Source organism: Chelonia mydas, chromosome 5, assembly GCF_015237465.2.
Source record: "Chelonia mydas isolate rCheMyd1 chromosome 5, rCheMyd1.pri.v2, whole genome shotgun sequence".
NCBI lineage: Eukaryota > Metazoa > Chordata > Testudines > Cheloniidae > Chelonia > Chelonia mydas.
The window spans coordinates 111,819,078-111,963,256 of NC_051245.2; the positions used below are offsets into that span (position 1 = coordinate 111,819,078).

General features: G+C 41.7%; 1 long non-coding RNA gene across 4 annotated transcripts; it reads left to right on the forward strand.

The window, feature by feature from the left end:
* The first annotated feature begins 745 nt into the window (after positions 1-745).
* LOC122465910 lies at positions 746-94,448 on the forward strand. 4 transcript variants are annotated; one of them, XR_006291051.1, is made up of 8 exons: positions 748-825; positions 10,946-11,000; positions 11,309-11,356; positions 89,035-89,165; positions 89,866-89,980; positions 90,400-90,512; positions 91,947-92,087; positions 93,789-94,448. It is a non-coding gene; the product is annotated as an uncharacterized LOC122465910 (long non-coding RNA). The 4 variants fall into 4 exon arrangements; XR_006291053.1 differs by lacking the exon at positions 10,946-11,000 and having other exon boundaries at positions 747-825; XR_006291052.1 differs by lacking the exon at positions 90,400-90,512.
* The last annotated feature ends 49,731 nt before the right edge of the window (positions 94,449-144,179 follow it).

Below are 144,179 nucleotides of genomic sequence, written 5' to 3' on the forward strand. Positions count from 1 at the left end.
TTTTTTTCTAAAACCTTTTTCTCTCCCTCTGAAACCTGAGCACTGGGAGCATGGCTTTGAAGGTGGAGTGTGTCACACTCCAATTGTAGCATGGGAAATGTGGGTCATAGATTCAAATACAGTGGAGAGAGGTAAGGCAGAAAATGATCAGGATCTCATTGTCGTTAGTATCAGCATAAGGGACTTTTAATTTGAAAGCCCATGAAAAGTGTATCTTAATTCAGAGCGTTCCAATACTAAAAACGTATAAACTCATCACCCCCTTTTGGACAAGGAGACAGCCATTAAAAACCCTTGATCTGAGATCTAAGCATTTCTAATCCTTACCTATGCAGAATTCCTCACCCGGGGAACATTCCTGCCCTGCAACAAATTCCAGGGCTCATTGGGCCCTTAAAATGGAGTAAGTTCCGAGCATTGGAGACTAGCTTTGTCATTCCCAAGTTCCACTCTCCATTGGTTCTAGCCAGTCAGCTCCCTCCACCTTTCCTTGCAGTCCCCCGCTTTTTTTTAATACATATATATTTTCCCCACCTCATTAAATCATTCTCCCACCTTACTCCTTGTAGCCAGGAAGAAACCATCACCAATAAAGCACCCCAAACAAACCAACCCAAATAATATTTGGCAGTTTTCCACTCTTGAGTGGAGCACTGCAGTGCTGCTTTCCTTACATTCCTAACAGCATGTGGTGCCACATAAAATTATAAATAGCTGCTCTTACAAGCCCCCCTTGCTTGACCCAAAATGGAGTCCAGCACTTAGCTGTAAACATTCTGGAGCCACTCTGACTCCAGAGAAAGACACAGTAAACGTTGCCTGCAGGTAAGAATCTCCAAATGTGTACTTTCCAAAATAAGAGGAGTTGGAAGATAGAGGTTTTCCTTTGTACCTCACCCTTAGAATGTTATTAGGAACTCAGTAAAGGGGTTTAATGCAAGTTACGTACATTGTTACAGCAACCCTTGCACCAGTTGTCTTCTTGGGTTTACACATGCTCTGTTGTGACCTGCTTGGTCACAGAGGGTTTAAAAAAAAGCTCAAGTAAAATTTCTCTAGAAACTTTCTAGAATCATTTTTCTGTAAATGAGGTAGAATATGCTAAATGCCTGGCTGTGCTGTAAGTTGGCACTCATGTGATAGTCTGTGCAACTCACACAACATGGCTTTGTCCTCTTTCAGTGCCCAGTAATGTACAGAGGTCTTGAGTCTTCTGCTGTCCTTGAACTGATGGACATAGTCCTTTAACTCAAGTGGTAGAGACTCATGCTTTTAGGTACAGAGGTCCCAGTTGGTTCAGTTCCCACTGATGACCTATCCAGGAGTGTTACTGTATCTGCATAATTTATGTAATTTAAATAATGCAGCCACCCTAAATTCATTCCTAGATAACCTTGTCACCGCAACTTGTTGTCACATATTCTGTATCTCTTTCTGCTACCATTATTTGTTGTACTGGTGCTAACTTTCATTGGATGCCTTCACCTTGATCATTTCAGTTCAAGTTTGCATTTTCAGAATGTTTCTAAGAATTAGTCACAAAGCAGTTTCATTTCAGTAGCTACTTTTCAAAGTTTAGTATCCTGCATATTTATTCCACCCCCTCAATAATGGATGCACAATCTGTCTGACTCTTCCCTATTTTGATTTTAAGCTTCTTTTTTTTTAACAGAGCACTGTCTTAGAAATAACCCATTGTATGTAATAGAAAAAGCAGTGCCAGCTCTAGGCAGCAACACTGAGAATATCAGGGTCTGGTTAAATTGTTCACTGTGAATTTTCCTGAACTGGGAGGGAGTGTTTACACACTTCACTAATACATATATGTTACTATGAGGTTTTCTAGATAGTGGTGCAGGACATCCCCCAAAAGGCATTAGGGATTAATGCAAGAAATTCATGTTTTTACTTTAAGGCTAACTCTCTGAATAATGAACAATAACCAGTTCTGAATACAGTTTTGTAAAATCAATAATAAGGGTCTGATCCCACAAGGGCTGGGCAGCTCTCGTGCAGCAGCTTGCCATGGACTGCCATGATAAGGTGACAGTCAGTTCACTAGGTTTCAGCCAGATCCATACTGAAATCCAGCATCAGTTTGTGTTCTTGGTTTCATCATCATGTGAGGCTGATGTAATGTGTATCTTTGCAATTTACCAATACCTGTTGTTAACCATGCATTGAGATTACTGATTAGATATGTACATGTGCAAAATTGCGCCCATAAGGTTGCACAGCTGAGTACATATTACTCATCATGACTGATCCTTTTTACTGGTTTCCGAAATTTTAGTAGAGGCAGAAGAAGCATTCTGCTTTCATAGATTATAAAGCTGGAAGGGATCAGTGTGATCATCTAGTATGACCTTCTGCATAACACAGGTCAGCGGACTTCCCTGAATGAATTCCTGTTTGAACTTGAGAGTAATCTTTTAGAAAAACATCCAATCTTGATTTAAAAATTTCCAGTTATGGAAAATCTACCACAACCCTTGGTAAAGGTGTTCCAGTGGTTAATTCCTTCACTGTGTTTTTTTTTTTTAAATCTTGTTTCTAGTCTGAATTTGGCTAGCTTTAACTTCCAGCCATTGGATCTTCTTATACCTTTTATCTGCTAGATTGAAGAGCCCTGTATTAAATTTCTGTTTCCCACATGTAGGTACTTATAAACTGTGATCAAATCATCCCTTAAACTTCTTGTTGTTAAGATGAACAGATTGAATCTTTCACTATAAGGCTTGTTTTCCAATCCTTTAATCATTCTCGTAGCTATTCTCTGAACCCGCCAATTTATCAACTTGCTTCTTGAATTGTGGACACCAGAACTGAACACACTATTCCAGTAGCAGTTGCACCAGTGCCAAATACATAGGTAATATCACCTCCTTACTCATGCTTAAGATTCCCCTGTTTATCTATTCAAGGATTGCATTAGCCCTTTTTAAGCAGCCCACCAAGGTTTGAATGTCATAATATTTCGAGGGAAAGGTAATGTGATTTGTTTACATCTGTCAAGCGTTTTCCCCCCTTAAATGTATTTTCCATTGAATTAGGGTAGAGATGTAGATTCTTCAAGGAGCTTTCATATTCTTTTTTTTAAGGCTTTTTATGGTTCTCCCCCACCTTATTTATTATACGATTTCCGAGTTCTACAAAGTGTCTGAATATGATAACTCAGAGCCAAAATGTCTTTGGCATTAAACATTTGTATTTTTCACATTGAGCATTTATAGTTTGCAACTATGGTCTGCGGTACCTGGCTTTTGATATTCAACAATTTATTTTCAAGAAAACATATTGCACAGCAATAAAGTTCTGCTTATTATTAACCTTGCTCAAAGTGCAGTCTGCTCTTCCTTTTCTCCTCTTGCTCTCACTTTCTCTTTTTATTTTAAAAAGGCTAAATAAATGAATATGACATTTTAGAACCGTAAGATCTTGATGTAACTGCAAGGTAGGACTTTGGATACAGAGGGACGTCTTTTCGCATTTAATTAATTCTTTTCCCTGACATTTCTCCCATCATGAGGCAAATTTGTTTGTGGTGCTTAACCTTTAAGTATTATATCAGTTTTCTTAGGAGTCATGCAGTGGTCAGAAGCATCTGGATAAAACAACATGTAACCTCTCTCCTAACTTGAATCTGATGAAGTGGGGACACCCCCACGAAAGCTTATGCTCCAATACGTCTGTTAGTCTATAAGGTGCCACAGGACTCTCTGCCGCTTATCCTAACTTGGTAATCAGAATAGGGAATATTTTTCTCTCTCTTCTTTATTACTATTGCCCAAGCAAGGAGAAACTAACATGAGCATGTACAGTAGGTGCAAAGAGAACAAAAATTAGGAGCTCAGAATTTATGTCCCAGTCTGTGTTCTCTCTCTCTCTGTTTCTAGTCTTAAAGAGGGGAAGAGGGGGAAAAAAAAAAAGCTTTGTTGAAATAGTTACAGTTGTATAGTTTTCCATAATCTTTATATTTCTGCCATCTGCTCCTAACATAGAAAGGTGGATTAATATATTTTCCCACCCTGAAATCATTTAGTAAAAACATAGTACAGTAAAAGCTGTCAGAGTCATCTTGATAAGGCTACATGTTGATTGTGTCCAGCTCCATGGAGGAAATGTGTAAATTACCAGGGGTAGAAGGGGAGGTGGTAGTTTGCAGGACCAGCCTTAGGGGTGGGCGACCCGGGTGACCGCCCAGGGGCACCAGTGGTCAAAGGGGCGCAGAAGTGTAGTGTCAGGAACTGCTCCGGGCTGGCAGAGGAGTGTTGCATGGGGGGGCACACAGATTTCTCCCTGCTTCCTCCTGGGAGAGGAACTGGAGGTGGGGAGAGTGGAGTGGTGGCACACAGACACGGCTCACCCCCTCAATGTTCCTCTGTGCCCCCCTTGGGGTCTGTGTGTGTGTGTGTGTGGGTGGGGGGAGTGAGGAGCCACGCCCACAGGGCCAAGGGCACCAAAATACAAGGTCGCCCAGGGTGCCATTTTCCCTAAGGCTGGCCCTGGTAGTTTGGATAATCACTGAGCAGCTATTGATGCCACTTCACAGTGCATGTGGTTCGGTATTCACTCTGTGTAAGTGTGTGCGCTTGGGGGGTAGATGGCAATAGGGAGGGAACAGGATTTTTTGCTTTGTTATCAAATGGCATCTAACACTGTTGACCACTGAAACAATGACATCAAGGCAAGGAGCGGTGAATTGTTGGTTATATTGCAGCAGTGTCTGGAGGGCCCAAGCAAGCTCAGGCTTCCACTGTAAGAGAGAGTTCCCACCCTAACGAGGTTACACTCTAAAGAAGCAAGACAAAGAGTCGGAGAGATGAAGTATTATTCCCATTTTATGGAGAGGTATCTAAGGCACAGAGAGACTTCTTTTGCCCAACATATAAACAGTCAGAGGTGGAAATTCAACTCAGGTCCCCTCAGTCCCAGTCTAGTGTCTTAACCAAAAGATCATTGTTCCTCAATAATGTCTTTTTAGCCCAGTGTGTTCTGAAAATCTGCAAGGCTCCTGCCCTGCAAAGATGTATGCATGTGAATAACTTTACTCCTGGGGATAGTTTTACTCAGTCTCATTGGGACTATTGCATGTATTAAGAGTTTGCAGGATTCAACCCCAAGCTTCATTGGGAAAATGTTACTTCAACAGTATCTTCTAAAGGGATGGCATGAGTACTCAAGGCAGCTGTTTAATGTTCTTCACCTTCATTGTGAGTTATTTGTATACGTGCACTTTGTGGCAAATCATTCTGATTTATTTCAAATTTGAAAATAGTATTTGATGCTTTTTTTTCTCCAGAGTGCTTTGCAGGCATTATGAAAACCTGGGGATAATACTTGTAGTATCTACGCACCTTAATGTACCCTCCAACAGTTGAGAGAGAGAATTTGGTATACTTGAAGTTTCTAAGCAAGTGAAAAGAAAAGGAGGACTTGTGGCACCTTAGAGACTAACAAATTTATTTGAGCATAAGCTTTCGTGAGCTACAGCTCACTTCATCGGATGCATTCAAGTGAGATACTCCAGAAAATTTACGTCTGTTAACTTACTAGAACTATGCATTTTCCTGCAATATAAGTTCATAGAAAAAAATCCAGGAAGGACCTCTTTGGTCATCTCATCTGACATAACAGAGGTGTCACAATTCAGGGTAACTGCACCTGTATTGCCCCCTCTTGGTTCACTCCAGGAGTTCCCAGTTAGGTTGCAGGTCTCCACCTATCACCATGTCCCTTGTCCCATTCCTATCTGACTGGGGGTTTTATACTATATCCCCACCCAACAAGTGTCCCTGAAGGTCAGTGTCTGTGCTGTGCTTTCTGAAGGCTACGAACAGTTTATTGCCAGCAGTTACCACATAGCTCTTTAGAAGCAAGCATATTCATTGTTAAGGTAAAAGCAAAACTCAGGAAACATAATGAAAACAGATTTAAATGCACACTAAACATAACAGAAGTCATCCATCAGTTTTATGGGACCCTAGTAGGCCAAAGTCTTTCCAACCCTTCTGCAAGGGTTGGGGTCCCCCCTAGGACACAAGGTTCCATCTGTTTGTTGTATCAGAAAGAAGACCCCAAGTCAGTTTAAACACATCCTTTTTATGCCAAAAGCTCTTTTTTTGTCTGTTTTGTCTCTGGAAAACCCAGTTTGAACTAGTATATGTGAGCCTCCCCACGGGTGGTACCTCTCTGGAGGTGTTTTCAACATAAATGTTTCACCTTAATCACCCTTGTCCCTCCCCACCTCACACACACAGACTGCTTTGAGTTCCTAGAGGAATTGCGGTAACCCTTCCCTCTGGAGATGCATACCATCCCTAGCCCACAATGATCCATAAACTTAACACAATACGGTCCCCAAAAGATAGCGCATGGGATTGCAATATCTGTCACATCAGGCCCTAGAATTTCACTCCCTAATCCCTGCCGTGGAGCGAATTACTCTTCCCTACTATGAAAGCACATTTTAAAATTTAGATACTAGGGAATTTATGGAGGTACCAGCTATTTGGCCTGAAATACACATACTGTGGGCCTGAATTGATCACTGGTATAAATTGGTGTCAACTACATTAACTTCACTGCACCTGCTTATACTAATGGGAAGTGTGACTACAAATTTGGTACAGTTGGAGAGGATGCAAATTGGATTTTATCCTGCAAGCTATCGGACACTTCTTGAGAGGCGACAAGCATGCTCAACTCACATGAACCAGTGGGAAGTGAGGGCACTCAGCTTGTCTCAGGAAGCCCCCTTTTCCCTGGAGGATCAGGCCCATGGAAAAGTTACAGTGAAAGATACATTACTTTTCTGTAACACTTGGGGAAATTGTTCACCGTGATAGTTATTGTGGAGGGTGCCCCTTCTGCACTGTGGAAAAGGCACTTATTTATTATTTATACAGAACTGTAGTTGTCCCTAGCACATTACAGAGCAAATGAAAAGACAGGCCTCTGCTCTGAAGAGTTTACAATCTAATTCAGACATCACAGCAATAACTCAAAAATGGGGTGTGTGCGTTGGTGAGAGGTAGGTAGGTTTGTAGTTAGGCAGTGGGTGTTAGGTGTGGGACTCAGATGACTTCTCAGATCTTCCTGGGAAAGGGATTTGCAAGCAGATTACAAATATTAACATTGCTTTTTCTTTTGTGAAACTACTGAGGTATTTTGCCTGGCTTAAAGGGACATCATCAACTTGAAGTCTACTCAACAAAAGCTACACCTACTGCTGACTCTCTCTGACAGTTGTGGGTCTTCAATTTCATTTTTCTACATTTTAAAATGATTTACTCTCCTCTGTTTCTGCATGGAAGATGCACACAAACAATGGGGCAATGACTTACCAGACACAGGGGAAACAATGAAACTAACTACACACATGCTGTGCTGTCAAATGCACAAAATATACTAGAAGAACTGGAGAGAAATATTTTTTTCTCTGATCTCTTTCAATCATATTATTCGTAGGTATTACTTCTGATGTTAGAGAGCAAAAAAAATTAGATTATTTTTTTTTAAAGTTGATTGTGTCCCTTTAATATTCAGTAACAACAATAGTATTGAAAATTCTATCATAAAACCAGGCCCTTCTGATTATAGTCTTGCTTTGACCTGCAGTTAAATTCTGGCATGACTGTTAGCAGCCAAGATTCTTGTGAATTGCTAGAGTGAGAGATGCAGACAAAAGGCATCACAAGGTTTTGGATGGTGGACAGCATTTGTTTTAGCTCCAAGGAGTCTTGTGACAATGAGCCCAGTAAAATCAGGTTAAATTGAAGTTGAAGAGGGAAAAGGCAGGATGGTAATCAGAATGATGAAAATTTAATGTCCAGTATCTTTCTCACCAAGCCTTAAAGAAAGTGCATATAAATCCTTTGGATAGATGGGGCTCCCATCTTTCTCGTGATACATAACATTAGTTTGAATTGCCAGTAATTCATGTAAAATCATTCTTTAAATTGGTCACTAATCCCACAGGTCAAGCTAAAAAAATAGTAGGCCATTTACCAGACATGTTAGGGTGCTTTCAGCATCCTGAATAGTCTGTCCCTGGTGGTAGGACTGTAAATCACAGGTGACTGTGTGTTACCGGGCCCCCTCTGCACCTGACCACAGAGGATACAAGTCTGTTACAGCAACCACCTACACAGCGTTGGCTTTTTAGCGTAGGCTATGGCCCCATTTCAATCCCTGGTGCATCAGTCAAGATGGTGTCTCCCACATAAGGGGGAAAGAGCCAAGGCTGTTTAGTTGGGCTTGTAATAAACTCATGTCCTCTGTGGACTGGGCACGGAGGGGGACCTGTACCATTGATCAGTGGATTACACCACATCAGTAGCAAACAACCGAGGTAAAAGGATGCCATCTCTGTCAGAATGTTGCTGTTTTTTTAAAAGCAGATTTTTAAGTCTAACGATAATTAACAAAAATTGAATTTGAGGAATTGAAATAAACATTTGGGGCAATTAACACTAAAAACAAAGTCTCTGAGTATACCTTCTCTTATGCCATGTAAATGCTCTACTGACTTAGACACTGTTGCAACCACAGCGTATGAACGTAGAGGCACAATAAATGATATGTCTTGAGGGATTTATACATTGATGAGCCCTGAGTGCACACAGGGGCCCTAATCCTGCATGTGACTCCATGTGGACAGACCTCGGTGTCTATGTGGAGTCCTTCGTTTCCAGAAAGGGTGAACATAGTCCCATAGGAATCTGGTCTGTCCAGCAGTAGTTGTAATGTAAGCATTTCCCATTTATATGCTAACTGGAAAGAAATTAGGTGACAGAGCAGCAGGAAAGAAAGTAAACAGGGGAGGGGAAATACGTGAGAGCAGAAATGAAAAGTGGTTATGAGACAACTGCTGTCACGATATTATCCTTGAAGAATTACCCCTAATTTATCATTTTATAGAGATCTTGCAGACCAGTAATTACTGAGGGTTCTTATTTAATAAAGGTGAGAGCACATGGGAGAATTCCTACTTACCCTGTTCCCATTGCCTCCTAGTGGAAATATATGGCTATGAATTCAAATATGAATCTAGGAGAGCTAGGTAAAAAGAACAGTTGAAAACAGATGGCAATAGTTATTACTGGCATATTCCCAGTTGGGGGCTCTACCATTTAGAAACAAGCATCTGTTCTACTTCCCCAGTGCAAAGTGGTTCTAACTCAGAGCTGTTAAAAATATGTAAGTTGCTGTTTTATTCATTTTTTGGTGTTTACTGACTTTAATGACTTATATCCAATGAAAAGTACAATGTTTACCCAAGTGGCAATGGACTCAAAACACAGAAATACAGGTCTCTCTGATGCAGAACCTTGGATTGTAGAACACATAGGTATAGCTTTAAAAAAACCCTCTTAAACTGGAAAAAGGGGGATAAAAGGCAGAAGCCGTAGCAATCTGAGTCCTGTCTCTCTAACACTTGTACTTTCTTTAAGCATCCTTCTCTTTCCTGGAGCTATCAATAGATTTTTGAGTCTAAAGAGAACATGCATTTAACTGCTTCAGTGCTTGCCCAACCTAACCTGTACTGTATGTGGATTCAAACAAGTGACGGGTGCATCTCAAAAGGTCTGGGGCTAAATTTTGATTTTAAGCTACAGCCCCGATTAGACAGTGCTACTGAGATCATTTCCCCCCTCCACTGCCCAGCAGAAGCTCCCAGAGACACTGTGCTTACAGGAGGCACTTCAGCAATCTGGGAGGAAAGCAGCTACTGCTAAACCCATTTCAGAGGATGCAGCATCCACTCTTATGAGCACAGAGCACAAGGGTATATCAGCCAGTGTGGAGGGGAGATGGGGCCACTCTCCATTCCTCCCTGCCCCCTTTGGTGTTTCTGGTACCACCAGTGATTAATGGAAACCCCTCTAGTCTTCTTGGCTGGGAAGGCTCAATGTGGGCCTGAAGTTGGTTCTCATTTTATCCAAGATGGACTTTAAAATAAGCTTGAGCTTATTAAAGTGGTGGCTGGGGGAACCTACTTGTAGCAGAATATATCCTGACTATATATGTTTTTAGCTCCATCGAAGATCTGCTGCACACACTATTCAAAACCCAGATTTTAAAGAGAATTCCTCTGAATATATCTGTACACTTTCAGCCGCAACAGCTTACAGCAGGCAATAAGTCATGTAACCTTAGTTTGTTGTGTGTGTGACTGAAATCATGGTGATTGTGCTCCTAGGCCTGGGCTGCAATCTGGCACCTAGACCTGTGTGGGTGCAGGGGGACCTTGGTTGATTTGGTTGCAGTAATACCTGCATGACCAGAATTCTTTCCGATTACTTTGAAACTAATACTTTGCGGGCACCCAATTTTTGGAACGTTTGTGCCCAGGACATGGAGAATGCGATAGATTTGTTGACTAAATGGTATTGTTAATATGCTTGCAGATTCTGATAGGGGTAGATGGAGTTGTGTTTACGTGGCTACCTTTTTCTTTATGAAAGGTGGGAAGGTAGCAATGGATGACTGCTCATCTGCTTTGAGTATTCTTTCATGTAAGGTCTGACAGGGCTCTGTTGTCTGATCCCTTCTGTTCACTGTCTATAAAACGTGTTGAGGGAGCTTTTGAGATGGTTTACACTGCAGGGCTATCCGTTTCAAGATGATACTCTGTTGTTGGCCATTGGCCTATGGGTGCTTGGCTTTCCCAGTGCCTGGCTGAGTATGGCTTAGCTAGCTCATTAAAGCTGCATCCTGGTGAGGCAGAAGTAATGCTGGCTGGCTGAGGGGAACCAGACGATATGATGGAGGTCATAGATACTACTTCAGTTCAGTAGTTTGCCTACCTATTGTTAACCCACTTCAAGCCCTAAGGATCCTGTTGAATGTATAGCTGTTTATGGATTCAGGGAACAGCAGAGGTCAAAAGTGCTTCAATCTGTCTTGCACTTGTTGAGGAGTTCGGTATCCTTTCTTTCAGATGCCAGCCTCAAAAGGGTGATCCTTATCTTTGATGCCTGGAGACTGGATTACTGGTATGTGCTATTCCTCAGGCAACTCTGAGGTTTCTCAAACTACAGCTTTACCCAGATTTTATTTGGGGAGGTTATTGGAGAGATGGGATGGGGTTTGAAAGAGGAGTTATTTTGCTTACTCTAACATAGTTTTGACTGATATTAAATGGTGTTTTTGATTGTCAGTGTACCTACAGGCTGGCTGATAGGCACATTCTATATATGGAAGTACGATTAAATAAAAACAAATACTTAAATGTTTTCCATTTGAAATATTTTGTATCCATGACATGTACTCTCTTTTATCCCTGCTTTTGGAATCCCCCCAGAGGTAGCAGCATCTTGAGGATAATGCCAGGCACGACCTGCTCCATAAGGTAGGCTTGTTTGCTTCTTGAATTAACTAGCCTCTCAAAGTACACAGAAACAATGGTCTCCTAGAGACCCATTAGCATCCCCTTATTCTGGGAAGGATCACTTTACATTTAGAACAGCACGCTTTTTGGGTATGTGCTATGGCTGCTGCCTTCTTTCCTGCTATGTAAAGAAACTGTTTTCTCATGGAAACATAATTGGTATCAAAGTATTTGGTGAAAAGAATTCTGGTCATGCAGGTATTACTGCAACGAGTTAAATTTGTGGATTGATTGTGGGTCAGTAGCATTCACACCCATACTGGCCAGTGACAAAAGCTACCTATTGCGACATATAACTTTGATTTTACAGCAGCACCAATCACTATAGTTTCCTCAATGTTAATACAACAGTCATATATGGAGTGCTTGTGTTACTGTTCTTCCGAAAAGCACCTGTATACAATCATGACTAATTTGCTCACACAGTTACTGCCACTTGTAAATGCCCTCATAGAAACTCCATATGAAAATGGCCAATTGCACATATACTTGTTATTTGCACGTGCAATTGCCATGACTGTGTTCACACTGATGGCAATTAGCCATGAAAATGTATGTGTATATTTGCATACACACATTATATATGCATGCAAATTCTATATAAAACCTTGTCCATGATACGCAAAATAGCTCAGCTTTTAAATCCAAAAGCTGCCTTATTCTGCAGTGTTTTTAGTGGACTGTACATACAATCATGGTGGAGGTGGACATGGTCTGTAATACTTTGTTTACAAGAATATCTTTCTGGTAATTGATGTCCTACACCCCAATGAAGTCTGTTTTCAATTTTCTGTTTGGCAACACTGTGCACTCTGGGTTTCAATCTATATTCTTCTTTGTCAAACAGTTGAGTTGGTTCAGAAGAGTGTGAGATGCCTCTTCTGTCTGCATTACTGCAGCTGCATTGTTTTTATTTTTGAACTGGGTTCATATTAGTTCTAATAAGAGATGTAGATGCCTCAGTAATATGTTACAGTACTTGTCTTTGGGCTGTGTACATGCAATGTTGCATCAATTGAACTAAAGCTGCGATTTTTAAATTGATTTAGTTAAAGCAGCTCAAAAACTTGTGTGCACACTCTTATTTCAGCCAAAGGGAGGCTTATTTTCTTTTAGTTAAAATTGATTAGTAACAGGCTTAAGCTAAACTGAAATAAGCCATTTTTAAATTGAAATCAAAGTGTCTACAAAGGTGTTTATACCTGTTTATCTAATTTGGTTTGAAAACTAATTTAAGTTAAACCAGTGCAACTTCTGTATGTAAACAAGATTAAAGATGCATTGTTGGTCTGACACGTATAGCTGTCTCATGTCGATAACAATACCCTTGCAGTTTGTCCAGTTTATGCCAGCAGCATTAAGAATATTAGAGTTACAAAACCTAGCTGGTTTAGTTGAATTTGTTTTTCATTTGCCCGGTTCATTTGAGAGTTTTGCAGCTAATTTCAGAAGAGTTGTGTCCAAACTCTGATCTCCATACAGTGAGTAAAGAATGCACAAGAATATGCTGTGTGCGTAACAGCATTCACCACAGACTGTCAGCAGATTTTGAGACTGGGACTTTCAGCACTGGAATCTGGACTTCCACTTGAGCTACTGAAATAACTCAATTAGCAGATGGCAGTAGTAGGTTGTTATCTGCAATGTGTAATGTGTGTGTATAGCCAGAAGAGTGGACCAAAACACACTTCACAAATATATCATACATGCGTGCTTCTTTTGCGTAGATGTGGAACTTACACAAAACCTAGGATATAAGTCTTGACTCAAGTGCACAGCTCAAACATTCTCTATAATGGGCAGAATCAAATGGTGGGATTTAAATCTGGATTTTGCACCATCTAGTTTGGGAGTGTTCAGATTCAAGGTTTTGTTTGTCCATTTTAGAAACATGAAGTGTATTATGAGGCGTTTGGTGCAGGTTCACCTCTGCTGTTATAGCATGTGCAATGCTATGATGACCCTATTATTTGACAAGTTGTAATACTGTGCTAGAGACTGAAGAGTGAGCAAGACAGAAAATCAGGCTATAAAAATCACCATGGCCAGATGATCATTAGTGCCTATAAATGATGATGAGGACATTTTAAAAGCAGGAATAAATAGGTAGGCTATATATTTGAATGGCTGTCCAAAATAGTAAGATCTACCTGCATGCAAATGCATGGGCAGAGCCAAGTGAATAACTTGTAATAAATAATGTAGAGTTTTGAGTCTCTTTTTATTCATGTGTATGAACAGATTGCCACTCTCTTCAATGTATTTGTTGTTTGAAATTATTAGTCAAATTTCTTCCTTTGCATTCCTAACTCTGACTTGCACTTTGAATTTTCAGCAGCTACTTACGATAGATCAGCTGAACCCATGGTGTTGTTTCTGTCCTGGATTGGATGGGTGAAACTCTCTTAAGATCAGGTTTCTGGTGTGAATGCTTGTGGAAGGTGCATTTACTTTCATGAACATTAAAACAAATGAGCCTAATGTATTTCACTAATGCTCAGGGTGCAAACAATTGCACGAATCTTCACAGAAAGAGTACACAAGAGGGCTGTGAATATGGCGAGTGTGAATTCAGTCTAAAATTCAAATGAATGCCGCTAGGATTTTTTCCCTCCACAAATCTCCCAGCTTTCTGTGTTTGACCTCTCTGCGTTATCACTGGAATTCAGTGCACTAAGACTAGAGCTTAGCAGTGTGCAGAAGAAGCAACAGCTTTCCATTCACTACAGTTTGCAAATGAAAAAAATAGAGCAAGAGCTTGATTCACAGCCACAGGTGCAAATGGCACTGACACTCTTGTAGATCACCAATAGAAGGGATAGATGGCAGATGTTCTGCCTCATGCTCTGGGCTGTGCTAGTGGAATCCAGTGTGACTCATGGTTGAATCTACACCTAAATGTTAGGTAGGAGGCTGTTCTTTAAAAAGCTCTGAAGACCTACCCGCAGGGTTCCTTACCCCTCCTATAAGCTAACCATTTTGTCAATGGTATTGGAGATGAGCTTCAGAATTAATCCTGGTACATACCCGTGGCTCTTTCTTGATGCCCACAATGTGTCAAATTCTGTGGTCCTTAATCAAGTAAAACTCCTATTAAAGTCACTGCTGCAGCAGCCTTCGCTCCATTTTGGCATTGTGCCTTTGCTTTCCAAATTCAGGCTTGGTTATCCTGGGCCAGTGGCACTGGCATTATGTCTAATTGTGTGTCTGTCAGAGCTGGGGCTGAATAGACAAGCAGACTGATGCAATTCCAGAGTAAGCAGAAGCTACTTATGGATTGACCTCACCAAGTGACTCAGGTGGTTCCTGGAATGTTTTGTGGAGTCTGTATTGTGAGTAATACTGATCTTTCCATTTCCCACTGATCTTCAAGGCGTTGCTGTCATTAACCCTGAAGGGAAGCCCAAAAGATCTCCAGTTTGGTTGTAGTGGGGAAATTGTTTGAGATCAGCTTTGATTATCAGTTTAAATTGGCAAGTTGTGTGATACTAACGAGGTAATAGTGTAGTGTAGTGTTGTTTGTTTGTTTGTAAGAAAACACTGTAGTTTTCTAGCACCTTGTATTTATCTTTATTTCTAGGCTTTCCTACAGCACTCATCACAGTTGAACCTTAGGGCTTTGTCTACTCAAGGAAATTTACCAACATTGTTATACTGGTAGAATGCTACTGGTATAACTCCCCATGTGGACATTCTTACTCCACAGTGTTCATACGAGGAGTTATACCGGTATAACTACATTGGTATAGTTATGCTGGTAAATTTCCACATGTAGCGAGTCCCTTAGCAGCTCATAGCCATTGTGATATTTGTTGTTGCTCTTAAAAACCACTGTTCACTTGCTTTCATAAAGTGATAAGAACATAAGAATGGCCCTACTGGGTCAGACCAAAGGTCCATCTAGCTCAGTATCGAGTGGTGAGCTGGAGCCGGTTTGCACCGGTTTGCTAGAACTGGTTGTTAAATTTAGAAGCCCTTTTAGAACTGGTTGTTCCGTGAGGGACAACCAGTTCTAAAAGGGCTTCTAAATTTAACCGGCCAAAAGTGGTGCTTTAGGTGCTGACTCCATGGGTACTCCAGCCCTGGAGCACCCAACCGGAAAATCTGGTGAGTGCAGATCACCCACCAGCAGCTCCCTGCCCCACCCCCGGCCCCAGCTCACCTCCGCTCCGCCTCCGCCTCCTCCTCCTCCACTGAACGCGCCACCCCGCTCTGCTTCTCCGCCCCCCAGGCTTCCCGTGAATCAGCTGTTCGCATGGGAAGCTGGGGCGGGTTGAGAAGCAGGCGGCAGCTTCGCACTCAGGCCCAGGGAGGCGGAGGTGAGCTGGGGCTGGGGGGAGGGGGGCGCGAGGAGGGCTGCCCGCGCTGCAGCAGGTAACCCGGTGGGGGGGCGCGCAGGGGAACCGCTCCTCGCCCCAGCTCACCTCTGCCACCCTGGGCCTGAGCGCGAGCCGCTGCCTGCTTCTCAGCCCTCCCAGGCTTCCTGCCAAACAGCTGATTTGTGGGAAGCCGGGGGAGTGGGGGGTGGAGAAGCAGAGCAGGGAGGCACGTTCAGGGGCGGAGGCGGAGCGGAGGTGAGCTGGGGCCAGGCGTGGGGCGGGGAGCTGCCGGTGGGTGCTCTGCACCCACCGAATTTTCCCTGTGGGTGCTCCAGCCCCGGAGCACCCACGGAGTTGGCGCCTAAGGTGCCACTTTTGATGTGATCAGTGGGGGAGCGGCTGCTCCCCCTGGTCCCCCCCAGCTACTCTCCCCCACCCCTAGGAGCCAGAGGGACCTGCCGGATGCTTCCTGGGAGCTGCCCCAGGTAAGCATCGCCTGGACTCCCCACCTCGCCCCCCGGCAGGTGCCTCTGGCTCTTAGGAGTGGGGTGGGCACTGTGGCCCACGAGACCCTCCTTCCTGGTTCTGGGGGCAGACAGGGGAGGGGGGTGGATGGGGCAGCGGTCCTGGGGGGGACACATCAAGGAACGAGGGGGTTGGATGGGGCAGGAGTCCCGGGGGGCAGGGTTGGGCAATGACCCCCTCCTGAAGTGAGGAGGGAACCAGTTGTTAAGATTTTGGCAGCTCATCACTGCCAGTATCCTGTCTTCCGACAGTGGCCAGTGCCAGGTGCCCCAGAGGGAATGAACAGAATGGGTAATCATCAAGTGATCCATCCCCTGTTGCTCATTTCTTCTGGCAAACAGAAGCTAGGGACACCATTCCTGCCCATCCCTGACTAATAGCCATTGATGGACCTATCCTCCATGAATTTGTCTAGTTCTTTTTTGAACCCTGTTATGCTCTTGGCCTTCACAACATTCTCTGGCAAGGAGTTCCACAGGTTGACTATGTGTTGTGTGACGAAATACTTCCTGCTGCCTATTAATTTCATTTGGTGACCCCTAGTTCTTGTATTATGAGAAGTAGTAAACAACACTTCCTTATGTACTTTCTCTACACCAATCATGATTTTAGAGACCTCAATCATATCTCCCCTTAGCCGTCTCCTTTCCAAGCTGAAAAGTCCCAGTTTTATTAATCTCTCCTCATACAGAAACAGTTCCATACCCCTAATAATTTTTGTTGCCCTTTTCTGAGACTTTTCCAGTTCCAATATATCTTTTTTGAGATGGAGCGACCACATCTGCACACATTATCCATTTGGGCGTACCATGGATTTATATAGAGGCAACATGATATTTTCTGCCCTATTATCTATCCCTGTCTTAATTATTCCCAGCATTCTGTTCACTTTTTTGACTGCCGCTGCATATTGAGTGGACGTTTTCAGAGAACTATCCACAGTTGACTCCAAGATCTTTCTTGAGTGGTAACAGCTAATTTAGACCCCATCATTTTATATGTATAGTTGGGATTATGCTTTCCAATCCAATGTGCATTACTTTGCATTTATCAACGTTAAATTTCATCTGCCATTTTGTTGCCCAGTCACCCAGTTTTGAGAGATCCTTTTCTAGCTCTTCGCAGTCTGCCTGGGTCTTAACTATCCTGAATAGTTTTGTATCATCTGCAAATTTTGCCACCTCATTGTTTACCCCTTTTTCCAGATCATTTATGAATATGTTGAATAGGACTGGTCCCAGAACAGACCCCTGGGGGACACCACTATTTACCTCTCTCCATTCTGAAAACTGACCATTTATACCTACCCTTTGTTTCCTATCTTTTAACCAGTTACCAATCCATGAAAGCACCTTCCCTCTTATCCCGTGGCAGCTTATTTTGCATAAGAGCCTTTAGTGACAGACCTTGTCAAAGGCTTTCTGAACATCTAAGTACACTATATCTACTGGATCCCCTTGGTCCATATGCTTGTTGACCCCCCCAAAGAATTCTGGTAGATTGGTGAGGCATGATTTTCCTGTACTAAAACCATGTTGACTCTTCCTCAACAAATTATGTTCATCTTTATGTCTGACAATATTGTTTTTTATTATAGTTTCAACCAGTTTGCCCGGTATTGAAGTCAGGCTTACAGGCTTGTAATTGCCTGGATCACCTCTGGAGCCCTTTTTAAAAATTGGCATCACATCAGCTATCCTCCAGTCATCTGATACAGAAGCTGATTTAAATGATAAGTTACAGACTACAGTTAGTAGTTCTGCAATTTCACATTTGAGTTCCTTCAGAACCCTTGGGTAAATACCATCTGGTCCTGGTGACTTATTGCTGTTTAATTTATTAGTTTGTTCCCAAACCTCCTCTAATGATAGCTCAATCTGGGACAATTCCTCACATCTGTCACCGAAAAAGACTAGAGCAGGTTTGGGAATCTCCATCACATCCTCAGCCATGAAGACCAATGCAAAGAATTCATTTAGTTTCTCTGCAATGGCCTTATCGTCCTTGAGTGCTCCTTTAGCACCACCACCACCTCATCCAGTGGCCCCAATGGTTATTTAGCAGGCTTCCTGGTTCTGATGTACTTAAATTTTTTTTGCTATGACTTTTTGAGTTTTTGGCTAAGTGGTCCTCAAATTCTTTTTTGGCCTTCCTAATTGTATTTTTACACTTCATTTGCCAGTGTTTATGCTCCTTTCTACTTTCCTCATTAGGATTTAACTTCCATTTATTAAAGGACACCTTTTTGCCTCTCACTGCTTCTTTTACTTCGTTGTTTAGCCATGGTGGCTCTTTTTTGGTTTTTTGGATGACTAATTTCCCTTCCAAGCCCCAGAATGAACAACTGTAGGTGTTCTCTACTGATTACAAAACCATATTACCCAGCAGGTGCAAAAGGGACTTGTGGGGAGGCAAATGGTCTGAGATCTGGATCTTAAGTCAGGAGAGATGGAATATGTTGTTCCCTTCCAGCGAAAACAAAATTCAGGCTAATGAAGATGAAACATTTAGTGCTAGGGGTTGTTTGTATTTTTTACTAGGTTGGTTTGTTTCCAAGGAAATTTTGATAGAATCTCAAGCTGGAACTTTTTCTTATTTGTAGTCTGGATTCATTACAAACTGTTTTATAGAGCTACCATATTAAATATAGATGAAAGGAACTTCACACGGTAAGGTTCCTTCCTATGAATGACAGTTTGAATCCTTTGACAACTGCAAAGGTGGGTAAATGGATATGATAGTATTAGCTTGTGAATTAGATGCACTGTGATCAGCTTTAGATCTCATCGAAAATTGGCCAGGGTAATTTTAGGCAAAGGATTTTGCTCCATAGAGGCCCCCCCTAGAGGCCTTTCTTCTTTGCTCAATACACAGTGCAAAGGGCAATGTGCTTCTTCCAGAAGGGTCCTTCATGGTTCCCAGACCCAGAGGGAAGTAATTTGTACCTTCCGTTTACTGGGTGCACTTTATTTCCCCTTGTGTGCCTTGCAGCTTTGATGGTGGGTGTGCTTTGGACAGCAGTGCCTTGACTCGAACTCCTTGCCCTCCTGCCTGGGTAGGGAAGTCCCAGTCTTGCTCCCTCCTACCCTGAGCCCAAGTCAAGATGCACGGACGCAGTGCAGGGAGCAGTTTTACTCCCCTTCTAGCCCCGCTATGAGGGTCATACTATGGTCTGAAGAGGTCTGACCCTATCTAACCAACCCTCACAACAATCCTCTGAGATGGGTAAGCAGTCTTATCCTTATTTTACACAGGGAGAATGTGAAACAGGGTGGTTAATCCAAGGTCACACAGCAAATCTGTGCCAGAGCTAGGACTACAATCGAGGTCTCCTGTCCCCATACCCATCTTTTAACCACTATATCATGCCGCCTCTCAGGATCCAGAGCAATCTTTCCTTCTCACCTCAACCGCTGCCATCAAATTGTATCATGGTCACAGCAGAGAATTTTCATTTCAGGAAGACCTGTTTCTCTAAAACCGGCTGTGTTGATTTCCTTAAACCCAGAGAAATACATGGCACTGTCTTTACTACAGTCTCTTAAAGGAGAAGCAAGCTTTGTGTGTTGCAAGAAGGAGAGGGTGGTGTTTTTAAAGGAATGAGCTGTAAAAGGAGGTGATAGGTTAAGGTGCTACTGAGAAACGTTTGCATAAAATCTGTTATTGATTCCAGAGAGACATGACAAAACAAAAATGGAGGAGGAAACGCTCCCCCTCTGTCCCCTTCCCAAGAGTTCTTATTTTTCTGTCGGAATAGCCTCATTTAATGGAACACATTGTGTTCAACCTTTCCTTTGCTTTTTTCCCTTCCTGTAAGTCTCATCATACTATTTTATGTCCTTAAATGCCTAAATTTGAGTTTTGGATGTAAACAAATGATGACCTGACAGCTGGAACCCTGATATCCTCTTATTCCACCCTGCCTATCTGTAATCATAGTGATTCAACGCCTCTAGGCTATCACCAGTCTTTTTGTACAATGTATCAATTAGGGCCCATAAGGAACAGGGTTTTTCGCTTTGTCTCTTGTAACATATTGTTTAGAAATGTGTCCAGAAAGGGCTTAGGAAAAAACAACAGGGACTGAAAGCCCAGCATTGTACATTCTACAGTTCTGCTTGTCTGTTTGGTTTCCTTTTTTTATTTTATTTTCAGCCATCTGACTAACCTCGCTGTATTGTGTTCAGCAGCTGAACAAAATACACAGGGCTATAGTCAGAAGTGCCCACTCATTCTTCACTGCTTTTATGACAAAGCTGTCCCTCCACATGTCTGTCTTGGCCTCTGACCCTACACGTTTACTTCAAGTAAACATGCCAGATGGCAGAGAAAAGTGGTAGGTCAAAGAACAACCCTCTGGGGGTCAGGAGTCATGAAATCCTTCTTCACAAAGCAAACTTAAAAGCAACAATTTCAACAAATGCCTTAGAGCAAGTTCACAGTTGGAACCAAAGGAAGGGGGAGAAAAAAAAAAAAGCCCAACCCACCTCTCAATTACATATTTTGCTTTCAGTGTCTAATTGGCTATGTTAGCACTAAAAAAATTATAAGTGACAATGGGGAAAGATGGACAGATGGACTGGATGTTTAGATTGAGAGGTGGAGGCAGGTCTGTAGCTGGAGATGAGCATTCAGAGCTGGACTGTGAATATTATAACAAAACCCTGACATCTTTCTTCACTCCCCCTAACCCTCCTCCACACGGGCATTGTTAGAGGGCGAGGGATGAAGTGACTGCCATTGTTGTTAAGTGTGTTGCTCTTCCTTGCACAGTAGAAAGAATCTGAGAAAGAGGACCTCCCTAACCATCAAAAGTCACATGCCCCCAGCATCGTGAGATATTACAGTGATTGGCATGGTAGAAATGACTAAGGTAGAGAGTCAGATCTACATCCAATTTATTCCCCGTTTCCACAGTTAGGCCCCTCGGTATTGGTTACCCAGCAGTTCCTGGATACACCATTCCCTAAAGCCAGCCCTTGCCCATGTCTTCAGCCTGAACCCTGGGATTAATGGTGCATAACACACCTTCAGAACAATTTTCAAATGTGCACACTTCAGTGAGCTAGTGAAATTCCCTAGCTAAGCAAATATCCATTTGAGCTCTAGGTGCTGATTTGATTATCTACAGGTGGAATTGGATGCCCCTACATTTGAAAACGGCATTTTTTTTCAGATGCTAAAAATAATTTGACCCAAGTGGAGAATTAAATATTCTATTATGTGAAAATAAGTGTTGTAAATAGCACATACATAGCATTTTTCCTTCGTAGACCTCAAGAGGTGAGTAAACATTAATATTCCTCTTCTATGAATGGAGAAATTGAGGCAGAGAGAGAGCCTAGCATTTCATACTCCATGCCTGGTGCCCTGTCTACCACACCAGGCAATTCATCGATAAAGTTGAAATAATTTTTGTAAAGATAATGTACTAACTAGTTAAGAAGAGAACAGTGCAATCTAAAGAACTGTATTAGTCACACCTAAGCCTGTATTTTAATTTTAATGAATTTTAATTCAGTGAGGTTAGACAGAATTCCAGCCAGAGCTCTGATATTCAGGTCAGGGCAAATCATTTTTCAAAGTCCTATCTTAAGACAGGTTGTTTTGGAGGAGGCTCAGCTGGCTCTTTGGATATCATGGCATGGCTACCTCAGCTGATCGTCTTCCAAATGGCCAGTTCTCATTGTGTCTCAGCATGAGTCGTGGAAGGAGGGGCAGTCATGAGGAGGACCTGGTCCCTCCTTATGTAACTGACCACCACATTTATGGGTCCTTCCAATGTACGGATGGTTAATGTTAGACCCTTATACTGTTGGTCCCCTCCTTGGTGACCGACATTATCTCACTGTTGTTTCTCCCCCTCCGCTACTGGTACCAGACAGCTCCTTACTCCCATTGTACAGTTCATTTAGGACCCTTGGATATCTGTAGATTTTGTGTTCCCTCAGGGATTCCTCACTCTTGCAATCTCTATTTTAAAACCATCTTTTCACCTCTGCTAGCAAACTTTGCTTAAAAAAGAGGCAGCTATGAATATAATAAAGTCCTGGGACCAAAATCACTGCTGCTGTAAATCAACCTACCTCCATTGACTTCACTGGAACCAAGCCACTTAACACCAGCTGAGGATGGGACCCATGTGGACTTATGTCCTTATCTTAACCCTCCTAGGTCAACATTATAAGGAAAAGAGTATTTTTAACAAGGTTTTTAAACTTGCCAGAGTGCATTAGTCCACTTCACACTTTAGAGGCAAAACTATTAATCATTTTTTATAAAAGCAAAAGCAGTTTTTCTCAGAATAGATTTAATTGCTAAAATATCTTGAAAATTGGAATAACAAGCTTCTAATTATGATTAGGGGCTCAGTATTGAAATACTGACACACTTGTTTAATCAAAAATAAATGTTTTTTTCTTATGTGTTGTGATGAAAATAGCTTCGTTATTAACAAAATATAATGGAATAAGTAATGGTTAACTAATATGTTTTGCTTTGCAAGGTTATGATATTGCCTAACTATTGGTGTTGGTTATTTCATTATTTTGCAATTATATCTTTTACATTTTCTTCCTAAATAAAGATAACACATGAAGCAAGACACTTTTTGATTATACATATGTGTTAGAGCATCCACTAATGTAAAATACCTCACAAAGGCAGCTTCAGAGTGTCATAGCATAGTTATACATCTGGTCTGGGGGAGTGAGCAGGTGACATATGGAGTCACGTTGCTTAATGCACTACTGGAAGATGCTTGGATACTGCAGTGATGAGTCTGTATTAAAAACAATACAGAATAGAGCAAATGCCTGGAGAACTCAAAGGCATCCTATTGCCTTCTATGAGTCAAGCCCCAAAATACTGAGATTGGCCTAAAATCATGAGTTTTTTTTTTAAAATGGTTCTTTTTCTCATGGTTTCTGAGCCTTTAAAGTGAACTTGAGTCATATTTTAAAGCTTTTCTCACTACCATGAGACCCAGAAACTTGCATTTAAAAAAAAAAAAGTGCTGAGAGTCTCATGTAATCACATGGCTACATGAGCTGGAGCTTTAAGACAGACATCAGCTATCATGAGACTTGCAACACAACTGTGAGAGCTAGCTACACTCTAGGCCCCACACCTACAACCCAGACCGGCTAGCGTGGAGCCCCATTCACTTCAGTGGAGTTCTGTGTGAGGGCAAGGGTCCACATTAGTGACTCTCATTGCAAGGCCAGGACCTTATACTGTAAGCTCTTCAGGGTAGAACTGTGTCACTGTTTGTATCTGTTCAGTGCTCAGTGCAGTGGGTCCCTGCTCCTGACTGGGGGCTATAGAAGCTCCTGTAATATAAATATTAAAGAGCAATAGCCACCAGTGTGGAAGCTGACTTGAGTGAATTTAAAGAGGATGTGAGAAAAGGTCTATTTTATAAGAATATAGGATTAAGTTACTATGGCATGTAGTTTTGCCATGTGAGAGTGTGAGCCCAGGGGCTGGTATATATTTTCCAGTTTTTTCTCCCAGATAGTGTTAATATTGGTTTTATTAGCCACAAATGATCAGATTTGCTTATGACTATATCACTTGTGGTTCTATCAGATAATTAGCTTTTCATCAAATACTATAATTAGATACTTAGTTCTTCCCCTCGTTAGAACAGGATTAAGTATCATTGTACAAAACGCTCAAATATTGCATTATCTTTTAGATGTTAACCCTTTTGCTCTTGACTTTTCTTTTAAATTCAGAATTTAGTGGGGTGGGAGGGGGAAGAACTTGGAAGTCTTTCTCAAGGGGGAATGGGGTAGACAGGCACGGCTGGTTTGAGGCTGCTTTGGAGGGAAGCTGGAGTAGTGTAGACTAAACTCAAAGAGGTGAATGGGACAAGGAGATTCATCCAGGTGGACAAGAGAGGAGAGCTCAGTAGGCAGAGGATCATGAGGAGCAGATGGGTGGTTGGGATTGCAGTAAGCAGCTGCAGCTCTGCTTGTCAGTCTTGAGTGGAGCATTAGCTTCATGCAGCCCATACACAGTGGAAAGGCAGCGTGGTGTTGTCATAAATATAAAGGGAAGGGTAACCACCTTTCTGTATACAGTGCTATAAAATCCCTCCTGGCCAGAGGCAAAATCCTTTCACCTGTAAAAGGTTAAGAAGCTAAGGTAACCTTGCTGGCACCTGACCCAAAATGACCAATGAGGGGACAAGATACTTTCAAATCTGGAGAGGGGGACAAAGGGTTTTGTCTGTCTGTGTGATGCCTTTGCTGGGAACAGATCAAGGATGCAAGCCTTCCAACTCCTGTAAAGTTAGTAAGTAATCTAGCTAGAAAATGCGTTAGATTTTCTTTTGTTTTTTGGCTTGTAAAATTCTCTGTACTGGAGGGAATGTGTATTCCTGTTTTTGTGTCTTTTTGTAACTTAAGGTTTTGCCTAGAGGGATGCTCTATGTTTTTAATCTGATTACCCTGTAAAGTATTTACCATCCTGATTTTACAGAGGTGATTCTTTTACCTTTTCTTTAAATAAAATTCTTCTTTTAAGAACCTGATTGATTTTTCATTGTTCTTAAGATCCAAGGGTTTGGGTCTGTGTTCACCTGTACCAATTGGTGAGGATATTATTATCAAGCCTCCCCCAGGAAAGGGGGTGTAAGGCTTGGGGGGATATTTTGGGGGAAGACATCTCCAAGTGGTCTTTCCCTGTTCTTTGTTTAAATTGCTTGGTGGTGGCAGCATACTGTTCAAGGAAAAGGCAAAGTTTGTACCTTGGGGAAGTTTTTAACCTAAGCTGGTAAGAATAAGCTTAGGGGGTCTTTCATGCAGGTCCCCACATCTGTACCTTAGAGTTCAGCGTGGGGAAGGAACCTTGACAGTTGTCTTGTTTGGTGAGGAAAGAGGAGACTTACTCAGTTTTGGAGGACAATAGATTGGCTAGTGGAGGAGCTCCAGAGCCATTGGCTTAGTGAAAGGAAAACTTACAGCATAGGGGGAGCTTTGGGCGTTTGCATCATAATGAGAGGTGTCTTTATTCAGTCTGAGCTGGTTTGAGGGGAAAAACATCTTGCACAGGTGAAGAATGTGTGTATGAGAGTGTGGAGGTTTTCATTCTCCAATAAATCTGAAAACAGCTAAAGTGATTAGCCTGAAATGTCCCACAAAAAATAAAATTGTCAACTCTGGACTGGAACTGGCTTAGAAAATTTTATCCTTGTAAAAAAGCTTTCCCAGAAAGATAGGAACATGTGAAAATGGTGTGTGTGTGTGGCGGGGGGAGGGGGGGGGCATTTATAAAGACAATCCTGAATGACTGCAAAAGCTATCATGTTGCTGAGAGTGCTAATCAAGCCCAAAATAAGATGTTTAATAAATTTACTACCTATGTGATCACGAGTGCCAGAACTACTCCACTTTCTGGTTCTAATGCATAAAATTACTCATGAAAACACTTGTACTCTAATTCATAATTTATATACCGTAATAGCTTTGTATCTTAGGAAATTTGACTAGATTTGACGTAAGTGGCTACGATTAGAGAATGCTCATTGCTGCTAGCACCCAGCAGAGGTTGGCTAAATAGGAACATCCCTTCTGGGTGTCTCCACACTTCTAGGCATCCAAATATCACCAATAAATGACTGCGTGCTGAGTTATGTTTGGAGCAGGTCTAGCCACCGAAATTGTAGCGTCAGCTGGTTTTACATTTATGAAAATGAATAGGAGTTTTTTTTTCTCTCTCAATAGATAGCCGGTCAAATGATATTCTGCAATTATTTCCCCCTTCCTTCAGGCATTGAATGAACTCTTGCTTTTAAAATTTACAAAGAACCTACACCAAGACTTCCACAACAGTACTTGCAGCTCGCTGACTAGTCCAGCTGCCTCAGTAGAGGACTTTCAGGACTAAGGGGCCCTTTCAGACGTGCTCTTAATTGTCAATGGGAGTTGCAGTTGGTATTCAGTTACACACAGGATCAACATCTTTAGGATCTGAACCAAAGCCCATGGAGGTCAATGGCCAGATTCCCATTGACCATGATGGGTCTGGATCAGCCTCTTGATGAGTATTTGTTCAGCTGCCTCATTTAATATCTTGACCAAAATGCTGGTGTGCATTTTGAAATAAATGTTTTTAACTTGTGCTTTATATATGGCCGGATCGTAGCCAGCCCCTGCCCAGCAACAGGTGTGGGAGGGGACAAGGAGGCTTCCAACTCATCTTGCAACTCTGTGCAAGGAACAGCCACTGGTGCAGCCCTTATGCTTCCTTATGCGTGGTAGCCTCTCTGAAATATCTGGGGAGGAGGTGGGGGTCATAAGCTTCTAAAATTCTGTGCTGGCCAGTGGAGCAGCATGGCTGTGGAAGGGACCTTTGGAGTTTTCTCTGAGTTCTCTGAAGCACAGAACTTCCAGGAGTGTGTTCTGGGAGGTGTAGCTCCACACCACCCATTACTTGGGGACTGTGCCTTAATGGCCGACCTGAGGCCATGCTTAGTGTGTGAGAAAAATGAGCTACATTGTTCTGGCTGCTGTCCCTGACCCTGAAAATGTCATCCATCTTAACAAATGTAGTAAAATATGGAGAGGAGGTTGGGGAAAGAACACAGTCTGTGGGTTGTATCCCTAGGTCTCCCTTGGCTTCCTGGTCCAATTTGTACAAATCTCCTAATTTCTCTAGGCCTTAGTTTCCCTATCTCCAGTATCACCAAACTCTAAAAAATCATGGGTTTTTTTTTTTTGTTTTTAAATGTTGGGTTCTTTAATTTGCCTTCCAGTTTCTGAGCATTTAGGATGCACTCACTTCATGTTCTCCACAAACATTGGGGCCAGAAACTTTTTCAGTGAAGGCTGACCTTCTCACCTAATAACATGATTGAAGAAGCTGAGGATTTGAGAAAAAAACATAAATACCATGAGACTCACAATCAAAACACTGTACCTCCTAAAATGAATGATTTTTACCCACCTGTTCTACAGCAGCATTGTTACACTTAATTCATAAATAATTGTAAAGTGCTTTGAGATCTTTGGATGGAAGATGTTAAAGTGAAGAGCATGATGTGGCAGGGACTGTCTTTGTTTCTATGTATGTACAAAGCCTAGCACAATATGGTCCTGGTCTGTGATTAAGGCTCCTACCACAATACACATTATTACTAATAATTACTTATGAATAATAATTATAATTAATGATTAATAACATGACAATTACTAATATTTTTATGTTGTTGTCATGACCTAGTTATGGGGCCTGGCACATTTCCCCAAAGCTTCTGCAGCATAAGCTTCCACTTCGTGTCTTAGGAACAGCTTAGGATGGTATCAGGCATTAGCAATGTGTGTGCCCTTTTCCAAACTAATAGGCCAATCAGGTTCTGTTGCTGGGCCCCGCCCAGTGCTCCAACTCTCTTATTGTTTAGGGCAGGGGACGGCAACCTTTCAGAAGTGGTGTGCCGGGTCTTCATTTATTCACTCTAATTTAAGGTTTCGCGTGCCAGTAATACATTTTAATGTTTTTAGAAGGTCTCTTTCTATAAGTCTATAATATATAAGTAAACTGTTGTGGTATGTAAAGTAAATAAGGTTTTTAAAATGTTCAAGAAGCTTCATTTACAATTAAATTAAAATGCGGATCTTATCAGTTTAGTGTGATCCTTGCCTTTGCATTTCCTTGCTGAGTTTTCCAGTGTCTGGCATGTATTTGGATACTTTAAGCTGCACACAGGCTTCTGAGTGGTCTGTTGTTAACCGGCTCTGAGAGGGACAGAGGACAGATTTTATGTGTGAAAATACCTTTTCAGATAGGTATGTGGATCCAAATGCTGAACGAATTGCAAACACAATTTTCTTCAAACAGTTAAATTTCCCTGGCAGGGACATCCAGCAGGTCAGAATAGAGGCAACCATGATCTCACTTTGTAGCTTCAAGTGCACTGCGCAGATCTCCAAACTTTGATGCCCACAATTCTGAGCTTTTTAACTGAATGAGCTGCATTTTGAAATCTTCAACACCCATCCACTGAAATACAGACAAATCCAAGTTGTTTTCATTGAACTTTTCAGGTTTAATTAGAAAAGAATGCATTGGGCCAAATCGCTGGAAATCTTGAAATCTGTCAGAAAATTCTGATTCCAGTTCTTGCATGTACGTTCTAATCTCAGTCAAACGTCAAATGCAGTGCGCTGTTCCATGTGGTGTGATAGTGATGTAAGCATCAAATCAGGACTTTAAAAATACCCCAGTACAGTGGCGCTGGAACAGTTTTTAAGGTGGGGGTGCTGAGCTGTGCCCCCTCTTGCCCCTGTCTGCACCCCTCACTGCCCCAGGCTGGGGCCAGTGGGCTACAGCTGGGGGCGGCTGCAGAGCCCCTGGCCAATGGCAGGGACCCCAGGCTGGCAGCGTGCTGAGTGGGGCCGGCGGATGGAACCCCAGCTGGCAGGGAGCCGGCGGCCGGTACCCCAGGCTAGCAGCAGAGCCCCCCGGGACCGATGGCCAGGACCCAGGCAGTGTAAGCGCCACTGAAAAGCAGCTTGCGTGTCGCCTTTGGCACGCGTGCCATAGGTTGCCTACCCCTGGTTTTGGGGCCTTTTTTTTCTTTGTGTTTGCATCAACAGCAGCCATGGCCTGACAGACCCACAAATGGACAAGATGGAGTTCACATGAGAAATAACTCAGGGTGGAAGAGCCATTGCCCCAAATTGCATCTCTTGGAAAGACAAGAATAAAGCTGGTGAAAGGCAGCCCTCTTAACTCCTGCTAGGGGGTTGACAGACCAAGCAATGTCAGTATGGACACTACTGTCCTCCATTACCAGGAGGAGATCATCTACCAGTCTCTGTGTTCTCCTCAGGACTTTGAGACAGCTAGATATTCCTGAGAATTGTCTTGTCCCAAATCCTCTCAATAATCTTAACCCGGAGTGGAAAATTAACTGTCACTGACAGGTGATGATTTGAGCAATGGTCCTATAACAGTTTCCTTAACAGAAGTTGGCAAATGGTCCTTTAGGTAGATCTCCACAAACAATGGACCCAGTTGTTGGTCCAAAGCACGTGTTGTACAAAGTATTCCCATCACCTCTCTTAGTAATAGAAAGCCTAAATTCAGTCAGAGATGTAGCACTTGTCCCATCAGAATTTGCCTTTGTGCCCAGACAGTTCTGCCCAAATCTGCTCTATTTTATCTGCAAAACATCAGTAAAGTTCCTCACAATAGGCAAGACTCGTTGGGGGCTTCTTTACGTGGCGTGTCAGCAGGCAACAAGCCAGGGTGTGAATCTACAGCTCACCAGCTTGCCATGTGCTAACTCACCATGTGGTCACTGCTGCAGCGCAGTAAAAAGTCTGGGATTGCAGCTCACCGTATTACTACTTTGCATTTTGCTACTTTACCTACTGTACTCATAAGAGTAACTACATGGGGCTGAAGTGGAAATGTGACCGTTCTCTTTGTTGCCCTCAGTACAGAACTGATACATTTTCCCTCTGGGTCTCCCACATTAACTTTTCTTTCTTTGTTGCAGCTCTGTCTGTAGTTTCATGTCATTTAAGAAATAAATATCTGCTTTTGTTCACAGGATTTAAGAAAAATATTATGGGCCCAATTTTTTACCTCTAAAAGGGCCTGGTTTTTGAGGTGTTGTGCACGTCTTCTTGAAATCAATGGGAGCTATGAGTGCGCAAATATTTTGTAAACAGGCAATTTGATTTAGGTGCTGAGCTTTAGCTACATAAGTTAGAAATTTTTGGTAATAGAATTTTACAGAATACCAGCACATTCCTACTGTCAGATGAAACAGGAAATAATTTTGCAGTGGGAATGGAGGGCAGGGAGTAAAGGTGGTGGGGGCGGGGTGTATTTTGCAGAATTTGTGAATTTATCTCAGTGACAGGATTCATATTTATTGGTTATTTTATTTATTTATTGGGGTCTAGAGCAAAACTCAGCTTGGCAGTGAGTAATTTAAAGCTGGAATGATCTCTCTGAAGAGTGTATTGAAAGTTACAAACATGCATGCAAAAACCACAGCATTTCTTTTTATAGAATTTGGAAAGTCTACATTTTCCCCTCAGTTTTGATTGCCTGTCCCCTTTAATTTATTCACTTTGGGAACCAGAGCAGAATCCATGAATGGTAAAGACATACAGTATTTTCAATTCAATCTTCCTCAGAGCACACCCAAGACAATGCTCTCCATGGCATGCCTGGGAGTAATTATGCTTGGTTATCCAGAACTGCTTCCCCCCCGGCCCCCTTTAAGGATTTTCCCTTTCTCTCTGGTGAACAGTTTTTTCAATGTTGTTTTATATTGCATCAGATTTTCTCTTCTCAAGCTGAAAATAAAAAAAGATCATTTCTGGTTGCAAGGTGGGACCCCATGCATAGGAGTAAGTGCTAAACTGCACATCATGTGACTAAGGGTGTGTAAATGGGCCTTATTTTTCAGAGGCAATTATTTAGGATAATAAACCATTTCTGTAGGAGACTGTAAACTGTCACACTCTTTCCCTCTGGATTGTCATTTCCCGGCTTCTGTCGCCCAGTTGACTCCCTGCAGAGCAGCTGTGTTTGTGTCACTCACCCTAAGAGGCCAGACAACTTGCTGTCATCAAAGCCACTCTGTGGACTGGCCGGTGGGGAGCTGTGAGGAGCCATCTGCTCTTTTCTATTGCAGAGACTGAGCGTGTCTCCTCTGCAATATTCCTGGTGGAGAGGAGGATAACATGGTAATTCTTAATTTAGCTGAAAAAAGATGCACCAGTTCAAGGCAAGCAAAATAACAAAGATCCAGCCAGCGCTAGTAGTCAGTTATAAATTAATGGCAGGCAAGTAGTTTCAGTGTCCAAGTGTGAAGGGTAACAAATAATAGCAGCTATCTGCTTACCTCTCATACAGCATTAAAAATTACAAATCCTCTGTTCCCATATGGTGTGGTCCGGTTTAAATCTGTTAGGAAACAGGTTTGCCTTCAATATATGAAATGAGAGGAAACAATGCTTTAGTGCTAAACGGGGAGCTCCTGTCCTGCCTTGTGGCTGCTGGAGACAGTGCTCACTAGAAACCAAGTGCTCAACGAGTGTGAAGTGCTGTAGCTCCCCTGGCTTTGATGGAGTGATATGATTTATACCAACCAAGCATCTGGCCCACCCTATAATTTGGCCAGATAAAAACCTATCTTCAGCTGATCACTTAAAAGCATTTATCTTCAGTGAAAGGCTCAGATATTAAGGAGAGGTGGCCATAGAAGAGGTTTAGCGCTTCCTCCACTAAACTTCTATCTCATCCATTTGTAAGCTAGATCATTTTTGAAATAAAATGGCAGTGAGATTAGAAAAATAATTACTGTTTGTTTGTGTGGCAGTAGCACCTAGAGGATTCATTCTTGCTGTGGTAGGTGCTGTGCAAGCATGTAGTAAACAGCAGTCCTTGCCCGCAAGAGGTAACAATCTAAAGTATGATGTGACAAGTATGTGAACAAATGAGAGGCTGGATGTGGAAGGAGGGTGCCTGGGGGAACAACAACAACAATAATAAGAGATGAGGGTTGCCAATTCTCATGTTTTATCATAAGTCTCAGAATAGTTGATGGGTTTTGTTAAGCCCCAGCTCCTGGAGACAAGTGAATGTGAGAATCAAAGCTTTCATTAAAAAAAAAAAATCTAGCCTTCATGGTTGTGGATAAAAGCTTGAATATGCAACCCAAGTGTACCCAGATGACTGGAAAAAAAGAGAGAAGGTAGATAAAAATAACTAGGGCTGTCAAGTGATTAAAAGAATGAATCGCTCTGTTAAACAATAATACCATTTTAAAAATATTTTTGGATGTTTTTCACACTTTCAAATATATTGATTTCAATAATAACACAGAATACAAAGTTCCAGAGTTGCAGCCATGTTAGTCTGTATCCACAAAAGGAAAAGGAGGACTTGTGACACCTTAGAGACTAACCAATTTATTTGAGCATAAGCTTTCGTGAGCTACAGCTACACGAAAGCTTATGCTCAAATAAATTGGTTAGTCTCTAAGGTGTCACAAGTCCTCCTTTTCTTTTTACAGAATACAAAGTGTACAGTGCTCACTTTATATTTATTTTTTATTACATTTTTTTACAGTGCAAATATTTGTATTTTTCAATTTACTAATACAAGTACTGGAGTGCAATCTCTTTATAATGACAGTTGAACTTAAAAATGTAGAATTATGTACAAAAAAACCCTGCATTCAAAAATAAAACAATGTAAAACTTTAGAGCCTACAAGTCCAATCAGTTCTATTTCTTGTTCAGACAATTCCTCAGGCAAACAAGTTTGTTTGCAGAAGACAATGCTGCCTGCTTCTTGTTTACAATGTCACCTGAAAGTGAGAACAGGCATTTGCATGGCACTGTTGTAGCCGGTGTCCCAAGATATTTACATGCAAGATGCACTAAAGATTCATATGTCCCTTGCTGCTTCAATCAGCATTCCAGACGACATGCGTCCATGCTGATGACAGGTTCTGCTCCATAACGAGCCAAAGCAGTGCGGACCGACGCATGTTCATTTTCATCATCTGAGTCAGATGGCACCAGCAGAAGGTTGATTTTCTTTTTTGGTGGTTTGGGTTCTGTTTTTTCCACATCGGAGTTTTTGAATGCGTGGCATTGGCAATACTGGAATGGTTAGATGACGATAAATATGACTTCCACTCTCCTAATTCTCAAAAACAACTGAACCAGTTGGGTTGAAATTCCAAAAAAAAAAAGTCTCCCTTAGGCAGACAGTAGGCTTTTGAAGTGTCAGCCCAAAGGGTGAAAGTTTCAGCAAGTTCTGAGCAATTGAAAATTGACTTAAAATGTAAACACTTTGGCAACCCTGCCAATGGCATTGTCTGGCATTTCAGATGCAATTAAAAATCCTGAACATTAGTATAATCTGTGAATTGTTGCTTTGCAAGGAGCATCTTTTCGCTACAGGAAAGACGTTGCCCTTTGGGTTATAGCTGTAGTATCTCCTTCAAAACAAACAGAAAAAGAAATATTAAAATAAAATCTATGGGATCATTAAGGATCACCTTGTTCCTGCTCTCGTAGACCACAACAGGTCTAACTCTCCACTGTTCATGACATCAAATATCTACAGGATCAAACAAAAAGTCATGTTACTTTACTGAGATGCTGTGTGATCTCAAGCATCACATCATCATCAGATTCCTCTTATTAGTGGACAGTGTGACCTAGTGGATAGCACACTGGATGGGGATTCAGGAGACCTGGGTTCTATTACTGGCTTTGCCACTGGCCTGCTGGGTGATCTTGGGCAAGTCACTCCATCGCTCTGTGCCTCAGTTTCCCCATCTGTAAAATGGGGATAATGAGACTGACCTCCTTTGTATTGCCCTTTGAGATCTACTAATGAAAATTGCTATATCATGAGCAAAGTATTATCATATAATGATTTTTCAATCCTGATATAGTGTTCTTATGTAAATTACTGTTCTTTCTTTTTCCAGAGGGGAAAGATCCAGTGTCCACAGATGACAATGGGAGTCTTTCCAGTAACGAAAGTGGACACTGGATCAGACTCTAGATGAGTAAATATTTTTCAACTAATTTTATATAGGAAACCAATATGGCAAGTGGCACAATTTGGTTGATCACTTGCTGCACAACCTGTTTGCTTTTATGCTGTTCCTTCTTCCTTTGTTTTGCATTGCTTGATGTGCAGTTATTGAGTCACTTGAAATGCTGCATGGCATTTTATGATCCCTGTATACTAACTGCATGGCAAATCCACTATAAAATGGCAACTGCATAATATCTTATATTTAAGTGACATACATTATTTACTGTCTCACCATAAGATTTTCCTGTGGGTCAGAGTAGTACAAGTTGATTAACTTTATTGAAAAGAATGATTTGCAGACTTGTTGGCTCACATAATAATCTCTTGATAATACAGTTTCAGTAATGTATATCACCCCTGTAATGACACAAAGTGAGTTTTCCCTATCACGTATATGGCACCAGCATGTGCAAAGTGCTTTTATTACATTAAAGGACTGAAAAGAGGACTGGATGTCTTAAGGAACAGGTAATAGGATACACAGAGCCTTTTACTTCTACTTTATATGACTGGATCACATCCATCTCTGGTCAGTAATGAGTATAATCCTTTACCCTCTCAGGGCTGGTTAGTGGCATATATGATGTAAGTTGGATGCCTTATTGGAGTTTCTAATGGATAGGTGCCTCCGTCACAAAAATCACCCTCACTTTCCACACCAAGTTGGACAACCTTAGCTGAGATGCTGAGGAGTGAGAGGCCATACTGAAATATTCTTGCACTCCTAGAAGTGATCCCCTTAGATCAGGATTCATACACAATGGTATAGGTGAGGATTTCCTGTGAAATACATATTTTAAGAATAGAAGATTTCATCTCCAGGAATGTCAAATTAGCAGTAAAATAATGTCAAGAAAAAAAAGAAAAGGAAAAACCTACCCCAGACGGTACTGATGCTGGGTTAGAGTCTGTTCACAATTATGCCAGCGTAAATCCAGAGTTACTCCATACAATTCAGTGGAAGCATGTTAGATGTACTCTAGCATAAATGTGAGCAGAATCAGGCACATCTTCAAAATATTAGCTAACGCTTTTCATTTTATACAATGAGATTATTTTAGGCCATTTCTTTTTGCAAATCAATTAAAATTGTTTTTATGTGAACATGTGAAGAGAGCTGCTAAAAATTAGACTCTCTAGACGTGCGGTACTTCTATTGACACTTGAAAAGCTTTTGTAGGTTGGAACAGATGCTTGCAATGGAAACCAGAGGACTGGCTTCAACAAAGTCCTTTTTGCGGATGATTGCTAAATGCAAGCAGTAAAAGCAACATTATAAACTGTAATTAATTTTAAATAGGAAAAAAAGGTAGGCATATAAAATACTGAACATGTACCAGTCTTCCAGATACTGGTGTGCAAGTTACCTTAAAGAGTCATCCCTTACAGACTGCAGCTCTTATCAAAGCAAAGGCAAAGTGAGGTAAAAGAAGAAGTAGCACTCCCACCAGGGTCTTATGCAATGGCATTTTGCATTGCTGCGAAATAAGGCAATGTCCTCTTTGATAGTGGTGCAGGATAAGAAGCATAAAAATACCTCTATTTTCTTACTGGAATTCGGACTTCATGTGGCAAGCATCAAAGCTTCCACGTTTTGAATCTGAATTTGATTATGTATATCAGGCATTTTAGTACGGTATGTATGTGTGAATATATATATATTGGGGGGCAGATTATCTCATATCTGCCTACTGCAGGGGTCTGATGCCTTCCTCTAAGAGTCGAGCACTGCTGGCTGCTGTCAGTGATAGGATACTGGACTGGATGGACCTTGGGTCTGATCCCGTATGAGAATTCATATATGTGTATGTACGTGTACACACACACACACACACACACACACATATATGTAAGATACCTTGCAGTTTAGAAAGGATGATTCTCTGAGGCTGTCACAAGTATTATTTTAAATCTTTCCTCACAGCATACCAAGAGAACCTTTCTTTAATAGAGTGTATCTATGCTTCCCCCCACCCTCTTACCCCACCTCCCATCAGGCTGTCAGTGATAACAGTAAGAAATGCGCACACACACACACACTTTCTCTTTCTCTCCCACCAAAGATGAGCAATGATCTCCCTCTCCCCCTTATCATTGCGGCAAGTTCTGGTTCTTCGTTTGTCTGATGATGCTGGAGGCAAACCAACCTATGTAGTGTCAAGCCACAGGATAATGCCCTGTAGAGAAATCCTATTTGAAAATAAAAGCGGGGATGTGTCATTTTTTAAATAAACAAACCTATTTACAAAATAGAGACTCTTTTTTTGCAAAGCTTTCAGAAATATGCTTTATTGAAGATGAGCTGGCAGTGGAATTTTTGCTTCCTGCTGATAGCTGTGAAATATCTGCCTTTCATGGATAATTGCCTACTTCTACCTTCTTTCCACTCACGCATGTTCTCACGCACTGGGGGTGTGTGTGTCATGCCCTGATTTTTCAGGAGTGGCTAATGATTTCTGTGTGCCTTAGTTTTGGGCTACTCAGCCCAATACACCCTGAAACAGCCCTATTTTTCAGAGGGTGGGTGCTCAGCAGTTTCTGAAATTCTGACCCTGTCAGTGTCTCAAGTTGGGCGTCCAGAAATTGAGACACCAAAACTCCATATCCTTTTGAAAAGTTAGGCTCCGTAGATATAAAATCATTCACCTATAGAGTTAGTCCCCATAATGGGGGTCACTCTTCACTGTGACATGTCTTGCTGGCTCTCTTGGGAATTACCTCTGTGTGTTAGTGCACCCTCTTTGGGTGGTACCTTGCTACTGTTACTGCTACTGTAAGACCAACATCTCTCCAAGGACTGCAGCATCCTCTTCAGCGACACCCTCCGGGGGAGCCACACACTGTGCTCCCCCATTCCGGGGGACCTGCAGTCTGCTGTTCAGCCACTTCCCTTAGCAGCTACTGCAGCAAATTGCCTGGCCACTTCCTCATGGCCCCAGCATTCTCTTTGCCCTTGCCTCAGAGCCTCAGCCTGCAAACCCCAGCAGCCAGCCAGGAGCTCTCTCTCACGCTCCTAGTCCCTGCTAGCAGCACTGCTCTGTCCAGGGTGCTGGCGGTTCTCTCAGCCCTCCAGAGACACTGTCACAAAATATAGAATATCAGGGTTGGAAGGGACCTCAGGAGGTCATCTAGTCCAACCCCCTGCTCAAAGCAGGACCAATCTCCAATTTTTGCCCCAGATCCCTAAATGGCCCCCTCAAGGATTGAACTCACAACCCTGGGTTTGGCAGGCCAATGCTCAAACCACTGAGCTATCCCTCCCCCTGTCCTTCCTCCCTGGGCTCCCAGCAGAGAACTGCCTTCCTCTGACCTGCTGCTCCCTTTTTGTATGGGCCTACTTGGCCCTGATTGGCTGCTCCCTTCAGCCCATCTCTGATTGGCTGCCTCCTGCACAGCCTTCCTAGGGTTCTTTTAACCCCTTAGAGCCCAGTGTGGAGCAGGCTCCCCATCACAGTGCCCTATTTTATCTCCTATATAAATTTACAGAAACCACACCATTTTTTAAATCAAAGTGCTTGTATTTTGTGTTTCATTGGGTTGCCTCATCTAAGGCAATGTAACTGGAGGGCTCATAGTTCAAATCAATCTTTGTGTTGTGTTGCATCAGAAACTCAAACACAGCTTTTAAAAAGTGGTTACCTAATGCCACTTCTGGATAAAGAAAATGCCAAGATGGAACATAAAGCACTCTCTGCTGCTCAGTTCTGCATAGCTTCAGAATGGATTAGGTTTTGCTAAACCCTCATAGAATAGAAATACACTCATTATTGTAAACCCAGGTATAGTACATAAACCTTCTATTGTATTGTTTCAGGGTTACCTACATTCAAGTTGCACTAATTCCCATTATAAAGCCCTCCTCCTCTTTTATAATGAGCCATAGAAAAGCTGTAAGTCAAGTGTGTGTGGAGGGGAGGCAGAGAGGCGAGAGCATCCGTTTAACTCTCCAGCACACAGCTTTTCTGTTCAAACATTAAGCACAGTCAAATGTGTCAATAAAAGCTACTAGAGATACTCAGAATAGTTCTTTTTTTTTCCTACAGTCAAAACATGGTGTCAATACTGAGGTGAGGTGACATCGAAAATATATGTGAAAGCCTAGAGAACACCAATCTTTCCAGGCAGGGGGTCTCTTTTAAAAGCAGTCTCTGTCAAAGATTCAATTTGAACAATTCTTTTGAATTATACAGAAGACATTTCTGAAGAATCTGACCTGCTTTACATCATTCAACCACATCATCCCAGAGAAGATTTTCCTTTTCATCTGACCCTAAGGGAGATGTTGTACGCTCCAAGTGCATGTGCCCTGGCACCGATACACCAGATGGGACACAAAAGGAGTGACATCATTCACAACCAATGATTAAATACTTCCTGGGGGATTCACAAAATAGTTCTGGCAGAAATTGAAAATAAAAACTAGGTGATAATTGGAGTTTTGAGCATTCTTTTGATTATTTTTCTGAATATGTTTTTAGTGTATTTTCAGTGTGTAGAATAGAGCTCTGCCTCATTTACACAGTTTCTTCAAGTATAAATCAATTAAACCATTCAGTTGATTATAAGAATATAATTAATACTTTGAAGTTCCACAGAGCCTTTCATCCAAGGTACTTTACAGGGCTGCTTGCTTTATAAACGTTAGTTCTAACCACACCTCTGGAAAATATTATTATGCTCATTTTCCAGATGGGTAAACTGGGGCAAAGGAGAAAGTTAAGTGGCTTGTCCAAGACCACAGAGAAAGTCAATGGCAATGTTTGGAGTGGAACTTGGGAGTCTTGATGTCTTGTCACTTCCTCTAACCATTGGACTATGCTGCCCCCTATGTTTTTCTATGGCCAACAAAAGGATTATCGATTCATGACCTTTATAAAATATTGTTTGCCGGGGCTCCATGAGAGTGTGGCATGACTTCAAATGAACCCAAGAGGCATGCATCCTTGAAAAACATCTTGAGTGTAGTAGATAATACTTCAGTGTTTTGATGTTAACATAAAATCTGATGATGTTTGGGGTTTTCTTCTTACTATACTCAAAATTAGTATGCAGATTGATGTGCACAGTAAATGACTAAGAGATGCCAGGTTGTTTTATGATTAATTAAGGTATTTGTGCGTTTTAAAGTTTGTTTACTTGAGGTGTGATGGACACTTTACTTGAATATGTGAGAAAAGTTAATCCCTCTGCCCCTGACCTTTGGCATACAGACCTTGCGCTTCCAGGAGAAAGTGCAATAAATGCCAAGTCCTTTGGGTAGTGGATGTTCACATTAATATTTTCTGTGCTAGATCCAAAGTAATAGATTTTCTGTCAGCAATTCTTTGCACTTCTGATATGTAATAGGTTGAGCTGTAAGTAGAATACAGTGCCTGATGCTGTCTGCCTTGACACACTGAATATTTTAGACCACACACACAGATGCAAAAATATACTTTCTCCCTCCAGCTGCACGATATTGAGGGTTGGGGGTGATTGCTTAGTTTAACGTTATAGTAAAGGGATTAGTTATTATATCAAGAGTAAAGTGAATACTCATTGTTATGAATGCAGGGGACCAAGGAGGAAAGGGAAGTGGGAAAAATCTGAAATTAATATACCGATTTAGCATGAAGAATTAAGAAAATACCTGAATGCTGAGAGCATTGTCTTTTGCTCACTTAAATCTGGCCTGCTTTTGGGAGAGGAAGAAGGTTTGTAGAATACTCTTTGTGTTCCTTGAAAACAAGGACTGACGCTTAACAATATAGTGATTCTATTCATAAGCGCGGTCCTCTCTCCCACAGCTACTCTGCTGGGATCCTTCAGCTCTTAGTGTAATGGTAGCCAAGCCCTCCTTGACAGCTGGAGGACTCCCTCCCTGTTAATTTGGTTGGAAGCAAGGAGCTTCATTTTGTAACTGTTTGAAGGGGACACTGAGTATATCCCATTCCATTTTGCCACTTTGCTTTCAGCTCATTTATTCCTGACTGCATTGTTGAGCACGTCTCATTGTCTTTCTGATTTACTCTCCAAAAGAACAATGGGGATGACTAGTACCATAATCCCCTGGGATCCGTCTCTAGCTACAGTCATTACAGATCAGAGTACATTTTATATAATTTGATGTAGCTTGGAGAATTTTTTTAAACGTTCTATGAAAATTGTAAGTTCTAGATTTTCAGATAGCTCTGGAAAGCTTTGTGATTCAACATCAGTTTGGCAAAAGGTATTTTGTGGATGCTTTTTAATATAACATATTTTACTCCTCTGGTAGGCCTAAAGGCAGAGCAAGACTTCAACACAGAGCTTTATGGGTAGCATAACACGAGCTTTCATACACAATGAAATTCTGATTTTTTGATAGTCTGGGGACACTCAAAACTTTTGGGAAAAAGATGTTTGCATATATCCAGGTTATCTCCAGTTTATAGTGTGTCAACAGAAGTGGGAACACAGGAGCTGACAAGGAATTTCAGTCAAGTGAGCTTCTACATTCCACAAGAGGTGGGCAGTAACAACAGGGGAGGGATGTGTGAGGCTTTCCCAAGCAGGGGTGCTGGACCAATTTGTATAGTGAGGGTGCTGAGAGCCATTGAACCAAATTGTAAACCCTGTATATGATGGAAACCACTTCAAACCAGGTGATGTTCCAGCACCTATGTACCCAAGGCTGTTTGTTTTGGCAGGAAAGAGGTGGAGGGGGAGACCCATGGTAGGTTCTGCCCTATTGAGCATGTAAGTTCAAGGGCAGGGCTTTAAGCCCCAGTCTAGCAAAGTGTTTACATGCGTGCAGAATTTTAATTTTATGAATAATCCCATTCATGAATTTAGTAGCACTGACATGCTATAAGTTATACACGTGTTTACATTTTTTGCAGGATCAAGGTCTTAGTGCAATTTCAGGCCACATAAACAGCCTTTGGTTTACTGGGAGTTTCTTAATCAGAGTTGGGCATGCTGGTGTTTCTGTAATTTGGAAATCATAGTGATTTATTTCTGGAAAAAACATCTTTTAAATATGGGGGAAATAATATGTTTTGACAAACCCCAAAGACGATCGGGTTCCCCTATTTCTTTTACTACTACCCTATTAGCTCTTGTGGTTGAATATTTGGAGTGAACTTTTCTAACCCGCAGAATCTTTCCAACCCAGTCTGGTGGCTGAATTTACTGCATTTGCATTTGATGCATAACTGCAGTAGAGACTCTGTTTCATGTGCCGTGTGCTGGGTAATAACATGAAATGATTCCCTGTTTCTAAAACTAAACTCTCTCTTTATCAAGGGAATTATTTACAGAGGTTTTGCAACCTAACTGTAGTTAGCATTCCAGCCATGAGTACTCAGGCAAACTTTATGGTGCCTCCTTTAAACACTTTCCTCCTGCAACCTGTGTTCCTCCCTCCAAGTTCCATGCAGGTTGCTACAGACTCAAAGCTGAATCACTGTGACCCATATACAGCAGGTAATTCAAATGAAAGCATTCCTTAGGTGAGGTCATAACTTTGCTGAGCTTGTCTGGGCTGTAAATTGATCTATACAAATCTTAAGAGGAGGCAACAGATAAAGTTGTTTCAGGAACAATATAACAGAGCAGTTTTCTATATAGAGTACAGTCATATACAATAAATTTGAAAGGGTTATTTTCTTTTATCTCAATTATAAGAAAAACAATATGGACATACAGCTGTAAAAAGTCCCTAATTTTTGCCGCTCATAATATCAGTGTAACATTTTGCTTCAGTGTTATTGAGTTTGCAAATTTATTGTCCTATTTTTAAAGTTTAATGCCTTTTCGTGTGCTGGTAAGAAGTGATTTCTGTTCATAATGGAAATGGTCAAAACTGCAAAGTAAAGAGTGCCAACTACATTAATCACTGGGGACGGGGGGCAAGGAAGGAGGTCTTCTCCTGTACAACTGGGCGAAAGCCAAAATTCACCAGTTGTTTTTGACCTACTATAATGTTCACATGGAACTAACTACTATACGTGGAAAAGTTGAGAATGAACAGGCCAAACTTTGTGCTACTGTAACTTAGAACCAAATTGACTTATTCTAAGGATGAATTTGGCCCCAGATATTTAGTCTAATGAATGGCAATTTATCTCTCTTGACAGAAGGGTTCCTCTTCCCAAGGAAATGGCTTCTTTCAAGTTTCTTTCCTTGGGCAAATAGCAGGAGAGTGTGATTTATTTCCCAGCTAATGTCAGCATCCATGATAGGAAAGCTATTCAATACATCAAATCACTCTCCTTCCTTTGAATACTAATAAAATGGATTCTACAATTTATAATACGCACTACAGTATTTGGCCCCATGGCATGAAATCCACAGTAGTGCATGGCTATTATGGGTGCTGTAGGCAAGGGTACCTCCTCCACAGACTAGCAGAGTCCACTCACTCAGGCCCCAATCCTGGAGTGTGGTATAGTACTGGTTTAGCCCACCAGCTGGCAGAAAAGAGGAGCCAGACAACACAAAGCCCACAGTCTATTGCAGTGTCTTCTTAAATGTGGGACTCTAAATGGTTGTCTGTGTGTAAAATTGGCCCCCATGGTTATGGCTACACCATATGCTTTATCTGGCTACAAGCATGTGCTTTACTCATCCGATGCACATTTCATTTTTTCTTAAAGAGAAATAGTAGGAGGCAATGGGTTTGTATTGAGACACATTAAGTCCTCCTTCCCCAGGGGGCTGGGCATAAGACAATGAACTGAACCCAGATGTCCCACATGATGGGCTAGGGTGCTAATGTTAGACCATCAGGCAAGACAAAATATCATTGACTTTATTGCATTTTAGAATACAAACAATGTAGCACTAAAACCTGTGTGCTGTAATACAATTTCAGGAAGCTCCCTTGCCTCTCCCTTAGCCTGCTCCTTTTTCAATCTCCCTTTAGGGTCAATGATACTGCACTGCTCTAAACTGGCATTTCCAGACAGGTATTATTTCTGCAAATGCTGATGATACATGGAATTGACAAACATTGCCTGAGAAAATGGAGGAGCAAAGTTCTTTAAAATGTGTGATCATCTTGTAATATAAAGTAGGATGATTTACAAGCTCATTCAGTCTCTGTAAAACCAAGGTAGTTGAAAAAAACCTTTTCCAGTCCATCCCTTATGTCTTTCAGCTTATGCCATGCACTTCCTTTCTACTTGATGTCCAGGCTACTCTGCAAATAATGGCAAAGGCAGAATGCCATGAGTATTAATGTCATATCAGTGGGAACCCTCAGGAGACATTTAATTTTCATAAAACTAAATCGGGAATTAGCCACTGTTGGGAAGCAGACTATATTAGAAGTTGGATCCTGGTTACGATCCAGTATGACAATTCCTATGTGTTGCATATAAAGGGTCTCTTTAAAAAGTCGTATGTTACAGTGCCCCTAGCATGAGAGTGGTAGAAAACACATACAACTGAATGAATGCTAATTTTAAAAATGGTCGTGTGTGATAAATAGAATGGTGCTATGACACTTACTCATTCAGTGTAATTTTCCCACTTAGAGCCAATTTAGCTGTGCCAAAAAGTTGGTTTTGTTTATCTGTCTTTCGTTAGTTTAAACTCAGCATAAATTGCCTTTAAATTGTCTTTAAACAGAGCCAACTATATTTAAAAACATTAAAATGGACTTGCTCCTTATTTTGTATAAATGCAAATTAAATGTAAATGAACCAGAATCAAGTCAGACTGACCCATTTTTTTAAAGTAAGGAGAAGCATATAATATATTCTTTTGGCTAGCAAATGAGCTAATTTTTCCAATCAACTTTGCATTTAAAAAAACGTTGTCAGTATATTCCTATAAATGACGCGTGTTTTTACAAATGTAAAGAAATTAATTGAAAATCCATCACAGAAGAGGCATTTCAAAATATGGGACATGAAATTTATGTAACAGCACTTCCTAGTTGTTTTGAAGCTTGTCCAGTAAAAAGTGGCCTCTGTAGTGGGCCACTGAAGATAAACATATTTAAAACCAGAATTGTTGTAAGTACATACAATCTTGTGTGGATGCAACCAAAGTGTGAGGCAAGGTAAAGGCAGGGTTCAAATATGAGCAGGAGAAATTCTCTCTCACTTAAATAGATAAGAATAAGTGACTACATATTGGCCTGTGGAGTACACTTTAAAGGGTCAGTCTGCTCCTATTGCAGTCAGTGGTAAGCATCCTTCAAGTGCCTCCTCAAAACTTCCTTCCTCTAACATATCTGTAAATTTACTTTTTCACACAATGCACAATTAGGATTATTTACGATTAGGAACTCATTGCCACAAGACACCAGAGACTTAGCAGGATTCAAAAAAGGAGTGGGCATTTATATGGATAACAATATCAGAACCAGGATGATGATGATGATGAGTTTAAAAACGTGTTGTGGAAGCTTGCCTCATGCTTCAGGGTATAAACCAACCTCTAACTAATGGTTGTTAGGAACATATTTTCCCTTTGGACAGTTTATTCCATAGTTGCTTACTGCAAGGCCCTTGCCCTTTAGTCTGAATCAGCAAGCGGTGGCAGGATATCAGACTATGGACTACTGGGCTCATCCAGTATGGCTATTCCTAAATTTGTCATCCTTTCTGCAGAGAAGATGTGGTAACGAAATAGCCAATAGCAGGTTAAAAAGAAAACAATAAGAAACCCAACTGATCTGTGTTCCTCACCATCTCAAAAGCTGAGGAGAACCAACCAAGAGCTGTGCTGAACTTCAGCATTCTAACATTTTGGGGGGGTTAAATCCCTTTCCTCCATTTCTTAACTGTTGGGTACATAGATTTTAAGTTCTTTGGGGGCAGAGACTGTTTTTCATATTGATCTGTAAAGCACCTAGCATACTGAAATCAATGGCATTACACACTGCAGAATCGGGCCCAGAACTTTATATGTGAAAATGTACTCAGATTCCTTGTTCTGACTAAATTCAAGGGACAGGTTTCAAGAATTGTATTTCCTTTTAAGGGCTTTGGACAAAAATTAACACCAAAATGGTAGTGACATGGCATTTTCAGTATTGCCCACAGAGTTATGACCATCTATGTTAAATATTTTCACGTTCATCTGAAGAAGTAGGATAGTGTTATGGTTAAAGAACAGGATTAGGCATCAGGAGATCTGAGGCCTCAGACTTTGTGAGATCTTGAGCAAATCACTTTAACCACTCTGTGCCTCAGTTTCCTCACCTCTAAAACCGGGGTCATAGTATTTACCTACCTTACAAGGTTAAATTCATGAGTGGTCTGTGTATAATGCTTTGAAATCCTCAGATAAGTGCTACAACCAGCTCCACTTGTACTCCCCTCAACTAATGGATACGATATGAGACTTTCAAAAGTCTCTGATGTAAAGAGTTAAATGAATGAGTTTCTGATTAATTGAAAGCAGTTTTCAGTGAACTATGTCTTTTCAAATGTCAAGCTGTATGTCAAAGGGAGGATGTTTCATGCCCAGTTACCTGTGTGTCTGACTGGCATGTTACAAGTATCAGCATAACCAGCAGTGTCATGTCATCACCAGTCCTATATCAAACCCAGGATATTTAATAGAAAGGTAACTCGTGAAGTGTGTGCCATTGCCCGCCATCATGGGGTCAGATCCTCAGCTGATATAATCAGTATAACTGCAGCATTACCAACTCTGCTCATTCAAATATCATGAGTCAAGACCCTCCAAAAGCATGAGATTGGCTTAAAAACCATGGCCTTTTTTTTTTTTAATTTGACTTCTTGGTTTCTGAGCCCTTGGGTTACACTCAAGTCACATGTCAAGCTTTTCCCCACAGCCCTTAGGGCTAGAAGCTTCCTTTGTGTTGAAAGAAAGAGAAAAACTGAGATTCTCAGTTCCCAGAGGTGAAGCTTTAAGAAAAACAATAAATATTGTGAGACTCTGCTTGTGATAAAATCCATGAGAGGTGGAAACACAGCCTTTGCCTCTCATGCTGTGACTCTTTTTTGTGGCTATGTAGAGGACATTTGGCTTCTGTTGAACCCAGTCACCTATCACCAACTGTACAATAATATTCCCTGGGGTAAAATTTACTCTTTTACTAGCAAAATAGATTTGTGCGTGCATGTGGGGAGAAGGGAGAACAGTAAGGTGATGAGTCACTCCTGTGCTAGGCTCCAGCAAATCCACAAGCCAGGAACTGGGCTGGTGACTCTCATGGCAGTTATATAAGCCACACAGGAAGAACAGCAGCTCAGTCTATTCAATCTTGCTCCAGGGCTTGGAACTTTCTCCTACCTGACAGTGGCAACAGACTCCCCAAGCCTTAGCCTGCTCCAGCCTTGCTCTGACTCCCATCTTGCTGCTCAGAATGTGTGGCTTCCCTCAACAGCATGGGCTGGTCATTTGCAGAACTGGATGGCCCGTCGTCAGGCAGTTCCATGGCAACAGGGAATAACTTTTACCACATACAATCTGAGTCTAGGGTGTGACCCTTACTCAACCCCCAAAAGGAGTTTCATTATCTCCAAGTTCATCATAAGCAGATTCCACTTGGTGTTTGTACCGTGTGCGTGCGTGCTTGCACGTGTGTATATATCACTCTTGGGATGACCTGTGTAGTTTTCTTATAGGTTTGTCCATCGTAGTAGTAAGAGTATTTAGAACATAAGAATGGCCCTACTGGGTCAGATGAAAGGTCCATCTAGCCTAGCATCCTGCCTTCCAACAGTGGACAATGCCAGGTGCCCCAGAGGGAATGAACAGAACAGGTAATCACCAAGTGATCCATCCCCTGTCGCCCATTCCCAGCTTCTGGCAAACAGAGGCTAGGGACACCATCCCTGCCCATCCTGGCTAATAGCCATTGATGGACCTATCCTCCATGAACTTATCTAGTTCTTTTTTTGAATCCTGTTGTAGTCATGGCCTTCACAACATCCTCTGGCAAAGAGTTCCACAGACTGACCGTGCGTTGTGTGAAAAAAAAATACTTTTGTAATTGAATGTTTCTCATCAGATCCTACCTGTATTTTATCATCTTTCATCCTCTCCTCCTTACTAGAACATAGAGAATCTCCATTAATACATCCTCCCATAAGGGATGTCTCTGTCCAAACTACATGCTCCTCCGCACCTGTCTGCTTTCCCGCAGCCCTTAGTTTAAAAACTGCTCTACGCCCTTTTTAATTTTAAGTGCCAGCAATCTGGTTCCATTTTGGTTTAGGTGGAGCCCATCATTCCTGTATAGGCTCCCCCTTTCCCAAAAGTTTCCCCAGTTCCTAATAAATCTAAACCTCTCCTCCCTATACCATTGTCTCATTCACACCTTGAGACCCTGCAGTTCTGCCTGTCTGTCTGGCCCTGTGCATGGAACTGGAAGCTTTTCGGAGAATGCTACCATGGAGATCCTGGATTTCAATCTCTTACCTAGCAGCCTGAATTTGGCATCTAGGAACTCTCTCCTGTCCTTCCGTATGTCCTTGGTACCTACATGTACCATGGCCACCAGCTCCTTCAGTACTACACATAAGTCTATCTAGATGTCTCGAGAGATCCGCAACCTTTGCACCAGGCAGGAAAGTCAACATGCAGTTCTCCCAGTCATCGCAAATCTAGCTATCTATGTTTCTAATGATTGAATCACCCATTAACAATACCTGTCTCTTCCTAATAACTGGAGTTCCATCCCCTTGAGAGGTATCCTCAGTGCAAGAGGTTACCAGAATATCATCTGGAAGGAGGGTCCCAACTATGGGGTCATTTCCCTCTGCTCCAGTTGGATGTTCTCCTTCCCTGAGACTTTCATCCTCCTTAACTGGGGGTGTGGATGGGACCATACTACTATGTCCCAGAAAGTCTCATCTATATACCTCTCTGTCTCCCTTAGCTCCTCCAATTCAGCGGCTCTGGTCTCCAAAGCCCATACAAAGTCTCTGAGGGCCAGGAGCTCCTTGCACCGAATGCACACATACACCACCTGCCCATAGGGTGCAATAAACTAGATAGCCCCCACTCTGTTGTTGGACTTCTGCCTGCATTATCTTTGTACTCCTGAAGCTTGTTCCTTTGTTGTTGTTTTGTTTTTATCAGGGGGTGTTTTGGGCTTTAAGTTGAAAGAATGGTGAGAGTATCTAGCCCCTACCCCCACACTCCACCTCTAAACTCCCTCACAAAACTCCCCTGTTAGCCGCTCCTGTTTGCTAGCTCAATTATTATTAGAAGTAGTAGCATAATAGCAATAGGAGCCCTACTCATGGACCAGGACCCCATTGTGTTAGGTGCTGTACAAACAGCAATAAAACCTTTATATTTCACCATACACCATTGTGCATTCTGTGTATGTCATATAGGTTACAAAATCACCCTTTTTGGAATGCTTTAGTGAATCTTTAAAATCTGAATTTTCTATCCCTCCACCTGTAGAGCCAGATGTCTTAGTTACCACTAGATGAACTCTTCAGGGTGCAGAGAGAAACCCCTAAATGTGACCTAAAATAGCTTTTCTGCATATAAAAATGATGTTTGCAGACTGTTACCTCAGGATGTTGCAGTGTTAGAAGCTAGTGCTGTGGTTACCATTGGAAAGTGGAGAATAACTCCTGTTTCTGTCGGTGCCCCCCCCATGAATCTTGGTTGATGTGATTTTTGTTAAAGGAGGAGGAGGAAATGTTTTCCTGGCTGGTTGATTTAAAACTAAGAGGGCAGCTATTTGAAGTTGGTCAGGAGGTTTAAAATGTTACAAAAAAGTCCCAGGAGATAGATTAGTGGGCATAGGTGAGGCAGCAAAAGGTGCATGACAAAGTCATTTATCACATGGCTCTGCAATTATCAGCTGGTTGTACAATTTATCACATGGATATCATCTCTACATAGGGGCTATACGTGTTTGTGTATTAAACATTGGAGATGCTCTAGCTGTTTAGGGGAAATATGTAATTTACTAAAAGACTGTTCAGATTTCTTTCTGTTTCTAGAAGATTTAAACTAAGTTAGTATTGAACCAGCAGATGGAGAAACCCTTAACCTTGAACAATGAAACGACTTGATTTTTTTTTTTTGGCCATCTGGTATTATTTAAAAAATTAACTGTTCAAGGCATAGTTGTTTGCCATCTCCAATAGTGTCAGGTTCTTTCTTTTAAGATCTCTGCTTTATCTTTTCAAAGATGAAGCCATAAAATACAAATGGAGACATGAAACTAAGACTGACAGCTACACAAATGCTGCAAGAAAAGCCTGAACCATAATGCTTACACAGAGAAGTAACTTTCCTTACATAACCCAATCCTGTCAATAATGTAAAGGTTAATCTAAAGTGTGAAATGGGAGGTTTGGTCGAGATTGTTCTGATTCAAGAGTAGAAAACCACCTTTGTGCATAAAAATCTGTAGCTGTCTGGGAATGAGTCTATAGGTGATAGTTTATGTGCCTCGTCCGCTAATTATCTGTAATCAAATAGGATTCGACATGGCAAAGGACACTAAGGAAGAAACCTAGGGCAGCTTTCCAAAGATGTTTTAAATTAATTATGAGGGACTGGTAATTAAGAAATAAACATAGTAGAATTATAGGGACTGAACAGAGTTCATAAGGTCACAGTTCCATCCAGATGAGATTGTATAGAGACCTAGGAATTTCTAATTTAAGATGGAGCAATGGTCCATCTAGTGTGGCATCCTGCCTCTGACTGCTATGTATATGAGATGCTTCAAAGAATGGAAAAAGTCTCCATAATGCTCCTGCGCCGTCATGCAAAAGAGATATTCTTGATTCCAGGTTGTGATCATTGTAAACCCTGGATGGATGATGTATGGACATATATTTTATATTTGCTAGAGTAACTGTCAATACTGCACTTATTCATAGAAGTGTCTTATCCCTTTTAAAAAAAAGTTGGACTAAGCTCTTGACCTCAATGATTCATAGATACTAAGGTCAGAAGGGACCATTATGATCATCTAGTCCGACCTCCTGCACAACGCAGGCCACAGAATCTCACCCACCCACTCCTGCGAAAAACCTCACCTATGTCTGAGCTATTGAAGTCCTCAAATCATGGTTTAAAGACTTCAAGGAGCAATAATATCTTGTGGCAGCAAGTTGCATAGGTCAATCTTAGTACTTCTATATGTTAACGCCTCTAAAAGTACTCCCCAGATCAACTAGAAGGAATCTGTATTCCTCCTTTTTTGATTTCTCCTTGATAATCCAGTGCCTAAAGTCTATTAGGGAACATCCATCAAATATTTAATGTCTATTTTGATAGGAGTGCCAGTTGCAAGAAAAGTCCTTACGTGGCAAAAAGAGGCATTCTGAAGTGCAAGATCACGATGTAAAGTCTGGAGGGAATAGAGAGAGGATGGAATTAATCATTCTGAGTTGACATAGTGTGCATGTGGCAGGGGGTTCGGGGTGATGGTCCCAAAAGTCAGTACTTTAAATTAAATGTGCAGTTATTAGCTAGAAAGAACGCTCTAACATATGCATTGGGGTCCAAGTTGTAAAATAATATATTTTGAATCCATACTTAAGTGCAGTTGTCTATGGAAGAAAGAAATCATTAGAGCAATACAAGTGACTCGTGTGACTGGAAATAAGGAATTTACTCAGTTGCTGATGTAATTGAAAAGGCAATTGTGCAATCGGTCTCTAAAAACCAGAAAAATTGCCTCTGCAGAGTATCCTCAGAGGCCTGCCCAGGAATGTATGCAATATTTATTTAAGTATGCAATAGATTCTTTAGCATTAAGTGTCACTACTGAAAGTGTTAAAGTAGCTGCAAACCTGACTAGATGTGCAGTTGCCTTCACTTCTTCTTCTTAGTGTAAGCACAACATGCCTCACGTGGCACGTGACCCTGATTCATCACTGAATTTGGTCTGCTGGTTGGATCATTAGCTTCCCTGGCTAGGGCCAGGTACTGATGGGGAGCACGACGTGAACAGTGATCCATACCCCCTTTTGACTTCACTGGAGTATAGTACAGGAGTCAATGTTCAGTTTGGAAAATCTAGCCCTGGATATCACATAACAATATAGAAATGTCCAGAACGTAGGTTTACTGTCCCTTGTAAATATTTGATGGCTGGACATGATCCAAAAATATAATGTAACTAGCATAAAGTCAAAATTGAAAATTCACTGTTAAAAATTATTACATGCTGTCTGACGTGAGTGGAATAGATTAATTGTATCATGTATTTCATTTAATATGATGGGATGAATAGCAAATTAGTGCAAGTTCCATTGAAGTGACGTTAGTAAATATATTCCTATAGGTCAGAAATTGGCTTCGATATATGAAATTGGGATGCAGAAGTATTTTACTGGACACAGCCAGAACTCAGATCCTTGATGGAAGGAGTTAGTGGATGAATTTGAGATGATTTTTTAGAAAAATAAAACTGTCATTTGAGTCCATATAATTTTAGGAGATACTGTTGCCTTTAAACTTGAACATTTCCTTTTCCATGTCATACATTTTTCAGAAATAATGTGGCTAGTTCTATAACCTTGCTCCCATGGCCTTAGCTGCATCCTTTCCCTATACAAAAGCGGGACTTTCTAGCCCAGCTCAGCTTTCAGTCCCTGAATTTAATCAAAAATAGCATCTCTCCCTATTGAGAGAGACCCAGTAAAGAAGGACCAAGGTCCTTGCAAACTTGGATCAGCCCTTGACAGGTATTGTTAGAACACGAGCTCCGCAATGACCCCTGAATGTGGAAGTTCAGCTCTTAAGGCCCAGAGAGTGCCGTGGCACTTCAGCCGCTGCAGGCTGCTTTTGTTTTGTGAAGACTGAAATAGAAAAGATAGTGGCCGACAAAAAAATGCCTCACTATCCCAAGACATTACAGTAGGGCTACAGGGCATTCACCACACCTCTTCAGCCTCCGTTTTAGTTTTAAAGGAAAGGCCATGTTACTTTATGCCCCATAAAGAGAATGGACAAAAGTGGGGAATGTCACAGTCCTCCGGTTCAGAATTATGTACATTTTTTGCTCGTTTAATTAAAGGGCTAGTTACTAATTCCCTTCCCCTTTAAAAACCATTTAAGCAGAGCATATCCCATGCTTATGTTTCTTTGCTAACCATGGCAAAGTGGAACATCTAACTTTAAATCGATCAAAGTTGAGTAATACCAGTAATAATTGTGTATGCAATGTATGGCTGATAATTACTATAGACGCAAAGGTTTTTCTGCTCAGTACACGAGATGGAGCATATATAAAACTTTTTAGCTTCATTAGTTGAGTCTCTATGTTGCAATTTACAGTTTGTGAAGGCGATTCTTCCTCTTGAAAACGCTGATTGTGTTTCAGCTCATTAACAAGAATACCTTTGTTAATGGAAGTTTCTCTAAAGTTTAACCGAAGCACTCAGTGACCTACTTCTAATGCTTCTGGAGTTCTCAGATTTTTCGCTCTTATTTAAGTGTCTACCTTGCATTTGATTGGCGACCGTGTAAGATAGGCTCGCAGTCTAATTTTAGATGGGAAGATATGGGTTTCCTTCGCTAAGAAACAAATTCAGAGATAACTTCTTAGATCACAAGGTACTGACAAGTTATGGAAATGGTTCACGTTCTCATTCTAGTTATTAAGAAAGGAGAGGTGGCAGTCACAGGAATTGCGAGCATTCATGGCTCTATTCTGATTCTTTGTATTTATATGAATATATATTTTTCTCCATCTTTGATCAAGGAGGAGTCCCTTCTGCAATTGCCTTGTATTGCAAAGGCTCTTCTTTTGTATTGCTCACATTGCCAAAAGAAGCATTCCCTTATGGAGAAGTTTTCTAGAACTGAATAGGGATTAAATTGGTTTTACAGAAATTTTAGAGGTTTATAAAGTAATTTCTACAGAATCCTACAGTATTGAATAGAGAATGAGACCTCTTCTATAGGGTTTCTTCCTCCTATCCTATAGAATTGTATTAACGGGATTTCATTCTCTATTAAAATCTACAGAGCAGTTGCAAAAACCCATAGGCAGGTTAACAATATTTGTTCAATTATATAGGACTTTTCCATAAGTGAGAAAAGCAGATTTTTAGATGAAAGGGGATTTGTTTATTTATATGAGGATTACCGGAGTACTATTAAGGGACTGCCTAGGTTCTGCACCACCACTGGGCTTTGGACTTTTGGGGATTTCTAGATACATATTACCTTTGTTGTCATGACTGGATATGGCACTTCTTTAGTGATTAGCAAATGGTCTTGATAGGGGCTGATTAGGTGAAGTAAAAGTCCAGTCTAAAAATTGTTTGTGCACCAGGGAGACTGCAGATATATTCTAAATAAGAAAGCAGTTATATTGCTTGTCACACTGTCTGGAGGGGCTCATGACCATGAGTGTCAACTTCAGGGCAGAATATCGAGGAACAGGGCATGAACCCCAAATTGGTTGTGTGTTCTATACTTAGATTTCACCAACCAAGTAACAAGTGTGAACTCCTCAGGTACTATAACATCCTTAATAGGGAGCCACAGACAGTCCTCGTGGGTATTCCAGTCTGTCTTGCCACCCAGGCAAGCCTGCCTCTGTGATAGATGGTTAAGGCTGTGAGTCTGTCACAGAAGTCATGGATTCCTTTCTGTGACCTCTGTGACTTCTGCAGCAGCCAGCGTGCTGGCCTGGGGGCCACCTGAGCAGCTCAGGCAGCCCCTTGGCCAGCCGCACCGGCCGCTGCTGGGGCATTCCCAGGCCATCGCATTCCCTGCCCACCCCCAGCAGCAGGAGTTTGGGTGTGGGAGGGGGCTCAGGGATGGGGGTTGGATTGTGGGAGGGGGTATGGGATTTGGGTGGCTCTTACTTTGGCGCAGCTCCCCAGAAATGGCAACACGTCCCTTGGCTCCAAGGTGGATGCATGGCTAGGTGCCTCTGCATGCTGCCTCTGCCCTGAGCTGCCTCCACCCTGAGCACCCAAGATTTAGTCAGAGGTATATAGTACAAGTCATGGACAGGTCACGGGTTGTGAATTTTTGTTTACTGCCCATGACCTGTCCATGACTTTTACTAAAAATACCCATGACTAAAATGTAGCCTTATAGATGGTCCCTTACACCAAAAATCACAACAATATTCAGGTTACTCCCAGTCTCAAGGGACTAGTCACTTAATCCAGGTCAATTGTACTTGGAGGTCAAACCAAAGACAATGCTAATAGCTAATTGTGTAACAAACTCACTAAAAGTTTATTAACTAGGAAAATTTTTAAAACAATGTTATTTACAAGATTAAAACAGGTAAACATACACAGACAAATGATGTAAATGTTTAAGTTCAAAGGTAGTAGAAGCTTCTATAATAAACATGCTTTTATGACCTTTTGGGCTAACACAAGCCAAGCAATGTGGGCATCTCTTGCTTATGTTATCATTCTCACCTTAACAGACATTTTTATTTCCTTCCCCGAGCATTCAAGCTGTGATGGGATGAGGGTTTGTGCATGTACCCTCTTAGCGGTGTGGGAGAAGCAATCAACCAAGCCTTTTGTCCAAAATGGCTTTTCTGATGTCTGTACCTATGCAACTTGGACTTACACTATTGTGGTTAAATTGAGACTAGCCCTAATGCAGGTTTGCCAGACAATAAGACCCCAATCATATCCCATGTGATTGCACTACCTGGATCTTGGGTTTGGACCCTAGGGTGCAGCTCAAGGTCTGTGTTCCAGAGACTCCCACCAGGGAATATGTGGATGTAGAGGGGCAAGATGTGGGTGGCACCTTTGCTCCAACCCATGAGTATCAGCCAGTAGAACTAAAGGGGCTTACAGTTACTTCTTTTCCTTCCCACCTCCCACTCATAATGCCTCCCAGAACTGATCATGGAGTGGCATGGCTGCACGCTACTCCTTATGTGGGGCTAAGTGCAGAAAGCGCAATCTAGTCCTTAGTTAGAAAATGGGGCTAATGATAACATTCACTTTCCCACTTCAAACTGGAAGACACTCCAATACTATTATGGTGAGGGTGGGATAGGACCCTGTATTGAATAGGATGAGTGCTCTGAGAATTAATCAGTTACTTGTTTATAAAGCATTTGAAGAAGTAAAGGATAATGGAAATAAGTATTATTAATGGTGGAGTATTAGTAACTTGTATGTTAGAGGTACAGGTTATGAATCCCTCAGAATCTAGCTGTTTCGTAGGATTATGTTACCTGGAGACTGGCTTTTTCCAAGGTTTATTTCAACCACAGTAATGGGGCAGGTGGGAGATTCTGGCTACTTTATCATCTTCACATGCCTTAAATGCTAAGCATTTGTTTATTATTTTACAATTTACTTCAGTGGAAGTTTTGCCATAGTAAGGACTGAAGGAACACACTTGCAATACATAAGAGTCCCATGCTAATGCAATTACTTCCTTCTGTCTTGCAAATAAACCATTTAGGCATTATAATTTTTTTAAGCACTTATTGCAAATCCAGGAGAGAAATCTATAATAGTCTTCTTTAAAGGCCTCCATTCAGCTAGGTGCTTGGCATGTGCCTAAATCTAAGCATGTGAACAGATCCATCTTATCCAGTGAGACAGTTATGTGCTTAAAGATTGACCTCCTTAAGTAACTTGCTAAATCAGTGCCTACGCTATCAATGGTTCAATTAACTTATATACACTCTTGACCAGTTAGGGGATCCAGAGAACAGGCTTTATGCTGCAATAGAGGCTTACCTAGGGCTGCATGAATGTTAAGAAATAAAATGTAACCTTTTTAGAGTATGACTGTAAAAGAGTGCTGCTTAGTAAACAGAGAAAGTCGCTGTGCATTCAGTCATATCTGATAGCCTTGATAGAAGCTGATTATGTAGTGTTCCCATCAAACAGTAGCCCAGCCTAAAAAATGTTTGTAGTTGCAGTTTGGCTTCCTCCTGTCCCATTTTCTTCTATGGGTTGGGTTTCCCAGCTGAACTATATGTTCCGTGATGTACCCTAATCAGGGACTCCCAGGATGCCACTGCTTTCTCTACCCATGAGGGAAAACCCCTGAGAGATGTAATCCAAGAACCAGGGAGCCCAGCCTAATGAGGACAATAGGGAAATGAGACACTTGAATTACAACTCCCATAAGGCACTATGGCAGCATTTCCAAATCAAAATACTTTGGTTTTTGAATTTTGGCTGAAAAGTCAAATTTTCTGTAGATATTTTTGGCAAAAATGTTTTTGTTTTTTTTTAAATTTTCATCAAAAGTCTCATGGAAAATATTCACCCATTTAATTTTTAATACCCTTTCTAGCATTGCAGAGCCAGTAGCAGTAAAGGAAGGAGAACAAGTTTCAAATCTGATGAATGAATCAATGTTGATTATGGTCTCCATTGTACAGTGATCTCTGTGCCTGGTGTGGAGCCTCGTTGAAGTCATTAAGGGTTTGCATAGCCACATGGGGCTACCTTCATGCGCTGATTATAGGTACAGTGGTTGAATTGTGGGGGGCAGGGAAAGGTGATGGTATGCTTCTAAACTCCACCCACAAAATAAGCTCCACCCATATGAGTTGCCAAAATGCAATGTCCCTGCAGTAAATTGTGTGCATCTGTGATTCCCTCACAGGAATGAAATAGTTAACAATGTTGACATTTAAACTAGTAGAGGGTTACACACATGGCTGCTCATGCAGGCTGAGCTGTAGGTGCCATCCAGCTTTTTAAGTGCAAATGGATTTCAGGTGTGAGGACCATCTAAGAAGGAATTTGTGGGGCCAGAATCTTAATTTGGTTGCCCTCAGAAACTGAGAACGTAGCTGTGGAATCTGAGGCTCGAAGAATTATGCCAATATGAATTCCCCACAGGAACACAATGGATGAAGTATGTCCCAGCTAAGAGATTGCACAGAAACAATAGACACTCAGCAGCAACTCCCTGAAAGTAGTCCTTCCCTGGTTGGCTGAAAAGAAATCGGGCAGGGAGAGAAAAGCTCAAAGGAGATGTGGAAGGGGTTAAAATTGGTGGTGGTGATGTGAAAATGCTCTGAGAGAAACACTCACATGCCTTATAGCTTCTTTTAGGCCAGGCTCACTGCGCACCCCAGGGGCTCCTTGCATTCCTGTTTCCCTCCCGCCCCCCTCTATTTCATCGGCTTCCTGCAAGCCCCACAACTCCTCACTCATGCCACAGGCTGTGTGTGAACCCTGTTCCCCCCCTGCCACATGCCAAAGGCCCTGTGTGTCCTCTTTCCACCATGTCTTTTCCCCAGCCCAGGCTAAAAGCCTGTGCCTATGTAGTCAGTGCCTATGTATCCAAACAGAGAGATGTATTCAGCTGAATGCAGGCTTTGCTGGGCCACAATTATCAGTTAGCATCACACTGAGAGGAATGAGGCAGTTCACACCTCTCAAAGCTATTGTTCCAGGCTTCCTGAAGACATCTCTAAATCAGTGACATTACTTCACATTTCTTTGCAGCCATAATAGTGAGAAACTTGTTTTTAACATGAAAATTGAGATTCTGGAGAATAAGATAGAAGAAGTGTCATTACAGCTTAACACTACAGACAGGCCCAGTTTGAGCCTAGGACAGGCCAGATTCTACCCTCTGTTCTACCTGTACAGCTTTCCTGAGGGCAGAATTTGGCTCATATTGAAACTCCATGGAAGACAGTGATGGGGTTGCACAGGTGTAAATAAGAATGGAATTTAGCCCACAGAATCTTTATTCTGGCTGAAGATGCACAAGCAGAAAAGAGCACAGCTTTGACTTTCAGATTCCAGGCTGAGTTTCCAGGCTTGTAGCTAGATGGGGATGATGATGATAAAAAAAAAGACTTCTACATTGCAAACTGAGCAAGTTTTGATCTGGAAATCAATACACAGAGAACACTGTGATGCTATTTTTTGCATTCACTTTGTAGAGCAGAAACACATTTTAAGGTATCTCAGCCATTACCATTTATGTTTAATTACTCTTTGGATAATGTGTCTCTTCCTGGTGCATTAAGTGACTATATTATACAACACAAAAATATTATTCACCTAACCGTGTTGGTACTAAAAAGAGAGTGTCGGCATTTTAGTCTTCACTCCACTCAGTGTAATTTAAAAATGTGTTGACAGCAAAGTCATAGAATCATAGAATATCAGCGTTGGAAGGGACCTCAGGAGGTCATCTAGTCCAACCCCCTGCTCAAAGCAGGACCAATCCCCAACTAAATCATCCCAGCCAAGGCTTTATCAAGCCTGACCTTAAAAACCTCAAGGGAAGGAGATTCTACCACCTCCCTAGGTAACACATTCCAGTACTTCATCACCATCCTAGTGAAAAAGTTTTTCCTAATATCCAATCTAAACCTCCCCCACTGCAAATTGAGACCATTACTCCTCGTTCTGTCATGTGCTACCACTGAGAACAGTCTAGATCCATCCTCTTTGGAACCTTCTTTCAGGTAGTTGAAAGCAGCTATCAAATCCCCCCTCATTCTTCTCTTCTGCAGACTAAACAATCCCAGTTCCCTCAGCCTCTCCTCATAAGTCATGTGTTCCAGTCCCCTAATCATTTTTGTTGCCCTTCGCTGGATGCTTTCCAATTTTTCCACATCCTTCTTGTAGTGTGGGGCCGAAAACTGGACACAGTGCTCCAGATGAGGCCTCACCAATGTCAAATAGAGGGGAACGATCACGTCCCTCGATCTGCTGGCAATGCCCCTACTTATACAGTCCAAAATGCTGTTAGCCTTCTTGACTCATATCCAGCAACTCGTCCACTGTAACCCCTAGGTCCTTTTCTGCAGAACTGCTGCCTAGCCATTCGGTCCCTAGTCTGTAGCAGTGCATGGGATTCTTCAGTCCTAAGTGCAGGACTCTGCACTTGTCCTTGTTCAACCTCATCAGATTTCTTTTGGCCCAATCCTCTAATTTGTCTAGGTCCCTCTGTATCCTAACCCTACCCTCCAGCGTATCTACCTCTCCTCCCAGTTTAGTGTCATCTGCAAACTTGCTGAGGGTGTAGTCCACGCCATCCTTCAGATCTTTAATGAAGATATTGAACAAAACCAGCCCTAGGACCGACCCTTGGGGCACTCTGCTTGATACCAGCTGCCAACTAGACATGGAGCCATTGATCACTACCCATTGAGCCCGATGATATAGCTAGCTTTCTATCCACCTTATAGTCCATTCATCCAGCCCATACTTCTTTAACTTGCTTGCAAGAATACTGTGGGAGAACGTATCAAAAGCTTTGCTAAAGTCAAGGAATAACACATCCACTGCTTTCCCCTCATCCACAGAGCCAGTTATCTCATCGTAGAAGGCAATTAGATTAGTCAGGCATGACTTGCCCTTGGTGAATCCATGCTGACTGTTCCTGATCACTGTTCCTGATCTCCTCTAAGTGCTTCAGAACTGATTCCTTGAGGACCCGCTCCATGATTTTTCCAGGGACTGAGGTGAGGCTGACTGGCCTGTAGTTCCCTGGGTCGTCGTCCTTCCCTTTTTTAAAGATGGGCACTACATTAGCCTTTTTCCAGTCGTCCAGGACCTCCCCCGATCGTCATGAGTTTTCAAAGATAATGGCCAATGGCTCTGCAATCACATCCGCCAACTCCTTTAGCACTCTCGGATGCAGCACATCCAGCCCCATGGACTTGTGCTTGTCCAGCTTTTCTGAATAGTCCAAAACCACTTCCTTCTCCACAGAGGGCCGGTCACCTTCTTCCCATGCTGTGCTGCCCAGTGCAGCTGACCTTATTCGTGAAGACAGAGGCAAAAAAAGCATTGAGTACATTAGCTTTTTCCACATCCTCTGTCACTAGGTTGCCTCCCTCATTCAGTAAGGGGCCCACACTTTCCTTGACTTTCTTCTTGTTGCTAACATACCTGAAGAAACCCTTCTTGTTACTCTTAACATCTCTTGCTAGCTGCAACTCCAGGTGTGATTTGGCCTTCCTGATTTCACTCCTGCATGCCTGAGCAATATTTTTATACTTTTCCCTGGTCATTTGTCCAATCTTGCACTTCCTGTAAGCTTCTTTTTTGTGTTTTAAGATCAGCAGGGATTTCACTGTTAAGCCAAGCTGGTCGCCTGCCATATTTACTATTCTTTCTACACTTCGGGATGGTTTGTCCCTGTAACCTCAATAAGGATTCTTTAAAATACAGCCAGCTCTCTTGGACTCCTTTCCCCGTCATGTTATTCTCCCAGGGGATCCTGCCCATCAGTTCCCTGAGGGAGTCCGTCTGCTTTTCTGAAGTCCAGGGTCCATATTCTGCTGCTCTCCTTTCTTCCTTGTGTCAGGATCCTGAACTCGACCATCTCATGGTCGCTGCCTCCCAGGTTCCCATCCACTTTTGCTTCCCCTACTAATTCTTCGCAGTTTGTGAGCAGCAGGTCAAGAAGAGCTCTGCCCCTAGTTGGTTCCTCCAGCACTTGCACCAGGAAATTGTCCCCTACACTTTCCAAAAACTTCCTGGATTGTCTGTGCACCGCTGTATTGCTCTCCCAGCAGATATCAGGGTGATAGAAGTCTCGCATGAGAATCAGGGCCTGCGATCTAGTAACTTCTGTTAGTTGCTGGAAGAAAGCCTCATCCCCCGGGTCCAGTGGTCTATAGCAGACTCCCACCACGACATCACCCTTTTTGCTCACACTTCTAAACTTAATCCAAAGACTCTCAGGTTTTTCTGCAGTTTCATACCGGAGCTCTGAGCAGTCATACTGCACATACAATGCAACTCCCCGACCTTTTCTGCCCTGCCTGTCCTTCCTGAACAGTTTATATCCATCCATGACAGTACTCCAGTCATGTGAGTTATCTCACCAAGTCTGTGTTATTCCAATCACATCATAATTCCTTGACTGTGCCAGTACTTCCAGGTCTTCCCGCTTATTTCCCAGGCTTCTTGCATTTGCGTTTAGGCACTTAAGATAACTCGCTGATTGTCCCGCTTTCTCAGTATGAGGCAGGAGCCCTGCCCTCTCGCACGCTCCTGCTCGTGCTTCCTCCTGGTATTCCACTTCTCCACTTACCTCAGGGCTTTGGTCTCCTTCCCCTGGTGAACCTAGTTTAAAGCCCTCCTCACTAGGTTAGCCAGCCTGCTTGCGAAGATGCCCTTCCCTCTCTTCATTAGGTGGAGCCCGTCTCCGCCTAGCACTCCTCCTTCTTGGAACACCATCCCATGGTCAAAGAATCCAAAGCCTTCTCTCCGACACCACCTGCATAGCCATTCGTTGTCTTCCACGATTCGACGGTCTCTACCAGGGCCTTTTCCTTCCACAAGGAGGATGGACGAGAACACCACTTGCACCTCAAACTCCTTTATCCTTCTTCCCAGAGCCACATAGTCTTCAGTGATCCTCTGAAGGTCATTCTTGGCAGTAACATTGGTCCCCACATGCAGAAGCAAGAAGGGGTAGCGATCTGAGGGCTTGATGAGTCTCGGCAGTCTCTCCGTCACATCGTGAATCCTAGCTCCTGGCAAGCAGCAGACTTCTCGGTTTTCCCGGTTGGGGTGGCAGATAGATCATTCAGTCCCCCTGAGGAGTCCTCTGAAAAGGGCTTGCAAACTGCCTTTTTTAAAGGCTGCACTTTGGCTAACATTACTTTTAGGTAACTATGATGTGTTTTGTGTAAATGAAGCTTTTATCCTGACATAGGACTTTCAGCTTTTTGCGTGGTCAAGAGTTGCATGGCCCAAATGGTCTAAGAGCTGGTCAACACTACTACTACTACTACTAATAATTAATAATAAAAAATTGGTATAACGATGTAGGTTAGGAGTGTGATTTTTTTTTTTTTAAAAATTAGTGTAGTGAGATTGATGTAAGTCCTAGTGTGGGCACAGTTATACTGTTATAATTGTGCCTTATACGTTATAGCGTATGCCAGTTCCCAATATGGCACAAGCTAAATCAATATAAGCACTTTTATACCTATCTAACTTTTTACTGATATCACTTTTACCACTTTAATTATATTGGTATTGTTAAAGCAGCCACATTTTTAAAGCCTTACGATTTTTTAAAAAAAATATTTTACTAAGTGGAGCAGCCCCCATCCATACTTGCCTGATTTCTAGAGTTATTATAACATTGATTTGAACTCTAGTTTCCTGTAGGAAAGTGGAGCTAATTAAAGACACCCTTATTATAGCATCACAGTAGTGACATAGTTTTCAGGTTGAAAGTCTGCTTAGTATCTCCCTTATTCCTCGATTTTGTCTGTCCAGACATAGGCAGAGAGAATTACAGCTACAAATTTGATTTCGGGAATTAAGATTAATGACTAGAAAGATAAGATTTCCTCATACGCTGATGACCTAATGTTATTTGTAGCTAGCTCTGAGGCCGGCCTGCTCCTCCTTCTCTTGCCCTGCCCCATTGGCCCTTTCTTATTAACGAATATGATTCAGTGTTTCATGTGAAGACAGAAGGTAAGATTAATTATTTCAAGGCAGATATCTTCCCTGTATGTTTAAGACTGTAACTGCGAAAGGGGGGAGTCTGAGAACTTTAACTGATTTTTAAAAATTGCGTCATCATTATCTGGAAAAATTTGTAACTCGTCCAGCTTGCTGGCCTACTCTACACTCTGTCCTGCTCTCTTTTCACTAACATATCAATATAAAGGGAGTGGAGACTGGCTGTAGCTTCTCTGCTCAGACTACCCTAGGCATAGTGGCATAACATGGAGTGGGGTGAAATGGCCAAAACACAGTGCACTCCAGTTTACCCCTAGCATGCAGAGGATCAACTGTGCACCAGTGGCAGCTGGTGCCAGTTAGAGAAGACCAAGGCCACCTTAACTTGCAACTGGCGGCAGGCTGAAAAGTATGGTGTTGTAACTGTCTGCTGCCCCATTAGGAACCATTGCCATGTTGCAAGTTAATGGTGCACTGGTTGCTCTAATTTGTATCTGAGGCCCAGATACTGCAGAGAATTTGTCCCAATATCTTCTATGATTACCCCTGTTCAGATGTACAGGTACTTAGGTGGATGAGAGGACTTAGCAAGTTGACATGAAGAGATATTGCTATAAATCTTCTCTCAATAATGTGAAGGGTTTAAAAATAGTGGAAGCCTGGACTTTCTTAACTTTAGAAAAATATAGATGAAAGGGCTACAGAAGCTACAATGCCATTTTATAATGATTAAATGTGATTCACCATTCTGAATGGATCAAATTCAGTGCTCAAATCCTTTGTATACAATAACTTTATCTCAATGTCTCTCTTATTCTGGAAAGTTGCCAGGAGAAACCTATAATGATTCTAGGCGTCTTTAAGGATCTCTGTAGCATTCAAGTGTGTGTATAAAGGGAGTGGTATTTACATGTGGGAAATACATTTTCTGATGCACAAAATGAACTTGGACTGAGTTTTAAATTTATAATGAGACCCCAACCCAGGAAAATTCAGCATGGTTTCAGAAATTTCTCATAGCTTTTTTCTTGCTATGGCCAAAGAAATTTTAAAACACTGAACTGTGTTTTTGTTTTTGATTCTTGATGCTTGGAGGGAACTTCCAAGCTTTTGACATCTGTATCAGAATTTCCAACGGGCAGACAATAATCTCCCTCTGCTTTTAGGTAATGTATTTTGTATTTCAAATTACTTACTGATGTAGTACACATGATCATATTATCTTATTACGGATTGTTGCTAAGATGTTTTCAGCATGCCTGATTTCTATTCCAAATGTCTAATTGACTGTTTCTTATTTTGGTCTTGTTGACCAATAATACTTCATCCATAGATCTCTCTAAGCACTTTACAAATGAGGAGGTTCGTTGCCTCTGTTGTACACATGAGAATATCAAGGCATAGAGTGATATAACTGTCTCACCCGAAGTCTCACAGAGTATTTCTACACTGGAATCTGGGTCAGCTGCTTCAGGCTCGTGGGGCTTCTTCAGGGCTAAAAATTGCTGTCTACATAAGAACATAAGAGCAGCCACATTGGGTCAGACCAAAGGGCCATCTAATCCAGTGTCCTGTCTTCTGACAGTGGCCAATGCCAGGTGTCCCATAGGGAATGAACAGAACAGGTAATCATCAAGTGATCCATCTCCTGTCACCCATTCTCAGCTTCTGGCAGCTGCTAGACATTTGGGCTTGTGCTGGAGCCCAGGATCTGACACTCTCCCCCCTCGCTGGGTCCCCGAAATCGTGCTCCATCCCAAGGGTCTCCACCACCATTAAACAGGCCCACAACCTGAGCCCTGAGAGCCTGAGGCAGTTGACCTAGGTCAGCTGCGGGTATCTGAGTGTAGATATATCCATAGTGAATCATTGGCAGAAGCAAGAACCACGTCTCTTAAGTCCCAGTCCCATGTGCAACTCACTGAACCATGGTGCCTATCAGCAAAAATAAAGTTAATATCGGAGACATTCCCTTGCGTTTGGATCATGTTTTATTTTGAATAGCATCTTTCATGCAATTTATATCCCAAAATTCTATCCAGGATTCAATAATACAATTAGAGTTAAATAATAAATAAATCATCTTTTCCTCTGTTATTCAGAGGCATAGGTAAAGAGTTTGGGGGCACGAGGTGAAAACTTCCTGATAACATTTGTAATGAGATGGAGGGTTGATGAATTTGAGAGTTCTAGTAAAGCTCATGTAAAGGGGAAGACTCTCTCTCCAACCATGGCCAGGCTCTGGGAAGAAACAGGGAGATAATGCTGGAGGGAACGGGAAGAGGAACAGAGAGAAGCAGAGCAGACGAATACTCTGTGAGGTGGGCTGGAGCAAGCTCACAGAGTGTTTTAAAAACATGCAATTTGGAAGTGAATCCTAAAGTAAATCTGAAGCCAGTGGAATTCTCCGAGGATGATGGTTACTATGTGCTTGTGCTTTCTTGAAGGCAGTGTTTCTAAAGAACCACAGGTGGTGTGCCTCTTGGAGGCTTGGATAGGTTATCAGATGGATATCTACTGTGTGTGTGTATGTGTATATATATATATAATATTCATAGCCGGGAAATGACTCTTATGGTAAATATTTGGTTCTATGTCAACTACACTGCATAAGTGGGTGGAATTAGTCACCATATTTCCATAATGGAAGAGAGAACATACTGCCTGTCTCAGGGCCAAGCTTAAAACTTTTAGCAGAACAGTGGGTTAAAGGGTGTCATGTTTGCAGGACAGGAATAGCAACCAGATAGACACGGGGTGAAATTGATATCTGCGTGGGCAGGCTGGTTGGGGAAAAGAGTCAGCTAAATTTTTGAACCAAACATTTTTTAAAGGTTGGATATGGTATAATAGATCTTTATAGACTCAATAAGTTTTACACAGGGTTCCATTCATTTGTGACTGAAATGCAGCCATCTTTGGGCTTGAGTGTGGCAGTTAGTTAAGACTGAGGAGAATCATTGAACAATAGTTTAGGGCAGGAAAGGAAGGATGAACTAATTAACTGAAAGAGTACTGGAAATGTAAGTAGACAGATTAGCACCGTCTTCTGCTCCCTGACCCCCTAGAGGACTCTTACCTTTGCTGAATATATATTCCAAGCTAGTTGTTGCCAAGAGTCACAAGGGCTAGTTCATTCTTGTGATTTAAAAGTGGCCTGCAAAGGACTTTAAAACAATCTGACTTTTTGCCCCCCCCCCCCCCCCCCCCCCGCCCCCTTTTTTTCCCCTCTGTGTTGTATGGAGTGCCTGAAAGGTGTTTGTTTTTTGAGTGCTTTTATTTTTAACTTAGAAAAAATCAAGAATGTCAAGCCTTGGTGGTCTTTGGTTTTTCTGGAGGTTCATTTGGAGTTCTCCGGGATGTTTGTGAGCTCTGACATTAGTGGGTGTGGGTGTTGACTCATTAACAAAGACTGCCTTTGTTCAGAATTTTATTGAAGTTAATAGGTGTTAACAAACAAAAAATTAAATCTCTCCCATCTCAATTACTTAACTTTTGTAGTCTCAGTGAATGTGGTGAAACCACTGCACTATTTCTCCAGTCATCATCTTGTAGCCTAGAAACAACCTAAGAAGGAAATTTTGAAAGGTACAGAAGGGAGTTAGGGACCCAACTCCTATTGACTTTCAGGATGCATCTTCACTAGGAAAAAAGGTGTGTTCTTATCTTATGTTAGTTAACATAAAGTAACTAAAGAGATAATCCTGTGAAGACAGGCAGTTTGTAGTTTTCACATGTTGGAAGGTCGAGGTAAAGAATATCAGGGAGCTTAGGGTTCACCTCAGCCTGCTAAAATGTGTAGAGAAGACAATTGTGGTATTAACGCTAGGATTTTACCTCATTTTAGCTACCACATGTTAGCTAATGCAAGGTATTACACCTTTTTTTTTCTCGTGAAGGCAAGGTGTCAATGGGTAAGTCTACATTGCAATTAGACACCCGTGGCTGGTCTATGCCAACTGACTTGGGCTTGGGCTAAGGGGCAGTTAAACTGCGGTATAAACATTCAGGCTTGTTCTGGAGCCCAGGCTTTAGGATCCTGCGAGGTAGGAGAGTTCCAGAGCTTGGGCTGCAGCATCTACACCCCAATTAAACCCCTTAGCCCAAACCCAAATCAGCTGGCACAGGCAGCTAATTGCAGTGTAGACACACCCAAAGTGAGTTGAACACCCACTTGCCCTTTGTAATTTTGAAGATCTCCCCATAATTTCTAATGTTAAATCAGCTATTTTTTTCCCCCGATAGACCACTTTTATACATCATGGAGATGCCTAATATATGTTTAAAAATATTTCACATTTTCTGTATAGTAAATGGGGAAAATATTCCTGTATCTTACAGAATGGAGAATGACTAGGATAAATATCTTAAAATCTGTGATTAACTGATCAGGGTAGGTCTATAGAGTAAATAATAGTCAGGACAGTGGCTTGTGTTGAAAAGGAATGATATGATTTGAGAAGCATAAGGGATCTATTTTCTGCACAGTGCATAGGAATTTATATACAGAACTCCCATCATAACTAATAATAGGACTTGTCCATCTAAACCCCTGTATATGCCTCTAAAAATTTATCGTGTAGTGTCAGTAAAAGGCTTGGTGACATTTGAAAGACTACAGTTCAGTGTATTTCTGGGCTGAGGCTCGCTGAATTTTCTCCCTTGTCATACAATAGCAGGTATTTGCAATAAATAAAATGTGTACTTTGCCATTTGTATCTTTTTGCAAATTACACACACACTTTTCATTTTTTTTTTTTGCAGATTTGTTTGTTAGAAATTATTTGATGAATACTCTGTACAAACATATTTCAGCCTCTGGGTTGTTTGCAAATTATTGCATTTAACTATGTCTATGGCCACGTCTACCCTAGCACTTATGTCGGCAAAACTTCTGTCACTCAGGTGTGTGAAATCCACCCCCTCCCCCCGCAAGCGACATAAATTTTGCTGGCATAAGTGGCTAGTGTGCACAGCACTATGTCGGTGGGAGAGTTTCTTCCATCAACATAGCTACCACCGCTTGGGGGTGGTTTATGTCGATGGGAGAGCTCTCTCCTGTCGGCATAGAGCAGCTACACGGGAGATCTGACAGCGGCGCAGTTGCATTGTACAGCTGTGCCACTGCAAGGTCTTTAGTGTAGACATAGCCTTAGATGTCTCAACTGATCCTGGCATGACCCACAGGCGGTTTGCCAGGGAATGTCACTGTGCCGCATACCACTGGTTGGTGGGAGAGAGGGAAGTGAAAAGTCTGGCAGGAACTAGGTCTCAGCTGTGACCGTGAAGGAAGGAATAGTTTCCTACCTCCCCTCTACTGCCTCTGCTCTCTTCCCACTCTTCACCAGGCTCAATGCGATTCTTCCCCTTCCTAACACCCCTCCTTCACACATAAAATGCTCATCTCTGGGGGTGTAGAAGCAGCATCGAAAGAGGCTGGCATCCAGCTCCATCCACAAACTCTCCATCCACCACCAGCCTCTACACCAGTACCCCCCACAGTCAGCACCACTTCCCTCCAGCCCCTGCAGCTAGCTTTTCCTTCTTTAGTTCCCACCAGCCTCAAACCCAGAACCCCAACTCAGCACCACTAGCTGACACCAGCTCAGCCACCCTTCCTGGCACGCCCTCCAGCAACAGCCCCAGCAGCGATGACAAGCCCCAGCAGCGATGTCAAGCATATAAAGTGTCACAACTGAATCTTATTCCTTGCTCAGCTCCTTGCTAACCCGTCTAGTTCTGTTTACATGGCATTAAACAAAGCTCTGTTTTAAGGCAGAGGTTTAATCTCTTAACAACACAGGGTTGGGAGAGGACTATTAACTACTGTTGTCAAGCCATTTCCAAACTGTCAGGAGTAAATGGGACTCCAGAGAATTCTTTGAAACAGGAAATATTTGAAGAGAAAACCTTCTCACTTACAGCTGTTTGCAAAGATGCAATTTCTGAAATTCCACACCTAAGAGCCCTCCAATTTCTCCTTATCCATGTTTAAAGCTTCCATCTGTTAGTCCTCCTACTGAAGGCCATTTGACAAGGAAGGAAGAGAAGCAGCATTTGCAATAGCTGTTAAAATGTAACCAAAGGCAAATCTCATGAGTTGTAATCTATGTTGAGATTCAGAATGAATAAGTGAATCCTGTGAGAATCTGCAGTGTGAACAAGACCCAGCGGCATCCCCATGATTGGGTTAAATCACAGGACAGTTCAAGGCTTTAGCTCAGTTTTAAAGATTGACACATCATCTTTTAACCATGTGTAACCCATCAGGGGACAACTGTGATGTAGTTACGGTTGCATTGTAGTCAGGCCTGTAGTGTAAATGTGACTCACTAGATAGTTGTCATTTACCTTGCTTCCAGATGGTACAGTGTGGCATAGCTGACCTGATCCATCGTAGTCTTTCCCTGTCTGTGAAGCATCAAGAATATGCTAGTATTGAGAACAAGGTACTGGGTGTGATCGAACACAACTAATCTGTTTTCATATGGTATTTGCAAATCCATAAGTGTTGATTATCTCCTTGGGGAGACAAGATGGGTGAGGTCATATCTTTTGCTGGACCAACTTCTGTTGGTGACATAGTTAGTGAGTTTTATGGGCGCGTGGTGCCTGGGATCCACCAATATTCAGAGCATGGGGGCCTGGATCCATCAATGTTCAGGGCTTGGCCTCATTCCCGTGCGCCTCCCCCTGGAGCATCCCTGTACACTGGGCAGTGGCTGGCTGCTGCTCCCTGCCCGCCTTCCCTCAGCCAGGGCCACAAGCCCCCCCACCCGGAAAAGCCCCAAGCACCCCCCCACACCTGCCTGGAGGAGCCCCAGGGCAGCCGCAGCCACACTGACCCAACCTGCTCCAGGGAAAAGCTGCAGCATCTCTTGATTCAAAGACATTTTTGATATGCGCCATGCAGGGCGGCTGAGGCAGTGGCATTTGCTACTCCACTTGCTGCTGCTGGCAGGGAGAAGGCTGGGAGGAGTCCTCCTCTGGCCCCAGCACCGGGGCAGCCTGCCTGTACCCCAAACTCCTCATCCCTGGCCCCACCCCCACATCCCAACCACCTGCCCCAGCCCAGAGCCGCTACCCACAACCCAAACCCCTCAGCCCCAGCTAGAGTCCTCATCCCCACACCCCAACCCTCTGCCCTAGCCCTGAACCCGCCCCCAGACCCCAAGCTCCTCATTTCTAACCGCACTCCAGAGCCCTGACCCCCAGCCAGAGACCTCATCCCCCACATTGTGTTATATAGGGAAACTGTTAAACGCTTACTGTTCCCAGTCCATTTTTACATTATTTTAAAAATATATATCGACTTACAAGGCAGGTGTGTGTGTGCGGGGGTGGAACTTAGACCTGTTCTGGGCAGCACCAAAAATTATACAAAGCTGGTGCCCATGGTTGGTGAGAGAGACACGCTTTCAAGGTTACACAGAGCTCTTCTTCAGTTCTCTGTGTAAGCTTGAAAGCTCGTCTCTCTCACCAACACAAGTTGGTGCAATAAAAGATAATACCTCACCCACCTTGTCTCCCTAATATCCTGGGACCAACGTGGTTACAAGACTGCAGAAAACAAGGGAAGATTATCTCCTTGTAAGTCATGCCTTGCTTTGCACACAAAGTTCGGAACATGATTTGGGCCTGATCTTGATCCCCTTTGAGTCCATGGCAATTTCCCATTACTTCAGTGGGAAACAGGGTCAGGCTCGTCTGGTATCTGAACAGATTTCGGTGCTATTGTGATTGACAGTTAGATGTAAATTGACATTAAATTGCGAGAGATCATTAAGCTCTTTGGGACTGAGACTTTCAATGTTTGGTAAAAGTGCTAGATATGGTGCTAAACAAACTCTTAATGGCCCATGTTCTGAGGTCCTGACTCAGGTCCTCAGTCACTGAATTCAGTGGAATTTCAACTGAGTGAAAACTCAACAAGGACTTCAGGATTTAACCCAACAGTAATTATAAAAGCGGTGCTGGCATTCACCCACAGCAGTCCTCTATAACAAAGTACATGTTGGCCGCTATTCCAGATGCCAGGACCCTCATAGGACTCTCAAACCAGTATTAGCTAGATTGTATAGAGGGACCTGTAGGAAGCCATAGCTGAGTAAGAAAGAGAATAGAGGCAAAGCCCATAAGCTGGGCTGTTTTAGCTCCAGGGGAGGAGGACATTCAAAAAAAAAAAGAACAAAAAAAAACCAAGGAGAGTAATCATAAACTGAATCCTTGAAGGGAACGAGGCACTCCATGCAGACATTTGAGGACTGGGGTGAAGTGGCTGTGCTGCTTTGTGCATGTGAGAAGGCGTTTTGTACCTGAAGACATTCTTCCTACAGAAGGAGATCATAGTAGCCCGAAGATGAAGGGAAAGATGAGGATTTTAGCAAAGAGTGAGTCGAGGCAGGGGTCTGTCATGCATGGGCAATGTTGCTATAGTGCAGGCAGTAACAGTTCATGCTTCCCCACATTGCCACACACCTTCTCATTCAACCCTCTAGAAAAACGAACTTTGTCAGTTCAATTCTCTGCCGACACCTCCGGCAATGGTGCTGATTGTGATATAAAGGCCACCAGACAGTAATCTTTATTGGAAACTATTAACTTGGAGTGGATTTCACCTGATTACCTGCAGGGGAAAAGGTCCATAATCCATTACCATTCCCCTGAGGCATTTAGTTACTAAAATTGGCACCTATACATAACTTCATTTTATTCAGTTAATAATAGGTTAATACTCAACAATTGACTCAAAGGAAAGAAACATTTTAATGGGTTCTTTGCACATAAACAGCAGTATTGAAACAGTGATGAAGGTTTTGTATTCCATTAAGGGGCTTAGATCAATCAAATGCAAGTGAATGGACCTGCCTGGTGGTTGTTTGCACACATTTGAATGTCTCAGAAATCAGAATGATGAAAAAGAAAAGAGAGGACACAGACATGTGAGACTTCTACACCGATCACATTTTTTTATCCAACAAGTGATGAGGAAAATTATGTTAGTTCATGCATTCACCCCATGTAGATTGGATTACATCAGCCTTGCTCTGCATTGGGCTGACAACTTCCCGCACCGACTACAACTCGCTCAAAATTCTGCCTCGGGGGCATAAACACACATGCAAAATTGACTCAGCTCATTTCTCCCCTGCTGAGATCTCTGTACTGGTTTCTGTTAAACTACTGAACACATTCTGACGTTCTCTTCCTTACGTGCCACATTGGTACTAGCTTGGCACCTGTGCACCATTCTGAGCTTTTCACTCATCACATTCACAATCCTACTCCATAGCCAGCCATAGAGGAGCTTCTGGTCACTTCCAAGCTCAGCTAATCTTCTTTGTGGACTTAGAGCCTTCTCTTTTTCTGCTCTCATTCTCTGAATTCCCCTGATTGTGAAGCTTGGCACATAGGGATTACTGTGCTGGACAGGACAGAGATCCTTTTAATCCAGTGGCCAGTGCCAGATGTTTCAGGTGAAGGTGCAAGACACTCCATAATGGACAATTATGGAATAACATGCTCACAGGGGAAGCTTTTCTCTAACTCTCATAATTTAGTGATTGTCTTATACGTAGCAGATTAAAGGCATATATCCTTTCTTTAAAATATCCTATTCAATGTAACTTGGAGTAAAGAAATATTTACTTGTTCCCACAAAGAATGGCCATCTGCATAGTGGATACCCATGTGTAATAGCCATCTACAAATGGATACCCAGTTGTAAACAACATAATGGACTTGTGCCAGCATGGGCATAGGTCTGATGTAATAATGGTCTTGAGAACATGGCCTTTTAATTAGCAGTCTCAATCATATCTTAATGGAGGAGTAATCAGTTTGGGTGGGTTGTATTCCATGGGCTTCCCCCCTCCATAAATTCCTCCCCCACCTGCTTGTGTTAGCACTAATGAAATTTTTGTGGCATGCCAGCTCAACCTTACTGGAGAGAGCACAGGTGCAGCTCAGGCAGTTGAAATGGAAACAGCACTGCCAACAGTTCTGATCTGGAAGGACCCTTTCTTTGGGTGATTGTTAGGTAGATTGCTCCTCCCATCCATTCAGTCACTATTCTTCCTCTTAAGGCCTTAGTGGGTATAGTTGGAGTTGTCCTTCACTGGTTTCAATCTTTTCTTTTGGTGAGATCACAATAGGGAGTTATGAGCAATTGCTCTGCTTCTCCAAGGGCTCTCAAGTGTCTGAGACATGTCTTGTGGAGCCTCTTATTGCAGCTGAGTATGAGGCCATTAGGAGGAGTGCAGAGGAGGTACAGAGTGCAGTATCTTCAGTCTTGTGGTTGATGACCAGCGTTATGTCTGTCTCCACTGACCCAAACTATGCAATCAAGCACCTTGGTCAATGTTTGGCTGAGACTGAGACATGGATCAGAGCAAAGTGGCTAACGTGCCATCCAGACAAGACTGTGGTGATGACACTGGGCTGGGGGAAGTAACTGAAGGACATGACTGTTATAATATCGACCTGTGTAATTCAGGGTGGTTGCCAGGGTGGAATTTGGAACATAGGGGTGGTTTTAGATCCCTATTCACTTTTAGATGATCATATTACATCAGTGGCTAGGGTCAGCTGTTTACCATCTGCGCTTGGCTAGGAGGTTGTGACCTTTTCTTCCTCAAGATTAGATTACTATAATGTGCTGTATTCGGTAGGAGGGGAAGCTGTATCTTAAGTCCATTCAGAAACGGAAGCTTGTGCAAAACGCAGCAGCCCACTTAGTAAATGGTGTGTCTTGTCAGGGCTGCATAATGCTAGTGTTCCATTTTCTCAACTGTCTCCTGCTTTCTGGGTGGAGTTTGAGATGTTGATTTTGAATTATAAAGCTTTAAATAGAAGGACCGTCTTTCAGATTCCAGGCTATCACTCCATGCCACACTGCCATAGCTCCAATTTCCTTTAGTAATAAAAAGAGAGAGCTCCCAGCAGGGTGTTCTCCATGACAGCCCCTTTGTTCTGAAACTTGTTCAAACCGTTGGTCCCAAATAGCCCAAATTTGTTGACATTTAGACCATCTGGTTGCAAAGGCTTTTGGGCAGGGATGAGAGTAGTACCGATGTGTATATTTTGTAGTTTTGCATCACTGGCTGTTTTAAAGATGATCGGATATTGTGTATCAGTGTTGTCGCATTTCTGGATGGTTATTCCTGTGTGGACTGTTCTTCTAAACAATTGTCAGGGTGCCTTAATCTGTGGATAGTTGTCTGGTATTGAGTAGATTGAAATAACTAAAAGATAATAACTTGTTTTAATTATGATGGTACTTCTTTTGAGATTTGGACACTGTCTACTAGGAATTGGACTCAATACTCCGTTACTGTAACTGATATTCATGCAATTATTTTGGTAGGAAAGAGATCTAAATTCTACAACTTCATATTTATACCACATTTGATCTTTTACATGCTATCAAAATAAACTAATGTATTGTGGCATGATTTATGTATGAAATGATTTACCATGCAGTAAACACCATAAAGTTTGTTGTAAAATTGTTACTGTAAGTATTCAAGACCGTTATATATGTATTTTTTCATATGTTAATTTTGGCATAGGGATATTTAATATACATCGGTTGCAGTTTGATCACATTGGGCCACATTCATCCCTGTAGTACAGTGGTTCTCAACTGTGGTCCACCGCTTGTTCAGGGAAAGCCCCTGGCGGGCCGGGCCGGTTTGTTTACCTGCTGCGTCCGCAGGTTTGGCCGATCGCGGCTCCCACTGGCCGCAGTTTGCCCAATGGGGGCTGCAGGAAGCGGCACAGGCCGAGCGATGTGCTGGCTGCCCTTCCCGCAGCCCCCATTGGCCTGGAGCGGCGAACCGCGGCCAGTGGGAGCCGTGATCGGCCGAACCTGTGGACCCGGCAGGTAAACAAACCGACCCGACCCGACCCACCAGGGGCTTTCCCTGAACAAGCAGTGGACCACAGTTGAAAACTACTGCTGTAGTATAATTTGTATAACTTGGCTCCTTTATAAGGATAAAACAGCATTCTTGAAATACATCGACAGTTATATTTTGTATAGGCATAATATTTTTACAAACTGGCAATACTTATGAAGAACGCTAAAATCGTCAGATTAGTATATTCAACAGGTTACACTGAATATCTAAGTATAATTATAAGTATATAACTTTTTATTACAAAAAGTGACTCGATAAGATAATGTAACCAATAAAAATAGTAGAGAGGCTGATTCTCAGAGGTGCTGACTCCTCTCACAGCTCCTATTGACCTGAATTGGAGCTATGCACACACAGCTCCTATGAAGAATCAGACCCATTGTCCTTGCATGCATTTACCCACACTTCTGAGCATACGCTGCAGTACTTGTTCTAGAAAAGCACACGGAGTTCATTGGTCAAGTACGTAGTTCGGTAGATGGGACCAAAACAAGAGCCTGGCTTTCGTTCCCCAGTACTCATAGAAGAGTTGAGATCTGAATTTGAACTTCATGGCTGACTCTTGTCTCTCTAATGAAGCAAACCAAACTCCCAGATGTGAAACAGCCCCAGGCTTTGGCAAAGTCTCTCTTTGCAGTTCTGGCCCATTTCTACAATTTTTCTGAAAGGAAAACAAAGCTAATACTACCTTTTTAATTTACTTAATGAGGAAACAGAGAGAAACAGTTTCTGCATCCTTATGGCCAGCTAATCTCCTCATCCTGTACTCTAGAGCAGCACAAGGGCGTGCTTTAGTTTATTGACGAAGTACAGCTATAGCCGGCCTTTTATTCTTCATAACTTTTGACTTGCCAGAAGTGTTCTCATTGACCTGCCCAGACAATCTGCATTATACTTCTTGGATGACTTTTCACTTAGGTTTCTTCCTGAAATGTGCTTTTTCTTTTTGAACTCCTTGTGCCGCTTATGTTCGAACATCACAATATTTCTAAAGCTTATTTGGTGAGTGCTAATACAGCAGAAAACTTACATCTCTGTAACCTCACTGAAACAAACAAAAAAAAAAACCCTGATAGAAGTAACTAAACTGCCTATAAAGAGAAGCCAAACCTTCATGTCCATTTATTAATCGGCATTAGAGATGGCTCAGAAAGTTAAATGAGGAGGGGATTGCTGAGGGGGGAGGGTAAGATCAGTGCAGTCCATGCATGAAATTGGGTTTGGTAATTGGCTTTGGCAGTAGTAAGGTACTAAACCACTGTAGCTTTGCTAAATGTGAGGCTCTGAAGAGCAGGATGTGCAGTAATTAGCCAGTCACTTTGACTTCTCCAGCATGGCTTAACATTTATTACGGTTTCGCTTATTGTACTGACTTAATTCTATGACCTTTAAACTGGAATATATTTTGTGTTGCCAAAAAAAAATAAAATAAAAAACCTCTCTTAAAACATGCCACATATGTACCTATCTATGGACAAGATCCTATTTTTAACCTCACTGGAACACTGAAGAGCAGTGTAATGGGGTCTGCAAACCCCTTACTGAGCACAGAGCAGGGAGGAGAGTCTCCCCTGTTTACAAGCATGCAACTTGATCACACCCCCACGCAGTTGCCAGAGCTGCCGATCCTGGAGGCAGGCTCCCACAGCTGAAGCCAATAAAGGAAACAAGGGCTGCTATAAAGGGGAGAGCATAGGGAAGGAGGGAGAGGCAGAAAGGTCTGGGACAGCCAAGGGGCAATACCCCTACACGCAGCTGCCTCCAGGAACACAGTCAAGAGACTGAAGCAGACTAACTGCTAGGCTTAATTAAAGGTGCGGGTCCATGAACTGCCTTGACTGAGAGCAAACTAAGGAGGGCCAATCTGGAGAAGCAGAGACCCCTTAAAAGACCACACCAGGAGACAGTGATAAGTAATTAGTTATAGGGCCAAATTCATCTGTGGTGTTCATCTGTGGATTTGAAGTGTGAGACCAACAATGAATTCAGTCCATTATGACAATGTACACTACAGTCAGTCAAAAGTAGATGATACATAATAGAACCCCTACCTCATTAGTGTGTTGACAGGGTAAATATATTAAAGATTTTGAGATACTCAGATACTATGGAAGTGGAGGCCATATAAGTATCTAAGATAGGTGGATAGGGGGAAACTATCATGACATTTTTTCTATGCCAATGTGCAGTCATATGCTTTCAGTCTGAATGACTTTTGGTTTAGATTAAGGCAAACAGGCCGCAAGGATTCTGACAATGGGTGCACTCAGGAAGAGTTCTTAGGCTATCTCTAAGAGCTAGGGTATTGATTCCCAGAGCGAGTACATATTCTCATGCTAGCTCAATGAGAGAGAGTGCTGAGTATATGTATGCAAGCTGAGAATCACGCCCCTAGCTTGTAGTCTAGATGTAGACTTAGAATTGTGAAGATGCAGTGCACAAGGAACAAATGTTCGTTTCATAACTACTTCCACCACAGATTCCCTTCTCAGACTCATTTCTTTCCATTAGGCTTCTACTGGATAGCATTAATTATCCTCCTGTGCTCTCTTTGCTGTGTCAAAAAACCAAATTCTGAACCCTCAGCACTGCACCTTTTCATGATTTTGTTCCATCTGCTCCTCCTCACTTTTGTACATTGCAAGCTCCCTGGGGTAGGGACCTTGTCTTTTTCTTTTTTCTTTTCTATTCTTCTCCAGTCTAGTCTTTTTTTTTTCTTTTCTGCCTTTAAAGCAGCAGGCACATCTGCATGCTATTGAAAGAGTAATAATAACTTCTTATAAAGCCTGAGAAAAAGATGGGATATACAGTACCATCTTTTTCTAGATTTTTTTTTTTGCTTAAAGAAAAAAAAAACCTCACAGTGAAATACGTAACCTTGACTACTACCCTCCTTTTTCCCTTACAAACAACCACCTTCCAAACTTCTACCTTGATGTAGACCTTTGAATGTGAAGAACAAATTGCTATCCATGGAGGATTACACACAGGTTTATCATGAACGGTGACAACATATATGTGCTTTTCCGTAACTGTTATTGATTTGTAAGATTATTATAGCTGTTAGAATCTCCAAAGGATTCTCCTGAAATACTCCATTTTTCATCAGGGAAGAAAGATGTACAAGGGTTGTTCAATGCAAAAATCTGTTTTCATTAATGTAAATATTTGCATAGATTTTTCTTGGCTTTTTTGTTTGTTTTTGGTTTGGTTTGTTTTTTAAATAGAGAAATTTTCCTTTTAGAGGGGGGAGGGACAAAAAAAATAAAAATTGAAAAATGCAAAAAGACACAGCAACTCTCAAATAAGCATATTTAAAGGGGGAAAAAAGTAGATCTGATGGGCCAAAGGTACATAATATTACGTATAAAAACTACATTAAAAGGACATTACATTTGCAAAGCCAAGCACTCAAATGTTAAGAAATACCAAAATTAACATTGCCAGTGCATGTACATTATCAGTTTTTAATTACATGGTCACATGAGTGTATTTATTATGATACAGTTTTTAATTGTGATCACATGTGCATATGCATTATGATACAGTCTTACATTACATGATCACATGCTATTTTTTGCACATGACCTTCAACTCTTCTTCTTCAAGGAGAGGTTTGAAACGGACACACCAGCTCAGTCTTAATCATAGTAGCTCTACTGGGTACTCAGCTGCTTCCTTTGCTAAAGAAACATACATTTCAGTTCTTTTAATGTGAAGTCCTTTAAATCTTGAACCATTTTAGGTAAAAATTAAGTTGAAAAAAAAATGAACAGACTATGTGACGCAAAGAAGTCTAATTTTAATATAATCATAGATTCAGCTGATAAAGAATGGATTTGTTTTAAGAGCACTGAATTGGAATACTTTATACCATGTAATCTCCTGAAAAGAGTCCATCCTGTTGGAATATGTTTCATCTGCACCTAGCTCATTCATTAAACTGAGGGTTTTTTTCCATAGTACCGGTACTTATCTGAGTCAGTCCCTTTAGGAGTCCATCATTTTAAAACAATGTGTCGTGCGAGCAGTACAAAAGCTTTGTCTACCCCCTACCATCTCTGAACTTACTGAATACACCTTTACAACTTTACAAGTAAGTAATTGCTGAAATGCTGTGCAATCAAAGTGTAGCTTGTAAGAGATCACATTCACTCATGGAAGGAAGCTAATTGTTAAGCTTCTCTCTGATGGAAGAGATGCATTGTGTCAGGATAAATGGGATATGCAGGGGTTATTTAATTTTTTTTTTACCTTCTAAAATACATATATCTAAAACACTAGACATAAAACCCATTTACAACCTATGTTCAAGTCCATTGGAACTAGTGTCCATATTAGACCTTCCTGAGATACCAAAAATAATAATTTTCCTCCCTCTCTGCTTTCTTCTCTTCAGCCCACACCTCAGGGAAAGCCTGGAAGAATAGATAATCCACAAAACATGCCTTGAAGACTGAAGAAAAGGGGCATTCACCAAAAACTCCAATATTAGCCACCTTGCTGTTTAATGAGGGAAGAGGCCGTTAGCTTGAGCACCTCAGCAGTTCTCCTGTGGTATCCCATAAGGAGAGAGAGAAGTCTGTAATGTAGCTAGGCTCCGCATTTAGAATTGTGTAAGTGAAAGTCAACATCCTGGAAAGTCAACCTGCTCCTAGAAACTAATTAGCAGTCAGAGCAGACTCTGGAGCACACACATAATATGCACAGTTAGGCATTTGTAACCTCTCCAGATTGAAATACGTGAATGAGCTCTATGTCAGACAATACCTGAAGGCAACTCATCCTTCAGCTGGCGCAGACTTCTGCAACCCATGTGCCCAGGGATGTTTCTTGGTGACTTGAGACTCTTGGCCTGTGCTGCATCACCCTCACCCCTAGTGGTTTTCTATGTACAGGAAGAGTGACAGAATAGACATACATGGTACTCTACCTGAGTACTACTCACTGTAACCTCTCAGAAAATAAGAGCCACTCAGGAGGAATCCCGTTTATTTCTACCAGTTCCTCATGTTCGATGACAATGAAGGTAGCTCTCAGTGAATTCAGCATAGATATCTGATCTTCATCTATCATATATTGGCCAGTATGGATCTAAAAGCAGACTGATGGGGTGGAAGAAATGTGAGGCCTCATGCTGTCACCAAATTTGCTTTAAGGTTCTCAACAATTTTATTCAAGAATGGGAGTCGAGAGACAATGTGATAATTGGTGAAATTCTCAGTGCCAAGAGAGGATTTAAGGTGGCTTGAGAGATGATTTCTTGAGTAAACCTTTACCAATCACTTTAGAGAGAATCTGGCAACAGTTGGTGACCCAGTGCTTTCCTGTTGGACTTTACCTCAAAAAACAAACACAAATCCAACCTTTAGGTGATACCCCAAAGCTCCCTGGTATTTCAAAGACCTCAGTGAATGACAATAGCTAAAACTCAAGGAAAACAAAGAAAAATCCCTCTGCCCTACTGTAATTATTGCAGCCTAGATGACATCCCACACTGGGGGAGTGAGGTTCAGAGCAATCTGGCAGACCTTCAAGTCCCAAGCATCTGTCTGCAACTGACCAGCCATATTCTATCCTCAGAAGATCAACAAAAGTAATCTTTTCTCCACATTTACTATCCTACCTCTTTTTCAAAGCAGGGGAAAGCGACTATCATTCACAATTCAGAATTCAATAAGTATTCAATACTTTCTTTCTGACCACAAAGGGTTGCTTGACAAAATAAGAGACTAATGATATCTTTAGTCTGAAAAAGGGACTTTGATAAATTGTCATCGTTTGCTTTGCATAGCCATTCAATTGCAAAATGCTTTGTTTTATTTTGATTCTTTTTCTCTTCTTGTATACTAACTAGTAAATTAATTTTCTTCTGTGTTTGTCCTGGAATTATGCAGGCCAAGGCCTCTGTACTGAAAACACCAAACCATCTTTGACTGTTCAGTGTTGTACAGTGACAGGATCATGTAAACACGTTTGACACTCCAGGCCCATTTATTCCGTTAAAATTAACACAATAGCCTCCATCAAATTGTCTTTGGCCCCATGGAGGCTGATAATCCAGTCTGAATCGGAGCAGTTTTATCTGTAAATTAGACTGTAACTTCCTCACCATGTGAAATATCTGACTCCACAACTGAGTAGAGATGGCAAGGTTTCACCAGAGCACAGCTTCTGTGACTGGGGCTCTATCTGTCTACCTTCTGCTTCCTCAGGTGACCTGTGAGGATGAAGTAGAAGGAAAAGGAAGTTAGGAACCAGTGTAGTTCAAAAAAAAAAATCTGCCTTTGAATATCAGAAGTATTGTCCTAGTAAAATGCCTGTAAATTAAGGATGCATGAGTGTGCATGTATGTGAGATACACACAGTGCTTTTTAATCCACAGCTCTCAGTGTTTTACAGAAGGGCCTTAGCAGAAGAAGCTCTCAGTGCCTGATGGTTTGTGACTAATGACCCAGTTAGGTCATTTGGGTAGAGGAGTTTATTGTTGGCCCATCTTTTGTGTCAAAACACAAAACAGCCTTTCAAAGTGTATTAAGATAAAATGGTTCTCTCTCTGATGGCAAGACAACACCAGCTGGACTGCCATTAAGATGGGAAACAAACCAATTTGCTCCATGATCAGGTGGCCGAAGTGGGGACCAGTTTTTGTACCATTACAGAATAGGAGGCAGTCCCAAGCTGCACTGCCCCAAAAGGAGGATGTAGGAGACACCGTAGGGTATAGTCATGTCACTGCCCTTTTCCCACCCTTTTGGGAGATTCTAGTGCCCATTGGGGCACTAGCCCTAAGCAGCCCTTGCACACGGGGAAGCACGAGGGTTGTGACTGAAGCCATCTCCTGTCTGGAGGACTCAGGAAGGAAGACTTCTTGGTGCCCTTTTCCCCACTGACTCAGTTGTTCACGTGACACAAGAGAAAAGGGCAGTCTAGTCTAGTCCAGAATGACAGCCCAAATAAACAAGGGTGTTGTAATGTGGGTGTGTCTAGGAAACGGACAGAGGGCAGCTGCTGGGTAAAGGCACGGAGGTGCCGCTGTTTTATCTGGAGTTCTGAAAGGAGAATTGGCTCCTGAATCTTTGCTGCTGCTTTTATTATCATTGTTTGAGCAAAGTAAGGCCTAACAATCAACTCAATGGCATTTGTCTATCTCTTTCCTTTTACCCACGAGAACTTGGAGAACATTATCATCCTCAGCTGGGAGCTGGTACACACAAATTACAGTGGCAGAAATGAGGCTAGAACCAAAGTCCCTGATACTTACCCCTGGGGTAAATCAGTCTAGCTTCATTGCTTTCAGTGGAGCTACTCCAGGTTAAACCAACTGAAGATCTGGTGCATAGTACGTCTTTAATTAATCCTGGGTCCTTTGGATTCATCCTTTCTCCTCATCAGGACTGACTGGCTCTCCTGATTCTTGTCATGTGCAAATTTCAACATCCCGTTGCATGTCCCTCTCTGGGTCACTACAGATCCAGTAACTCCTGCCTTGGAGGGAACTGCTGTTCCCTGCTATGAAAGTGAACACCATCAATTTCAGTAATTTGCTTCTTTTGTGTGATCTGCTTTCTCTTTCACAAATCTTTCAACTCCTAAGCAGCCTGCATTTCCAGTTACTCCAGATGCTTTTTATTTCCCCTCACACTCTTATTCTTGTGCAGTCCTGAATTTTAGTTTGTTTTCATTTCACTCTCACGAGAACATCTCTCTCACTCTGGTATTAGTTTCCCAGCAATATCCACAGTTTCTGTTGCTTTTCCTCTCACCTTCCCTCAAGGAATCAGCAACTCGCCAACCTCTTGTTCTTTATCTGTTTGTAAAATCATTTATTATTTATCATCACACTTTGTACTTTATTTTTCATTCATTTTTAGCCCTAGCTTTCTCAATCCTTGTCTCTTGTTCTTTTACTTTACCTTTTTAGGCTTGTTTCTGAAGCACTGATCCTTGTTATTATTGCTCTTCTTTTTCATTTAATTCACCCTCTGTTTACCTGATCATTCACAATGGTCATTCATTTTCCACAGCTGGTAGATTCACTTCTCAATAGTATGCATTATGGTGTATAAAACAAGGCTTGCTCGTGGAAAGTTCATGTGCATTTTTAATTTAAACTTAATTTGCGATTATTATTTCTTGCACACAGCATCCCACTTAACTACATGTAACAAAACGATCAGTGCCTTTACCAGTGGTAAATCAGTGGTAAAGCCACGTGTAGGGATGGTGAAGACTACAACTTTTCCATGAACTCACCTAATGCAAATGAGGGCAGGTGGACGGATTGCATGAGTTGCACCATCTTTTAAGATAATGTGGCTTGTTTCTCTCACCATTCGTCCAGCCCACTATTCAGGCTAATGTCAGTGTCTGGACTCATCCCCTTATGGGCTGTGTGAGCACCCGAGGATGCATGGAGGGTGCATGCAAGTACAATCGTTCTTGTACTTCTGCAAGCACATGGCCTGCAATTGTCAGGCGTTTATAAGGACCATGCAGTGTTGGAGGTTTCTTGTATCCTCTCTTCCCATACATCTTCTCTCAAGGACCTGTCACAGCCTAGTCCTTCTGTAGTGTAAATTAAATTCTATTTACGTTTTAAATGATGGAAAATAGTGAAATTAGACAGTATTTACCTCAAATTTTTGGTATTTATCAAGTCTTTGGAATTACTTTTGAAGGTGTCTCTTTCTCTTCTTGTAATCCTTCCCAGGCCTTTGATTTCAGTCAGCTTTGGGTAAAGCTTTAGGGACAATCACCTTATATGAGCTGGCTTTGGGGGACAGAGCTAATCTATTCTAAGACTTTGTCCTTTGACCAAATTGAACATTCCTTAAGTTTTGGATAAATACTTCCATTCCCTTAAGACTGTCATTCCCATGCAAGCAAAGATGCATACAAAACAACAAGAATGGTTCACTGGCAACAGGAAATGGTCCTGCAAAGAGACACATGTGACATAAGAGAATAATCTGCCATGTATGTACAGCATTACTTGCAGAAAGTGAATAAATAGGCAAATCTGTACTTTCCACTACTTGCTCTTCTATAGATGAAGGAAAAAAGAACCATTCCAATGACAACGTTGACTTGGCCACATGGCATACATGTTCTCTTTTATATGAAAAAAAAAAGAGAGAGAGTTAGGAAATGCCATGTATAGAATCATAGGACTGGAAGGGACCTTGAGAGGTCATCTACTCCAGTCCCCTGCACTCATGGCAGGACTAAGTATTATCTAGACAATTCCTGGCAGGTGTTTGTCTAACCTGCTCTTAAAAATCTCCAATAATGGAGATTCCACAACCTCCCTAGGCAACTTATTCCAATGCTTAGCCACCCTGACAGTTAGGAAGTTTTTCCTAATGTCCAACCTAAACCTCCCTTGCTGCAATTTAAGCCCATTGCTTCTTGTCTGATCTTCAGAGATAAAGAAAAACCATTTTTCTCCCTCCTCCATGTAACAACCTTTTATGTACTTGAAAACTGTTATCATGCCCCCTCTCAGTCTTCTCTTTTCCAGACTAAACAAACCCAATTTTTTCAATCTTCCCCCATAGGTCATGTTTTCTAGACCTTTAATCATTTTTGTTGCTCTTCTCTGGACTCTTTTTCCAATTTGTCCACATCCTTCCTGAAATGTGGTGCCCAGAACTGGACACACAATGCCAGTTGAGGCCTAATCAGCGCAGAGTAGAGCGGAAGAATTGTGTCTCTTATCTTGCTTACAACACTCCTGCTAATACATTCCAGAATGATTTTGCTTTTTTTGTAACAGCATTACACTGTTGACTCATATTTAGCTTGTGGTCCACTAAGACCCCCAAATCCTTTTCTGAAGTACTCCCTCCTAGGCAGTCATTTCCCATTTTGTATATGTGCAACTGATTGTTCCTTCCTAAGTGGGGTACTTCGCATTTGTCCTTATTGAATTTCATCCTATTTACTTCAGACCATTTCTCCAGTTTGTCCAGATCATTTTGAATGTTAATCCAATCCTCCAAAGCACTTGCAATCTCTCCCAGCTTGGTATTGTCCACAAATTTTATAAGTGTACTCTCTATGCCATTATCTAAATCATTGATGAAGATATTGGACAGAACCAGACCCAGAATTGATCCCTGCGGGACCCCACTTGTTACATCCATCCAGCATGACTGTGAACCACTGATAACTACTCTGGGAATGGTTTTCCAACCAGTTTTGCACCCACCTCATAGTAGCTCCACCTAGGTTGTATTTCCCTAGGTTTTTTTATGAGACGGTCATGTGACACCGTATCAAAAGCTTTACTAAGTCAAGATATACCATGTCTACCGCTTCCCCACCCCTATCCACAAGGCTTTTTACCCTGTCAAAGAGAGCTATCAGATTGGTTCGACACAATTTGTTCTTGACAAATCCATGCTGACTTAATTATCATCTTATTATCTTCTAGATGTTTGCAAATTGATTGCTTAATTATTTGCTTCCTTATCTTTCTGGGTACAGAAGTTAAGATGACTGGTCTGTAATTGCCTGGGTTGTCCTTATTTCACTTTTCATAGATGGGCACTATATTTGCCCTTTTCCAGTCTTCTGGGATCTCACCCATCTTCCATGACTTTTCAAAGATAATCGCTAATGGCTCCGATATCTCCCCAGTCAGCTCCTTGAGTATTCTAGGATACATTTAATCAGGCCCTGGTGACTTGAAGACATCTAATTTGTCTAAGTAATTTTTAACTTGTTCTTTCCCTATTTTAGCCTTGTTTGATCCTACCTTATTTTCACTGGTATTCACTATGTTAGATGTCCAATCAGTGCCAACCTTCTTGGTGAAAACCAAAACAAAGAAATCATTAAATACCTCTGCCATTTCCACATTTTCTGTTGTTGTGTTTCCCCCTTCATTGAGTAATGGTCCTGCACCGTCCTTTGTCTTCCTTTTGCTTCTAATGCATTTGTAGAATGTTTTCTGTTACCCTTTGTGTCTCTAGCTAGTCTGATCTCATTTTGTTCTTTGGCCTTTCTAAGTTTGTTCCTACATACTTGTGTTATTTGTTTATATTCATCTTTGTAATTTGACCTAGTTTCCACTTTTTATAGGACTTTTATATTTTTAGATCATCGAAGATCTCCTGGTTAAGCCAAGGTGGTCTCTTGCCATACTTCCTGTCTTTCCTATGCAGTGGGATAGTTTGTTCTTGTGCCCTTAATAATGTCTCTTTGAAAAACTGCCAACTATCTTCAATTGTTTTTCCCCTTGGACTTGCTTCCCATGGGATCTTATCTATCAACACCCTGAGTTTGCTAAAGTCTGCCTTCTTGAAATCCATTATCTTTATTGTGCTGTTCTCCCTCCTACCATTCCTTAGAATCATGAGCTCTATCATTTCATGATCTCCTTCACCCACGCTGCCTCCCACTTTCAAATTCTCAACCAGTTCTTCCCTATTTGTCAACATCAAATCTAGAACATCCTCTCTCCTAGTAGCTTTCTCCACCTTCTGAAATAAAAAAAAATGTCTCCAATACTTTCTAAGAAGTGTCTCCAGAACTTCTTTATATAATCTGTGCCCTGCTGTGTTGTTTTGCCAACTGATATCTGAGTAGTTGAAGTCTCCTATCACCACCAAGTCCTATGCTTTGGATGATTTTGTTTTGTTAGCTTAAAAAAAGCCTCATCCACCTCTTCTTCCTGGTTAGGTGGTCTGTAGTAGACCCCTACCATGACATCACCCTTGTTTTTTACCCCTTTTATCCTTACCCAGAAACTTTCAACAAGTCTGTCTCCAATTTCCATCTCAACCTCAGTCCAAGTATATACTTTTTTAATATATAAGGCAACGCCTCCTCCCTTTTTTCCCTGCCTGTCCTTCCTGAGCAAGCTGTACTCTTCTATATCAATATTCCAGTCATGTGGACTATCCCACCAAGTCTGTGATGCCAGCTATGTCATAGTTGTGTTTATTTACTAGCATTTCGAGTTCTTCCTGCTTATTCCCTATACTTCTCACATTAGTATATGGACATCTACGATACTGATTTGATTCCTGCCCCTGCCACAGTTCTGTCTTGTCTCTCCTTTATCCCTGCTATAACAGCCCATGCTCCCCCCCCAGATTCCAAACCTTCTCCCAGGTCTCCATGCTCTTGACTTACCTGTGGGCTTTGATCACCTGTCCCCTTCGAACCTAGTTTAAAGCCCTCCTCACTAGGTTAGCCAGTCTGTATCCAAATATGCTCTTCCCCTTCCTTGATAGGTGGACCCCATCTCTGCAACAATGTTTGACAGGGACCTTACCTCTGCAGTTCCTGACTTTGGTTTATTTTTACTCTGCAACATAACATTGCATTAACAATTTCCCCCATATAATTACTATGTAAGTTTCAGTTATGCCGTACTCTGGCAAGAGTTGCTCTATTAGCAGAGATTAGAAAACCAAAATTTCATAAAAGCTGTTGGCTATATGCCAGAAGTTTGTTATTGAATGTGGATAAAACGTTTCCTCCACATTTTATACTAAAGATTAGTAGTCTTTCTTCCATTTGTCCAAAGAAAACAATTCTGGTATTTTTAATTTGTCTGTGGAATGTGTGTGTGTGTGTTTGTGTTTGTGTTTGTGTTTGTAAAATCACAAAATTATTCTGATCCTATATATGATATAAATATAATCTGTATATGTGGTCAAAATAATTGTATACTTTAAAAAATGTGAAATACGTTAGTATTGGAGGATAGACTATAATGAATATGGTTTTGTTTCTATTGGATAGAATGTCAGATCTGCTCGAGGGTATGTCGTTGTTGCCCTGTAGTGGCTAATTGACAACTAACACAGTTTCTCAAGTATAGCTCAGGTGATAGGAGCCTGTGATGTTTTTCTGAAGTGTAAGGACTTGAGTTCTATTCCTGCCACAGTGAGGTCTGGTGAGGCCACAGCCTATGTGACAGTTGATAACTGTAAAATCTATCTGGCCACAGATCCAGTATAGGAGGCTACCAGTAGCCTTCACGTATAAGTGTTCATCGGATGGTACTTTGCTATTCTTAACAAAGTGCAGATCTGCATGTCTTCCATACTTAAAGAAGCCTCGTCCACAGCCAGATCTTTAGAAGCTGCTCCAGGCTGAGCAGGATCTAATTAAAATCTGAGAATGGAGCATGATTTGAATTACGTTGACTTCAAAGGGTCCAATCCAGTACAGTACTCCTCACCCAGGCCACTTCTTATCTTCTTTTTTTTTTCAGTAGTGTGGAACCAGGTCTTTAAAATATAGGAAAAGTTGCCAAACCATTGAAGCGCTTGTCAAAATTGGTGATTTATTGAAAATGCAAATACCAAATCCAATAGTAATTAATACTTAGATTTACTGTATAAAACTTGCCAGTTGAACAATGTGGACTAGAATTGCTCCAGTTCCATACATAATTCCACTGAAGTGGATGAAATTTGATAAGTCTGTGTGTGTACGTGTGATTTCCTGTTTTAATCTACCCTGCCCACCACTCTTCAGCTGCACCTAAAATGTTTGCAATGTCTGTGCACCTAAAAGAATCAGCATGATACAGCATGTGTAGGTCTTAGCAATGGTGCTTGTTGAGAATTTTTCAAACAACGTTCATTAGAAAATGCCAGTTTGTTGAAATGGAAACTTTCTGAAGAAACATGTTGGTTTTGACAAAACTTTGAAATATTTATTGGGCCAGAGAGAGAAGCCGGTACAGCAGGGACTTGAACCTGGGTTTTTCTACACCCCAGCTAAAAGCCCTAACCCTTGGACTACAGAGTCAGTTTCCCTCCATTGCTCCTGTTAGACATGCTCCACTTTGTATAAAAAATTAACTATTCATTGGGCCAGAGCAAGAGAGAGACTGACTATGATCTGGTGGTTAGGGCACCCACCTGGGAAGTGGGAGACCCAAGTTAAAGTCCTTGCTGTGCCTGATTCAGGGTCAACCACATTCCAGGGGAGCGCCCTAACCACTGGGTTTTTGGCTGTTCTGGGGTCTCTCTGTCCCGCACTGTTGGGCAGGTCTGGGTTTTTCTTGTGCAAAAAAATTTGAAAGGTCTCCATTTTGTTGTGATACAGAATGAAAACAAATGCCAAAACCTCAGCAATCTGGCAAACTGGATACTTGTTTTCTAGCTAGCTCTACTTAGTAAGTTGCATTTTTAAATAGACTATTTAAAATCAGTTTCCTCTTTACTTTCCTGCCAGGACCCAAGTTCAGGGTTTTGTGATTCCCTCACAATAGCTGACACCCAAAAGCAGAATATTTCCCCCCTGCCCCCCATTTCTAGCTTCACTTAAGTGCCTTAGATGCTATTATCAGCTGCTGCAATGGAAACCTAGATTCCTGAATTTAGGGAAGTAATTCTGGAAGAGTGTGTTAAGATCTACACAGTGCTTGAGAGGGAGATGGACCTTCAGCGAAGCACCTGCAGTTCCCTAATTCTCCAGCCCTGCTCTCATTGTAAGTTAGAGCAGTCTAGGGACTGTTGTAATGTGCATCTACGGACAACAGCTTTAAGGGACTATTTGCCAATTCAGAATTGGTGGAGAACAGTGGGTTCCAGCAGCACCCTTCCTGCCCCTGGCATACCCGCTCATGCTCCCCCGGCCTGTCCTCTTACCCTGGAGCTGGGGGGAGGCTGGCACATTAGCTGGGTACACTGACTTAATGCCAAATGAGAGCTCCCTGTCACAGGTGGGATTTTTAGTTGGATAGGTACAGCCAGTATCCAATGGCTTTGCGCAACGTGAACAGGGTCAGAGTAGAGAGAAAACCTGTCCCTTTGTGTAAGAATGTAAATACATTTATAATTTTTATGTTTACATCTTTTATGTCTACATCTTAAATGTGTTAAAGATTTGCAATCTCAGATATGTTTTTAAAACTTTATTTACAAAAGCTTTAAATGCAGTGTTGTGGGCATCCCTAAAGCACCCCTGACAATTCAAAGAGTGCCACTAACTGGTGTTTTTTTTACAAGGATCCTTCATTAAGGTGAAGAGACATTGTGAGCTGACAGAGCTTTGGCTCTTGATCACTAGCACACCACGAGACCGATTTAACAAACTACCCTGCTTACCAACAGCATTTGATGACTTTGTCCCATCTTTGGTGAGTGTTTTTTTCCAAAGTTAGAGCCCAACTTCTAAGGTGCAATATGTTTAAGTGCTTTGGTTCTAATTTCTATAGATTACAGGCAGAGATATGTAATTAAGGACTCCATGGAGCCTTTGTGGGGATGAAATGCATTTCTGGTGAACCCCCCACTCCCTTTGTTCTGTTGACCAAATACATTTCATTACATTTTTGTCAACAGTATGTAGTTCCACTCAGATCATACTGTCAACAGAAATGCAACAGCATAAAATCTTTTTGTCCACAAAAAATAAATGGCAGACTACATTTATTTTTTTGTGAGAGTCTGAAAGAAAGTGAGTACGTTTACAAGCTGGAAATATGACCTTCTCCCTCCCTCCTTCCTGCTGAGAAAGCTTGGTGAAATGGCCAGAATAATTAATATAGTAAAATCCTGCTTGAACATCCCTGGATTATGATCATTGTTGTTTAATATTCATTTATTTATTTGTATTATCATAGCACCTAGGAGCCACAGTTGTGGGCCAGGACCCCATTGTGCTAAGAGCTGTACAAACACAGAACAAAATGACAGTCCCTGTCCCAGAGAGCTTACAATCCAAGTATAAAACAAGACACAACAGATGGATTTATCACTGATGGGGGTAGCTAATCATAGCTGCCTAACCTCTGGCTTTTTGTCTGAGATGCAGGAATTTGCGTTTTTTTTCTCCAGGACTGCAAGTTTGCCTCCAGTCTCCATGGGTACTGTGGGTACTACAGATACTGCAGTTGTGAAAAGGATGTTGAATAGATTACAGAAGGAATAGAGAGTGAAATGTATTGTACAGGTAACATTTTTTCCCCTCTGGCAGGATAAACTTGGGGTAAGGTCGGGGACAGGTAAAAATTAGTCTTTTGACTATCCTCTTGTAGGTGGGTATAGAATGAAGAATTTCCCATCATGACTGTTGGCATTTGTATTGTTTTTGCTAACTTATAGTGCCCTTGTCTGTACTGTCACACGTTGATATAACATTGCTGATTTCTTCTCCCTTTATTGCTCTGTGACTTCAGTGTTGCACATCAGGTGGCCTGTGTGTGATGCTGCATTCAGCATGAGAGAACTGGTGGGGAGTTGATACTAGCAAGGTTTGTGTCAGCATGTAATATCACTCTGTTAGGGAGATGGGTGATGTATCTTTTGCATCTCTGGATAATGTGACTGATCCAGCATCCAAGCAAAACAGTTTCCTGGCTTTTCTTTCAGATTTGGTCTTAACTTCGGGAAGCAGAGTAGTGTAGTAATTGAAGTCCTGACTAGGACTCAGGGGACCTGAATTCTATTCCTGGCTCTGTCATGGGCCTGCTGGGTGACCTGGGGTAAGTCACTCACCTCTCTGTGCCTCGGTTTCCGCCCTCTATAAAATGGGAATAATAATACTTATCTTCTCTGTAAAGAGCATTGAAATGTACTGATGACAATTGCTATTTATTATCATCACTTGGCTATAACATCACTTTTAATACAACCTGCAAAGTGAGGTTGTAACAAGTTGATGAATTGCTAATGGCACTCCAGAGACTTCAGCAAAGGTGAAACGAATGACCAAAGGTGGCAGACTTCATATGCTAGTTGCCATGCAAGATACTGGCGAGGTGAAGTTGTAAACAATAACAAGAGAACTTAGTCTTTCTCTATTTAAATCAATTTGCAGGTTTGCCTTTCTCCACGTGCCTTTCATTTATGGCAACGGGAATAGCTTCCTATGTAGCGTAGCCTCTAAGCCAAACTGGTGCTGATGAAAATAGTTCTTGCCGAGCTGGAAAACAGTGTAGGTTGTAAAATATGTGTTTTGTCAGCTTAGATGTAACAGTAGCCATCAAATGTTTGAAGCCTCTGCTGTTGACAAACACGGAGAACAAGTACCATAAGACATCATCTTACTGAACGCATTGACAGTCTGCTGCGAAATTGCATGTGTGCTGTGGTGTTTTGCTCAGCTGTGGAGTCTGCTGCACTTGCTTAATTAGGCTAGCGTTGAACCAATAAAATGGAGAAGGAGTCACCAAAATAAGGGATTTGGCTAAATTTGTGACTGTTTTCCTTTTGCCCTTGTGTCAAGCACTTTGCCTAACGAAACTGCCTTTTGTAGGTGGTTCCGCAATTAAAACACATCTTGAATTTTTTCCCTGTTCCACATTAAGCTGCATCCTCTATTTTTGATACATGGGTATTTCTGTCCATATGGCAAGGAACAAGGGCACTACTTGGTACCCAGTGAAAAAGAGGATAATTTTAGTTCAGCTTCCTCCTCCCCTTCACAGGTGCTCTGGGGAAGGGATATATGGTTGCAGCTACATTAGAAAATTATAATCCTTATAGCATCTGCCGTGACATTGCAACAGCACTGGTGTGAGAATGGTGCAAATCCTAAAGTAATCCATGGATTTATACTTCTGTGCCAGGAATACTTGTCCAAACATCTGGCTTCCTTTACATGGTGGTAAACACAACTGAACCCTCTTTATATTAGCAGCCTACTGCTAAGGCAGCTGGACTATTTGTGGTTGTTGTTTGAATAACAGGTGTTAATTCTTCTAAGGTAAATGCACTGGAGTGGGTGTCCTGGGGCTGACAGAATACTTTTGTGAATGTGGGATTCCACCTCCATGTATCCTAGGAATGGGTTGGACTCCAAACTGGGGGATTTTCTTCTGTTTAACTTTCTAGTTGTTGATTTATTATACTTTTTATAAACACTGAACCTGGTAGAAAAGACCTTGCTTACTGTGGCTCTTCTTGTTCTCCTGCAGAGCCATTCCACCTTCTTAAGGTGCACAACTCCCTGAATGTGAAGAGGAGGCCCCCTGGGTCTCCAGCCCAAACCCAGATGTCTACACTGCAATTTTTAGACCTGCAGCCCAAGCCCCGAGAGCCAAAGTTAGCGGACCCAGGTCAGATCTTCTATTGCAGTGTAGAGGTTTCCCAAGTGTCCAATAGATACATTACCAGATGCTTCATCCTATAGGAATATTTAAATGAACATGCTGACCTGGTCATATTTTACTAAATGCTAACTTACTTAGCCCTACAATCACATATTTATGCAATTCCTGGGGAGTAAGTAAAAATGTTTGACGTAACCAAACATGGAATTATTGCATAATCCATCTAAATGTGTACATTAATAGCATTAGTTTACTATTTACTCTCTGTCTGTCTGTCTCCCAGCTATAGTAACTCTGCCAGGACCTCTCCTCTATATGCTTTTTCCCTTTTGTCTCCTCTGCAAAGAGCTCCAGGCTCCTGACCTCTCACAAAACGATAGTTCAAGTGTGCTTTGATTTCACAATGCCACTGCTGCCACTTCACAATGTAAAAAACTCTTGCTGCCACTCTGCAGCCATATTCTGTCCTACTGCCACTCCTCAGGTCTCTCTCCTCTCTCTCTTTCCCACTCCAACCTGAACTGCTCTTCTTTCCCTCGTTCATGTGTTGTATATATATACACACACATTCTTATAGTAGATGCATATGTTTGTTCATGAATGTTTATATTATATGTAATTTGATGGAGGGTAGTGACACCATAGTGAAGGTTGCACCAGAAATTTCATTTCAGCAGGTATATACATACTTGCAGTTGATGTATGCACACCTTTGTGTGTGTGTGTGTGTGTGTGTGCGTGCGTGCATGCGCGCATACACCCCTTCCCCATTGAAAGTGTGTACATACCCACTGAAATTAATCTCTGGTGCAACCTTAACTACAGTGTCACTTCCCTGCCACCCTACCATAATATGAATATGTATAAGTAGATAATGATACCATTTAGGTTGATTATGACAGTTGTTACACCAATATTTCCTTCAGCATTTGTGTACACTGCTTTATTCATTTGACCCTGTCCTGATTGAGTCTGATGCACTTCTCCTGAAATGGAGATCTGCATTTGGCATTGTACCAGGATTTCTTTTTTCTCCTGCCGTTCTCTTGCAACTTTGTTGAAATAGTCTCTCATTTACATATATAATTTAGCATTGTCTTTCAGCTCAGTGTGATAGTATCTGTATTTCTGACAGATTTGTCACAGTATTTGTCTTATTTCTATCAACTGCCTGATTCTCTGTCGTTGTCTTGTTCACTATATTTCATTTGTCTCCGTAGCAGCCACTGTCACTATATTTGTCTTCGTCCAAGTCATTATGCTCCTTCAAGCTTTGTCTCATTCCCTGATATTGGTCTTGCACTCGGTATTTTTTGTAAGTTATAGATGCAGTTGTCAGAATATTAGTCTTAGTCGCACTATATTTACTACTAGTTTAGTCATTTGCTTACTACTAGTTGTTTGTTGTGCTTGGTATTATAATAAACATTTGCCTACTCCAAGGTATTTATTGTATAATCTACAGTAAATAGGCAAACAATGCAGTCCAGTCATATGAAGCACGAGGTGACCAGAAAAGATATTTATCACATAGCAATGCTGATTTTAAAAAAAATTTCTTCCTCTTTTTTTTTAATAAATTAAATAAAATAACACTTCTGGTTTGCCTCAGTGTTTGCCTTCTATCCTATGTTTGTCTCATTCTCAGGACAGGTTTTAGTCCAATATATTTAATTTTTATCCCTCTTCAATCTTTTCTTCTCCTAGTGACCCATAAGCATAATTTGCTTTTCTTCACTGACTTTGAAAATGGCTGAATTGCATGTGCATCGCTGAGGAAAGGATGCTGTGGGAGGTCAGAGCAACGGTGTCATGCAAGTGAATGCAAATATGTGAGTTCTTGCTCTGAACTTTTGTAAGTTCAATCAGGGAGCTCTGGAACAATGTGAATTTTTGCTTGTGGGAGGCCAGAGTGGTTATTCATGAGTGCTTCATCCGCTTCTCTTCTCAGTTTTAATACTGCATTAACCAGCTAGGCACCTGCTGCAATATGTTAAAAGTCTCTTGTATATTTTTAAAGGACGTTTATTAAATAAACAGCTTGGAAGTAATTGTGCAGGGGGAAAATGCCTTTTTCCAGCTCCCCATAAAGGAATTTTATTGGCAACAGATCTGAAGAAACTGCCAGCGAATGTAAAAAAAAAAGTACAGATGGTGCTCAGGAAAAAAAGGCAAGATGAGAACAAGAAACAATATATACAAAATCAAAACAGACTTTTAGTTTAATGGTTTTTCAGCCAGCGTAAGATATATAGTGAATAAAGGTGTAACAACAAAACAAGTGCACAGGAATGGTATGTCTGTGTTCCATGTACAAGCAGAAGCAATGCAAAGAGGCTGTATTTATAGATGTTATGTACACAGCATACAAACAGAGTTAGAAAGAAAACATAAATACTCTTCTTGAAAGGTTGCAGTGCAACTGGTTTTTTCAATACAACAGTTTCCATATCTGTCCCTTCAAATGCCCTGTAATCTCTCCCAGGCTTTATAAAATACAAGACCCCTAAGGAACGTAGGAGCAGCCCAGAAAAGTGGTGATGGGGAGAAGTACAGTGGCAGTAATCGCAGGAGGAAAAGACCCAAGAAGTTAATGTCAATGGAGACAGCAAAAATTTGCCCGCTCACCACCTTCTCCCCTGAGCACAAACAGTTGATTGGCGCCGCAAGTCTGGGAGGTGGGAGAAGCAGAACGGCTGCAGGGTGCTCGGGGGAGGAGTCGGAGCAGAGGTGAGCTGGAGTGGGGAGCTGCCGCATGGCTCCCCAGGCCGAGTGGAGGGAGGGAGTGGAGGGCGGGGAGCTGCCTCACAGCTCCCCAGGCCGAGGAAGGGGGCGGAGGGGAGCTGCCGGACGGCTTCCCGGACCGAGTGGGGGGGTGAGGCGGGTTCCTGCGGCAGGGAGGTGCCTCTGGGCGGGGGGTGGGGGAGTCAGTGCAAGGTGGAAGTTTCGCCTAGGGTGTGAAACATCCTTGCACCGGCCCTGCCTACATTTATTAAAAAACAAAACAAAAAAAACCCAAGCTAAGTGATGATCTTGAATTCAGAGATTCCAAGGCCAGAACGGCCCATTGTGTTCGAGTCTGACCTCTTGTATAACACAGGCCATAGAACTTCCCCCAATAAACTCCTAGAGCAGATCTTTCAGAAAAAAAATCCAACCTTGATATAAAAATTGTCAGTGAAGGAGACTTGAACGTGACCCTTGGTAAATTGTTCTGCTGGTTATAATTTCTCTGTTAAAAAATTACGCTTTATTTCCAGTCTGAAGTTGTCTAGCTTCAACTTCCAGCCATTGGATTGTGTTAGACCTTTCTCTGCTACACTGAAGAGCTCATTGTCAAACATTTATTCCCCATGTAGGTACTTCTAGACTATAATCAAATCACCCCTGAACCTTCTTTTTGTTAAGATAAATAGACTGAGCTCCTTGCGTCTATCACTGTAAGGCAGGTTTTGTAATCCTTTAATCATTCTTGTGACTCTTCTCTGTACTCTCTCCATTTTACCAACATTCTCCTTGAATTGGACTCCAGAACTGGACATAGTATTTCAGAATCGGTCACACTAGTGACAAATACAGAGGTAAAATCATCTCTCTTCTCCTACTCAAGATTCCCCTGGTTACGCATCTAAAGCAGTGGTAGGCAACCTGCGGCCTGCACGCCGCACGTGGCCCATCAGGGTAATCTGCTGGCAGGCCATGAGACATTTTGCTGACATTGACCGTCCACAGGCATGGCCGTTGGCAGCTTCCAGTGGCCGTGGTTCCATTCCTAGCTTCTGATTTATATCCATTAATATCAACTTCCCCTTTCTTTCGTTTTATATTGTTTTTTTAATTTTTTTTATAGCTGCCTTCATTTCCCTTCCAAATCTGTTCGGTTATCGAACCAATTCCGCTTTCTTCCACCATTTGTGGCTTTTTGGGCATCTAGTTTTCTTAAACAATTCCCAATTTATCATTCACATTTGTCTGATTAAAATCTTTCTCCCAGCTGATTTGGCTCAAAATTGTTTTCAGCTTTGTGAATATGGCCCTTCTAAAGTCCTGTGTGTGGTGTGTGTGTGTGTGTGTGTGTATATATATGTATATATAATATAAAAATTACTGGTTTGAACTTTATTCTGTTTGAACATTATAAATGTGATCAAGTCATAATCACTAAGCTACCATGAATTTTTAGTTGTGTGGTCAGTTTCTCTTTATCTGTGAAGACTAGGTCTAATATAAAATCTGTCTCTAAAGTATCAGTATCGTCAACCCCAAGCATTCAAAAATCATGTCAAGCCTCAAAAATCACAAGACTTGAAAAATAATACTATTAGACTTCTGTGTGCCTTTTGGCTTTTGAATCTTTAGAGTTCACATTTTCAATCTTATCTCTGTTACCACAAAGGCTAGAAACTTAATATTAAAAAAGAAAGAAAGCTGAGATTTGAGTGTATTCACATGACTGCAGGCTATAGGCCCAGAAGGAAGACACCAAACATCATGACATTTGTGATAACATTGCGAGAGTTGACAACTCTGAGTAAGTGTTAGGGGATGTTTTGAGTCATGTTTGCTAACTTAATTTATAAAGTCACTTCCCCCCCCTAGTTTGGACAGATCCTGACAGAGGTATGAAATAGTCAAATTCTTGACCTTCACTCAGTGTAACTTCCCAGGTCAGGCATTCTTTCCAGGTAGAGAGGAACTTTGTTCATAGATCATAAGTAGTTTGATGCAAGTGTTCAGTATTAAAACGGTGAGCTGTTGGTCTGTTTTAATCAGGCACGCAGTTTGCATGACATGTTTCTCTTCTGTGACTGGATGAGCATAATTCTTAAAACAGGTTTCTGGAATGTTTACAAGTTTCAAATTTGTTTCCCTCAAATATTGTCTAATTCACTTAAACTCATTATTCCAGTGGGTAAATTCATCCACTAGAATATTCAAAGAAAGAAAATTAAAGGAGCTTGAATACAGCCACTCCTATTTTAGTTTTTATTTGTATGGGTGGATATTCATGGAAAATATTTTGAGGTATTCATTCAACTCTGATTAACATTGATACATGGCTGATTAATTAAAATATAATATTTTCAAAGAACATATTAAATCATATTACTGGAAAACATGGCCATTGTATCTCATCAGCAATGTTTATTATCTATATATTGCTACATCTGAATATATATAAAAACAGTACACAGGGAACTGGTACATGTATTTAAAATATAACCCTTTTGCTTGACCTACATAAAATATATTTGGAATATACTTTTTTACGTGGTGGACATTTTATAAAAATATACTTTAATAAAAATGAAATAAAGCCCAGAACTAGTATGGCAAACGATGTTAATCATTATAAGTACCTGTTCAGTAGTAGCTGTCAAAATGGTATGCTCTGTGATGGACCAGTTGTTTCTGTTGGCCACAGTGTGGTTCTTCCAGTGGTAAAATGGATGGATGTGGTCATTTGACAGGTCTCCTGTGGATAGCCATTTTCCTCCTGTCATTAACAATGGTGAAGATTAGAAACAATGTAACAAAATACCAACAGAATCCCTGTGATTTTTTTACCCATGTGTTGCCTAAAGATTTCCTGATGGTTGCTCAGATATGTGAACAGCTGGCTTCTAAACATAATCTGTCACTTGCAGCATTTTTCAGGCTGCCCATCTAAAACCAACCTCACTTGGGACCTGATAGCTAGTGAAGGGGGCAGAAGAACCTGTGAGCCGGCTCAGTGCCAACAGAAGACATGGGCAAGAGTGTAGGCTGCCAAGAGACCATTACATGGTCAGTGAACATCAAGTATTATTGGTAAAGGCAGGAATCTCTGGGACTATACAAACTACTGTCCGATCTCAGGTTATGACTCTATGGCAGTGGTTTCCAATTTTTTTAATAGAGTGGGCTACATCTCAATAGAGAGGGAATCCTGTGCTTCAACTCCTTCCCATTTGCAATCCAATAGCCTCACTGTGCCATTTGCTTACAGGGAAAAGTAATATTAAGAAAATATGTTGTTTTATGCTTTGCTTCTGTTACAGTAATTTAGCAGCTGGATATTGACCATGTGCCCAGCTAGCTCTCCACTAATGTTTTTTCTGTGTAACCTGTACCTGTGGACCACAGCTTGGGATTTAATAGTTTAGTGGACCATCAGTAATATATTGTATATATCGATTATAGAGTAAATTGAGAAAAATACCCCATCATCCCTTCAGCTCAACAAATGCAATGCTTTGTCTTTGTAAAAAAAAGAATGTCCCCGACATTCTTGTTCTTTATTTTACTGTCAGACATTTATCAATTCTTCAAGAGATTAATAAATATCAAGGGGAGTGGTTGCTTCATTCTTTTCTTATGACCCTCAAATTAATCCTCTTTCAATCCATCAATCGGTGATTGGAGTTCTAGGCTGGCTAGTAGTGGAAAGACTCATTTAAGTTGATTGATAAACTGAGCAACTTTGATGAAATATGGTCTGCTTTTATTCATCTTTTTGCTTAATAATGAGCTGTCTGGTTGCCCTCCTTACTTTGATATTTGCTGTATTATAATGTATAAGCACTTGCATTTTCTATATTCTGCGGCCTTATTTCTTTCAGGACTTTTCTGCTGTACTTGAATGTTTCTTCTTTTGTATTTTATGTGCTGTTATGTACATATGTATTTATATGTAAGCCATTTTTTGGCTTACATATAAAAGCTTAAGAGCAGGTCTTTTACGGAACACAGGAATTACCATAGGGGATCAGACCAATTTTTCAACTAGTCTGGTACCATCTTTACAGCAGTGGCTAGTAGACAGGTGTGGAATAATCTCCCCTAATGGAAGTTTCTTCCTATATCTGCCTATATCTTTGAAGCATGAGGATTTATATTCCTGTTGTAAAGAAAATATTGTTTAATCATATCTAATATAACTCTGGATGGTCTCATAATTGATATATATTGTGTGGATTAATTTATGCTTTGTGTTTAAAAAAACAAAAACTAAGGCCCTACTTAGTTTGCAGTACTGCAGAAGTTGTGGATCCCGCAAGATTAGGCTTCCACCTCCATTTTGTCAGCTGCCCATGGCTGACAGCGGAAGCCTTGACTGCCAACTGCCTGGGGCTGACAGCGGGAGCTCTGGCTGGCACGGCCAGGGCTCCCGCTGTCAGCCTCGCACATTAATGACTGTAATATAGTTGCAGCAAAATGTCTGGTTACCAAAAAAATTAGCAGGCATAACAGAATACTTGAGTGTTTATATTGTTCCAGCAAATTTTTCAAATAGTTCCACTCTGGCTTTTCCAGATTACCACAGTTAATAAGTGTCCATTACTACTTTTCCGCAATTTTCCATGTCTTGTCCACAACACAGCTGCAATTATTTGACAATCATCCCACGATTCAAGTAGGGCCTTAACAAAAACTTATTTCCTTTTTATCCCTTTTACATTTACTTGTCATTCAATTTCATTGAATTTCTCCTTGTTTCTTGCTTTATGACAGGGCCAACAGGAATACATGATTATCTTCATTATATCATTTATAATTGTGTTATTTTATCATACACTCTTTTATTTGTCTCCTCTCTAACAAGTCCTGCTGTTTTCAGTCTTTCCTTATATGGAAACCTTTCTGTGCCCTACTCTGAATCCCCCATATTTCTGCTGTCTCTCTACTTGAGACAGAATGACTGGAACTGAACACAGTGGGCCAAATTTTCTGCCAGTGTAATTCCGCTGACTGCGGTGAAGTTACACTAGCGGAGAATTTGATCTAGCATTCCAGGTGAGGGCGTATCATTGATTTATATAGAGGCATTATTATAATTTCAGTATGTTCTATTGCATTTCTTATATATTGGTACATTGTGTTTACTTTTTTGAACAGATGTTTTCACTGAGCTGACCACAGTGACGACTCAGGGCTTTCCCCAGAGTGGTTACAATTAATTTAAAATCCAACATGGTGATTTTGAATTACCCTTTCCAATGTGCATTGCTTTGCCTTTGTCATAATTTCATCTGCCATCATGCTGCTCATTCGCCTACCTTTGTCATGTCCATACAGAGCTCTTCATAGTCTTCTCTGGTCTTAAAGACCCTAAGGTATGTTCCTTTATCTTTTAGGTTTTCTCTCGTGTATTCACTCTGTCTTCGCTATTTTTGGTGAGGCATTCGTATTACTGTCCTGACCGTGTAATTATTCTCTACATGTATATTGTTGTGCAGTGATATATTTATGTGTTAAATTCCTGTCTGTATTTCTGCATTTATGCTCCTGGAATATACAATTGTTAATTTTAAAAAATCCATGCTTTTCATTTATTTTTGTGAGAGTTAGGACTGCTAGCCCCAATGTCCTGCCCAAATTCTGGTCTGAGTAATTGTATGCTACATATCTAAATTCCTCACATACTTTATATTGAATAAAGTTTTCTTCTGCATTTACTGTTCTTGACTGTTGGTCAATGTTGCTACATCCTCTTACAACAGCAATCCTGTTCTGTTCTAGAGGTGATTGCATTTCTGTGGGGAAATTAATTCCCACATTTTACGTACAGCGCCTGATCTTGCAGTCAGGTCTGCATAGGGAGACACTTGTTCAACCACAAGCACAGACACTTACTGGAGTCAGAGGCCTATAAAGAAATAAACAAACAATTCTACCAGACATAGTCTTGATCAATCTGTCTTAGACTGTATTTTCTCTTTCTAGTTGAAATCTATGAGCTCCATTTGGCAAACACTAATGGGCCTGAGAAGCTTTATTCACATGAAGATTCCCATTAGAGTCAAGGGGATAGATCTACAAAAGTATTTAGGTGCCTAAAGATGTAAATAGGTGCCTAGTGGGATTTACCAAGTGCCTAAGTGAGTTAGGCACCTAGGGCCCATAGACTTTCAATAGGAGTTTGACACCTAACCTGCTTAGGAAATTTTGTAATTACCACTAGGTACCTAGCTGCATCTTCAGGCACCTAAACACCTTTGTAAATCTGGCCCCTATTCATATGGGTAAAGCTACACTCATGCATAGAAATTTGCAGGATTGGTCCTTCCTCCCAGCCCCCAAAATATAATGTTTGTGAGCAAGTCTCAGAGCAGTAACTCTGTTACAACCTTTTATCCTAAGGAAATAAAACATTTTAGCTGTTTAGCTGCTGTTTTCATCATATTAATTTCTAAATTAAGCTAATACTTTATTGATTTCAACATGTCAGACCTTTTCCTGATAAAATAAAATATTTTTTTTAACAAATGACCCAACAACTAGAGCTTTCAAGTGCCTATCCCCACTCTTGTGAAATGAAATCAGATAGTTTGCTGTTATAAAAAGGTCAAGTGACAGTTGCTGATCAACAAACAAGTAAATTTATACATTTCCTGCCCTCAGACATTTGATTTTTCTTGTTGATGATATTGCTCTCTGAGTCTAATCTCAAATGCCAAATTAATCTCATTCCTTACATTTTACCAGTGACATATTTCAATTCTGGCATTCGTATTCTTGTTTCACAAAAAAGTTGTGTAAATAGAGTAGGTTTTTTTTCTCCTGGCTGTAGATATTATTTTACAAATCACTTATATTTATTAAATATGTTAATGTCTTTGATGTATATTTTGCTACTTATTTAACACTCCCATAGCACACATTTGAAGCGAGTAAGTGTTCTGTCCAGGGGAGGAAATAAAGGGTAAGCTAGAGTAGTTGTAACAGATTCATGACCCGTAATATTCAAAATGGATGACATCAAGGCAGATTTTTACTTCAGGGTTTCAATGCCTTTTCATGGTCTTTTCCAGCACCAAAGTTGAGTACATCAACTTTGAGCCTTAGAGACAACTTATAAACCTGTCGATACAATTTGATGGCACTTCACCTTGGTTTCCTCATTTCAAAACAGAACTTGAAGATCCTTGTTGAAATCCCGACGTCAATGGAGCTAGGGTTTCACCCTCTGTTCCGAAGCTGGACTGTATTGTTAAGTGTGAACAAAACTATATATCAAAAAAATGTGGTGGCTTTCCCACCCCCAGTTCAGGAGGATGTTACCTATTCATCTGAATTGGGTGCTACTGGGTGCAGGCTACCCCTTTTTTCATACACCACCGTTAGAAAAGAGACCCAGGAACTAGATTCAGCTTGGGCATATGCTGGTGGCAGGATCATAGATGATGAAAAGACTTCCAGGGGGATTCTGCATTGGTGGAAAGCTGCTGCAACCACCCCTTTCCCTGGGTGCCCTCAAAAATCCAGTGGAACCCCAAATGTGAGGAATTGTTGGGAGGAAGAATGACTAAGGTGGCAGGTGGTTGTGCCTAGTCAGCTTTTTCCCCATCAAAGCCTTCACTGGTGGTACTTTAATGGAGCTCCTGACAGAAACTAATGTGTCCTTATCTAATATTACTTTGAGGTAGAAGAGCAGAAGAAACACTTCCCTCTGGATGAATTCTCCATAAAAAAACAGTGGGTCTTGTTGGTACATAAGTGCAGTCAATGCCATTTGCACCAGCCAATTGTGATGGCAAATGGAGACCCTGGGTCTAAGCCTCAATTAAATCAGTGTAGCTCCATTGAAGCCAATTTATCTAAGCTTCTGTAAATAAGTGACCAATCTGCCCCCTCTTATTTTTTAAGACAATTTGTAAAAAAGGTAATTCCTAGTATTTGGCCATAACTTTTCTTTAAAAAACAAAACCAAAAAAGATTGTATTTTAAGGGTACAATTTTTTAAAACTTTAAAAATATAGTGGGAAAATATCTTATCTCAACTCACCTTTTCTTACAAAGGAGTGACTTCCTTCAACACATGGGTAAAGACAAATGTTTGCTACTGCACTAAAGTGTTGCAATCTAGTTTAAGAAAATTATATGGCTTCATCTCTTGATTTAAGATGATCTGTTTCCCTATGTTTATAATCAATGACTTTTGGTCAAAATTCATGTCCTGGACCAACCCTCATTCTTCAGGACATAAACCAACTTTTTCCTTAAGTATTATTGCAAAATTGTCCAGTATGGTGTCTGGTTGTTTTCACCTTCCTGTGAAGCATCTAGTACTGGCCACCGTTGAAGACAAGAAAACAGACAGGAATAGGGTTACCAGATAGCGACTGTGGGAAAAAAACAGGACAGGCGGTGGGGCGGGGGGAGTAATAAGTGCCTATACAAGAAAAAGTCCCAAAAAATGGACTGTCCCTTTAAAAACGGAACATCTGGTCACCCTAGACAGGAAGAACAATTGGTGTGATCTGCAATGGAAATTCCTCACTCTGGTATAATCATGAAATAGAGTCACTACAGAGAATTCCATTGCATCCTGCTTTTCAATAAAAAGGGTTTCCATGGCAACAGACCATTGCTTTCCAAGTTGTAAAACTCCAATACTTTTTAGGGATCTTCTGCTTCAGAAGCGTGTGTGATATCTGGAGAGATGTCACCCCTGAAAATCAGTGTAGTCTTTCTGAGGGACAGCCCTTTCCTGGAACTAAAATGTTTGAAAAATTAACATTAACGGGGAGTTGTGTGGTTAATATCTTTACACACTATGCTGAAATAGACTTTTAAATTCCTCATATTTTCTGCTAAAAATGTGGTCACTGATGGTACTGGATTGTAACAGTTTTAAGTTACAATGTGCTTGCTTCTGTGCCTTTGTTTCTAAATCCAGCTCACTGCCCTTTTGGCCTGCTGTTCTATGGCAGCAAAAGAAAGTACAATGCAATCTCTGAACGTGGTTGTAGGACTCAGGATGACAAGTGAGTGAAAAAGAATAGGGTGTGGGGGAAATCACCTTGTTGAGCTTATGGGAAATCTGAACTACCTTTAGTCCTGCAGCAGAGAGCTGCAAAAAGACAAAGTTACATGCAGACCTAGAGTTGGTGAAAATGAGATTGAGAGGAAAGCTTGACTAGCATCCATGAAAGAAAGGTTAAGAGAAGACTGCATGGAGGGCTGTATCACTATCAAACATATTTAGATCAGCCATAGCCAATTTTTGGTAAGTTAAAAATCTTCATAGGCAGAGACAACACAAATGTGCAAAAAGGGAAACATGAGACATTTGATGATATGAACAAGGTCAGCTCCCAGACTACTGCACTGGGCAGCACATCATGGGGAGGAGGTGACCAGCCCTCTGTGGAGAAAGAAGTGGTTCGGGGCTATTTAGAAAAGCTGGATGAGCACAAATCCATAGGGCCGGATGCGCTGCATCTGAGAGTGCTAAAGGAGTTGGTGGATGTGACTGCAGAGCCATTGGCCATTATCTTTGAAAATTCATGGCGATTGGGGGAGGTCCTGGATGACTGGAAAAAGGTTAACATAGTGCCCATCTTTAAAAAAGGGAAGGAGGAGTACCCAGGGAACTACAGGCCAGTCAGGCTCACTTCAGTTCCTGGAAAAATCACGGAGCAGGTCCTCAAGGAATCAATTCTGAAGCACTTAGAGGACAGGAAAGTGATCAGGAACAGTCAGCATGGATTCACCAAGGGCAAGTCATGCCTGACTAATCTAATTGCCTTCTATGATGAGATAACTGGCTCTGTGGATGAGGGGAAAGCAGTGGACGTGTTATTCCTTGACTTTAGCAAAGCTTTTGACATGGTCCCCCACAGTATTCTTGCCAGAAAGTTAAAGAAGTATGGGCTGGATGAATGGACTATAAGGTTGATAGAAAGCTGTCTAGGTTGTTGGGCTCAATGCATAGTGATCAATGGCTCCATGTCTAGTTGGCAGCCGGTATCAAATGGAGTGTCCCAAGGGTCAGTCCTGGGGCTGGTTTTGTTCAGTATCTTCATTAATGATCTGGAGGATGGCGTGGACTGCACCCTCAGCAAGTTTGCAGATGACACTAAACTGGGAGAAGAGGTAGATACACTGGAGGATAGGGATAGGATACAGAGGGACCTAGACAAATTAGCGGATTGGGCCAAAAGATATCTGATGAGGTTGAACAAGGACAAGTGCAGAGTCCTGCACTTAGGACAGAAGAATCCCACGCACCACGCACAGACTAGGGACCGAATGGCTAGTGTGACAAAGCTCCTTCTCTATCTTGGTGGGTCTTGCGCTTATTGGCAGATTTGCTCGCCTTGGAGCTTCATGGCAGCCCTCAATTTGGCCGTTTTTGTGAACCCACAGTCCAGGTCAACTCCTCCTCCTGTTTCTGACCAGGAGTTGGGAGGTTTGGGGGGAACCCGGTCCCATCCTCTACTCCGGGTTCCAGCCCAGGGCCCTGTGGAATGCAGCTGTCTAGAGTGCCTCCTGGAACAGCTGTGCGACAGCTACAACTCCCTGGGCTAGTTCCCCATGGCCTTCTCCCAACACCTTCCTTATCCTCACCATAGGACCTTCCTCCTGGTGTCTGATGATGCTTGTACTCTTCAGTCCTCCAACAGTATGCATTCTCACTCTCAGCTTCTAGCGCCTCTTGCTCCCAATTCCTTACACGTGCACCACAAACTGAAGTGAGCTTCTCTTTAAACCCAGGTGCTCTGATTAGCTTGCCTTAATTGATTCTAGCAGCTTCATGATTGGCTGCAGGTGTTCTAATCAGCCTGTCTGTCTTAATGGTCTCCAGAAGGTTCCTGATTGTTCTGGAACCTTTCCTGTTACCTTACCCAGGGAAAAGGGACCTACTTAGCCTGGGGCTAATATATCTGCCATCTATTACTCTCCTGTAGCCATCCGGCCCAACCCTGTCACACTAGGCAGCAGTTCTGCAGAAAAGGACCTAGGTTACAGTGGATGAGAAGCTGGATATGAGTTAACAGTGTGCCCTTGCTGCCAAGAATGCCAATGGCATTTTGGGTTGTGTAAGTAGGGGCATTGCCAGCAGATCGAGGAACGTGATCGTTCCCCTCTATTCGACATTGGTGAGGCCTCATCTGGAGTACTGTGTCCAGTTTTCGGCCCCACACTACAAGACGGATGTGGAAAAATTGGAAAGAGTCCAGCGGAGGGCAACAAAAATGATTAGGGGACTGGAACGCATGACTTATGAGGAGAGGCTGAGGGAACTGGGATTGTTTAGTCTGCGGAAGAGAAGAATGAGGTGGGATTTGATAGCTGCTTTCAACTACCTGAAAGGGGGTTCCAAAGAGGATGGAGCTAGACTGTTCTCAGTGGTAGCAGATGACAGAACAAGGAGTAATGGTCTCAAGTTGCAGTGGGGGAGGTTTAGGTTGGATATTAGGAAAAACTTTTTCACTCGGAGGGTGATGAAGCACTGGAATGTGTTACATAGGGAGGTGGTGAAATCTCTTTCCTTTGAAGTTTTTAAGGTCAGGCTTGACAAAGCCCTGGCTGGGATGATTTAGTTGGGGATTAGGTCCTGCTTTGTGCAGGGGATTGGACTAGATGCCCTCCTGAGATCCCTTCCAACCCTGATATTCTATGATATGAAAACATTTGGCTGCATTTACAAAAGTTTTAGACATATTTATCTGTTTTGAATATCTGATTTCAAGGAATCAAGGGTTAGAGAGGGTCACCCTTGCCATAAAGTGTGAGGTCCAATGCTTAGTTGTCTCTGCCTGTTGGCTGTGTCCCACCTGAGTCCAGGACATCATCCCTGGTGATGATCCCAGTAAGGAAGTCCATACACATGTATGAGGAGTCTCCCCTTTCAGTGGGGTGCAGGATCCACTGCAGGTTAGCGTTTATCTTCAAATACATGGGAGTTTCTCAGTATATTCAGTCCATGAAGCTTTAGGACCTGATTTTTGAAAAGCCATCCTTGCATTTTCTGTTCACAAATTGAAGGCATGAGTAATTTCAGGCACAGTTTTGCACCTGAAGCTATTTGCAGGTGCAGTAATGTCACCTGGATGTTTCACATACCTGATTCACAGATGCAATCAGATATATTTATTGTACATGGAAAGGACTCCGGGTGCACAAAGTAGGGAAATCAGTCTCAGAATCAGACTCTTAATATTAATTATTGTATTCAAAACATCAATATGTCATTGGCATAGATAATTAAATAATTGTACTGGTTATCAATGAAAGGAATGCCAGGTTGGATGAAGTGCTTAGTCTGTCTTTGTCTTTTGCTTTTCATCACATAGGTTAAAGAAGACACAACTCTGCATAAACCGAACAAAAGTTTCAATTAATTTCTCCTCTCTCAGCATATAACTCGCTCCACAAAGAAACAAAGTACTTTAGAGATGCAATTATACATTTACTGTCCCCACCTGCCAGGGGGGACACTCTTCTTACATCTAACTGTTCTGTGCTCAATTCTTCCTGCACTGCAGTCTAGCGGCCACCCTGCCCCACTTCTTTCCTTCTCTCTCTGCTCTGAGTGTGTACTGCAAGAGAAAGAGATCCTCTATTTATTTAAATCAGCCTGTGTCAAATGTTTAAATAGTTTAGTATTTTTTAGTACAAGTGTTGTCTTCCTTCTGTGTGGGGGTGTGTGTGTGTGTGTGTGTGTGTGTGTGTGTGTGTACATATCTCATCCTCTGCTTCCAGTGAGGAGTACTTCTGTGTAAGGGTTTTCATCAGTGGCAGACAACCAGGGATATTGTCCTGGACCTCGTTCTAGTGGGGCCAGGGAAAGAACAGCAAGGCTCGATTTTTATCCCATTCCCCCTCTGGATATTCCAGTCTCCTGGTCTGAGCATCAGGAGCAGTTTTTCCATCTACTCCTCCCACTTCATCATCTGATCAGCAGGGAGTGGAAGTGCTGCCTGCTCCTGCTGAAGAGCTAACAGGCAGGAAGCTGTGGGGGACGGGAGGGGAGTCCGTGTGTGGATCAGTGCAGTCTGGCAGCTTTCCTCTCTCCAGCGCAGCTGCAGGGAAGCTGTCAGGTTGGGCCCTCTGATATTTTAATAGAGAAGGAAGATAAACTGCAATTTCTGTCAGATCATAGGGGAAGGCAGTGACTGAGCAACTTTCTCAAATGCAGGTCTTGCAGGCCTGCCGCTGTAGCGCTTTGATGAAGAAGCCCTACGCCGACAGGCGACAGCTCTCCCGTTGGTTTAGTCACTGCCTTTCCACAAGAGAAGCTCTCCCACCGACATAGTGCCGTCTACACAGGGTGTTACTACATTGCTCAGGGGTGTGGATTTTTCACCCCCCCCCCCAGCAACGTAGTTATATTGAGGTAAGTGTATAGCGTAAACCTGGTCTTAGACTCTCCTGTGCCTACTAGCGCTTGAGGTAACTCATTTTTCCCCCCACTGCAGTCTGTCCAGGTCAAGGGGAAAGGGAATGGCCTCCACCAACTGTTCAGAAGTGACTTGATGGGCGTGGGGAGAAAAGAGAATGGAGAACATTTGTGTGTGGCAGAGGGAAGAAGAGCGTGTGTAAATGTGGGGCAATATGATGGGAGAACTGAAAAGATGCAGAATGGGAAAAGAAACTAAAATGAGGGATGGGGCAAAAAGAGTGAGAGGGTAATGAAATGGAGTTGTGATATTTAGATGGAAGAGAGGAGAGAAGAAAAATTAGCTGGTGGGAAATCAGGTGCTGGAAAAGAGACGTGTTTTCTGCCATTATGTTATAAAGTGTATACGTTAGTTATGATGCATGACATACAGAATATGAACATAATGGTTTAGGTTTATCTGGTATGTTGCCTGTGATGTCCAAAAATAAAAAGCTGCCCTTGTTTGATGCGGATGGAATGGATGTTTCTTTCCTACACATGCAAATGCAAGATTGTAGAACTTCTCTTGGGTTTTATGCAAGTTAATATAGAAAATATAAAGGACTCTGTTCAGTGTCGTACAGAGGGGCAGTCCATGGAGGCTCTTTGGCTGACTCACTGAGATTCTTCTGTGGTTAGCACAGGGTGAAGTGGGAGCTGCAACACCATTTGCCTCTGCACACTTGCCTCTGCACTGCTCTTCTGCCTGGTGAGAAAGGAGCCAGGTCTACAAGACCCTTAGGGTATGTCTACACTGCAATCAGACACCTGCGGCTGGCCCATGTCAGCTGGCTCAGGTTCGCAGGGCTCGGGCTGAGGGGTTATAAAATTGCAGTGTAGATGTTTGGGCTCAGGCTGGAGCCACAGCTCTGCTGCCCCATGAAGGGTCTAGCGTCGTTAGTGCTAGATAATCCCAGCCCTTGTGCACTAGGAGCATAGAATTTAGCCTGTGGCTGGCCCTTGATGCAAGTACGCAAGGAAGGGAAGGCTCTTTGCCTGTATTTGTCCATTCAGGGATAACTACCATCTCATCCAAAGTCATTAGATTGTCTTCATTTTTTTCTTCACTGTTTACTTTCATGAACAATAAGAGAAGCTGTTCAGAGGAATTATGTTTGGCCCCTTCCTATTTAGCTTTGAGCTCGCATGTCGGTTTTACCTACCCACTTTCAGATAACAACCTCCGCAGCTTCTCGGAGCCTCTCTTAAGCCTCTAGGGAACTTGCTTTCTATAGCTGATCGCTTAAGTCCTTGCTGTGGTTTTGTTCCTTAGAATTTCACAAACCCTTGTTAATTCTACTCTTATTTGTCTATAGGAATCATAGGCTCACCTAACCATGACCTGGCTATATCAAGTCTCCTTTTTGGCCTTCCATGCAAAAAGCTAAGGCAAAAAAATAAAATAAAATGTGGGTGCACAGAGTCCATATACATACGTTTGTGGACAGATTTTCAAAACACAAGCATTCTGTGCCTAAACTAGTTGGTTAGCACATGGATAGCTGCATGTAGTTTTGGTTAGGAACAGTCAGACTTCTTGTTACATGCCAATCTGTTCTGAAAATCCAATCACACTAGTTACACACATGTACACTGAGGGTATTGTGTGGTCATAAACTCAGTGGAGAAGGGACCAGTGCTTGTATACCTAAATGTGAGCAAACGTGTTTATGAAAGTAGGTTGTGCCTGATGAGTGGACACTGGAGGAATCTGGCGACACTCAGTTCTTTGTGTGCGCATTTTGTAGTCACATTTCCTGCTTCTCTGATGGACAGTATAGAATTAAAACTCTTATTGAACTGTTGCAGAAAAGAGCCAAGATCTCCACTCAGGACTCAAGCCCTGTTGCACAATAGGAAGAGCTCAAGTTATTTATATTCGAGCTCTTTGCTGAAGGAATGTAGAAGTCAGAGTGAGTAGGGCAATAGGGAGGATAAACGGAAGGTAGAACTCCATACATGATGAAAGCAAAAATTAGGCTGATTTATTCTTGATGACTAAGAGGGGAGATGATTAAACAACAGTAGCCACAATTGTTAATTACTTGGGTGTGGCATGCATAGTACTTTACAGATGGTTATAAAGACAGTGGCAGACAGGAAGAGATGAGAACACAGGGAATGATTGGGGAGCGTGAAGACAGTACCATTGTGCAGTCACTTTGGAGATTACTGCATGCACTTTGAGGATTACACAGTTTGTTTTTAAGTAGCTTTTGTTTATCTGAATATGGGAAGTATCCTTGAAGAAGTGGGTTTTGAGAAGGGGCTTGATGGACAAAGTATGGTGGTGTAGTGTACAGAATTAGGTAGGAAGTTTATAGAGGCCGCATGAAAGCGCCATCAGGTGAAGCATCATGTGCTGAGTGAAGAAGGGATCAAAAGATGTGACTAGAGACACATGAAGAGAGGATAAGCTGTGGAGAGCCTGGAAGACGAGAACAAGGATCTTGAATTTGATTTGGAAAATGATCAAGAACCAATGGAGGGATTATTGGAGAGGGTGAATCTCTCTATAGAATTGAACAAGGAACATGATTTTTGAGGAAGCATTTTGGATCAACTGAAGAGGGCTGAAGTGAGTGTGAGGGAGGCCAGGCTGTAGGCAAGTAGCACACAGTAAAGAAGGCTGATGTCAAGAGGATAACAGTTATATAGATGTGAGGAGTTGTGCCTCACTTCATAAAAGGTTGGTTAGATTCCCATTTCCATGAATAGTGTTCAGTTTTGGTAATCTTGTTTGTAGGAAGTACTAGGTAAATTGGAGAAAGCTCAACATAGGCCTACAAAGTTGATGAAAGTAATGAAGGAGCCCATGTCTGAGGAGAGCGGCAAAACTAGGATTGATGAGTCTTGAAAGTAGATGAGATCACATGGAACTTTTTAAACTCCATTGGTTAATGAAGGGCAAGATACTGATACATATCCTACTCACCTTGAGTAGTATCTTTCCACTAGAATAGTCCCCCTGAAATCAATAGGGCTCTACTCATTTTGAATAATACTTTACTTCACAAAAAGTTGGCACATTCTACCCCTAAAGTAGTTATGATAAAATCAATTGTGATGAGGTTATTGGACAGATGAACTAGGGCGCATATATTTAAAGTAAGAGGGAATAGATGGAGGAAGGATTTGAAAAATGAGTATAAAGCAAGACTAGCAAATAGGAAGATTGAACTTACAGCTGAGGTAATAATATTAATACCTAGCTCGTGTACAACACAAAGATGAGTGGCAGAGATATATTTAAGAATTAAAAGAATGATTATATTGAATGGAACAAACTCAAGGGGAAATGGTTTTGTCTTTGGGAATAGCTAACTACACATTCTAGCTGGAAATATTTCATGAAATTGGCTCTTTGGTTTGCTGTTTGTATGAGAGTGGTGTTTTGCAGCTTTTAAACAAATGAAGAGGATTTTTTTTCCTTTGAGAAAAAAAGTTTACATTAAGTTTAACATTTTAAAAATGTTTTAAACTATACAGGCTAGCATCAAATAGTTCCAGAGAACAGAGCAGGGCACATTCGTGGCTCTAAGCAACTGATAAATGGCACACCCAGTTCATATAACTGGCATGCCTGATCTACATAAGTGTCAGGGCTGGTACGGTCTACCAGTCCATTTAGCGTAGTTAGCATGTGTGAAGTGATATTTGCTGCTGGCATTAAGCACTCTTTTACTGGAGGGGTCCTTTGTTTGTCTCAAGCTTCTTTTCTGTTCCATTACAGTAGCTAAGCCAGCTAATCCTACTTGCATATAATATTTTATAATGTTTTACTGCTTTGTACAATGGTTATTTTAAAGCAATTCATGAAATAAAAGTGAACATCTTCTGGAACAATGTACTCCTATGAGTCTGTGATAATTGGGGATCATTGCTTAATTGGCAGGTTGCTCTTTCCACTGGGCTGTGTGCCAATCAAGTGGAGTCTACTGTATTTTAATTAAATATTTTTAGTATGTCCAATATGAGACTCTTGGCTTTTGCCTTGTTTTATTCCATTTTCACTGGTATTGTAATAATTCAGGCATTTATATGTACAGTAGTAATAATTATATTCTAATAAATAGAATCCTTGATGTTCCGGAAGTCTGGCTTCAGCAGACTGAATACAAGAAGCCTGGGATTCGTTTCAGTATTTGTTTTCCTTAACCCTTTATTAGCTTAAAAAGATAATTTCCCATAGAGGTTTTCAGGAGGGCCCAAGTTTCAGCAGTGGCATGGATCACTTGGAAATGCCTAAAGTAAAACTGAAAATGCAAGAGTTTTTGAGTTTTCAGCAAGAGTTTTTGAGATCTAAGTATTTGGCTAAGGAGGACAGATACTAAACAAAACAGGCTATGGAAAAGCCCAGCCTGGAATTTTCACAGAATTGTAGGGCCAAATCATCCACTTGTACCTTCATGAAAGTGCCTCCAAATGACCTCTTTGAGGTAGCTTGGTTCAACCACCCACCATGTGTAAGGGAGAAACAGACAGTTTGATATCCTAAACTCATGGCTGTCCAAATACTTAGAGGGAATTTTGTATATCACAGAGAATCCATATAGCTTGCCAACCTCTGTTCTCCCACGGCAATGTGGCTCCCTCAGGAACTGTTCTCCCATTACGTCTCAATCACAGTCCTCTCTCAGGGAGAGCTTCATTGTTTTGAAGGGATTCCTGCATAAAATAGTCTTGGTGGGAGCCACATTATCTCATGTGGGCCATTTCTCTGGCCCCACTTCCCTCAAACCTAACTGAGGCTAAACTCCACGAGATCAAGGGGGAACATGCTAAGTGACTGCTGCCCTTCCCCTTTTAACTCACTGTTTCACCTGAACGGCTTCCCCTGTGTGTGTGTGGGCATAATTATCAGCAGGAATGGGAGTTATCCACCCCAGCTTTTATTCTTGGGAGGGCAGTAACATGGCTTTCTCTCCCTGTATTTTTGGCATGCTGAGGAGGAAGGCAGCACAAGTATGGGGAGAAGAGTTTCTGAGGCGGCTTTGAGCAGCTTTGTCCAAAACCCTCCTTGAAAAATGTGATTATTTTCCCAAGAACATTTGTCAGTGATCAAAACACCCTCAAAACTTCACAGATCCCTCACAGTGTATTGCCCATTTTAAAAAATAACCTACTATTTCAGCTCCTCAGAGGACTGGACTGTCTGTCAAAGACAAAGCCTTTCCTTTGCCACTTTCAGTGCCTTCATAAGATTTTACTTGAAGGAAGAATATTTCAAATTCAGCTTTGTTTGTATCGTAGGCACTGCATTTGGGGCCTGCAAGTTGGGTTTTCCCAGCTTTTAAAGGAACATCCATGCAAGCCTGCAAAGAAAAGCTCTCACAATTATATATCTCCAGAGCCATAAAATGTTGATAGCACATATAGGTTACTTCAGGATTCTGTTAATTAAAACTGAAACGTGCAAGTTCATAAATCTGGAGGAACTAGGTGATAATGTGCATATATTTAATAGAAATTTCTAGAAGTGATAATTGAAATTGGTGGTTTTATTTTTTTCCTTCAGTGTCTATTTCAATAAACCTGTTCGAATGATGATGACAGAGATTTGACATTAAGGGAGCCTTGGCAGGGAGAGAGAGCAGGGCCACTGGCATGGAGAAAGCCCAGTGCTACACAAAAATATTTACTGACAGCTTGCAAATAAAGCAGAAAGCCAGTATTTTTTCCCTCCTGTCCTGGATATATCCTCCCTATTAATCTTTTAGAGCATACTCTGCCTTGCTGAATCCCTTATTAAATAATGTACAGACATGTAAGCATTGTTTGCTCTTGTTTAGAGTCAACTGTGAACAAAGGTTTTAGATGTAGTTAGCAGAAGTTATGTGAAGCCACAAATAAATCACAGCTTTAGAAAGCAGATCATCCACTTGTGCAGAGGGCATGGAAACCTAGTGTATTTGGGTTGATGTCTATGATGATAGAGAAATCCCTCCTCCATAACATTGTCCTCTCCACTTCCCGATGCCCCTAAGCAGCCTCTATGGTGTAGCTGCAGTGGGGTTTGGGATTGGGTCTGGGAGTGACAGGGAATAAGGTACTCTTCACAGCATTGTCCTCTGCTTAGCCTCTAGGTTTCCAAACAGAAAAGAAACTCGGAGTCAAAGCTGCTTGAAAAAACATAAATTCCAACTAGTTCCCCTTCTGGAGAACTTAGTTGCAGATGTAATCTGTCAGGAGGAGAGTGCCTCCAGTCAAACTCCAAGAAGTCTCTACTGAGCGTGTGCAAACTGAGATTTTTCAAAGGTTTATAATGTGGCCAAATTGAAGGTAACCCCCCTGCCAAATTTCAGTTCCTGCTTTGGGGCAGGGATGTGCTAGAGCGTCTCAATGAAATGACTGTCAGAATTTTTTTAACATGGGCAAAACAATGTATTTTTTCCTAACCTTGTCCTGAGAAACAAATCTATTTTTGATTCACATATATATTATGTATTTGAGTGTAATATAATATTGGAGTGTAGCGAAGTTGAAGACTCACCAGCACAGCGCCTCCTGCTGGTCGTCTGGGAATTAGCTGTTTTCCAGCACACGGCACACCCTCTGCAGGCCGGTGTCTTACCTGCTGCTGACCCCATGTCCCTCCATGGACCCCAGTGCCCTTTACCTCAGGGTTCTGTTCCAGCAGTACCTCCACCCTCTGGGTCTCCCCTCCCAGGGGAACCCTCAACCCTCTAAACACATCTTGCCTCAGTGGCTACTGCCAGTCATCATCTAGCCCTCGCTTACTGGGGCAGACTAGGGGTTCCTTTTTAACAATACAACTCAGAACTGGTTCAAGCTTCTACCCAGTAACCTGTGAAAATTACACACCGCCCCTAGCCGCCTCTAAGAGGCAATACTTCCCCTCTCACAAGCACTGAGTCTGTGTGTAGAAAAGAAACTTTAATAAAAAGGGGAAAGTAACCCAGCATTAATTTGGGAAATTGCCGCAAACATGATTAAGAATCATATGACCATGAACAGATCAACCACCCCAGAGTATGGTGGGCAGTGCTCTTTGCCTCAGGTTCTCACCTTGTGGTGAGAAAGTCCAACAAACAAAAGTTCCTTCAATGTGCCACTCCCCTCTCCCTTCATTGCACCCCACTCACCCCATTGCACCCCACTCAAGGCTTCACCTTGGTCAGCGAAGACCCAGAGTTCAGAGATGCATTCACATGGTTTCACTTCCCACCTGGTGGGGGAGGTGGAGTGGGGAAAGGCACCCAGCAATGCTTCATATGCTGCTCGACTATCCTATCTCTTATGCCATTGCCTGGCTGCTCCCTCTAGATGTTAGGGGAGAGCTCATTAACATCCTGCTTAGATTATTATTAGGGCTGTCAAGCGATTAAAAAATTAATTGTGATTAATCGTGTGATTAAAAAAATGAAATTGCGATTAATCGCCCTGTTAATAATAGAATAACATTTATTTAAATATTTTTGGATGTTTTCTACATTTTCAAATATATTGATTTCAATTATAATACAGAATACAAAGGGTACAGTGCTCACTTTATATTTATTTCTGATTACAGATATTTGCACTGTATAAAACAAAAAATATTTTTCAATTCACCTAATACAAGTACTGTAGTGAAATCTCTTTATCATGAAAGTGCAACTTACAAATGTAGCATTATGTAAAAAAAATAATTTCATTCAAAAATAAAACAATGTAAAACTTTAGAGCCTACAAGTCCATTCAGTCCTATTTCTTGTTCAGCCAATCGCTCAGACAAAGAAGTCTGTTTACGTTTGCAGGAGATAATGCTGCCTGCTTCTTGTTCACATCACCTGAAAGTGAGAACAGGTGTTCACATGGCACTGTTGTAGCTGGCGTTGCAAGATATTTACATGCCAGATGTGTTAAAGATTCATGGACATAAAGATTCATGCTTCAACCACCATTCCAGAGGACATGCGTCCATGCTGATGATGGGTTCTGCTCGATAACAATCCAAAGCAGTGCGGACCAATGCATGTTCATTTTCATCATCTGAGTCAGATGCCACCAGCAGAAGGTTGATTTTCTTTTTTGGTGGTTCGGGTTCTGTAGTTTCTGCATCAGTGTTGCTCTTTTAAGACTTCTGAAAGCATGCGCCACACCTCATCCCTTTCAGATTTTGGAAGGCACTTCAGATTTTTAAATCTTCAATTGAATGCTGGAGCTATCTTCAGAAATCTCACATTGGTACCTTCTTTGCGTTTGTCAAATCTGCAGCGAAAGTGTTCTTAAAATGAACAACGTGCTGAGTCAACATCCAAGATTACTATAACATGAAATATATGGCAGAATGTGTGTAAAACAGAGCCAGAGACATACAATTCTCCCCCAAGAAGTTCAGTCACAGATTTAATTAACACATTATTTTTTTTTAACGAGTGTCATCAGCATGGAAGCATGTCCTCTGGAATGGTGGCTGAAGCATGAATGGGGCATATGAATGTTTAGCATACCTGGCATGTAACTACCTTGCAATGCCAGCTACAAAAGTGCCATGTGAATGCTTGTTCTCACTTTCTGGTGACATGGTAAATAAGAAGTGGGCAGCATTATCTCCTGTAATATAAACAAACTTGTTTGTCTTAGCAGTTGGCTGAATGAGAAGCAGGACTGAGTGGACTTGTAGGCTCTAAAGTTTTGCGTTGTTTTATTTTTGAATACAGTTATGTAACAAAAATACTCTACATGTGTAAATTGCACTTTCACAATAAAGAGATTGCACTACAGGACTTGTATGAGGTGAATTGAAAAATACTGTTTCTTTTGTTTATATTATTACTTTTATTACAAATATTTGCACTGTAAAAATGATAAAGTGAATGGCACACACTTTTTGTATTCTGTGTTGTAACTGAAATCAATATATTTGAAAATGTAGAAAAACATTCAAAATATTTAATAAATTCCAACTGGTATTCTATTGTTTAACTGAGCAATTAAAACTGTGATGAATTGCAATTAATTTTTTTGAGTTAATCGCGTGAGTTAGCTGCAATTAATCGACAGCCCTAGTTAGTATATGCAAAAGGATTACATTAATGCAACTGCATTAATGAAGCTGCAAAGTGAAACATGCAGATGTCAAGAAGTGGCAAAATTAAGATTGCAGATTCAAAGGTAATCCCCATCTGTTGTGCACTATGTCTTTAATAACATGCTCATGTACCATTTTTCAGGTAATACAATGTCATGTTAATTACCTCCATACCTTAAAGGGGAATTTTTCCTGAGTGAGGACTCTAGGATGGGTAGCTGTTCCATAGTTAATTTTGTGTTGAGTTTTATAATCAGGGTTTATAGCTTATATGAGTATATAGTAAATTAACTAATCTAATAATTTAAAATTGTATTATATATGTGGTCAGATTTTTAAAAAGGCTAAGGACTGCATGTGTATTTATGTTCACTAGGGTGCAAAAGATGAATGCTATCATCATGTATCTTATTTCCAGCAAAAATTGGAATGAGGGAAATATCCTTCCACATGGTATAGAATTACATAATTGGCTTGGTAGTTATAGAGCAGGACACAGAAGCTAGTGTCAAAAACAGAATATCTGCTTAAATGAAACATTGATCTGATCTGATATGGCACTTCGTATGTCCCAAGTTACTGGAACATGTCAGGTACAGGCCTGCATTCTATTCATTAAAACTGCCACCAAGACATAAGTATGGTCATTGGGAGTTGACGGATACAGGATCAGACCCATGTTGTATTGGGGGTGGGGGGAGACTAATACATAGTAGGGATTGGCTTCTGGACAGTATTCTTGGTAGGATGTACAGTAGCGCAGAGACCAATGAAACTCTCATCTTGAAAAGGCTTCATTCTGCTTTGAGTCATTGTTCCCTTCATACATGCTAAATAGTCTTTTGACCTTTTTTCTGTAGCTACAGTATTCATTGCAGCCATTAGTTATAATCATTAGAGGTCAGATTTTTATGTCTGCTGTTAATAGTTACCAGTGCTATTCAGCTTGAACATCAGATAACTAATTTATTTTCCTTCCAACACTGCCATTCTGAGAGCTGTAGCCGATCTCATAGGCCTGCAACATGCATGGTCATCAAGAGTAGCCAAAATTGCAGAGAAGAATGCACTTAAGACTCAAGTAGCCATTGCCAAATAATAGCCATATTTATCTGACTAGTAGTCATTGATCAACAGAGGGGCCTATCTGGAAGTGTGTAAGACAAGGGAATGGGGAGGCAAATAAATTATACTGTGTGATTCTTGCATGAAGCTTGGCAAGAAAATAGAAACACAATATTGAGTCACTGAATGAGCTAAAACCTAAATTAGTCACTCAAAGTAAGTGATATTCATGCCTTCACCCAATTAGCTATCATGCAGCAGGCACTGAAGGAGATTCAGTGGCCTCAGTAGGACTCATGCTGCCATCAACAACAGACTTGGAGAAAACATAATATTTGTACAGTGCTTCGAAGATGCATTAAGTGCTATGCATTATTTTATTTAAAAACTAGTAAACTAAATGGATAAACGGAGTAATCGGAATATAAGAATTGCCATACTGGATCAGAGGAGGGGGTCTTCTAATTCTGTTGCTAAGAGGAAGGGGGCATGAAACTGCAAAAAAGCTTTTACGGGATAACTTGCCCACAAGGAAAATTTCTGTCTAATCACCTTAGTTAGAGGTTAGTTTATGCCTTGAAGCATGAAGCTTTAGATTCCTTTCAAAATTCTTATTTTTTAATATTAAATTTAGCTTTGGATATTCTTGTTATCCATATACATACCCAATCCTTTTAGAGTCCAGCTGAGTTTTTGGCCTCAGTGATACCTTGTAGCAGTGAATTTCACGGGCTAATAGCTCATTTTGTGAAATACAGAGTCAGCCTAAGGAAGAGGAATCAAGTGGAGGCACAGGTGACAGGAAAAAAAGACCAACAAAAGCAAGAGAAGAACATGGTAGAAAAGAACGAACACAAAGGACAACAGCTACCTGACAATGTACAATGGAGAAAACCCACCAACTCCTTGGTGAGTTTGGAGGAGGAAGAAAAATCAGTTTTCTATTTTATGCAAGATCACCAAAATGTCTCTGAAGGCTTGAATGTCTTTTATGTCATCATATATTATCTGCCCCACTACAGAACCTGATACCCTACTAATATGTAGAGAACAAGAAGAATTCTTCCGCCAACTCCACCTCAAAGAATTCTTTCACAGAAATGATCACACCACGCACAATTACCATGTCGTCACTGAGACTCATAAAAGAAAATGTTCATTCATCTGGACACCAGAGAGCAGACAAAACCACACCCTTAACCATTATTGCTTGCTTTAAAAAAATTGACTCTGAAATCCTTAACAAAGATCACATCCACCACAATCCACTGCTGAGAGGACAGCTCTATAGTCCCTGAAATCTAACCACCAGATAGTGATCAAACCAGCAGACAAAGGGGGTGCCATCATAGTCTTCATTTATGATGACTACATTAACAAGGCCAACTGACAACTTTCCAACATCACCTACTATAAAGAACTCAAAGAAGACCCCACTCCACAATTTACCCAGGATTTTAAGGGTATCATCAAATCCTTCCCCCAAACAACTCCAAGAGAAACTCTACAAACTCATCCTCTAAGAACCCATCCCTTCTGCATGCTTCCCAAGATACACAAAGAAGGGATCCAGGCAGACCCATCATATCTGGCCATGTCACTCTTACTGAAGGAATATCGGGACTCTCATAAACCATCCTCAAACTAATCACCATGCAAAGGGCCAGCTTCCTCCAGGACACAACTGACTTCCTCCACAAACTCCACAACATTAACAACCTCCCTCCAGAACATCATCCTTTTCACTGTGGATGTCACTTCCCTATACACCAACATCCCTCATGATGGTATAGCTGCCTGTCTCAAATATTTACAAGACAATGGACAACCCTCAGATATCCACTCCAAACACATTGCCAAACTCATCCATTTCATCCTCACCTATAACAACTTTACATTCAACAACAATCACTTTGTCCAAACCTTGGGAACAGCCTTGGGTTCTAGGATGGCTCCCCAATATGCCAACCTCTTCATGAGCCACCTTGAAGATAAATTTCTGGACAAATGCACCACAAAAAATGATATACCTGAGATAGACTGATGATATTTTCATCCTTTGGGCTGATGCTTTAAACACCCTCCTAGATTTCCATCACAACTTCAGCCATCACCACCTGTCCATTAAACTCTCTCTGGAACACTCCCACACCAGCATCAACTTCCTGGACACCATGATCGGCTTGTACAGTGGAAGCCTACACACAACTATATATAAGAAAACCACAGATCACCACACACACCTTTATAGATCCAATAACCATCTCAGACACAACAAGAAATCTGTTATCTACAGCCAGGCACTCAGATAGCACAGAATATGCTCCAAGGAGAAAGTCCAGATATACACATTAACACACTTAAAACCACCTTCACCAAACGAGGACACTCCACAAGAGAAGTAGATGGCATCATGGCATGGGCCACACACATACCCTAAGAGAACCTGCTTCAATACAGAAATAAAACCTCCTCTGACTGCACATCCCTAGTTGTCACCTACCATCCCATATTGCAATTTATACAGTCAAATAACTGCACCCCATACTTGATGGGGACCACACCCTGAAAGACGTTTTCCCTGAACCCCCACTTCTGGCCTTCAAATGACCACCAAACCTCTCTAAGATCATCATTAGAAGCAAGCATCTCACAGACACCACAACTCATCACATCACATCTCAACATCTCAACACACACCAACTCAGAGCAGTCCCAGATCCTGCCAGAACAACAGATACAAAACCTGCAGACATATCTCCACTGCTACAATGATCAACACCCCCCACAACACACCTTTCAAAATCCCTGGGTCTGACACACGCCTAGCACAACATGTGGTATACTTGATCCAGTGCATTAAATGCCCAATAACTATGTGGGTGAAACCAGACAATCACTACACTCTTGAATGAACTCACACAGGAAAATGATAAAAGACAAAAACACTGTACCACCTGTGAATGAACACTTTTCACAAAGCGTTCACTCGACATCTGCCTATCCATCCTCATCTTTGAAGGAAACCTTTGCAACACTTTCAAAAGATGATCCTAGGAACTTAAATACATAACTTTCCTAGTCCTTAAAAATCATGGACTGAATAGAGACACTGGATTTATTGCTTATTGCAACAATCTATAACCCACTATCAAACCACCCCAAGCTGCCTTCCCCCGTCCCTTCCTTTCTCCTCTATGACTGGAGGGGGTTTTAATGGGCCACATCACCTTGAATGATCCCTTGAAATATGTGTTTACTACTTATGCTAAACAATATTTTCCACCAGCTGTGACACACAGAGTAGATTTCCCAGACCTGAATGTCTCTCTCACCATTAGAAATTGGTCCAGTTAAAGATATTACCTCACTCACCTTATCTCTCATCGTATATTTTGCTGAGAAAAAGGAAACAATATAACTAAAACAATTCCCTCCGCAAAACCAACACCGAAACAGAAAGACACATAATAATATACCTAACGCTAACATCATGATTTTTTCATCTGTGGATCTTAAAGCACTTTACAAACAACATGGATCCAAGAGGTAGCGGTGACTATGACAAGGACAGGCTAGTGGGGATAGGGGCATTATAGTCTGTAACCAGTACTGTGGATCCCCCTCAGTATCTTGGGAAGAATCTAGAATTCCTGAGTCTCATCAGTATTCTGCTGTCAACACAGAGCTATGAAACCTGCTGGCTGTGCTGTGAATTTAAAGGTTCTAAAACTGCTGATGAACCTGCATAATCAACTTTAATTTTGATACTTCCTAACTTTCAAGTCGTTGATGTCGCAAACTGTACGTTCTTTGAATGCAGGGTTTTTTTTTCTATATAGTAGAAGAATACATTGTGACAATTGTTTGATGAAAGATGTGAATGGGAAGATGGTCCATAAACTGTGAAATAAGAGAACTCCATATACAAATCTTTTTTAAGGAGACAAATTAATCTTTGTATTTTACATAGTACCTTCTATCCAAGGATCTCAAAGAGTTTTACAAACATTAATGAATTGAGCAGCAGAAGTCCTATCTATAGTAGGTATTATTATTCCTATTGTACAGGTGAGATAAGAGATTCCCAGATTCAGGGGAAAACAAAAATCATTGGTAGGTGAGGGAATAGAACTCATATCTCCTGACTTCTAGGTCTGTGCATTAACCACCATTTCCCCAACCTACCTACCTACCTAGATGTGAAAGTCTTCATCTCTCATTATGAAGGCCAGCTTAAGTCCTGGTTTTAAATTTCAAAATCACACTGATTGAATGGCCCTGGAAAAAAGTCAAGTCTCCACATATTAATTACATGCATGTTTCAGTATCATAAAGAGGCAAAATATGTGAATGTCATTTCAACACAGAAAGTACATAATAAATATTGTGAAATCAGCATAAGACATTCAAAAATGTTCAGATGAGACTTTCAGAGCTTAATAAATGCCATTCTTACTAAATTCTATATAGTTGATTCTTTCTCTCCTCTACAGTGTGTAACACAACTGGATTGTAGGAGTGCACTGTTTGCTTTGTATGAACAGAATTAGGAGGAACAGCTAGCTATTGATGAGACAGAACATCTCTTTCCAAGTATAACTCTGCAAATGCCTATAAAAAAGCTTCCCACTCTGTATGTACAGGAGTCCTTTCTGATATTATTTCTCATGATCCTCATCAGATTCAAAAAATGCTGTTTTAGTCCTTGACCTCTGAAACACACCATAGCAAGCAGCACAGTGGTTCTTTTTTGTTTTAAATAACATGGACCTTTCTGATTCTTTATCAGAAATAGGTCTCTGCCTTGGTTAGGGCTTTATGCTGCATTTGAAGTTTGATCCTCTGTATTTGTTTGTCATTACGATCCATTCCTGGAAGTTTGACGCCATCTCTGCTCTCTACATTCGTCCATAGTTGCTACCCAGCAGTATTTGAGAGACCATAGTTATGTTTACCATGGGAAATAACTGCCCAAAGATACCTTTGCGGGTAAATGCTGACTTTTTTTAAATAACGAACACTAGTGCATGTGCATACCTGCATTCTCTCACATGGTTATACTTATTAATCCAGATGTGCCGGTTTTGAATAGGTGATGGCCGTTCCATTTTTTTTTTTTTATGTTAGCACAGGCAGAGGGCCTGCATGCTGCTAACAATCCTGTTCAAGAAAACTCCATATTTATGCCTACTGCTATATTTTGAAGGCTTCCAAAAAGACTGAAGACATGCATGTTAAGGTGGCTCAGGACTTCTGTGATCTTATCCATTAGTGATTTATTGCATAATCCAGGCCTTCCAATCTTTGCATTGTATGTACTTCATAGGTTTATTTTGGTAGATTTGGAGCACTATCCAACAAGGCATTGAGTCCCGATTACAAGGTGCTGAACACCCTTCAACTCCCACTCAGCACTTCAGAAGAAGCACTTAGCTCTGCACTTTGTAGGGGAAAGCCCTTGTTTTGGCTTCAGTTCAGCAAAGTACTTAAAACATATGCTTCAAGTCCCAATGGGGCTAAGCACATGCTTAAATTTAAGCCTGTGCTGAAGCATGTTGTTGAAGAAGGAAGGACTGCTGAACTGGGCCTAAGTGATTACCCTATGCTATATTGTAAAGAGATTTGGATTTACAAAGGTCAAGGCATGACGTGTGAAAATTGAATATTTTTGAGGCCTCTAGATTTAAATGTTAAGGTGCAGGAAACCACTAGTATTAAATAAAAATTAATAAACTCTGCATTTGTTCCTATTCTGTCAGCAAGAGGCCAGCTGTTGCACTATATGGTGCCATTGTGCCACTCTTTCATCAGTTTGGAGCTTCTTATTTTCCTTCAGATTTAATTAATTTTCTTAGATTTGATCAACTGCAGTGAAAATGGAATCTTCTTTTGATTTTTTTCCCTTTGGTGTTATGCTGACGATGAATGGTAAACAATAACCACATTCATATATTATTATTATTTTTAAAATACATACGGTATTTGGCATTATATATTAAAATCCCAAATATTAATAAAAAAGATGAATGCTGTAAAGGAAATGAAAATGAAATTTTTATAAGGTCTGAGGCAGAGCAAATGCTCACCACAACCTCTTCTGACAAACCTCTTTCAAGGATCCCCAGACTGAAGATTCACTCTTTGCTGCAATTTGCATTCTTAGGCCTATAAATGTTTTATGACCTCCCTCTATGAGCACTCACAGACAGAAGGAGGTAATGCAAAATTGATCTGTGTATTAAAACTGCTGAGCCAAGCAGGCCTCCTCTTGGAATTACAGTGATTGCTTAGTGGTGATTCAACAGGCCTTCATAGAAATATTTGCGAAAATGTCAATCAATTAAATTTGAACTTCTTTCCCACCTACCTATCTTCTCATATCTCCCTAGTGCTTACAGGTGAGTTGTCAAGGTCAGGATTTTCTGGGGATTCTTTGGCTTGATACATGCCATTTTTATAGCACTGTCATGCTGTAATTAGGCTCATAACAGTATCATTACTGAGCAGTGATGAGATGTATCCTTTGTGAGATATATATTTTTTAACAGAAGTATGCAAATCCTACCACTACCAAAAATGCTATTAGCAGCCCTGAAATGCAATATAGTAGTTGGAAATTACTACAGTGGAGTTGTCTGTTTATATCAGGTCTGAGTTTGGCACTACAGCTATACAAAGGAAAAGATAATTGATTGCCAAGTCAGCCAAGCCACCTATTTTAATATCAGTTCTCCTCTTATTCAGTATAGAGCACGAAAATCACAATTCTCAATCCAGATTGCTACCTTTCAATGTTTTTCAAAGAAAATGTTCTGTGTAACCAACGATTTATTACAGTAAAATTTTGGTAAAACCACCATTCAATTCAGAAAATATGTCTGGGCTCAGATTTGTGTTAAAAAAAAAAAAAGTTTAAGGAAGGCTACTAAATCCATAACTATGCACCTTGCCTGGTTTTCACACAAGGTCTGAGGACTCAACTGCTCCCATTGGGAAATCTGGACTAAGAACTGATTTTGTTCTGCAGCAGGATTTTCTGTACAACTTTGAGTCAACGATACTTGGCAACACCGACCAGCTAATTTCACAACTACTCAAAGAAAAATAGTTTCTTAGAGAAAATTTAGCCTCAAAGAGATTCATAATGCCAAATTCTAGTTTTACACTCATGCAAATGCCATTGTTCAATGGGATCTGCTTAATGAGACTTTTGAAAATCATGCAGGTGCCTAAATATAAAGTTAGGATCTGAATTTAAGGCTCAGTTTAAAAAAAAAAATCTTAGCTGTAAACTATGCTTAAGTGCAATACATTTTTCAAAAGGGGCTTCAACAAGAATATTCTGTCAGCCACACAAGTATCTATACTAATAGAGGGACCAACACAGATTTATGCTAAACACAACATACACATGAAGACAAAACACACATAAATGTTAGGGAGCTTATTCCTTCACCCGCTTACTTCCCTGGTCCTCCTCGCATAAACAGAGAGCAACAATACCCGAAGTCCAAAGGTGCAAACAATTTGATGTTCATTGGGGTGAACTTCTAGCAAGCAATGATTCCAGTTTCCTTCCTCAGTGTCCCCCTTCCCAGGTCTGACACCACAGAGCCTTATCTGTGTCCCTGTTCCCGTTCCCATTCCCCCCTTCCCCCCTTAGCAAAACATGATTCCAGTTTCCCCACCCCCATTTCCTGTTCCCATTCCTCCCTGCCCCCATCGTGCCATGATTGCTACTTTTGTGAAAAGGCAAAATGGTAAAGTTCTTTGTGTATGATGTTGACTCCAGAACTATCTGTAGGTTGGATAGATAGGGATACAGAGATGAGCAGTGCATTGATTGATAGATATTGGGTAGGCCTTCAGTAAAAGAGATGACAAAACAGAATTGTGAGTTACTTTTCTGAACCTTGGATATCTGACATGCTTAAGCTTTTTAAACATCAAACAAATTCTGCCATTTTTCTTCTAGGATCACCAAAAGACAGATTATTGACTGAAAAAATTCCTGGAGGTTGTTAGTGGTGTCCTTTCTGTTGCTCTTAGTCATTCCTAGATGCAAGATTTCAGGGTACTGTTGCTCATTTCTTTGGTGGATTTGATGTCAGAAATGGAATGAAATAAGGACTTGAGGAGGTTGAGAATTTTATTGAATTTATTCTTAATACCAATCTGTGTTTGGTAGTCTTGGCCCATTTCCTGACAAATGGATGAAATTTCCCCCCTTGTGAGTTGTTTGGATGGGGGAATTGACAGTAAATGATACATAAATGTTCTGTTCACACTTTTAATGCCTGCTCCACATGTAGAATCAGTTTCCAGGGAAATGGATTGGATCCACAATGTAAAGTGAATATTACCACAAACAAATGTGGTGTTTCTTTTTTTTATATCACATTTCAAATTGGGGGTGGAAAAAGTTCTGATATTCTACTCAAGTTTTGACCACTATTCCAAAGTCCCCTAAGAATCCCAGGGTAGGCGTATGAACACCCAAACTTTGGAAAAGTTCAGATTAAGAATATTTCAAACCTATAAGAACATGCATATTTTCCTTGCATCTATTATATGGCCTGGTTCTTTCCCTGTAGGATACAAATAATTCTTTGAACCGTATCTTGCTCTGGAAAAATCATATCCCCTACACTTCGTATTTAGGTTTTGCTTTCATTCATCTTTTAATTCTTAGATTTGTGGTTTGGGAAGACAGCTCTTTTCCCCTATTGTCCATCCCTTTTGGGATGTGACAGTATCCCTACTAGAACCTCTCATGTGTGAGTTTGAGAGGGAAGCTGGTTCATGCTATATTTGTTGTGAAAAATCAAGGTTGTAGGATACCAATTTCTCATACACTTTTACATACTGATGTAGGACAGGATGGAACAAGTCAATATAGGTGGAAATATGTAGGAGTGCAAGAGGCTGAATGGAGAAAACATCAATCCACCCATGAGCAATTTCCAGAAATAGTTTGGGAAATCCTGTTTTCTCTTTTTTGCTATAAGATTAAGATACATTTCTTAAGTGTGTTTGTTGCTGTATGGCAGTTAGGTTTCCTCACTCAGGTAAATTTTTTTAATCTGCAACAAACGTTTACAGTTGTACTTTTCTCTAATGGCAACATTATCAACACTACCACCTATTATGGATTCAAAGTGTAATCAATGATACTCCAAGCATCTTGGGTTAATTGGCAATTTCGTTCCAAGCCCTTTCTGCCTTCCATTGTTCTGTTTAAAAGGCATTAGGTGGAAATTTCAGGACTGTTGTTTTTGCATCTGTGTCTAGGAAAACAAATACTTCAGAATGTAAGATATTATTTTCCATATATACTGTGTTTCACGCAGTAAGCCCGGAACAGAAATTGCAGGTTCTATGGAGATTTTCTGTATCTCGGTAGTTGTTTGGTATATTTGGTTATTTATTTTGAATATATATTATTTATAGAAAGTTTATACATCTTGCCGAAAGCTGTCTCAGCCTGGGTGATAACTATGGGCCCAGTCCTGAAAACACGTGCCCCCATGTGTGTTGTCCAATTGATGTCACTGGACTATGCATGGTACATGCATAAGTCTCTGCAGGATCAAGCCCTGCACTGCAAAAATGCAGCCCATTGCGGATCAACAGACTTGGCAGGGTATTTTATAAACATATATTTCTTGTTTTATTTATAAATCATGCATGTTGGGTGGAAAATGAATGATTTACCAAATGATTCTAAGAAGCTGTAGTTGCTTTTCCCTCTTCTAAACAGCACTGAACAGAGAATTTGCCTGGGGGTTTGTCATCCTGGGGTAGGTGGGTAGGTGCCTCTACCAGTCAACTGTGGGTGCAGAGAAGAAATAACCCTTATAGAATTCCCTACCCTTCTGTAAAGTTTATCATCATCTAGCTTGCAGCACAGAGCACCCTTTAGCCTTTGCCTAAAGAAGATAAGAATTACTTGGGGGGTGGGAGAGGCTGGTGTTATACTCATCCGTTCTTATCAGTTTCAGTGAGGGCAAGAAACATTTTAAAAAAAAATTCCTTAAGAAAATGTGGCAGTAGAATTATAGATTGTGTTTTCTCCAAAAGAGAAATAACGATATAAACTTGATGGAAGATGTCAGAAATGTTTCAAGAGGCTGCTCAGAACTGGGAGAGGTTTGACATACAGCAAGTGCAGACGTGATGCTAAGTTTGTTTTGATTTGATTCACCTAGCGTGCCCTTAAATATATTTTGTCAGAGAAGTCACTTGCTTTGAAGGATTGTTTTAGTTTTTAGTTTGTATGCACAAGTGTTCTCCCTTCCCGTTCACAAGTCTATAAATAATGAAAAATAAATATGTTTGTACTCTTGGAAAGAACTTGATATTGAAATCTTCTGGGACTCAGGTACTCATACCTTACACATAAACTCAGCTGGCTTGCAAAGGAAGTGAACTCAGTATAGATTGGACCTAATCCTGCCACCCTTAGCAGTATTCACATGAGTGGTCCCATTGACGTCAATACAACTACTCAGGTGAGTAAGGGGTGCTGATCAGCTCTTGAAAGTGTGTTTACACCTTTCTAGCATAATTCTGAACTAAACTCAGATAATCCTATGAAAAGCATGTGCTGGCAGTGTATCATTCTCCCCCTACCAACAAATATTCAATAACAAATTATATACAATACAAAATGAACAGGTATCTGCCTACTTAACCTTGATTCTCAATACTGAACTCACATTTCAGTGTGTGTTGTATATTGTCAGCTATTTCTCTATATGAAATTGAGTACAGAGTGGGCGAATAGTGCCAGATTGACAGCCATAGAGACCAAAGTGTTCTGTTTACCCCCAAACATGTCTTAGAGGAGGAAGCAGAAGTAGACACTCCTCTACACCATCCCACCCATGGGTATAATCAGTGAGGTATGATCATATGGGTATGATCATTGGGGGAGGGATAGCTCAGTGGTTTGAGCATTGGCCTGCTAAACCCAGGGTTGTGAGTTCAATCCTTGAGGGGGCCATTTGGGATCTGGGGCAAAAACTGGGGATTGGTCGTGCTTTGAGCAGGGGGTTGGACTAGATGACCTCCTGAGGTCGCTTCCAAACCTGGTATTCTATGATTCTATGAAGAGAGGGTGCCTCTAGAATTGTGAGGGTCATTCAGTCTCCATACTCATTCATTCTTTGGCCTGTTGGCTGAGGCTTCAAAAGAAGCTTGCCAGTTGGGCAGTTATATGATTTCTTCCGTCATCATGAACTCTTGCCCACTAGGAACTGGTGTGAGAAACAAACTCATTCCACACTGACCACGGAACAGCTGACACACCATAATGACTTTTGGTGTCTTCTAAATTTGAACCCTTGTCCTGGAAGTTAAAGGCTTTGAATCCCCTGATTCCTCCAGCTCCCTCCCAACAAGGTCATTGCTTATCTTAAATAATGTTTTGCATTCAGAAGGGAAACTATGTGCTTGTTTTTTTGAACATTCACAGTGAGTATTTTGTAACTAGCTAGAGGTATAGTTCTGAGCAAATTGGTAGGAAGTAGTGACTATCCAGCCTTCATGTTTCCCCCTTGTGGACATGGTGTTTTCAGGCATGGATATATGGAGCCATATTTTCAAAGTTAGTCATTGAGTATTTTCTAATGATACAGGAAAATGTATTTGTGATTGCATGTGGCCAGTATCTAACTTTGAGAGTAAGGTGCAAATGGCTTAACTCATAATGGTGCTTTTATTTTGCTACTTTTAACAGATTTAATTTAGCTAATTTTATGTTCATGGTGAGTTCAATTTTGTAAGGGGTGCAGTTCTACCTTGGACATTACCTGGGCTGTGCAAAGCAGTTGGAAAGGCTCTTATTCCCCCCTGTCACTCTGCACCTAGAGTTTGAGCCCAATGAGCACCCAAAGGGAACTGTAAAGGATCTTTAGGACTGGTCAACTCACACACTTATGCTGAAACAATAAAAGGCGTGAATTAAAACCACTTTAGTTCTTTGGATGTAAGACTGTGTGCAGATGCCTTGGAATGAAAGGGGTTAGAGTCAATTTAGCGTAAGGTCACTTTATTACTGATTAGTGCTAAATTGGCTGTAGCCACTTTTATTTGATAATAAGTATCCACACACAGACTTGCAGCAAAATAATGAAATCAGTTTTAGGAAACCAGTTTAGTTAATCGGATGAAAGTTTGTTTGTAGACCTAGCCTTTAATGTAGATGAGAATGAGGCTCTTTGGTCTTTAACTCATTCATTAAAAATATTTCCCCCTCTCTTGCGCAAATTAAAGTGTGCATGATCATTTTAAGGAATTCTTTTTCCCCAAAAGGTGCTGGATTCTATACTTAAAGTCTTCTCAGGAACTGCCAGGAGAATTCAGCTTCCCTCAAGACTCTTTCAATCAGTGCCTTTAGCTTCAAAGTTATCCATGTACTTCCTATTTGCAAAAGGGTTGGGTCCCTCGATAGGTTAAAAAACCCAGATTGTCAATTTAAACATCTCTTTCTTTCTCTATAAGGGGATGATATTTGACAAATGGGCACAAGTGCCACAAGTCACTTCATAATTAAATGAAATGTGGACTTTGAGCAGAATTGGTCTCAGGAGGCCTGGCAGACCATCTGTACATAGACAATGAAAGGAATGAGTTATTCATCTTCAACTGAACCTCTAGCTATCCGTGACTGTAGTGGTTTGGAGGTGGTGGTCCTTCCCCCTCCACGTTGGTGGGAGGCCACCCAGCCTCACCACGTCTGTGTGTCACCTACCTTTGGGGAATTAGTGGGGCAGCAATAGTCTGTAGCTCGGGCCCATGTTCAGGGTCAAGCAGCAAACACAGTTAGGGAGCCCAGGCCCTTAGTCAGGGTGGGACAACAAGAGTCTATTGCTCGGGCCTGTGTTCAGGGCTGAGCACCAAGGGGGTTGAACATCCTAGCTCCTGTGGAGGGCCGACAAATGCAGGCTTCTTGGTCTAGGGAGGGGGATACTGCCACCCCAAGGTGGGAGTAGCAGGGGGGATGCAGGGTCCAGGGCCCTAATATGGCAGTGTGATCTGCCACTGGGTCAGTGGGGAATCCAACTACAACACGCTGACTGGTTCTCCAGTGATAACGCAGCCAGATCAGGGTCAGTTGTCCCTGGGCCACTTCCTAACTCCCCCTCGGAGTATAACTGGATCCTTAAGGGGTCCTTTGGGTCCTCAGGGTAGAAGGCCTGCAGCAGTCCTGGCAACTCCTCCAGGGCTTGGTGAGCTGGTGCCTCCGGCAGCTCTGGCCAGTCCTCAGCTCCACAGGGGCCCGTGGCAGTCTCCCAGCTTGGGAGCAGGCAGAAGGCATCTGGCTCCTTCGGTGGCTGCGGCCCAAATGAGCTCCAAGACCTGCCTTTTCTACTTCCTGTCCCACCCACTGACTGGTGGGAGGAGTGAGCACGTCCGAGCTCCACCCACCAGGGCGTGGTGGGTGGTCCCTCCCCCTTTGCACCAGGCCACCCCGCCTCACTACGGTGACATTATACTGTAAATTGGATTCTTCACACTATTGAAAGGGATCTAGATTTTCAGGTATATGGAGGGGGGACTTGTATGATCATTTGGAAGGAGGTACAACTGGACATCTAGAGCACAGATACAGCTGGACTCTTATCTCCTAGCCAAGTCTGTGGACTGTTCCAGAGCTAATCCATAACTTGTTCGTTCATTTAATACTTCCATCTAAAAGGATGGCACTAGACCTTTTGAAGATTTCACTTTTGATGGATTATCAGTATCAATAGATTGATGACACCTCTCATCTCCTTCATGCCCTGCAGCACACCTTTGGAACAGTTTGGAAGGCTATGAACTTAGCATGTCTGGAGGGAATGTGTCAAACTCACTGAAGCTGGATGGATTCTGACAGTACTGACTTACATTTTCCCTTAGCGTTGGAAGAATTTTAACTTTCTGTTTGGTTTGTATGCTTATTAATGTGAAAATCATTATAAATCAGTTTAAAGATGACCTGCAAAGGGAGAAAAAATTGTCTGTCCCCTTTTTTTCTCCAGCAGGTGTTTATTCTAAAATCTATTTTTCTTCCTGCATGTGTTTTACATTGGATATTCAGGTCTTGTTTAACCTGTTTTAACTAGAAGAACTATTGATGTCCGGAAAGGTTTTTGAGATGGTGACATCACAGATGATAAGAGGTTGAAACTGAGCAACTGAGAGAGAAAGGGATTTGTATTCCTGCTGCTTGCAACTCTTTCTTGTTGTTTAACTCCAACTCCTGAGAAACAATTGGGAGAAAAGGGTTTTGTGAAAGATTCAAACTCCTTGCTCTTTAGCTGAGGTTTGCAAGAGTGCCTGCTCCATGGTTCTCTGAGTCTACCAGCAAAAACAGGGAAGACAAGACTTAAAAATCCTAATACTGTAGTTCTAAGGTACAAACCAAGCAGGCCTTTTTAAAAATACTTCACAAAGAAGCAAAAGGACACCAACCCAGACTTGTGCAGATCACCTGTCATCCTCACACCATTAGACACATACTAAGCTTCATCCTTTTTAACTAAACTTTGACAAGTCTCATTTTTTCCCCAGCTGCCTACATAACCATCCCTTTTCCTTCCTGATTACCCTGTTGTGCCAATGAGCAATGTTGATCGAAACCGTCAAACTGTGGCACGGCAAGGTGGATTGGTACTCTGACATTATCTCCACTGTGTTTCAGTATTTCAAGTTCTGGTGAAGGTGACAGGTCCCAAAGGCCCTGTTCGTTTTCCAGGAAGCAGAGAAGTTCACTCCTTGCTTAGATCTCACACAGGATGAAGTAACCAGGAAGAGTTGGGAACTAAAAGTCCAGTCAGACAATGAGAGGTGGATAGAAAACTCTTAAAACAGCTTCTTAAATCTTCCATTCTCAAAGGCTTTTTCAGCACTCGTTACCAGGTCAGCTTGTAACACAGACTGGCCTTTTTTTCCTGTTTGTTTTCCAGTCATATCAAACCATATTGTTTCTTCAGTTGTAACCAATGAATTCTAAAACACCAGAAACTCTTGAGGAGCATTCTGTTGCTGAACCAGCTGATCTGCTCCATAAGCAATTAGGGTTGCCAACTTTCTAACTGCACAAAATCGAACACCCTTGTCTAGTGTTCTCATTCCCATCAGCAGTACTGGCTTTTTGCTCAACCCCGCCGTCCTGCCCCTTCTCCAAGGCCCCGCTCCTGTCTGTCCCCTCTCTAAGGCCCCACCCCAACTCATTTCAGCTCCCTTCCCTCTGTCACTCGGTCTCCCCCACCCTCAATCGCTTTCACTGGGCTGGGGCAGGACGTTGGGATACGGGAGGGGGTGAGGGCTCCATCTGGGGGTGCAGGCTCTGGGGTAAGGCCAGGAATGAGGGGGGTGGGGTGCAGAAGGGGACTCTGGGCTGGGGCCAAGGGCTGTGGAGTGCGGGAGGGGGCTGAGGGCTGGGACAGGGGTTTGGGGTGCAGGAGAGTGTTCGGGGTTCAGGCTCCAGGAGGGAGTTTGGGTGCATGAGGGGGCTCAGGTTGGGTGCCCAGCTAGCAAGTGTGAAAAACTGGGACTTGGGTGGAAGCTCCAGCTGGGTGGTACTTTCCTCAGGCGGCTCCCAGTCAGTGGTGCAGCGGGGCTAAGGCAGGCTCCCGACCTGCTCTGGCTCCAGGCTGCTCCCGGAAGCAACTGGCATGTCCAGACCCTAGGCGGAGGTATGGTCAGGCAGCTCTGAGTGGTGCACACTGGCCACACCCGCAGGCACCGCACCTGAAACTCGCATTGGCCGTGGAGGTGTGCGAGAGGCGGGGGCAGTGCGCTGAGCTTCCCTGGCCACCCCTCTGCCTAGGAGCTGGAGAGACATCCCAGCAGCTTCCGGAAGCTGCACAGAGCCAGGGAAGGCAGTGAGCCTACCTTAGCCCTGCTCCACTGATGACTGGACTCTTAGTGGCCCAGTCAGTGGTGCTGACCAGAGCTGGCAGGAATCCTTTTTGACTGGGTGTTCCGGTCAAAAACCGGATGCCTGGCAACCCTGTAAGTAATCACTGTCACAAAAAGGCTTATCTTACATTCCTTGTGCAACCCAAACTCCCACTGACTCTACTGGGAGCTTTGTGGTACCCATGGAATCATAGAGTCATAGAATTTAAGTCCAGAAGGGATCACTAGATAGTCTTACCTCCTGTATAGCACAGGCCACCAGCTACAATTAGAACCCGCACGCTAATCCAACAACCAAAATGAGATCCAAGTATTGCAATCCACATGAGACTAGACTATTATGTGCCACTGGCAGCAAATAGGAAGGACTGAGGAGCACCAGTGCCTGAGGCCTCTGCAATAGCAAGGAAATGACTGAGTGAGATATACCCAGATAATCCTGGCACCCACATGCTTCAGAGGAAGAGGAAAAACCGCTATAGTCACTGCCAATCTGACCAGGGGAAAATTCCTTCGCAACCCAACATCAGTTAGTCTCTGAGCATGTGAGCAAGAATCAGCCCCCACAAGCACTGGAGAGACATAATGCTCATTGCCATCTCAGAGCCCTGGCCCACCCTGCCACTGTTCCGTCTCCAGCCATGGCCATCCCTGATGCTCCAGAAGAAGGAGATTTAAAAAAAGAAGCCAAAACTTTTAGAATACATGCATGGCAGCAGGGAAGGGTATCCCTTCCTGACTCCTGTTGGTGGCTGGCTGAAATCCTGAAGTATGAACTTTAGGAACATAGGACATAAACTAGAAGTGATCCCCAGAGTTGCTGAGCCCTGGCCCCTACCATCACAAGAAATTCCATCCTATAGCTGCACTCATAAATTTGTCCAGCTCTCTCTCAAATCTAATCAAGTTGTTTGCCCCCTACAACTGCTACTGGGAGACTGATCCATACCCTGGTCTTACTAGTGCCTTGTACAATGGCATTAATGCTTCTCTATCTCTGCCAGCAATGTCGTGTCTAATATATCCTAGGATGTAATTTGCCTTTTTCACAGCAGCAATCACACTGGAGCTCCCACTCATCCTGTGATCAACCCACACACCCAGGTCTCTCTTCTCCTCTGTTGCTTCCAACTGATGAGCCCCCAGCTTGTAGCAGAAATTTATTATTAGATCCTAAGTTCATGACCTTGAATTTCACCCCATTTCTGTTATTCCAGTCTTCAAGATCATCCAGATCTTCATGTATAATATTTCAATTTTCCTCTGTATTGATAATGCCTCCCCACTTAGTATCTTCAGCAAATTTTATTAGCGCACACCTCTTTTTTATGCCTAGGTTATTAATAAATCTGTTGAATAAGGCTGATCAATAGTTCCATCCTTGAGGAACTTCACTAGTAATCTCCTTCCAGTCCGATAACTCATATTTCAGCACAACCCATTGCCTTCTCCCCTTTACCAATTCCTTATCTGCCTTACAATTCTTGTACTGATCCCCATCTTCTCTAATTTAACTAATAATTTCTGATGTGGCACAGTGTCAAATGCTATGCTGAAGTATAAGTACAGTAGATCTACTGCATTTCCCTTATCTTAAAAATAATAAGGAACCCAAGTTAGCCTGTCATGATCAAATGATCTACCTTTGGTAAACCAATATTGTATTGCATCCCTGTTACCATTTACCTCTAATTATTAATTATTCTTTCTTTCACAATTTGTTTGGAAACATTGCATACTGCAGAGGTCAGACTAACAGGTCTGCAATTGCCCGACCACTTTTTCCCCCACTTTCTTAAATATAGGTATGATGTTAGCTATTCTTGAGACATATGGCACTACCCCCAAATAGATAAATTTATTAAAAATCCATGCTTCTGGACTAGCAATCTCATGTGCCAATTCTTTCAATATTCTGGGTTTATCCCGCCCTTCCAGTGTGAGCGCATTAAACTCTTTAATTTTTCTTTCAATTCAGATGTAGTGATTTCCATTTCTAGTCACTCATTCTCATCAGTAGTACTGCCTTTATGCTCATGTTCTATATTATCATCATAAATGAAAACCAAGGCAAAGTATTCATTTAGTTTTTGGGCTGTATCTAGATTTTTAATCTCCTTGCCATCCACACTGCATAGCAGGCCAACTTCATCATTCCTTGTTCTCTTTTTATTTATATAACTAAAACACCTCTGATTATTTATTTTAATTTCCATGCCAAGAACTAATTCAGCTTGACTTTTAGCAATTCACACTTTATTCCTCCATTTTCTAACATCCACAGTGTACCTTTATTTGCTGATCAACCCCTTTTTTAATTCCCGTGAGGTTTTCTGCTTACTCCTAATAACCTTTCTGAGGTGGTTAATCATCCAGCTAGATCTGGAGCATTTCCCTACAAGTTTCTTCCTCTTACTTGGAATTCAAATTTCAGATAGTTTTTGAGGAGCTGACTTGAATAAATTCCAAGCTGCCTCTGCATTTAAATCCTTGAGTTCTTCAGTCCAGCTGACTTTTTAAACTTTAATTCCCCAACGTCTGTGCTTTTGGTGATCTGGTTTTGATTATCCTTCCATTTAATTTAAGCTGAATCCATTCATGATCATTCAATCCAAAGTTATTTCCTATGGCCAGCTCTTCTATGATGTCTTCACTACTTACTAAAACCAAGTATAAAGTTGCTTCACCTCTTGCTGGTTCATTCACAATTTCATGAAGAAAACTGTCATCTGTCACATCCAGGAATAATGGAGCATTACCCAGTATTAGTAGGTTTCAAAGTAGCAGCCATGTTAGTCTGTATTCGCAAAAAGAAAAGGAGTACTAGTGGCACCTTAGAGACTAACCAATTTATCTGAGCATAAGCTTTCGTGAGCTATAGCTCACTTCATCGGATGCATTCAGGGGAAAATACAGTGAGGAGATTTATATACACAGAGAACATGAAACAATAGGTGTTACCATACACACTGTAAGGAGAGTGATCACTTAAGATGAGCTATTACCAGCAGGAGAGCGGGGGGCGCGGAGGAACCTTTTGTAGTGATAATCAAGGTGGGCCATTTCCAGCAGTTAACAGGAACGTCTGAGGAACAGTGGGGGGTGGGGGTGGGGAAATAAACATGGGGAAATAGTTCTACTTTGTGTAATGACCCATCCACTCCCAGTCTCTATTCAAGCCTAAGTTAATTGTATCCAGTTTGCAAATTAATTCCAATTCAGCAGTCTCTCGTTGGAGTCTGTTTTGGAAGTTTTTTTGTTGAAGAATTGCGACCTTTAGGTCTGTAATCGAGTGACCAGAGAGATTGAAGTGTTCTCCCACTGGTTTATGAATGTTATAATTCTTGACATCTGATTTGTGTCCATTTATTCTTTTACGTAGAGACTGTCCAGTCTGACCAGTGTACATGGCAGAGGGGCATTGGTGGCACATGATGGCATATATCACATTGGTAGATGTGCAGGTGAATGAGCCTCTGATAGTGTGGCTGATGTGATTAGGCTGTATGATGATGTCCCCTGAATAGATATGTGGACACAATTGGCAACAGGCTTTGTTGCAAGGAGAGGTTCCTGGGTTAGTGGTTCTGTTGTGTGGTGTTTGGTTGCTGGTGAGTATTTGCTTCAGGTTGGGGGGCTGTCTGTAGGCAAGGACTGGCCTGTCTCCCAAGATTTGTGAGAGTGATGGGTCGTCCTTCAGGATAGGTTGTAGATCCTTGATGATGCGTTGGAGAGGTTTTAGTTGGGGGCTGAAGGTGCTGGCTAGTGGCGTTCTGTTATTTTCTTTGTTGGGCCCGTCCTGTAGTAGGTGACTTCTGGGTACTCTTCTGGCTCTGTCAATCTGTTTCTTCACTTCAGCAGGTGGGTATTGTAGTTGTAAGAATGCTTGATAGAGATCTTGTAGGTGTTTGTCTCTGTCTGAGGGTTGGAGCAAATGCGGTGGTATTGTAGAGCTTGGCTGTAGATGATGGATCGTGTGGTGTGGTCTGGGTGAAAGCTGGAGGCATGTAGGTAGGAATAGTGGTCAGTAGGTTTCCGGTATAGGGTGGTGTTTATGTGACCATCGCTTATTAGCACCGTAGTGTCCAGGAAGTGGATCTCTTGTGTGGACTGGTCCAGGCTGAGGTTGATGGTGGGATGGAAATTGTTGAAATCATGGTGGAATTCCTCCAGGGCTTCTTTTCCATGGGTCCAGATGATGAAGATGTCATCAATGTAGCGCAAGTAGAGTAGGGGCATTAGGGGACGAGAGCTGACGAAGCGTTGTTCTAAGTCAGCCATGAAAATGTGGGCATACTGTGGGGCCATGCGGGTACCCATAGCAGTGCCGCTGATTTGAAGGTATGCAGTATTAGTAGCATTTATTCTCCAATCTATATCCAGGACGTTGAAGTCTGCCATTATGATATATTTCCCAGAAGTATTTATCTCTCTAATAATATTGAAGAGATTACTGTCCATTACTGACTCTGACCCTGATAGTCTACAGCAGATCCCTAAAACAATCCCAATGGAACATCTTTTACAGTCCTTCCCCAAAGTGATTTTGACTCTTCAGCCTCACAGCCACATCTCGTATCCTTGCTCCTGGCAGACAGCACACTCCGTCTTCTGGATCAAGCCCATCAATTCTTTTGAGTGGGGAGTCCCTGCTCACATAGACCTATCTTTTCCTGGTGTTGGAGTAATCTGCTTTATGTTTTCTCTTGCAGTCCCCTGTACAGCATCCCTCTTTTTCCTTAGGCTTCTGTTCTTGGCTACTTCCATTATCTCTTCTGGTCTTCTGCAGGGACTGGTTTCCCTTTTTTTCTTGCTTATCACCCCATCTTCTACTTGTTTCTTCTTCTCATTCCCCATTGCAGCAAACCAGGCTCCAAACTGGGAAAGGAACTTCAAGCGGAGTAATTTGGGTTTTATGAACCAGCAGTCAAAAACAATGACAGGCAAACTTCTCTGACTTTTTCTTTGGCACTAAGACTTTTCATGTGTCTCTCATGTATCCCTGAAGTCTGTGTGGGCACTGAAGAAGGAATCTGCCCTAAATGTTATAAGCCTATCTGGCAGCGGGTGTCTCTCGTTAATATTGTACAGTGCCTAGCATAATGGAGCTGGGGCCTCAAGGCACTACAAAAAAACCCCCCAAATAAATACAAGAAAGAAAAAGTTTAATATCAGCACTTCCTTTTCATATGCACCTGCAGAGACAATTCTGTGCTCTAACAGCCACAAGAGGTGGTTTGTTTGACAAACTTTTTGTCAGTTTGTAAAGCATGCCTCCCTACACGTTAGGTACCTTTCCAGGCCTAAATGATCAATCTCGCTGTTAGTGAATGGGTAGCATCTCTTTGAAGGACCTCTGTATACTCACACACACACACACAGAGCTCTTCTAAAAGTGATGGTGAACACCTTTAAGAAAGATCAGTGAATAACTGAGAATATATTTGCAGAAAGTTTTACAGGGACAGCATAATGCTTCTCCCCTCCTGTGATACAGCAGCATCTGAAAGCAGCTAAGGCATTTGAACTACCAACATAGGACTTTGGTGGTGCCAAGCGGCCTGGTTCTCCTTATCCACCAGCATACAGCAGGCATAACACCACTTATCAGAGGTGTAAGTTAGAGAATCAAGCAGAGTGTGTTTTAACTGGAATTTGGCTTGACAGTGCCTGCGTTTGTTAAACTTCCTGGCTTAGCCAGGATGTGCAGGGATGGTGTCCCTAGCTTCTGTTTTCCAGAAGCTGGGAATGGGTGACAGGGGATGGATGACTTGGTGATTACCTGTTCTGTTCATTCCCTCTGGGGCACCTGGCATTGCCCACTGTCAGAAGACAGGATACTGGGCTAGATGGACCTTTGGTCTGACACAGAATGGCCGTTCTTATGCCTGTTACAAAGCCCACTTACTTAAGCTCTCTCTCTGTGAAACTGTAATGGAGGCAAAGCTCTTTAGTTTTTACTGCAACGTAGCTAGGTGAGGGTCTAGTGCTGACCTCACCTAATTCCTAAACCTTGTTTCCCATAAGATTTTACAGCAAGACAGTTAAGGAGGGTTAGTTATCTTGCTGTAAAAAAAAAAAAAAAATCCCTAATTTTTCGGCAGTGAAAACATAGCCTAATTTGCTTGATCAAACTTTTTTTTTTTTTTTAGTTTTTACAAACTATTCCACTTAGCATCCCTGCCATCAGACCTCCAGCTTCTTAGATACCGAGGAAACATAACATGGTACTGAAGTGATAACTCTAGTTGAGCTGACTATTAAGTTTGTTCTGACAGCCAGTAACAAGTTTTTACACCATGTTGGTGCAGTCCTTAACTATTTAGAGGTGCCACTAAGTTTAAGATTTCCCCTTAAAGGGCCAGATTCTTCCGTCCTTGCTCATATTTAGTGAAACAGTACTACAAGAGTAGTTGACATCAGTGTGATTATGTATGGAGAGAGGCACTACTCAGCATGAATAAGGGGTTAGAAAATTTCAGAGCAATATATTCTCTCTCTGTAGTCCCCCACTCTTTTTGGTACCTGGGATGAGAGAGGCAACTGGACCTGCATGGAATGCAGACTTTTACTATGCCACCTAGCACTGAGATGTCCCCATGAAAATAAATTTGAAAGATGATATAGAAAAAAATCAAAATATAAAATATGTATATTTTAAGTGGCCAAAACTGGCTCAAGTGTGTACACAGACACACACACACACTGTAACTGTAAATTAAACTGATTTTTAGCTGTAACCAACATAATAATAACTGTTATCATTTTGTAATATCTACCTACATATATTGAAAAAGAGTAGTTAGCAAGTATTCTGTTATCCAAACATTACTTACTCAACACGGAGCGATTTAGATTTTAACCAGGAGCAGAAGTCAGACCCTTGTGTAATAATGGCTATTTGATCAATGATCTTGACATTTTTACATTTTCTGCATTGTAGAGAAGGAAAAAAAAACCCAGTTTTAAGATTTGCCCTTTAAGAAATTAGAGAATTAAAAATTAATCTGACTGAGAATCATACAAGTGAGGAATTTTCAGATGTCATTTCACCTAGTAAAGGGCAGTAGTTCTTCCAGCCCTGCTCCCCATCAGTAATGTGACTCTGAGACCCCAGGTTTAATATTCTGATAATGCCTTTAGATAAAACGGTAAATCTTGTCAAAGATGCCCAAGCACAGCTGTTTGGTTTATGGGCTCAAAAGCGAGACAACCTTTGAAGAATGGGCATTAATATTTACACATGTAACAAAAATGGGCTTTACTCTCTATGAAGCCTCTTACTCTGGGTCTCCCCTCCCAGGAGAACCCCCTCCGCCTATGCCCACCTTGCCTCAGAGGCTACTGCCAGTCATCATCTAGCCCCCTCTCAGTGTGGAAAACTGCAGTCTGTCTTGGCCGCTCATCATTGGCAAGGGGTAGGACCAGCTGCCTCTGCCTATCCCTGGGCTACACCTCTGCAGCCCCAGTGCGTCTCTTAGGCCTTTAACAAGGCCTCAGCCTGGAGAGTTGCCAGGCTGGAGCTCTCCAGCTCTTCTTGCCTTTCCCCAGCCCTGCTCTGCTCCGCTCCGCTCCGCTATAGGTACCCTTTTCTCCCACGCAGCCAGGTCCTTCTCCCTCCAAGGCTGGAGAGAGACTGACTCAGCTCCTGGCTCACAGCCCTTTTATAGGGCCAGCTGTGGCTTGATTGGTGAAGTGGCCATGCCCAATCAGCCTAGCCTTTTCCCACGGGAGTGGGGTAACTGACCCACTACAGGGGGGTTAAGTTTACCCCTTTTCATTGAACAGCTTTCTCCCTTTTGTTTGCCTTGCTGGTTAGTGTGGCTGGTAAGGCAGCTCTCAACTTGCTCTCAGCAGGGAATATTGACCAAATAGCACCTACTCTCCCTGTCAAGGAAGGATGTTCCACTATCATCATGACAATGAGCTCTGTTATAGGAACTTAGATACAGATAGGTGTGATATACCACAAAGCTGGAAATATAGGATGTCTCAATGACCTATAAATATTGCAGAAGCTAATGCATGCTCTAGAAATGTATGTTTATGAAAACTTACCAGACTGTGAAGTTCTGAAGAGTATGCTTAAATATTCCTCCCACAGTGTGCACATTTTGGTAAACATTGTTCTCGAGAAATACATCTTCCACTTTTTCCTTTAGCACTAAATGTTTTGATGATGTTTATGTGGAAAGACATATTTAAAAGCTTTGCACTTTAGGAAGCACTGAAAACTACAGCTGATTGACGAAAGCTTATGCTCAAATAAATGTGTTAGTCTCTAAGATGCCACAAGTACTCCTGTTCTTTTTGCGGATACAGACTAACACGGCTGCTACTCTGAAACTCAGCAATGTAATATTTTCCTGAATATGAGGGGGAAAACCCTTGAATTTTGTTTAGTTGTCCCTCCTGTGTTGGTTTTCTGTTAATACTCTAGGGAACAAGTTTCCTTGCATGACTATTTATGCAAAGAATAACTTTTAAGTGAATATTAGCAAATACTGGCAGAAGGGGCCTACTTCACAGCCCATTGAAGTCAATGGAAAGGTTCCCATTAACTTCAATGAGCTTTGGATTTTGAATACATCAATGCATTATTTGTTGACGTAACTGCATTGTTGGATGGATTAGCTTTTTGTTCTGCTGCAGAAAAGTTTGTTACTTTTGGACTAGTAAAACACTTCATTGAATAAAATTGTCTAGCATGCATAAATCACAAAAAGTGAAAAGAAACACAAGAAGTAATCCAACACTCTAGTTTTTTTTCTCCAGTTTTAATTCTATGCCTACGAGAAAACAAATTTGTATTTGATTTTCCCTCAAGCCTTATCAACTGTGTGAACACTTCCACAAATTTTCTTTCATAGGGTGTTATTAAATGAGAAGATATGGTAGTTCTCTTTTTGTTTGGAATTACACTAATTCTATAACATGCCCATGGTCAGACAGTACCAATAACTAAGGCAATACATATTTTAACTTAATTAGTCCATTGTTTCCTGTAGTAATTCTTTGAACTTAGTGCCTTCAGCCAGAATCTCAAACTCCTTTACAGATGTTAGTTAAGACAGAGATGAGTGCTGTGATCATACAGCTGTCTTAGAGAGGAGTAAACTGAGGCACAGAAGATTCAAGTGATTGTTTCAAGATCACTCAAAGCCAGATAGTGCCTGGTCCCTTGGTGAGTGCAAAGATGAAGGAAGACTTCCTCACCTCTTCTTGCAATGCAGTCTTGTGCCTAGAAAAGTGTATGGAGTGCTCCCCTTCCAACTGCCTTGGCCATGTGTACCACTATTCCCAAAGAGGTTGGGGAAAAGAGAGGAGTCAGGGCTATTGCTTGGCTCCCACTCCACACTGGCTGCAGAACAGGATCATTGATTGGCGGAATCATAGAGAAATATATTAGCAGGCATATTCCATGTGCTTGCCAGGGAGGAAATCTGCCTTCCTGAGGCCTCCAAGTGTTCCTCTTGGGTGGTACGAATTGGCACTTTACATTTCTCTGGGCTGTGCCTAACAAACATGAGCTAGCCTTCAGCGAGTCAGTGACAGAGCTGGTAATAGAGACTGTGCCAGGAATCCTGACTCCTGGCACTTTGGTTTAATTACTAGGCAACAGTGCCTCCCTTTTTACTTTGATGTGTAGGCACAATGCAAGAATTGTAAATGTTTCACTGAAAGCAGCCCTCTTCCTGGTGCACTTCTGCTAAAAGTGTGTCCCTTTTGTGAGTACTTTACAACAAAAGCAGAATTGGGGAGGAGTGGGAGAAAGACTGTTATTGTAAAATTATCTTTTATTTGCCGTTTGTCTTTGAGACAGCATCTATTAAACTGGATTGCACCGTTGCTTAACTAGCTTATACTGGTATAAATTCATGAGGACAGTCCTGTTTCTGCTTCATACACACTGCTCTGTATGTGCAGT